Consider the following 123,005-nt stretch of genomic DNA (forward strand, 5'->3'; position numbering starts at 1 on the left):
CTCCTCCAAGTTCGGGAACACTGGCCGGCCCCCTCCAAAGCTCGTCCCCAGCCGCCCACGCAGGAGGCCTGGCTCACGGACTACAAGTCCCGGCAGGCCCCACACCGCAGCGCATGCTCGGCGAGAGTACCTTCGCGAGCCCTGCCGAACCCGGGGGCCCAGTCTTCCCCCATTGTCTGGCCCGCAGGGGCGGGGCGGGCGGCGTATGGGCACACCTATTGGTCGGGCAGCACATCGGTTGCGCTCTGCGCCCGCCTCCGTGCAGGCCCCGCCCCGCGCGCCCGCGCCCGGGCCGCCTGGCGCCCCGCCCGCGCCTCAGGACCGGCGGGGCCGCGCGGCGCATCCTGCGGGCGGCGGCGGCGGCGGCGGGCGCGGCGCCGGCAGCCGGACGCAAGATGATGAAGTTTCGGTTCCGGCGGCAGGGCGCCGACCCGCAGCGCGAGAAGCTCAAGCAGGAGCTCTTCGCCTTCAACAAGGTGCGGCGGCGGTGGCGGCGGTTCGGGCTGGGCAGGAGGGGGCGGGCCGGGGGCCCAAGCCGGGGGCCCGGGGGCCGGAGCCACGTCGGGCTCGGGGGGAGGGGGCGCCCAGCTGGGGCGGGGCGCGGGGGCCCGGACGCTCGCCCCTCTTCGGGCCCCGCTTCTCGCCTCTTTCCCTGCTCCACTCTCGGACTCTGGGTGGGTCTGGGTCTCTCGCGGACTTTCCGAGTCAGCTTGTCCGGGTCTCTGTGGGCCTCACTGGCCCTGGCTCTGCAGGTCTCTGTCTACCTGGGTCTGTGTGTCTCTGTCTCTGTACGACTCTTTGCCTGTCTCTGGGTCTCTGTCCCTGTCTCTGCCTGTGATCACCTCCCTATCCTCAGCCTATGCCTGTGTATCCGGGGAGTGGGGGGTGTCTCTACCTCTGTCCCTGTGTATCTCTGGGTACCTCTTCTCTGTCTCCCTTCATCTCTCTGTCTCTGCATCTGTGAGTCTTTGCTGGTCTTTTCTTGCGTGTGTCTCTGCCTGCATATGTCCCTGTGCGGTCTCTAGAACTCTCACTCCGACTCTCACTCTCTGTCTCTTTATTTCTCTTCCTTTGGGGGCTCTCAGAGCCCCTGCTCAGCCCTGAGGGCAGCCCAGGGCCCCAGTTTGTTTTTCTTTTGCACCCAGGCCAGTGGGGAGGGGTGAGGAGGAGAGGCAGATGTTGGGGGGTGGGGCTGGGAAATCCCTTCCATGTTCCTCTCCTTCCTTCCCCCAAGGCCCTAGGCTCTGCCTTGTGGGGCTCTGACCTGCCCTGTGCTGCTGGGGGCTCCAAGGAAGATGCCTGGCTTTGTACTCAACTACCCTTCAGTGTGCGGGGCCTCAGTTTCCTTTGCTGTGAAATGGAGCCACCTGGTTGTGGGCTCTGGCTCCCTGTATCACATGGGCCAGCTGACCTGCCTTTGAGCCAAGGTGGAGGTGAGGGGGTGGAAGGTTGCTCCTTCCTTTCTTTCCCCAGGTGGGGCAAGAGGGGCCATGGGAAAGGGGCTGCCTGCAGCCCCCACCTCCTCCCACCCTTGCACTGCAAGGACACTCTCGTCCAGGAGAACGCCCTGGGGTGACTGGACCTGCAGTGGCTGAGGTGGGAATGTCTCTCAGGGCAGGCAAGGTTTCCTGGTGATGGGGAGGCTGCCAGGACCTTCAGACTTGGCAGCTGAGCACTTGCCAGGGGCCTGAGGGGCCCAGAGGGGAGGCTGGTGCCCAGGGTCTCCCGATGGCCCCCTTCCTATGCTGGGTGGCTATGAGGGCGAAGCCCTGGGAGGCGAGAGAATGACGGTGGCGGCAGGCATGTGTTAAGGTGTCACTTCCTTAGCCATTGAGTCAGGGTGTGAAGAGGAGAGGTGGTGGAGAGGCTTGGCTCCGCTTGGCCGGCCCTGGGTTGGTAGAAGCCGAGGGCTCCCTGCTAAGGAGGGTGAGGCCCCATTCTGAGTGGGCAGCATTGGCGGGAGGGGTGTGGTTTGGGGCAAGGGGCTTGGTCACAAGAGGAGGTGGTAGGCGATCACTAGAGAATAAATGGGTCCCACATTCCCAAGCGATGGCAGGGGAGTCAGAAGCAAGCCTGGACTTTGGACTCAGTCTCACATCCAAGTCCCCGCCCTGCCCACAAGGTGCCTGTGGGATGTCCACTCTATGTCAGTTTAACAGATACTGAACTCCTACTGTGTGCAGGGCCCCCTTCTAGGTATGGGGGACACCGCAGTGACCAGAAGGGACAAGTGCCTCTTCACTCAGGATGCTCATGTACTTGTGGGGGAGACAGTGAAAAGCCAAAGCAAAAGAGTAAAACGTGCAGTAGCTTGGATAACAGCCAGTGCTGTAGATAAAGTAGGCTGAGGGTGTGGAGTGTGGGGACAGGGAGGCTGCTAGAGCAGGGTGGCTTAGGGAGGGCTGTGAGGAGTTGACTCCCGATCTGAGACCTGAATGGTGGGAAGGACCCCTCTTTGGGCAGTGCTGGGTGAAGCACGTTCCAGGCAGAGGGACAGTAGATGCAAAGGCCCTGAGGCAGGAGTCTGCCTAGTAAATTGGAGGAGAGCAGAAAGCCATTGGGCCCGGAGTCAAGTGAGCTGGGGGAGAGTGGGAAGAAGAGGACAGGGAGGGGCCAGGTGGTGAGGTGGGAGCTTGGAGAGGGTCCTGAGCAGAGGGTCGGGACTGGCTAGACACGGTCAGATGGTCAGATCTAGCAAACGTGTGGTGATGCTAGCGTGGGGGCGGGAAGGGAAGGGAAGCACTCCCCTCTACCCCCCAGCTAAACGGACTGTTCTGTCCTCAGGTTGGGCGCACTGCCCCTCGTGCCCAGATGGGAAACTGAGGCTTGGGGAGTACTGTGACTAGCCTGAGCCCATGCAGGCTGCATAAAGGGCTCAGTCCCTGTCTGGATTGGTGGAGGCCCGGGGCTACAGGCCTGGCGACCAGGGTTTCTTCTGAAATGTGTGTCTTGCTGAGGCAGTGGTCAGGAGATACCTGGACCCACATGCGGTGTCCCACATTGGTGTTGAGGACAGTGGGTGGGGGCCCCTCCAGCCGGGCCTCTGGGGATGAGCAGGAGCTCCTTGGTGGATGTGGGAAAACCGAGGAAAGCACGAGTGGGTGGAAGGAAGGATCGAGAACCTGGTGGGCAGGGGTCTGTTCGGGGGGACTGGCCCTGCCAAGAGGAGTGGCCCCGGGGGAGGGGGAGGGTCAAGAGCCTCCACCTAGCTGATCTTGGGTGTTGCCCTCCGATCTCCATGTGGGGCCTGTGGGGAGTGCCAGGGACATCATATGAGACTATGGACAGCATGGTGGCTCACCGCTAAAAGTGGGATGCAGAACCCTGCTCTGGGGGACAGGTAGGGTTGACTTTTGTGCCTGCACCCCGTTGGTCCTGTTTCTCTCTGTCGCCAGAGCCCTGCACACAGCGGGCCGGACACGGGTATTGAGAAAGACAGGGGCTTGGCAGGGGGAGGGCCTCTGTGGTGTGGACGGGACACATGAACACCTGTTTCAGAGTCGAGGACACTGAGGCACAGAGCTCAGACGGACCAGCTCCAGTCCTGCTCTGCAGCTGCCATAGTCTGGAGGCTGCCTTGGGGTGGGACTCAGGTGGGCCAGGGGCTGCCGTGCCTGTGCCTGTGCCAATGCCACTGCCCTCCCCTCCCCCACAGACCGTGGAGCATGGCTTCCCCAACCAGCCCAGCGCCCTGGCCTTTGACCCGGAGCTTCGCATCATGGCCATCGGCACCAGGTCTGGGGCCGTCAAGATGTATCCTTTGGGAACTGAGGCCTTCAGGGCCCTTCGGAAGCTCCTGATTGCAGCTCCCTGTACGTGGGCTCCTTGGGCCGGGTGGGGGGGCAGGGGGGCTGGCCTGAGAGGCCGCAGTAGGCGCCTCGATCCTGGCGGAGGTTGGTGGTGTGGCTTCTGCCCTGAGACTCTTCCTCGCGGAGATGGTTGGGGGGGGGGGGGGGGATGGGGTCTGCTTGCGGTGGTCACAGCTGTCCATCGCTGCATTTCAGCCAGCCAGTTACCTAGGCGACCCTAGCATCGTTCCAGCAATTAATTGACTGGGGACACCAGGCCAGGAGGCTAACCACGCACGGTACCCAGCAAAGGTGTTGAGTGGGCCAGGGTTACACAGTGGGCCTTGCCCTGGTGACTGGGCACACACGTATGCCAATGTGAAGACACGTGTGTTCGGCTGAGGGGCTGGGGGCAGTGCCAGGCTCAGCATGGTGAGCGCGGCGCGGCCCCCACCTGGATGCTGGCGGCTGCACAATGGGCCGTGTGAGCCGCACAAAGCGGGCATTTTCCTGCAAGCGCAGGGTGGGGGTGGGGTGGGGGCAAGCAAGCAGCTGAATGCTCCTTGCCTGCCATGGAGAACCCCACCCCCACTGCCCTCGGGGAAGCCCCTTGGGTGGGGAGACAGAGGTGTGGGGTCTGGCTGGAGGCGGCTCGGTGAGGGGTGCCCACCCTCACCCTTCCTCTTGGGACCCTCTGGCTCTCAGTACCCTCGTTGGAGACACTGGTTGGCTGGAGACACTGGTTGGCGGAAGATGAGTCAGTGCCTGGAAGGAGGCAGGGTGGGGATGGGGGTCTTCCCACCCCAGGGCTGGGTGGCCAGATAGGGGTGGGCGTCTGGGCCTTTGGTCTGTGAGTTTGCCTTCTCCAGGGAGTGTGGCTGGGCCAGGATGCCCCTCCTCTCCCGTGGGCCCCTGAGGCACTGGTGGGGCAGGGAAGGGGGTGGGGAGGGGGCAGTGCCTGGACCCCCTGCCCCCAAGTCCGCACCTGCCCTGGGGGGGCATGCACTTCCTGGCCAGCTCCCACTCCTTGTGGTGCTGTCCTGACTCACAGGTATATCGTGGTCCCGAAGCCCTTTCTTCTTCTCAGTGCCCTGCTCCACGGGACTCTGTTGGCCACTTGAGCTGTCGCTCCGTGGTCTCACGCACAGGCTCCTCCTGCTCACAAAGAACCTGATGTACTGGCGAGGAGACATCCCCGGAGGAAGCTGGGGCCCTCCTCTGTCCCCTCAGTCCTTCCCCCGGTCTACCCTAGCTCCCAGCCCTGGGTCGGGAAACTGAGGCTGGCCACAGAAGCCACCCCTCCCCCTCAAGGGTGGCCCGTCTCCTTGGCAACCCTGGTTCCCGCCCAGCGCTCCTGCCCTCTCTTTTGTCCCCTCTTCTGTGTTCTCCTGGCTCCTGCAGGGAATCCCAACTCTAGCTCCAAAGCAACCGGCTCCTGCGTTGTTGCTGGGCAACGCTGACCCCTCCCTAACCCTCCCTCCTGGGGCCCCCTCGGCCCTGCCCGACTGGTGTTGCTGTGACTCTGGCACTGACACCAGACACTTGAAGCGGGTCACCCAATCTAAGCCTCTGCGGATTGTCTGTGAAATGGGCAGGCTGAGGCCTCTCCCTGGTCACAGTGGGGGCTGCTGGCTGCGTGCCCCAGAGGGAGGTTGGTTTCCTTGCCCATAGCCGGAGGTTGGCTTGGAGCTGTGGGAAGAGGCAGCCTGGACTCTCCTCTGCTCCAGACTTCCGTGCCCAGGCTTGGCCTGGCGTCTCTGCCTGTATGATCCGAACCTGGGGGGCCCAGCTCTTATGTACACAGACACACGCACACGGCTAACACAGGGCAGAGCCCTGGCTGCCTGCCGGGCCTGGGCCAATTGTGTTGGGTATGTCTTTATTCTCACTTGCCCTGGATCAGCCCTACAAGGTGGGAGTGGCACTCACTAGCCCATTTTACGGATGAGGAAGTAACTGACTTGCAGGAGCAGAGTGGAGCCTGCACGCTGAGCCTGGGGATATCTTGGGGGGATAGGACAGTGCTTCTTCAGGGAGGGGTCCCATCTGGACCTTGGAGGGCTTCTGGGTAGGCAGGCCTGGTTGGGGCCCGTTGGAATCGTTCTCAGAAAGGAGGATCTCCCGTATCTGCTTCTGCCCTTGACCTGTGCTCTCAGCTACGGTGCACCTGGCGTGGAGTTTACCGGCCTACACCGAGACACGGCCACTGTCACCCAGATGCACTTCCTGCCTGGCCAGGTGAGCCTCCACCCTCACTGGCTCCCGTGGCCCCCACGCCCTCTCCATCCCAGGCCAGCCCAGTCTTGGTCTCTGCTCATCCACCAGGGCCGCCTCCTGACCCTGTTGGACGACAGCAGCCTGCATCTCTGGGAGATCGTCCACCACAATGGCTGCGCCCACCTGGAGGAAGCACTCAGCTTCCAGCCACCCAGTCGGCCGGGCTTTGACTGTGCCAGGTACCGGAGGACTTGGCTGGGGACCAGCTGCCGGGCGCAGGGGGTGGGAGGGGGAGCCCGGGGGAGGTTGTGGAAGCCAACCTTGCAAAGGTGCTGTGGGGGTAGGAAGCCTCCCTCAAGCTAGGATACGGGGTGGCAGGGTACCTGGGGCTGGGCCCGGGGCCCGGAGAGATGTGCCCTGTGGATTTTGCAGGTGTGAAATAGGGGGCTCTGGCCAAGTCTGAGGTGAGCAGGTAGTGTCCATGCTCTGGGGACCGCTGGGGCCTTTAACGGTTTGGAGGGGGCGATGGGTGATAATGTACATGGGTGAAAGGGCAGCTGGGGGGCAAGGAGCATCGTCCCAGGCTGTATGAGGTGCCAGCAGGATGCTCCAGAGGTCAGTGGCATGGGCCTAGACCCCCAGTGAGAGTGTAAGGGGCCTCTCGGTCTGGCCCTGCTGAAACAGAGTTGTCCTACTCCTCCTGGGGGCTGGGTGACACCCTCACCACACGGGGGTGGACTCCTGGGGTCTCCCATCCTCTGCAGGCCAGGTCCAATCTGGGGCCCTCCTGCAAAGTCAGGGAGACATCTTGAGGCTGGCGACAGGGTTCCTGGGTGAGGCTCAGGAGGGTTGTGTGTGTCCTAGAGCCCTTGGTCCTGGCCCGGGCACTGGCCTGGTTCCTACCTTCCTTCCTAGTGAGGGGGAGGGGTCGGGAGCCCGTCTCCAAGACCTGAGGAGCCTATTTTTATCCCTCTCCTTCCCAACATCCTGATGAATAATTGAGTGAGCTAATTGTGATGCCCGCAGCCACCACCTTCGCCTTCCCAGTGCGCCAGCCAGCCCACTCGATAATCCGGCCTCTGTGAGCGCAGAGGGTCCATAATGAGCTGCCAGTAGCAGCCCAGCCCCCTCCACACCACTCCTCAGCGGGCGGACGGGCTTGCGCCCTCACCCACTCCCCTCATCCCTTGCAGTAGCCTGCTCAGCCTCGCCCGTGTCACGGTGGTCTTGCTGTTGGCAGCCGGTGACCTGGCGGCCCTGGGCACCGAGGGCGGCAGCGTCTTCTTCCTGGACGTGCCCACCTTGACGCTGCTCGAGGGGCAGACTCTTGCCCCGGACGACGTTCTTCGAAGGTAAGAGGCAGGCGGACCTCCCAGCAGCCTCTCCACGCCCGGGTGGTGCTCCTGCCGGCTCACCTGCGCCCCTCTGCAGCGTGCCAGATGACTACCGGTGTGGGAAGGCGCTGGGCCCCGTGGAGTCACTCCAAGGACACCTGCGGGACCCCACCAAGATCCTCATCGGCTACAGCCGGGGCCTGCTGGTCATCTGGAACAGGGCGGCGCAGTGCGCGGACCGTGTCTTCCTGGGGAACCAGGTGTGTGAGGGAGGCCGGCACCTGCAGCCGGGGCCCTCTGCTTAGGGCCCTGCTCACACTGCCCCCCCTACCCCCCTGCAGCAGCTGGAGAGCCTGTGCTGGGAGCGCAGCGGCAACACGCTGGTCAGCTCGCACAGTGACGGCAGCTACGCCGTCTGGTCTGCGGGTGCCGGCGGCTCCCCCGTGACACAGCCCACGGTAGCCACCACGCCCTACGGTGAGTGCTGGGGAGGCTGAGGGCAGCCCTGCCACCTGAGCGTGGGGTTGACCGGGGACCCCGAGCTCAGGCACTTGGGGCTGCCCGGCCTTGGTGGGGGTACCCAGGAGGCCTTGTGTGAGATGCCATGCCGAGCCACGTCCTCGAAGGTGAGGTTGCTGGGGGGCACGGTTGGGCAGTGGGCCTTCCCCTCGGGGTCAGGAAGCAGCTGTGAGGCCAGGATGATGGAGGCAGAGCAGGAACGGGAGAAGCTTGGAGAAATGTGACCTGGGGCCCTTCTGGTCCCTGTGAGCGAATGAGCCCGACACTGTCCCACCCCTCCAGGCCCCTTCCCCTGCAAAGCCATTAACAAGATTCTGTGGCGAAACTGTGCATCTGGGTAGGTGGGGAGCTGGTTCTCAGATGTGGGTTGGGGGCTGTGTCTGCAGGGGGGAGGAGGGTGGGCTCTGGGGCACAGGGATGTCCTGCAGCGCTCTCCCTGGGTCGGGCAGTGTGCACTTGGGGTCTGGGTGGCTCACGTGGCTCCCCGCCTGCCGTGCAGGGACCACTTCATCATCTTTAGTGGAGGCATGCCCCGCGCCAGCTACGGTGACCGCCACTGTGTGAGTGTGCTCCGGGCTGAGACTCTGGTGACGCTGGACTTCACCTCCCGCATCATCGACTTCTTCACAGTTCACAGCACACGGCCCGAGGACGGTGTGTGCCCTGCCCTCCCCACCCCATGCCCTGCGCCGCCCCCCCCCCACCCCCCACCCCCGTGGCTCTGCTCACCCAGCCCTCGCCCCGCAGAGTTCGACGAGCCCCAGGCCCTGGCTGTGTTGCTCGAAGAGGAGCTGGTGGTGCTCGACCTGCAAACGCCTGGCTGGCCTGCTGTGCCTGCCCCCTACCTGGCCCCGCTGCACTCATCTGCTATCACCTGCTCGGCACATGTCGCCAACGTCCCCGCCAAGCTGTGGGCCCGCATTGTGAGCGCCGGCGAGCAGCAGAGCCCCCAGCCCGCCTCCAGCGCCTCGGTGTGTGCCCAGGGCCTCCTGCAGGGGCGGGGACATGGGGAGGGAGGGTGTTGCAGGCATAGGCCCGGAGGTGGGGATGTAGCAGGTGTACACGGGGAATTCAGGCAGCTTGGGCCCCGGGTGCCATGCTGAAGGTGAGGAGAGAAGGTGTTTGTCCTGACCTTCCGCTTCCACATCTCTGCCTCCCTCTCCCAGAGCTGGCCCATCACCGGGGGCCGGAACCTGGCCCAGGAGCCATCACAGCGGGGGCTACTGCTGACTGGGTAGGCAGACACATGTGTTCCATGGCCAAGCACAGGTGTGACGTGTGCGTGCATGTGTGTGTGTATGTGTGTGTGTACGCGTGTGTATTTGGGCAAATGGAGCGTGGTGCGGCCCATGCAGGTGCAGGAGAGCCCATCCTGGGCCGGTGGGTACTGACCTGCCTGGTGACTCAGGCCCCAGCCCTGGTGGGACCAGGCCATTCCCCTCTCCTGCAGGGTGGATTGGGATGAAGCCTCCCTAGGCCCTGGTTAAAGGCCCCGCCCTGCCCTGCCTTTTGGTCTAGAATTGAGCTCCACCCACCCGGCCTGCCCTGGGACCGGAAAATCTGGGCTGGCCCACGCTCATCTGCCCAGGGCAGGTGCTAGAGAGCCCAGTCTGGGCCTGGCGGGCGCTGACGTGCCCAGTGACTCAGGCCCCAACTTCCTGCCCTGCCCCTGCCTGTGCTGGGACCCTCAGGCCTCTGACTCCAGTGTCCCCTATCCTGCTTGAGAGCTCCTAATCATGGCTTTCAGAGCTTTTGGAGGTATCCCAACCAGCCCCAGAGACTCACACACCTTTTTTCGCCCTGGCTCTGGGCTCCCACCACCGCCCAAAGGTCCCTGACGTGGGCTCTGCAGCTGTGTCCTGAGGCTGCACCCCAGATTTGTCTGCTCCTGCCCCCCGCTTCCCCTCCCTGCTTCCTCCCAGCCTCCCCAGGCTTCCTGCTGCTCTGCCTACATGGCTGCCTCATGCCTCATGATCCTTCTGCTCTATGGCTAACGCCCGATCGCTTTTTCTGGACGCGCCCGTAGTCCTCTGTTCCCTGCATTATCTCCTCTGTCATCTCCTCGTCACACTGGTGATTATTTCCATACCTTCTCACCCTGTTTGAGGGGCCCCGGTGCATGTGGTCTGGCATACTGTAGGCACTCAAGATGTGTTTGCTCTATACAGTAGATGCCTCCTGTTTGCTGTGTGCAGTGGGAGTCTGGTCAGTGCTTGGCATACGTAGTAGGTGGTCAGCGCGTGGTCACTGGATCAGCGGGATGGGGGTGGTGCACGGGGACCCGGGGTGGGCCTGATGTTGCCTTCCCTACAGCCACGAGGACGGCACCGTGCGCTTCTGGGATGCATCTGGTGTGGCCTTGCGGCCGCTCTACAAGCTCAGCACAGCTGGCCTCTTCCAGACAGACTGCGAGCACGCTGACAGCCTGGCCCAGGCCGCTGAGGACGACTGGCCGCCCTTTCGCAAGGTAGGCCCTGCCCCGGCCCTGGGGAGCCTGGTCCCAGCTCTGCCCCATGTCATCGCTCCATCCCGCCCCGCAGGTGGGCTGCTTTGACCCCTACAGCGACGATCCTCGGCTCGGCGTGCAGAAGGTGGCGCTCTGCAAGTACACAGCCCAGATGGTGGTGGCTGGCACTGCAGGCCAGGTAAGGCGGAGGTGCCCCCGGCTCTGGGTCTCAGAGGGCTTTCTGGAGGAGGTGGGCCTGACCTAGAGGGTCTAGTGGAGTGGCGGGGGACGCACATGCGCAAAAGCCCGGAGATGGGAATGGGGCTGCAGGTGGGGCTGGCTGGGGTGAGGCCAGCCGGGGAGGTGGAACCTCTAGGAGGCCTGGAGTCCAAGCTCTGGCCGCAGGGAACCACACCAGGGGCGGGAGCACGGGTGTTAGGTGAGCACTGAGAGTGGGGACCAGCAGGTCTGGGTCGCTGCCGTGCCCCAGCACTCAACACGGTATATGGGGCTCAGTGGGTAATTACCGTTAAGTGGGAGACAGGCTAGTGGGGGGTGCTTTGCTCCAAAGGCCAGTGGGTCTCGGTGACTGCTGTTCCCCTCTGACTCGTGCAGTATGCAGAAGGTGCTCAATGTATGCTCATTGCTAAAGGGAGAGAGACTTGCAGGGGTGGGATATTGTGCTCCTGGAAGGCAAGGACCAGCTGGTCTTGGTCACCATTGTGTTCCCCAGTGCTCATTGAAGGCCCTGGTATACACTAGGCTTTCAGTGAGTGCTTGTTAAGCGGATAAACGAGAGACAGTACTGGGACTGGCCTAACGGTGGCTTTGCGGGCTCAGGTGGGGCCCGGGTAGTCCTGTCCTCCACACTGACCCCTCCCCCACCCTGCCATGGCTGTGTTTTCAGGTGCTGGTGCTGGAGCTAAGTGATGTGCCATCAGAACAGGCGGTCAGCGTGGCCAGTGTGGACCTCCTCCAGGACCGAGAGGGCTTCACGTGGAAGGGCCACGAGCGGCTGAGTCCGCGCACAGGGCCACTGCCGTGGCCCGCTGGCTTCCAGCCCCGAGTGCTGGTTCAGTGCCTGCCACCAGCTGCTGTCACCGCTGTCACGCTCCATGCCGAGTGGAGCCTCGTGGCCTTCGGTACCAGTCATGGCTTTGGCCTCTTCGACTACCAGCGCAAGAGCCCTGTGCTGGCCAGGTGTGTGTGTGGTGGGCCCGGAGCCCGGTGAGCGGGGGCTGTACTTGCACCTGGCCCCAGCCTCCTGGGAGACCTTTGGTGTCTCCCCACACCTGTCTGGGCCTCAGTTTCCCTGAGATCTGACATGGTGCAGGTAGGGCGACCTTAAAGTCGCCTTCCCCGCTGGCAGCTCTGTCCTTATGAAAAGTGCTGCTGGTAGAGTGTTAAGCGCCCCCGGCTGCTGGGCGCGAGGGGCAGAGGGGCTCCGGCTTCCTGAGCCACGGGGCCGGCAGGAGCGCGGCGGCTGCTCCGGGAGTCTGCTCCGTGGCACAACTGGCACCTGCCTGCCCCCAGATGCACCCTGCACCCCAACGACTCCCTGGCCATGGAAGGGCCGCTGTCCCGGGTGAAGTCGCTCAAGAAGTCTCTGCGCCAGTCTTTCCGGCGCATCCGCAAAAGCCGAGTCTCGGGCAAGAAGCGGGTCGCTAATGCCAACAGCAAGGTGAGGCGGGGCTGCGCTGCCCGGATGCCACCTCTCTGCCTGCTGGGGCCAGGCACAGCAGTGGAGCCTCAGCTCCGAGAGCCAAGCGTCTGTTCCCTTCAGTAGCCCCGGCCCCTGGGCCCCCCTCCCATCCCCCCCCCCCCCGCTGATCAGGATGAGCCGGGGAAGGTGCTGGGATGTCGGCGCCAGGCTGTATGGGAGCAGAGGGGGTTGGGGAGGCGGAGTTCTGGAGGCTGTGCCCCTCCAGTTGCAGGAGGCCAATGCGCAGCTGGCCGAGCAGGCCTGCCCCCACGACGTGGAGATGACCCCCGTGCAGCGCCGCATTGAGCCCCGCTCTGCCGACGACTCCCTCTCGGGTGTTGTTCGCTGCCTCTACTTCGCTGACACGTTCCTTCGAGATGGTGAGGCCAGGGGGACGGGCTGGGGGGATGGGCCTGAGCTGGCCATCTAGGAAACGGGGAAGGGTGGGACCGCGCCGTCTGGGAGGTTGGAAGGCGCACCCTATGCGCCGGACTGAGCTGGCGACAGTGCCCCGGCCACCCCAAGTGGTCCCCCCTGGAACTTCCAACTGTGAGGGGTTGGTGAGTGAGCCGGGCCTCTGAGACCTGAAGAGGGAGAAGGGAGCCCAAGATCTGGGGGCGGAGAGTGTGGGGGTCAGCCAGTGCCAGCGGCTGAGTTGGGTATGTGTTGGGGAGATGACCCGGGTGTGGTGGCTGCAGAAGAGGGGGAGGCTGGGGAGACGCTGGGTGCTGGCCACCTCACTCTGCAGTGGCGAGTGCCCTGAGTGGTGGGAGCCCCGGGACGGTCCTCTGCAGACCGATGTGGTCTGGTTTATTGACTGATTCACTGATGGATTTTTACCTCGTATCATGGAGAATTTTCACCATACACAACAACAGGAGTGCAGTCGCCCCACAAAGACAGCCAGCCATCTGCTGCTGCACCGTCCCCGCCCCACACGGTGGCTTTTAATAAATTTTTATTTATTTTTGAGAGAGAGAGAGAGAGAGGGAGAGAACGAGTGGGGGAGGGGCAGAGAAAAAGAGGGACAGAGGATCTGAAGTTGGCTCTGCACAGACAGCAGAAAGCCCAAGCAGAAAGCCCACTGTGGGGCTTGAACCCATGAACCATGAGATCATGACCTGAGCTGAAGGCAGCCGCTTAACTGACGAAGCCACTCAGCCCCCCCGCCCCCCCCACAGTGGCTTTTATCTTGCTGGAGCATGTTCAATGAATATCTGTACATCAGGACTTGAGCGTGTGTCTAACAGACATAAGCGACAGCCATGGTGCCTGCATCGCACCCCGCGGGACCGATGCTGATCCGGTCTCTTGTCACACTCGGGCTGTGGTGGCTTTCTCCTTTCATCTCCAAAGTGCCTTTTTATAGTTGATGTTGGGTCAGCATCTAGTCATTCTGCACTTGGTTGTTTCACTGATGTGACTTTCAGGCTCCGAATCCGAGCAGGGACCCCCTCCCCCTCCCCCCGCCTTCTGATGTCATGTATTTGTTGAGGATCTTTGATCCAGTGGATTTTCTCAGAGTCTGGACATGGTAGCCCCAGGCTCTTTACCTTGTTCCGCTGTCACCACGAGAAGGCTTAGGGCGTTCAGGTTCCCAGCTGGCTGGGTGTCCTAGGTCTGGGCAACATTTTGAGTTGCTTATTTTCCCTGGGGTTTGGCTCCCCCTGGTGGTTGTTGCTGAGGCCACCGATTCATCAAGGGCACACAGCAGTGGCTGCTGGCTCCTGCTGGCTCCTGCTGGCTCCTGCTGGCTTCTTCTGGCTCCTGCTGGCTCCTGGACATTGAGCTGTGATTCTCCACCAAGGACCTTCCCCAGAGGTTCAGCCCACACAGGGAAAGCTGGCTAGACAGCGTCCCGCAGGCCTCATTTCTTTCCAGCCTGGCCCCGAGGACTCCACGCCTGGCTGTTGGGCCGAAAGCACATGGCAGGGGGGTGGGCTGCGGCCAGCCGGAACGCATCTGCAGGGTGCGGGCTGGTTCCAAGTCTGTCAGTAAGACTAGTGATGGCATATGGTGAGGGGGTGTCAGAGCTGCATGGGGGGGGGGCGGGGGGACTCTGTTCCTGAAATGGGGGCTGAGGGTACAGTGGGATGGGGTTGGAGAGATCAGGGTCTAGTTTGGGTGCCTGTTGACATCCTCGAGATGTCCTGGAGGCCATTCCCACTTCTGCAGGAGGACTGTATCTGAGGCCCCAAATTTCGTCAGTAATATAGAGAAGGTGCCTCGGGCCTGAGGCCCTCTGAGGTCCCTGGGGAGGCGTGGGACACGAGAGAACTGATTCCGGGGTATCCGGAGAGGAGGGGAGGAACCTGTATCATGCGGCCGACACCCCGCCTCACCAGCCCCCGTCGTCCCGCAGCGGCCCATCATGGACCCACCATGTGGGCAGGCACCAACTCGGGGTCCGTGTTTGCCTACGCGCTGGAGGTGCCGGCGGCCGCGGCAGGTGGCGAGAAGCGACCCGAGCGGGCGGTGGAGGCCGTGCTGGGCAAGGAGGTGCAGTTGATGCACCGTGCACCCGTGGTGGCGATCGCCGTGTTGGATGGGCGCGGCCGCCCGCTGCCCGAGCCCTATGAGGCCTCTCGGGATCTGGCACAGGCGCCTGACATGCAGGGCGGCCACGCTGTGCTCATCGCGTCTGAGGAGCAGTTCAAGGTAAACCACCGTGGCGACCCTCCTGGCTCCCACCTGACACCGTTAGACCTTCCAGGAACTCTGTCCTCACTGTGCTCCCCATCTGCTGAGACCCCCTGTCTGCCTGGGACACATGCCCCTGGACTAGCAGAGATGGCCCCTGGAGAACCCAGACGCTCCCTCAGCCAGCCACATCCCCCCAGGACCCTCCTGCCTCACCGAGTCCCTGCCAGGACCCTCTGAAGACTCCTCAGGGCTCTGTCTGGCAGGAACTCGTGACCTGAGTGGATACCAGCCACCTTACCCTTACAACCCAGTGTGACTGGTTTGGCCACAGATGGGGGGGCCCTGGGAGGTCTCCTAGGTGAAGTCTGAGGAGAGGGTGCCCAGGCGGGAGGCCGCCGGGCGGCCGGGGCTGCAGGCCCAGCTGGCAGGCCGGGTTCGGGGCGGGGGCTGGTGCCCGCATCTGGGAGGGCGGGCCCTGCGGGTGCGGACAGGGCCAGCCCCTTTCACCGGCCGCCCGCCTGCCGCCAGGTGTTCACACTACCCAAGGTGAGCGCCAAGACCAAGTTCAAGCTCACGGCCCACGAGGGCTGTCGGGTGCGCAAGGTGGCCCTTGCCACGTTTGCCAGCGTGGCCTGTGAGGACTACGCTGAAACCTGCCTGGCCTGCCTCACCAACTTGGGCGACGTGCACGTCTTCTCGGTGCCTGGCCTGCGGCCCCAGGTACACTACTCCTGTATCCGGAAGGAGGACATCAGCGGCATCGCCTCCTGTGTCTTCACGCGCCACGGCCAGGGTGAGGGGAAGGCTTCTCGGGGGCAGAAGCGGCCTGAGCGGGGCTGGAAGAGTTGCTGGGGAGCGTCAGCAGAGGGGCCCCAGGGCGGGCTCGGGACTGGCCGGCACAGGCCAGGGGGGGGCCACTGAGGGATTGTGGTTGCAGTCACACCCCCTAACCGCACCCCACTCTTCACCCGCCCACCCAGGTTTTTACCTGATTTCTCCATCGGAGTTTGAACGCTTCTCTCTGAGTGCTCGGAACATCACGGAGCCGCTCTGCTCTCTGGACATTAGCTGGCCCCGAGATACCACCCGCACCAGGTGCGTGGGAGGGGCAGCCCAGGGGGCCTTCACTAAGGCTGGTCTCATCCTCATGCTCGGATCCTGCGTGGAACAAGGGTGGCCCTCCCTCGTGTCACCCCTCTCTGGTCCTGGGCCCCAGGAGAGGGAGGGTAGGGTCTGGCACTTGAGACTTGAGGCGCCTGCTTGTGGCACCCATTGGGGCCTCATCTCTACAGCCACAGGCTCCGAGAGTCGCCCAAGCTGAGCCAGGCTAATGGGACCCCAGGTGTGGTCCTGGCCCCAGGGAGCCGCGATGGAAGCCCTGGTCCTGCCCGCAGCAAGGGAGCTGGTAAGGACGCTGGATGTGAAGTGAAAGCGGCAGGATATCCACGCAGCTGACGCAGGCCGGGGGGCAAGCCTCCGTAGGTGGCAGCAACCGGACAGGCTGGAAGCCTGGGGGGGGCCAGGCCAGGCAGGAATGGGGGGAGGGGGGAGGTGGCGGTCTGCTTGCAGTCCCAAGTCTCACTGTGGGCTGGGTTTGGGGCCGAGTCAGGTCCCCAGGGGATAGAAGGTAGAGTGCAGAGGGTGCCCAGATGGCCAGGTGGGGTCCCGATCATTTTTTTCCCGCAGACACCCCAGAGCCACCCGAGGCCACGCTCTCGCCCATGTCCATTGACTCGGCCACCAGTGCTGACACCACGCTGGACACGACAGGGGACGTCACGGTGGAGGACGTGAAGGATTTCCTGGGGTGAGGCGGGTGGGCGGGTCCGCAGAGGGGCTGCCCTGGGTCCTCCCCAGCCTCCCTCTGCTACCCTCTGCCTGCCTTCTGTCAGAGCTGGGCACAGAGGCCCCAGGAAGGGCCAGGTCCCAGGACCCTCTGATCTCTGCTCCCCTCCCCGCAGCTCTTCGGAGGAATCTGAGAAGAATCTGAGGAACCTGGCCGAAGACGAGGCTCGAGCCTGTGCCATCCTGATCAAATGAGGTGCTGCGGGTTTAGGGGCCCTGGGTCTGCCTGGTCCTTACTGTTTGACAGCCCTGATTTTCACGGTTCGGTACTAGAAAGGCTAGGCCGGCCTGTCAGCTCCTGGATGGCATGGGTAGCGTTTGGAACCAGGCCAGAGCAAACCACTTAGAGGTGGTGGCAGCTCGGGGCTCAGGGGCCGGTGTGGCCAGCCCATTTTGCAGAGATGATCACTCAGGCTCTTGTGGTGGGGTCCTGCCAGGTGAGCCTGGTGAGCGGGGCCTGGATCTGGAGCCCAGATCTGGGGCCCAGAGGTCTGCCCAACCTATTCGCTGCCCGGTGCCCCTACCCACGCAGCCTGGCCCTACGCCGGGCAGAGACCCCCACCCCCAAGCTCCCTCTTCATCTGCTGCCGGGGTTACTGCTGCCTCCTCCCTGACCACGCCCTGGGCCTCAGTGGGCCCAGCGTGGTCAGTGGTCAGAGTCAGCAAGCCCACCTCTGGCTGTCCCTGCAAGACCCTTGCTCCTGAATGGGTGGGGTGGCCCTTTTGCCTGCCCTAGAGGGGGCACGGTGGCACTTCTGCAGCCAGGCCGTTTACACTTTTCGGCTCCCTGGCTTTCTCTGACCCCTCTTCTCTTCCTTTACCAGGAAGGCCAGAACTGCTTGGCTACCCACTGCCCTTCTGGGAGCTGGGATCCAGGACCCCTGGCCCCTCCGCATAGACCCACACCTGCTAACCTACAGCCTCCAGAGGGACCTGCCCACCTCTGCCCCAGTGCGGTATGGGGGGGGTGTGGGCCCGGGACTCAGCCCAGAGCCTCTGGGGTAGATTCACCTTGGCCGCTCCAGTAGGCAGTTAGCCATCTGGAAGCCAGGCGCTACAGGGCGAGGACTGCTGGGCCTGGCAAGCCCCATGCCACCTCCCACTCTGCACACCGTCCTTCCCCACTGCCTTTGCAAAGAATATTTTTCTAACGCCTGTGCCGGGCTGGACAGGCATTTCTAAAACTATTTTGGTACTTGCTCCTGGGCCAGCACCCACCACTCCCCCCCCCCCCCCCAAGTCTGTGATGTGCGCATATATACGACTGGGAGTTCTGCCGGGCACCCAGGACTGGGGGCCCAGTCAGGGTGTGTGTGTGCGTGTGCGAGCGTGCGTGTGTGTGTGTGTGTGTGTGTGTGTGTACGAGGGCGGGGAGCGGGGAGGTCGGTCAGGATGGATTTCCCTGTAGATTGTACCTTGGGGTTTTTTTCCTGTCATTTTGTTAAAATTAGCGCTGTTTTAATATTAAAAATACTGATTTTTAATATTGAAAATAAAAGCATTTAATATCTCTTAAAAGGCAGCCACACCTGCTTTATCCCTGGTGGGGAGGAGGCGTCACACAGGAGCTCAGGAGGGAGGGACTCCAGGTGCCCAGACGCCTGAGGGCACCGGTCAGGGTCTCCCCGTCGGTGCTGCTGGGACTGTGGCGCTGGGGACCGTGGCGCTGGGGGTGGTGGCTGGAGCGGGGGCTGCCTCTGCTGGCAGGCAGTGGACGGACAGAGGCCCTTCCTCGCCCTGGCGTGGGGTCGCGGCGGGGGCACTGCAGGCAGGTGATGGCCACCCTAGGCCAGGGCCTCGCGGAAGGTGCTCCAGGCGTGGAAGCAGCGAGTGAAGGCGTGCTGCTCGTTGCCCTTACGGACCAGGCGCAGGCGGCGGGTCTTCTCGTGCTCCTTGGATCGCATGTGCTGGATGTACACCTGACCGACAGGAGAAGGCGTGAGTCTTGGGCGGTGCACCGGGACCACCAGGCCCAGCCCCGGCCCTCCCCACCACCGACTCACCTGGCAGGCCTTCAGACTCAGCTTGATCTCCACCTGGCTCGTCTGGGTCCCCACCCACATGTAGACCTGTGGGGACAGCAGGACAGGTGGTCTCACGGGACCTGAGAGTACCCCCCCATTCCAGCCCCGGGTTCCCATCTACCAGCGGGTAGGCCCCTTGAATGGGCGGGGGGGCAGGGGGCTCACTTCTTGGCCATTGTCTAGCAGCATGATATCATCATCCGCCAGGTCATCTTGGCAGAAATCAGAGCACTTCTCGGTCACGGCGAAGTAGCCCTTCTCATTGGAGCACCTGGAAGTCAAGGGTCAGGGAGAGGCTGAGGGTCGCAGGAGCCTGCCAGGACTGAGGAGGGAGCGCGGGGAGAGGTATGGGCTCTGGCCTCACCGGAAGAGCCGAGTGTGCTTCATGTATTCGGCGTCACCATCATAAGGCTTCTGTGCCCCGATGCCCACCCAAAAAAAGTTCTCGGGCTCCTCACCTTCGTTGATGACCTGTGGGGAAAGCGTCTGTCTGGCCCAGGTCCCCTGTCGGCCCTCACACGACCGCCTGCCCACCTGCCACCCGCCCTGGTCACCTGCTTGCTATAGGAGGCGTCAAACATGGTGTTCAGGATATCTTCCGCAAGCTTGGCCTCGTCCGGGTCCGCAGCCCGGCCCACCCACGCGTATACGATGCCCTGGTTGTCCTCGCTCTCAAAGGGAACCTGGGGAAGCGTGCAGGGGGTTCAAGTCAGGTCCCGCCTACAACCCACCACCCTGAGCCACAGTGCTGGCCGCACCCACAACCCACCTTGAGGATAAAGCAGAACTCGGAGTTGAGGAGGCTGGAGTCTGTGTTGATCTGGATGCACCTGGGGAGTGGGAGGGGTCAGCAGGGAGGTGCGGCTGGCCACTGGCCCCCGTCTGCCCACCATGTGCTCCTAGTCCCACCCCCGGCGCCCCCCTCCCCCTGCCCGGGCCAGGCACCGGGTGCAGAGGGCGCTGCCATTGGTGCGAATCTGGTAAAGGCTGGGCTGCAGGGCACCCTGAGCCGCCTTCCTCTTGCCACGGTGGATGATGAACTTTCTCTTGAAATGGGACAGGAACTTGGGGTTCTCCTGCTGCTGTGTCATGCGGACCACCTGGGGGTGTGGAGATGTTAAGGGCAGCTCCTTGGACCCCCCCCCCCCCCGCCCCTCAGGCCAAGCCTCCCCTGGGTCTGAGTCCCTCTCAGGAGGTGCGGGGGTGGGGGGGGGGGTGGCTGGAGCTGGGGTGGGCTGACAGACCTACCTCTAGCTTGCCGGGGAAGAGGCTCTCGAACTTCTTCTGCAGGCTGAAGGTGAAGGTGAGCCAGCCCATGTTGGAGGCTTCCCGGCCCTGCCAGAAGTACACGATGCACTGGAAGTCCTCCTCCGGCTGCTTCTCCTCTGCCTCAGCCGCTGCTTCCTCGCCTTCTTTGCCCTCCGCCCCTGCTTTCTCCTCCTCCTTCTCTTCCTTCTTCTCCTCCTCCTCCTCGTACTCCACGGGGACCCAGTACCTGGGGGGTATGGGGGTGGGGAGTCAGAGAGCGGTGGGCGGGGGCTCGAGGCCCCTAGCCCCAGGGGAGGGGCCGGGTGACCGAGGCGCGCCGCGTTGGCACCTGCAGAGGAAGACGTAGCAGTCCTGCGTGTAGAAGTGGCCAAACTCCTCCTCCGGCAGCCTCGCGAACTTCTTGCCCTCGAGCACAAAACCCTCCATGCCGTCCAGGTCCTCGTTCCACTCCTCCATCAGCTGCTCGGCCTGCAGGCCACGGCCGCCAGTCACCACCGGGCAGGGCAGGTCCTGGGCCAAGTCCTCCCCCGCCCCGCCCCCGGGGCCCCGCCCCCACCTCCGCCAGTGCCATGGGCGGCTGCCTGGGCAGGAACAGCGCGGTGAGGTCAGCCTTCATCTGCTCTTTCTTCTCCGCGTCGCGCTTCACTTTCCCGGTGAGTCCCGGGCCCTGCAGCACGGCCTCTGCGTTGCGCGTGTAGTCCACTGTCAACACGTCGTCCCAGTTCTTGAACTTGGCCTTGAACACCTGCCAAAGGGATGACAACACCAGCTGGAGTGGGGGTCTGATGCGGTTAAGGCAGAGGTCGGGTGGCTTGGGGGCGGGGTCCGGAAAAGCGGGGTGTGGTCTAGAAATGAAGGCGGGGCCTGGTGGCCGGAGGGGCGGGGCCTGGCAGGATAGCCGGTAAGAGGCCGCCCGAGAGGTACACACGCACCTGCGCCTCCGTGCCCTCCAGGCTGCGGCTGACGGTGGCGTGCCGCGGCCTGTGCAACATCCCGCACAGCTCCTGGCCCAGCTTGAGGGCGGCGGCGCGCACCAGGCGCGGGGACTTGCGGCCCAGCCAGATGAACACGTCCGACCAACAGTCCAGGATGTACACGCAGCGCGTGTCCAGCAGGCTCTGCAGCTGCGGGGCAAAGGCTGGAGGTCAATGCTGATGCGCCACCACCACGGAGGGGTCCTGGCTCCCTCGCCCTCCTCCCTCTGTGTGTCTTACCAGCCGCATCCTCGGCATCAGTTCCACCTTGGGACGTGTCTTATGTTCCACAGAGAGCTTGTAGTTGATCTGTGGCAGCTCCAGATAGCCCAGGCCCAAGCCCACCTGGCAGGATGAACAGGTGGGCGTGGCAGGGAAGGGTCTGGGGGAAGGAGCCCAACCCACCAGCAGCCCCCTGCTTTGGAGTCTGGCCTCTGCCCTGTTGTGGGTGCTCAGGACCATTGCCTGCTCCTCTTTGGACCTTAGTTTCCTCCCTCCACCAGTGTTTTAAGGGCATTCTATCAGTGGAAGGGCTTTTAAATGGTGCTTTCCCTGCCAACCCTCTCCAGGTCCTTATTGTCTTTTCTAATCTTCTAACTCGTCCTTTTCTTGCTTGCAAAACCCCCACGGGCTTCCTGTCACCTGCAGAATTAAGGCCAGGTTCTCAGCCCTGGAAGCCAGGCACTTTGCAGCCTCTCTCTAGCCCCACCTTCCTGGAAACACACACCCTAACACTGTTTCTCACGGCCTCACTCAGAGCCTCTAGACCTTTGCTCTGGCTATTTCCTGTCCAGAAGGTGGCACCCTCTCCCCACCCAAGTCCACAGTCACCACAGTGGTGCGAGGCTCAGGAAGTCAGGCCAGCCCTGCACCCAGCACCACAGCTCACCTTATACAGCTTGGGCTGAGGTGGCCAGAAGTCATCAGGCACATGCTTCTTGATCTCAGAGGGCTCCCCGCCCAGCGCCTCCCAGAACTCTGGGGACTCCTGACCTTGTACCAGCAGTGTGATCTCTGCCTTCCCTTTTCGCTCGTTCTTGTTAATTTTCTCTGCAAAGAGCCTGGAGGGGGAGTGGTGTGCAAAGCCCTTGGTGAGTCCTGTACCCCTTCTTAGAGGTGGCAGTCGGTCTTTGCAGAAGACTCCCCACCATGTCCCAGCAGGGCGTAGTCCTCGTACCTGGCCTTGGTGGTGCTACTCAGTGTGGCCTGGGCCCCCCGCCACACGTAAATGTCCAGCCCTCGATCCAGCAGGAAAACAAACCTGGATGGGAGGGGCAGAACGTGGGCAGCAACTGCCCTCATGCCCTAGACCCGGCCCCAATCCCTCCTTATGGGGTTTATCCCCCTTGTGGGTACCACGAAACTCGGTAAGACAGGGGTCAAAAGGATTGCTGGAAGGCCTCTTCTTCTAAAACCCAAATCTGCCCCCCACTAGTGGGGAGGAGGTCTGGGCTCAAGCACTCCCACCTCAGGTCATGGGTGCCTACCTTGGGTCCAGGGAGGCCCCCTTGAGAGGTACAGGTTCCAACTTGATGTTCTTTTTCCCATACACACGGTACATCCTGGCAGCAGAGCGAGAGTGACCAGGGGGTGGGAGGTAGGGACACGAAGGGGCCGATTTAGCCCTAACACCCTCTCCCCCAACCCTTCCCAGCTGAGTCCAGGTTAGTGCCACCTACCCACACACCCCCTCACCTGGTGACGTAGTGTGTGTCCTCCACAGTGTAGAAGCCACTGGCTGTTCCTCCCTCGATGTAGGAGATGTCGTTGTCAAACACCTGTGTGTGTGAGGGTGTGGTCCCTTGTCACTGAGCTATCCCCCCCGGCCCCCCGGCCCTCCTTCAAATACTTCCTGTCAGGGGGGCAGAGTTGCCCGTCCCTGCATCAAGTGCCACAGATCCGTGATGAAGTTCAACAAAACAACAACAAAGAAGAACAAGATCTGTGTCTATAAACGTAAACTCGTTATTTCAACGTTACCAGCTACAAAACTATGTGTTCATGGTGCGTTCACTCTTGTTAAGGTTTAGCCGCACACAGCATGTCTAGATACGCGCGTGTCAGGATACAGGACCAAGCAGGTTCACGGAAGAGAGCGGAGTAAAGCGTCGTGTGTATGGGCATCTCCACGTAGCCAGCTGGCCGAAAGGACAGCACAGCTTGCTAACCCTGCTCTCTGACTCAGGGTCCTGCGCGTGGCCCCGCCTCCTTGGCGCTATCGGTCCCAGCTCCCCGCCTCTCTCTTGGCCTCAGGCCCAGGCTCCCCACCTCTGGCCTCACCCAGTTCCCCTGACTGCCTTCGGTCTCCACCCCTAACACCTCTGGGTCGGCAGTGTGAGCCAGAGGTCTTGGCCCGCCCTCAGCCTTTGGCCGCGCCCACTTCCCGGCCCCACCCCCCCAAGGCCCCGCCCTCTGGCTGGCTGGCACCTGCAGGAACTCCTCGCTCTCATCGCCCATCTCCTCCCGCACGGTGCGACACTCGGCACCAAGATAGTTACGCAGGTTCACGGCATGGATGGCAGAGCAGGCCTTCTTGTCCAGCGTGGACTCCCCGCCGATCCAGTAGTAGATCTCCCAGTTCAGTGAGCCACTGTCATCCAGAAAGGTCTGGTGGGGGGCGGCGGGCAGCATAGGCGGTGTCAGCCCTGGCCAAGGTGTCCTGGCTTCCCAGCTCACCCCCCAAAGGCCCCTCTAGCGGCCACAGACTCCCCACTCCCACGGTGGGCTGAGCTGTCACACCTCTGCCTAGGACATCCCCACCCCACCTGCTCTGCAAAGCCCTCCCCCTCCCAGCTTGCCTCAAGGAACAAAACTGTGGAGCTGGGGGCCCTGAGCCATCTAAGATAAGGTTACCGGGGGGGGGGGGGGGGGGGGGGTCCTAACCCCCAACAACACGCCCAACTCTCACCTTGAGTACAATGTAGCAGTCAGCCTCATAGAACTTGCCATGGAAGGCTTCCTCCACCAGCACAGGCACGAAGTTCTCGATCTGCCAGATGGTGAGGCCCGGCAGCTGGCCCACGTCCTCCGTGAAGAACTCAGAGTAGTCAAGGCGCGGCTTCTCCAGGCTCTGGTCCCAGCGCCGTGCCTTGCCCCCAGGGGCTCGCGCGTCAGTACTTTCCTGGGGTCACGGTCACAAGGCATGGCTTGCCTCGTCACGGTCACTCAGGCAGATCTCTATTTGCTACCCACCTCAGGGCCTTTGCATGGGTTGTCCTCTCTACCCGGGACCCACTCTCCCTCTTGGCCTGGGTCACACAGTCTGTCTTGAGAAGAGCCCAGGGACACCTGTCCCCTCCCAGCCCCTGACCTGGCTTACCTCCTGTTTTTTGTTCTTCTCCTGGGCCACGTCCGACATGCCCTTCAGCACCTGCTTAGCCTGGTCATCCTGGGCTGAGTCCTTGCGCCTCCGCAGCCGCATCTTGCGAGCCAGGGGGTCCTTGGGCCCACTTACTGCTTAGGGGAGGAGTAAATAGCTGGGCCCTCGGGCACCCAGCCAACCAGGGGCCAGCCCCATCTCGCAGGATCCAGAAGCTATGTGTGTCCCACCCAATTTGCAGATGGATAAGCTGAGGCCGGCAGAAGCATGCCCCCGGCTCCCAGACCAGCCCGACCTCCTCTGCTTACCAGCTGCTGCCGCAGCCACCGTGGCAGGGGAGGCACCTGCCAGCCGCAGCTGGTTCTGCAGCGAGAAGTCGATGTTGTACCACTCGGCAGCACGGTCAGCGGGCTTGGGAGGCATGACCAGGCTGGGGTTCTCCCGCACGTCCAGGACCTGCCTCGCGGGGTGAGCAGAGGTGGTGGGCCTGAGATCTACCGCCCCGTCACGCCCACCCCCGTCTGTCGCTCTCGGCAGCCGCTAGTGCTGAGAGGTCCAGGGCGGGGGCTGGGGTTCTTTCTCATCCCAGCTCTGCGGCCGCCCCTCGCGGGCTTTGGCTTTCCCATCTGTGAAACGGGACCTTGCAGGCTGGTCACGGGGCTAAAACGATGCCATCCAGCACGGGACGGACGGACACGGGGATGCGGTTCACCTTCTCCCAACTGTGGCCCTGCCGCCGCTCCAGGGGGCCTCTGCTGGGTGTCCCCACCCCAGTGACACTGCTTTGTGCGCTCTTTCCTGAGGGGGTGTCTGTCTGCACCTCCGCCCTCCCCATCAGGCCCCTCTTGGCACTGGCCCCGGCCCGCCCAGACCTCGATCTCCGTCAAGAAGTGGATGGCCTCTGGGAGGGTCACCAGGCGGTTCTTGTTCAGGACGAGTTTCCTCAGCTTTGTGCACCTGTGAGGACAGAGCCGGAGCCTCAGGGAGGTGACAGAGGAGGTTGCGGGGGAGGCAGGGAAACTTCCAGGACCCAGAGACGGGGAGCCGGGTGAGACCAGAGGCACTGAGTAGCCCAGCTAGTTACGAAACCACTGGGTTTAAACAGGCCGAGAGAGGCAGGAAAGGCTAAAGCAAGTGGGACTGGAGTCTCCTCAAGCTACGTGACGGGGAAGATCTTCTAGTGGCTTCTACGCAACAGCAGTTTTCAAAGAGGCCCTCTGCAGAGTTAAAGGCTCCTGCACGTGACCAACAGGACACTAAAAATCATTCTCGGAGACACGTGGGTGGCTCAGTCAGTGAAGCGTCTGGCTCTTGATTTCAGCTCAGGTCATGACCTCACGGTTTGTGAGACGGAGCCCCACATCAGGCTCCACACTGACAGCACGGGACCTGTTTGGGATTCTCTCTCCCTCTCTGCCCTCTCCCCTACTTGTGCTCTCTTCCTCTCTCTTGAAAAATAAACAAATATACTTAAAAAAAAAAAAAAGCCAAACCATACTCTGTCCTCAAATTAGCTTGGAAGCTGCTGAGGGGTCCTCTGTTCTCTGCCTGAAGGACTTCTCAGAGTGTTGAGGAGGCCATGCCAGTGGACACAGTGACCTCCAGAAGGAGACAGACCAAACTCATGCTGGCACAGGACGTGGGTCTTGACCCACAAAGCCAAGTTAACCCATCCGTGTTGCATGATGGGCAGAGATTGCAGGGGGGGTTCTGACTACGGATCTGGGGTTTTCTATGCCATAAGTCTCCCCGCCCCCACTCGCCCCGGCACCTGCAGAGGCTTTCGGGGATCAGCTCCAGGTTGTTGTTGGCGGCCATGAACTCCTCTAGGTTGGCCAGCTTGCCGATGCCCGAGGGCAGCCCATCGAAATCCAGCTTGTTGGAGTTCAGGTACAGCTTCTTCAGCTTGGTCAGTTTGCAGATGGCTGACTAGAGGGGAGACACGGGCGGGGGGCGGGAGTCAGGGGCGGGAGCCGGGGCGGCCTTCCCTCTCCCCACCCTAGGCCCGGACGTACGGGCAGTGAGGTCAGCTGGTTGCGGGACAGGTTCAAGGTCTCCACGTGCACCCACTGGTCAATGCACAGGGACAGCTCCGAGATCTGGTTGCTGCTGAGGTTGAGGCGGCGCAGGCTGGGGAGGGTGTACAGGCACTCGGGCACCCGCGTCAGGTCGTTGCAGGAGAGGTCCACGTCTGGAGTGTGGAGTGGGGTGCATCAGCTGGGGCCCCCGCAGCCCGCTCCAGGGGCAGCCAGCCCTAATATGAGCCCCACCTCCACTGCCTCCAGGCTCTGCGGCCTGAAGCCAGTGACTTAATCTCTCTGGGCCTCAGTTTCTCCATGTGGAAAGACTTCCTCATACTGCTGAGTCTAGCCATAAAGCCAGTGCTTGTTACTGGCACAAAAACAGACACTCAGATCAATGGAACAGAACAGAGAACCCAAAAATGGACCCACAAATGTATGGCCGACTAATATCCAATGGATAGTTGACAAAGCAGGAAAGAATATCCGATGGAATAAAGACAGTCTCTTCAGCAAGTGGCGTCGGGAAAACTGGACAGCGACATGCAGGAGAATGAACCTGGACCACTTTCTTAACACCACACACAAAAATAAACCCAAAATGGATGAGAGACTTAAATGTAAGACAGGAAGCCATCGAAATGCTCGAGGAGAAAACAGGCAACAACCTCTTTGACCTTGGCCGCAGCAACTTCTTACTCAACACATCTCCGGAGGCAAGGGAAACAAAAGCAAAACTGAACTATTGGGACCACATCAAGATACAAAGCTTCTGCACAGCAAAGGAAACAATCAGCAAAACTAAAAGGCAACTGACGGGATGGGAGAAGATATTTGCAAATGACATATCAGATAAAGAGTTAGTATCCAAAATCTATAAAGAACTTATCAAACTCAACACCCAAAAAACAAATAACCCAGCAAAGAAATGGGCAAAAGACACGAATAGACACTTCTCCAAAGACATCCAGATGGCCAACCGACACATGAAAAAATACTCAACATCACTCATCATCAGGGAAATACAAATCAAAACCACACTGAGATACCACCTCACACCTGTCAGAATGGCAAACATTAACAACTCGGGCAACAACAGATGTTGGCGAGGATGCGGAGAGAGAGGATCTCCTTTGCATTGCTGGTGGGAATGAGAACTGGTGGGGCCACTCTGGAAAACAGTATGGAGGTTGGTCAAAAAACTAAAAATAGAACTACCTGTGACCCAGCAATTGCACTACTAGGTATTTATCCAAAGGATACAAAAATGCTGATTCAAGGGACACATGCACCCCGATGTTTACAGCAGCGCTATCGACAATAGCCAAAGTATGGAAAGAGCCCAGATGTCCATTGACGGATGAATGGATAAAGAAGATGCAGTATATATATAGAATGGAATATTACTCGGCAATCAAAAAGAATGCAATCTTGCCATTTGCAACAATGTGGATGGAAACAGAGGGTATTTTGCTAAGCGAAATTAGTCGGAGAAAGACAAATATCATAGGACTTCACTCATATGAGGACTTTTAAGAAACAAAACAGATGAACATAGGGAAAGGGAAGGAAAAATAATATAAAAACAGGGAGGGGAACAAAACATAAGAGACTCTTACATACAGAGAACAAACAGAGGGTTAGTGGAGAGGTTGTGGGAGGGGGGGATGGGCTAAATGGGTAAGGGGCACTAAGGAATCTACTCCTGAAATCACTGTTGCACTATAAGCTAGCTAACTTGGATGTAAATTAAAAGAAAAAAAAAAAAAAAAAAGCCAGTGCTCATAATTTGGTGTTACCACTAGCTGTCACGGTAAGGAAAGAACTACTCATTAACATAACCGCGTCCTTTGCCCTCCGGCAGGTGGGCAGACAAGCAGGATCTATCCCTTCCTTCCTCCATAAGGGAGCAAGGAAGCAAGGGACCGGAGGGGACGAGAGCCCGAGATCACCCAGGGACTGCCAACCTGCGAGGTTGCTCAGGCCCTCCAGGCTGGTGGGGAGGTTGCTCTGGGTGCGCTGGGTGTTCCTCAGGTGCAGGGTCTGCAGGGCCGTCAGAGCTGGGAGCTGCCTGCAGGGAGACGTGGGTGGTCAGGCCGGGGGCAGGCCCAAGCGCACGGGGCTGAGAGGGTCTCAGAAGACGAGGTCAAGGGCGGCTGTAGGGTGGGGTAGACAGGACTCAGGACTGAGGTAGGACCCGATACTTAGGAAAGATGGGGCCTGAGGGGCCCAGCCCACACAGGAGGGGCAGGGATGTGGTGGGGGCCCGAAGCAGGAAGGGCCAGGGCTACGGGGGAGTTGAGGGACAAGGCCAGATTCCCCAGGGTGGGTTCGGGGGTGGGGCGTGGTCTGAGGAGGCGCCCACCGGAGCTGTGCGTGCAGCAGCGGGTTCCCGTTGAGCACCAGCGTCTGCAGGTGCACCAGGCGGCGCATCTGTGGGGGCAAGCTTTCTAGACGGTTCTCACTGAGGTCCAGGTACAGCAGGTCGGTGAGGTTGATGAAGAGCTGGTTGGGGATGGTGTCGATGCTGCGGGTGGGTGGGGGTGGGGCAGGCAGGGGCCGTCAGGGCCAGACGTACCCCTCCTGGATGGATGCAACCCCGTGTTGCAGTCCCCCCCAGACTCTGCCCCCCACCCCAGCCGACAGGCACCTGTTATGGCTGAGGTTCAGCACCAGCATGTTCTTGGCGTTCTCCAGCTCCCGTGGGCATTCCGTCAGCTGGTTGTAGCTCAAGTCCTGTGTAGAAACGGGCGAGGCCAGGTCAGGGGTGTTAGGGCCAGCCTTGGGGGTCAGATGGGGGACTGAGGAAGGAGTGGCTGAGGAGCTTTCGGGGCCAAAAGCAGACAGTCAGAACCCCGAGAGGAAGGGTGCCCAGGTTAGGGATCTGACTCCGTGAATGAGCTCAGGCAAGGCACTCTAAAGCCTCAGTTTCTCCATCTATAAAACGGTGTAACAGCGGCTGAGGAGACCACTCTAACAGAGGAGAACTGACTGGTGGGCCAACACAGGCGCCAGGTGGGTGGGTAGCCACTGACCAGAACCGAGAGATCATCCAGCTTGAAGATGTCATCGGGGACTCCGGAATTCTTCAGGCTGTTGGCTCGAGCCACGATGGCCTGGGGATACACCATGAGAGTCCATGATTCCTGGCTTCCACCCCCAGGAAGCAGCAGAGAGATCAGGGAAGGACGCCTCCCCAGGAAACCCACCAGAGGCCAGGCTCAAGTGCCGTCCCACCCTGACTTTTGCTCATAGTCCCTTCCCTGGAGAGTTCTTCCTAGCCCCCCTTGATGAGCTCCTATGCACGCCTCAAAGCCCAGCTCAAATGTGCCCTGGAGACCAGTACAGCATGTTCAGGGAACCCTTTTGACTGAACAATCCCTCTTCTTCCCAAGTCCAGAGGGCGAGATAAATGCGTAGCTCTGAGGCAGAGTGTCTAGGGCAGAGGAAGGGGGCTGGACCAAAGAGAAATCAGAGTGTGGACTGAGAGCAAGTCTGTTTTCCTCTTCTCGGGGCTGAAGCCTCATCTACAGACATGCAGAGAAAGTCTGAGGGGGAGAGAGAACAGGCCAGAGAACTGTGCCGCGACGCCACAACCCGGCTGCGACCAATTCTCCTTCAGCCTTCGTGTCTGTGCAGCACCACACTGCCCCTTCCCAGCGTCACCCACGGAACCCTCCCCAGAATACGGAAGGGGCCTCGTCCAAGGTCATGCAGCCAGGAAGTGGCAGGGCCCAGATTAGAACTCAGGCAGCCCAAGTCCAGAGGCTGTGCTCTTAACAGCTCAGGGCTCTGGCCTTGGACAGAAAAAACCCTCACCGAGGCCCGAAGGGTCTGGATGGGGACCTGATGTTCTGGGACGTCAGAGGCTCCACGGAGAGCAGAGGGGCGAGAGGACCGCTCTGACCAAACCGCACTCTACCCCAGCTCTCCCCCTGCCTGGCCGAGTGACCTCAGCCTCGGGCAAGTGACCTGGCTCTGTGGCCAAGTGTCTGCATCTGTGAACTTGGCGAAGGTCAGGACGATATGAAAAAAAACCCATTAGGGAAGAGTTGGAACAGTGCTTGGCTGGTATCAACTGTTCTCACTGTATTTGTCTAAAATGGGTGGGAGTTTGGGTTTTTTACATTTCTTCCCCCCATGCATTACTTAACGTAGCGGATTACGACGTCCTTTCCCCTTTAGGAACAGGTCCCCGAGTCTGACACAGGATAGGCAGAGGTGCCGGTCCAGCCTGGGGTCTGGCCCTGCCCTCACGCCACTGGCTGGACTCGGGCCCCAGCCCCCAAGCTCAATGGCCTCTGGCAGCACTCACCCTCAGTGACGGCAGGCTGGACAGCTCCCCGTGAAGCGTGGTCAGGTTGTTGTGACTCACAGACAAGTGCTCCTGGGCCAGGACGGGGGAGCAGAGGCTCAGCAGTGTGGGTAAGGTGTCTACAGAGTCCCCCTACTGCCACCAGAACCTTGTACCATCCAGGGGGTCCTCAGCCACACACGTTCAGCCCACCTCTTGCAGCCTCCCACCCTCCCTCCCTCCCATGGCGGCCTTTTCTTGCATACCTCCCAACACAGGGTGCTCACTCCATCTCATGGCTGTCAGCATCTTCCTCTATGTCGACTGCCTTCTGTGCAGGCTTGCCCACCTGGCCCAGCCCAATCCACAGGGACCCTCCCTGACTGCCCAAAGCCCCTTACCAGCTTCTGCAGGGCTGCCAACTCCTCTGGGAGGTAGCAGAGGCCCGTGCGGTTCAGCTTCAGCCATCGCAGACTGGTCATGGCCTTGACATTCTCAGGGAAGTAGCCGCCCTGGGGTATGTGTCATGGTGAGACTGATTGGGATGACGGGCGCCCCTGCTCCACCACCCTCTGTGTCCCCCCGTTTGCATGGGAGCCTTGGGAGAGCAACAGAGCCACCTCTCACCAGCTGTGTGACCCTGGACAAGTCACTTTGCCACTCTGTGCCTCAACTTCCTCATCAATGTAACAGGGCTAATGAGAGCTCCTCATGATAAAAGTGTTAGGACCGACTAATTATCAGGATGGCTATTGGCCTAAGATCTCTTGTTGGATTCTGAGCCCTCAAAGGGCCAGGACGGAACTGGCTTGTTCCAGGGGACATCCCAGTGCTCAGTTGTGTGGTTAGCTTGGCTCAAATGCCTTTGCCTGCCATTCCAGGCCCTACCTAGGCCGCCAGAGATGGGGGGACTCCTAAGGCTCCAACAAGGCCCTGACTGTGCCCCAACCTGCCATCGGCATACAAGCCATTGCCAAGGTCCAACCCCCTGTGCAAGGCCTTGTTCATGTCTTCGTTCCCCACATTCGAATGCCTGCCTCAGTACCCCTAGCCTTTATGGCAGGCAGTCTGAGGCATCACGTGCCTTCAGCGCCCTCGGCTGGTGTCCCCATTCCCCTAGAGCCACATTCTCAGTTGGTGACTCAGACTCTCCCAGTCTGGAGAGGACAATGGAGACCTCAGGTGAGGACACTAGGGATGGGGACTGAGGAAAGTGGTGTGGCCGCCTGGGCCCTGGGTCAAAGGTATGTGCACATGTGGGTAAATGCAGGAAGGACCCGCCAGCCTCCTCAGCCCTGGTCTAACCCAACCTTAGTCAAAGCCTGGGCCCCCCCAGTGCCGAAGATCCAGGCTGACACGACACTGACCCCAGCGTCAGTCTGCTTGCTCACTGACCCCTCCTGTGCTGGGCCAGCTCTTCCTCCCACTCCTCTGGTCACCAGCACTGCCCACCTCATTCTGGACCCTCTAGAACCGCCTCACCCAGCAACTGGCTGGAAGGCTGGGCTCCAGTTCCTCGAGGCCCTAGTCTACCAGTCCAGTAGCTGCTCAGACAGCAGCCACCCCAAGGCCTTGCACATCAGCCTGACAGTCTCCACACCAACTAATCCATGCGTCTACATTACAGTCCCTTCACCGGATGACAAAACCCAGACTCTGAGAGGGGAAGTGACTTGCCCAAGACCACACAGGATGGGGTGGCGGTGGCAGGGACAGGGCAGTGATGAGTGTGCTCCAGACCCGCCCCCGACAGCCAGCCGACAGACAGCCGGTAGCCGGCCATGAGTCAGGGCCTGGCTTGGGCGTATGACCTCAGAGGGGCGGGGAAGGAGGGCCGGGGAGGCGGGAGCGGAGGCTCGCAGCCCCCCAGGCCACTCTCCGGCCCTGGCGGGGCCCAGACGCCGGGTCTGGGACGCGGGGTGGGGGCCCCCAGACCACTCCCCGGCGTGACTCCGCCCCCAAGCGTCCGTCAGGCCCAGGCCGGCCTCGCTCTTCCCGTGCGGGCCCTGAGCTGAGGCGTCGGGGGTCCGTTCCCGGCAAGGTCCCGAGGCCCGGGGGGAGCCCCACCCCGGGCCGTCCTCAGTCCTGGGCGGCGCGGGGCCCGGAGGCGGGCGGGACAGGAAGCAGAGACCGGCGCGGGCCCGGGCGGAAGAGACGGCCTGGAGGGAGGCCCGGCCCCACGCCCGGCCGGCTCACCTTGAAGTCGTTGCCGCTGAGGTCCACGCCGCGCACGAACGGCAGCACCCCGGTGGCCTCCATGGCGCCGCTCTTGCTGCGGGGCCGTACCGGGCGCGGGGAGCAGCGGGGCGAGCCGCGGGCTGGGCCAACGCTGGCTCCGCCCTTTTAACCCGCCCCCGCCCGGGCCCGCGGGCAGGCGGAGCCCGGGCCGCGCCCCTCGCCTGCCCGCGCACGCGGCGCGCCGCGGGGAAGCGCCGGGCCCGCCCACTCTGCGTTAGACCTCTCTGGGCCTTAGTTTCCCCGTCTGTTCGCTAACCCGAGAGGCCTCGAAAAGTCCGGGCTCCCCCTGTGCTCCCGAAGGCTTCATAACCCCCAGGCTAAATTCCAGCGACCTATGGTGGGGGGAGGGGTGTCACAGGCCCTGCAGGTCCAGGCACTGTCCCTTGGGCTGCTGCATCAGCTGGTGTTGGCCATGACCTCTGGAGAGATTATAGACCGAGGCCCCAGGGACGCAGAGACCTGGGAGCTTCTATCCCCGCACTGGGCCCTGCATGGCGACCAATGGTAGCATGACGCCTGGGTCCTTGGGACCTAGGACTCAAGGAAAACCCCAGGCCTGCTCCTGGCCTCAGTTTTCTCACCTGTGAAATGCTTCCTAAGGTTGTCTTCAGGAACAAATAAACTGTAGCTTGGAGCATACAGCAGGCACTCAGTAAGTGGCACATTATTATTATTCCCACTTAGAGTCAACACCTACCCTTATCTATTTCCTTACTCCCCCACCAGCCGGCACATAGTGGGTCCCCAATAAATAAATGCCGAGGGAGCCACAGGTTATATGCATAATCATCCTTTGCAGGAGAGGAGGCGGCCTTGAATGCCCATTTTACAGGAGAGCAAACTGAGGCCAGAATGGAAAAGTGGACCGCACAAGGTCACACGGAACAGGTGGCATGGGTAGCCTCCTGAGTCACACTGTGTGCCCAGCAGACCAACAGATAAAATAACGAAGCCACCGAGGCGCCCTCAGAGGTGATTTAAAGGGTCAGGCAAGCGGGCCTTGGGACCAGGTAACACCTGTTTGCAGGCCCGGGAGAGAACGTAAGCTCAGATATCTTTCTCCACACCGCTGCCTCACATGCAAGCACACACGCCTTCACAACGGGCCTTTGGGACTGCCTCTAATGAACTCTAATGAACATTCTGAACTCTAATGACCACCACCACACCGCCGGGTCTCGAGTGGGGGCGGGGGGGGTGGGGAGGGGGGGAACTCGGCCCTGCGCCTTTAAATCCAGAGTGCGTCCAAGAGTCCCGCCCAAGAGGGAGGGCGATTGCCGGAGGGGGCGTGGCCTACGTATCATTGGCTAAACTGCGCAGTATTTTCGAACGTGGGCGGGGCCTCGAGCGCTCCGATTGGAGCCAGGGCTTGCTTGTCTGCAAGCGTTGGAGGTCAGCGGCAGTGCACTGGGCCTCGGTGTTCGGTTCCCGGGTCCTCCAAGTTCCATTCCCAGGCGGGTCCGGGCTCAGGGGCCCGAGCAGACTCGCTGTGTCCTCCGGTCGCTGTGCTGAAGCCGCGACGCACGTACAGCCGGAGTGTGACGGGTCGACCCCGGTCACCCAGTCCCGGGCGTGGAGCGTGCGTCGGACGCAGGTCGGGGGCGTGGTCTCCGCCGGGGCCCCTGGTCAAGGACCGGGAACGAGGGAAGGGCTCTGGGCCCCAGGCTGGGGTTCGAATGTCGACTCCGCCCCATGACGTCTAGCGTACCGCTCAGCATTTCTCAGGGCCTGGGTGCCATCCCGGTGAAAGGGGCCGTGGCAGGCCCACTAGGGTCTGCTGCGCGGCCCGCTCAGCCCCTGCCCTGGGTAGCAGGTGTGGCGGAGGAAGGGCAAGACGGGAGGCATCTCAGAGCGCTGTGGGGCCCGGAAGCCCAGAGTCCGGTTATTTTTAACCACCCGCGCCCCCTCCCCCTTCGGGGAGTTGGAAGGCTTCTGTCTGGGGCCTGTGCGATCCGAGTCCACTTTAGATAGGAGGTATTTAAAGCGCTTTACAGTTTGTGAGTTGATTCTTGGTTCCTCTGGAAACGGGTGACAATATTGATCACAGATAAGGAGACTAAAAATGGCTTCAGGGCCTTGGTGGGTCATCACCCTAGCCTTTGACCAACCCAGGCCCCAGAGCCCTCTTGTCCTATTTTTAGTCTGGCCAAATTGGGGGCGGTGTTGGGGCTGAGTCTCGAAGTGATTCAGGCTTTAGCTGCTCTAGGCATCTGGTCACCTGGCAACTGAGCCGTGGGCACCCACAGCTGAGCAGGGAGGGCAGAAGTCCTTGGTGCCCAAGATGGCTCTGGGCCCATGGTCATCTGCTCAGGCATCTGCACAGAAGACGGTTCTGCCTGGTCAGGTACTGCCTGGTATGTGAGCTTGTGCTTTGGTCACACACCCCCTCAGCTCTCAGGGCCTGAGGGCAGGATTTCCCCTGGAAGAACCTGAGGCTGGGGCTTGGTGGCCTGGGTCTGGGAAGGATCTCTGCCTCTGCTTCCCAAGTGCCCGGCCCTAACCAACGCTACAGTTCTGGGCTCCTCGCTTGTGAATCCTTCCTCACCACTGCCTGTGCCATTTTACAGGTGAACAAAGCTGGGGCTTCAGACCCTCCTCTCTCTCTGTTGCTTGGGCTCCCAGCCTCTGAGGACAGCGGCCACCGCCCCACCCACCCCCCGTTATTATTCTAAACCTGAGGGGCCCAGAGATGCACTAAGCCAGTTCTATTTGGGGTCTTTAGAGAAACCTTGCTTGCTTGTCCCCACGACTGGGTCTTCAACCTTGACTGGCACCTACCTGTTGACGAGTGTCTGCTGCCCTCCCTGGGCAGCCTGGGCCATCTCATTCCTCCCAACCTTTGATTTGATACCTCTATTACCCTGTTGAGATCTGGGGGGGGGGGGGTGGTAATTGAGGCCCCCTGAGCTTCACTGAGGTTCCCTCAAAGGCTTGAGGGACCCTCCAGAGCAGCCTGCCTGGGACCCCAGCTGTGTCTTTAGGCCTCGGTTTCCTCCTGCTCTGCCCAGCCCTTGTTAAGAACCAGGATGAAGCAGCCTCTAGGACCTGGCCATAGGCCCCCGGAGACCGATTGGACGCTGGGGGTGGGCAAGAGTCAGGAAGCTTTGCAGTCGTGGGTCCGAGTCCACACCGCTCCGTGTGGTCTGGCAGCCTGTTTCTCTCTAAGATGGCGGTCGTGATGATAAGACCCACCTCGCGGTCTGAGGTGATGCAGGGGGTCCTTGAGGGTGGGATGGAGAAGATGGGCCTCCTTCTCTGACCTGCTACAAGTTTCAGGCCTCTGTGACCTTCCCTGTCCAGAGGCTGGGTGAGCTGTTTGCAGGTTTGGGGGAGGAGGGTTCGGGCAGCTCCCCATCTCCTCCCAAGAAACCCTTTCTCCTGAGAAGTTCCCACGATCGCCTCTCATGGGCTCTACTCTCAGCGACCCCAGCAGGATGGGGTCTGTCCCACTGCCAGCCTGGCCGCCCCCATCTAGCTCTCCCTGCACCCCGCTCTTTTACAGGCAGACAGACCATGGCAGAGTTCTCCCAGAAACGGGGGAGGCAGCGTGACGAGGTCCTGGGCAGCACTGTGGACTTCCTCCTGGCCAATGCCCGCCTGGTGCTGGGCGTTGGTGGGGCCGCTGTGCTGGGAATTGCTACCTTGGCTGTGAAGCGGGTAAGGCCAGGCTGAGCCACTTATAGCTGGGGACCGCTGTCCTTCTCCCTGCAGTGGGGCCCCAGAGGGTGGTGGGGACAGCCCACAGCTGGGACCTGCTTCTCTACCCCGGCAACCTTGGCTTTGCCGCCGGCTTTGGCACGGCTGCCCAGGCTTCAGATGCTCTGATCCTTGTCACTCGGCCTGCAGCTCATCGACAGGGCCACCAGCCCTCGAGACGAGGATGATGCCAAAGGGGACACCACATGCCTGGAGGAGAGCTGGAAGGAACTGACCCTACTCAAGACCACGCCACGCCTGCAGCCCCGGACCCCACCTGCTGCCCTCAGCCAGCCAGCATCGCTCCCCGCCCCCTTGCCATCTGCCCCCGGTGAGCGGCACCCCTTCCCCCCAAACCTGGGTAGGTCCCCCTCTGGTGGTCACATTTGGGAGATGCAACCCAGACTCCGCCTCGACTGCCCTGTGTGACCCGTGCAAGTCCCTGCTCCTCCAGGGTGCCGTCTCCCTGCATGATTAATGGTGGCGTATTTCTCTGCCCTGCTAACCTCCTGGGTGGCGTCAAGGCTCCGGCCACCAAGACGCGACTGGGAGGGTGGTACCAGAGCATGGCAGCAGCGTTACGACGGCGGGGGGGCCCCAGGTGGGGAAACTGAGGCCAGTAACCTGTTTTCCATTTCTACATGAAGCTGTTTTAGGGTGCGGGGGATCTGGGGCAGTGAGAATTTGTCACCACGTGCTCCCTGTGCGTGAGGACTTGAGCTTAAGTGCCCTCTCAGGTGATTGTTTCACAGGCGAAGAAGACGAGACCCAGGATATCACACGGCTGGTAATTGGGTAGAGTCCTCTTGGCTCTTCGCGGGGTCTTCTGACACAGTCCCTGACCCCTTCATTCTGCAGAGGGGCCCTCAGACACCGAGCCTCAGCCGTTGCCTCAGCCGAGCTCCCCAGCACCGCTGTGCCTGACGTTTCAGGAGAAGCTGCTGGTGTTCGAGCGGGACCACGTGACCATCCCAGAGGCCCACGTGGCTCTGGCCAAGCAGCTGGCCGGTGACATCGCCCTTGAGCTGCAGGCCTACTTGCGGAACAAATTCCCAGAACTGCCCTTCGGGGCCCTTGTGCCCGGCGGGCCGCTCTATGACGGGCTCCAGGGGGGGGCCGCCAGCCGCGTGCGCCTCCTGGTTCCCCTGGTGCTGGAGGTGGGCCTGTGGGGCCTGGTGCCCGGCGTGGACACCGTGGCCAGGGACCCTCGCTGCTGGGCCGTGCGCAGGACTCAGCTTGAGTTCCGTCCCCGCGGGAGCAGCCCCTGGGACCGCTTCCTGGTGGGCGGCTACCTCTCCTCCCGGGTCCTGCTGGAGCTGCTCCGCAAGGCCCTGGCCTCCTCCGTCAACTGGCCGGCCATCGGCGGCCTCCTCGGGTGCCTGATCCGGCCCAGCGTGGCCTCGGAGGAGCTGCTGCTCGACGTGCAGCACGAGCGCCTCGAGCTCACCGTCGCCGTGCTCCTGGCGGTCACCGGTGCCGACGCCAAAGACCGCCTCCTTCTGGCCTGGCCCCTGGAGGGGCTGGCCGGGAACCTCTGGCTGCAGGACCTGTACCCTGCAGAGGCCGCCAGGCTGCGGGCCCTGGACGAGCGTGATGCCGGGACCCGCCGACGGCTGCTGCGGCTGCTGTGCGGGGTCTGCCGCGGCCACCCGGCCCTGGGGCGGCTGGACCGCTGCCATCTGACCCAGGTGGTTCTGCGCCTGGGGGAGGAGGAGGTGGACTGGGCCGAGGCGGCCCTGGGGGAGCGCTTCCTGCAGGCCCTGGAGTCGCTCATCGACAGCCTGGAGCGGGCCAGCCTGCCCTGCCACTTCAACCCCGGCGTGAACCTCTTGAGCGGCCTGCGTGAGGAGGAGATTGACGACATCGGCTTCGCGCTCTACAGCGGCCTGCAGGCCCCCGAGTGTCTGCTCTAGATGGGTGGGGACAGGGCGGCCGGCACTCGTGCTGATGCTGGTGAGCTGTGTGCGCCTCCCCTCCAGGAATTTGGAGAGCACTTTTTCTCTTGCTTTAGCCAGAATAGAGGAGGGTGCTCTAAGTCCGCGGGGTTAGCATGTCCCGGGCAGCAGTCCGGGGAGCCCCAAGCCCGGGCCTCTGGGGCAGCCGGCCTCTCCCGCCCCGTCAGCCCTCGGGCCGACCCTAGGACCTTGGGCTCGGTCCGTCGTCACCAGCAGTGAACGCACTGACAGAACGCGGCTTCTGCTGTCCTAGGCAGGGGATAAAGGCAGCTCCGTTTTTCTGTCGAGAGGGTGAGTTAGCGCTTTCCTCGGGTGCCAGCTGCAGGCATCTCGAGGCTTCTGGTGCTGGACGGTAAATACGACGTGTTTGTTTTGTCCCCCAGGGGCCGGAGTCACCTGGTACCCCCGGATTGCAGCTTTGGGGCTGATTTAAAGGCCGCGTCTCCCGATGTCACCTGCGTGTCTAGTTGGCTTGTTGAGCTCTCCCCTCTAGCCTGGAACAGGAGCTCAGTCTGGCGTGCTGCCCACCTCCTACCTCAGGGGAAGGCCCCTCTCCCTCCAACCGGGCCATTTTTCTCTTTGGGCAGAGAGGCCCCTGGGAGAGCCCCCTTCCGCTGCTGGGGGAGCCAAGGTTCCCTGTGCTGCCCACCTTGCCTAGAGGCAGGGCTGTCCGACTAGCTGCTGCTGGGTCCGGCCGGAGAGCGGAGGCCGCGCCTTCCCAGGGAAGCCGGCTGAGCGGGCCTGACCTCCACAGTGCCAACCTGAACTGCTCCCCGCTGACGCCTGTGTCCTCACTGAAGCCTGGCAGAGGTGGGGAGGGAGGGCCGCCCCACCTCCCAGGCATCCCTCCCGTCTTTGGTATCCTTCTTGCTGAAGCAAAGCTATGCCTCAAAGAATGCGAATGAGAATAAAAGGAAAAATTCAAACGTCTGTGTGATTTGTGCTGGGCCCTTATACACCGGTCTTTGGAGTCCTGGAAGCTTGGCCACAGGTCTCGGGATCAGCCTGGAGGTGTTAGGACCGAACTGGAAAGGTAGGTTACGCGGAGGGATGATACTAAGGATTCCTGGTGTGACGTTTCACTTTAGTAATGGGAACCGACTAGTTAGGGACTCTTTTTTCCCCCCAAAGCCTCAACTCCTCAAGCCCCCATGTCTTCTGTGGCAAGCCAGGGCTGCCCGCCAGCCAGCTCGTCAGTGTTCAGAGAAATGTGAGGTTCCCACCTCCCACCCCCGTGTGCTTTGGGCCATGAGTGCTCAGGGTGTGGCCACCGCCGCCACTGTTCCCGTCCTGCTTTTCTTTCCCATCTTGGTGTGTTTCCTGAGGCGAACCCACCCCTTTGAACCGGGAGTACAGGACAAGGAGCAGGATCAACGTCCCCTCTCGTCTGAGAGCCTGCACATGGAATAGACGAGATGCCTGGACCTCTGGATGTGGGACCGTGGGCTGCCTCTGAAGGTCATGAGGGCCCTGCCACGGGCCTTCAGACAGCTGGATGGCTCCACGGAGAGGCTGTGGTGAGGGTCAGAGGGCGGGAGACTGGCTTAGCCAAGGTCCACTCGGGTCACTTGGCTTGGGAACCGGTGCACAGGGAGCTTTGCGCCGCCGTAATGGCAGCCGGGTGTTGGCAAGGGAGCAGCCTGGAGGCAGACGGAGGCTGGGCCTTGGTATTCTTGTTGGTAAAGTAAATTACGTAATACCAACTTCTCAGGCAGGTGCCCGGAGTAACTGCTGGAGTGGTGTTAGCGCGGGGCTTGGCTAACATAGGAACCAGACTGTTGGCCCCTGCCGCCTCCCCACCGACACAGCAAGGGGCTCCCGGTGCCAGGCCTGTGTCTGACCAAGCCGTGCTCCTCAGGACCCCCATGGAGGGCTGGCTGGGCACAGCCGGGGGCAGCAGTCTGGAAGCCAGCTGAGTCCAGAGCCCCTCTTCGTAGATGATCAAACCCCACCACGTGGTGCCCTCCGTGGAAGCCCCGTGCTTCAGGTAGCTCTGAGAAATTCTCCCGCTATGATTTCAGCAAGAAAAACCCAGGATGAATTAAAAAAAAGAGAGAAAGGAGGTGCTCGTGGCTACATCACTTACCCAAGGTTAGTGTCTGGGACTTTCAGCTGCTGGCCAGAGAACTGGAAACAAATCAACATTTTGCTAAGAGCCTTTTCACGACCTTGTGTGCTGGGCCAGCCCAGAGCGGTTGCTGATCAGTTTCACGCACCCCTTTAACGCAAGGGCCACGCCAAGTCTGTCTGAGCCACTTGTGGGCTCAGCCCAGGGTCTAAATGTCTTAATATTTAGACTCTGGCCACGGTGGCAAGAGCAGGCAATCTGTGTCCTTGACTTAGCTTTTTACCATGTGACCCAAAGCCAGGAGCTCTGATGACTGTGGCACAGCAGAGATGCTACCTGCTCAGAGAGAATCGCCGATGCAGATAAAAAACAAAAAACAGGGGCGCCTGGGTGGCTCAGTCGGTTGAGCGGCCAACTTCGGCTCAGGTCATGATCTCACGGTCCGCGAGTTCAAGCCCCGCGTCGGGCTCTGCGCTGACAGCTCAGAGCCTGGAGCCTGTTTCGGATTCTGTGTCTCCCTCTCTCTGACCCTCCCCCATTCATGCTCTGTCTCTCTCTGTCTCAAAAATAAATAAACGTTAAAAAAAAATTTAAAAAAAACAAAAAACAAAAAACAGCCCCCCCCAAAAACAGCAAATAGAAACTTGCTGATTTAAAACATGTCACCGACACCCCTTCCACCCTGAGTCCAGAATAAATCTTACTGTACATAAAACGTATCCTTGTTGTAAATCCACTTGTCTGCACTCCTCTTCAGGAAACGCTTAGCTGCAGAACAGTCTACCAAGTGGGGCTGCCTTTCATTCCCTAGAGCCGACCTGTCCAGCTGTTCCAATCTTCGCCATGACGGTAGTTTCCCCCTTACCCATGGTTTCGCTTTCCGCGGTTTCAGTTCTGCCTGGTCGACTGCGGACCAGAAGCAGATGACCCTCCTGATGTATCGTCGTGTCAATAGCAGCCTGGCGCTAGGTCACAAGGTCCACGCCATTCACCTCCCTTCATCACGCATTTTGGCATCTCATATCCTCACAGGAAGGGTGGGTACAAGTGCCATACGGTATTTTGAGAGGGAGAGAGAGGCCACATTCACATCTCTTTTATTACGATATATTGTTATAGTTGTTCTATTATAAGTTATTGTGAATTTCCTACTGTGCCTAATTTACAAATTGGACTTTCTCCAACTTTCTCGTGTATTCTGGGAAAAGGCATAGTAAAACTCAGAGTATATAGGGTTTGGTACTATCTGCAGTTTTAGGCATCCACTGCGGGGGGGGGTCTTGGGACGTATCCCCCACCCATAAGCGGGGGGATAATTGTACTTAAAAAACAATAAACCCTGGGGTGCCTGAGTGGCTCAGTCAGTTAAGCGTCCTTCAGCTCGGGTCATGATCTCACGGTTCGTGGGTTCGAGCCCCGTGTCAGGCTCTGTGCTGACAGCTCAGAGCCTGGAGCCTGCTTCGGACTCTGTGTTTCCCTCTGTCCCTCCCCTGCTTGCTCTCTCGCTCTCTCTGTCTCTCAAAAATAAATAAAAAACATTAAACAACAACAACAACAACAAACCCTGAAGAAAGTCTCTGTGCACACAAACTGTGGCACAGGACATTCCTGGGAGTGCAAAGCATTCAGTGTTCAGACCCTGAAGGATCCGGCCAAACTGCATTCTGGAAGGACGTGGGTCAGCGGGCCGGAAAACTGGCCCAGAGCACCGAGCTGACACCGGCCGGCCGGGCAGGAAGGGCGAGTGTCTGCGTCGGGGAGGCGGAAGCCCGGGGCCCACGCCCACGCCCGCGCCTCTGCCCCATCGCGGCGGCTCCCAACCTCCTTCCAGCAGACTTCACGACTTGGGAGATGCACGCTCCCAACAGCCGTGCCGGCTGTCTGTGGCTCTCCACACCTACCTGGACCGCGCCGAGAAGCTGTCACTTCAGTGTCAGCTGAGGGGCCACCTGGTTCCTTCACGAGCCAGAATCTACCTCGAGAATTGCCTCTGAGCTAGTTTACGAGGCACGCGAGGAAGGCACTTCTTGAGCTTTGGTGGCAAAGGGCCCTTCCCCTTCAGATTTATGTGGCTGGCGGGGCCCAAAAGGGCGCTGGGGCCCAGGGGTGGGGGCTGGAGCTGCCCACCCAGCAGCCTGTAGGCCAAGGCCACTGCTCCACCTCTGGCCTGTTCACCCTAAAACGGAGGCCTTCAACCTGGCACATCGCATATGTCTTACGCATTTACATTTTTCAGAAGTCAATTTTTCTTTTGTAATCAGAAAAATAAAGTTATTTTTTTAAAAAAAAACAAGCAAACCCCAGCAACACGACCATTTGATTGCACTCGCTTTGTTGAGGACGCTAAGGCTGTAGCGGACGAAGCCCAGAGTGTACCCCAAAGACGGGCTCCCGGGACGCTGTTTTGCGTCCTTTCTGCACTCCTGCCAATTTCCTGGGACAGCACAGTCCATCGGGCCGCGCCTTCGGGCCAGTGGGAAGGCCAGACTCCCCAACTCGTTCAGTCGTGACCTTGCAACCCGGAGCCCTGCTCCCCCACCATGAACACGGCAGTCTGAGGCGGGGATGGGGCGCACACATCTGACCCCGGAAGGGACGGCCGGGGGGGGAAGAGTGGTACCACCTGGCGCGCTCGCTGAACCTGCACCACTTTGTATTCTAGTCCCGGGAACTCGAACACCACGCGCGATCCCGGGGTCTGAGCCGCTGACGTGTTCCCGGGGGGAGCGTGGGCTGTGATTCACCCCAAAGGGCTGCAGCGTCTCCTGCCGCTGTCCCAGGAGCTGGTGCCCAGTGTGCCCGGCACGCGTGGAGCGGCGGGGGGCGGGGAAGGGGACTTATCTGTAGTTTCCAGCTGCTCTAAGACCAGGAAGCATCAGAGATGGATTCTGTGAGGCCGGGGCAGGCAGACCAGCTGACGGGGAGGTGTGCGCGGTATCAGCCAGGCTTCCTCTCCGAGGGGCGGCAGGCGGCTCGCCCCGCAGCGTGGAGAACAGTGTGGACTCTCCCAGAGCTCCGAGGTGCAGGCATGGCAGCCGACGTGAACTCCTGCTTGACAGCTTCTAGGGGTAAGCAGGTCCCCATCCGGGCCGTGATCTCCACCATCAGGCGGGCAGCAGGCGCTGCCTCGCAGGGAGGCTGGGAAGCCGATTAACACGGCGCGTGATCCGCCTGGCCCAGTGCTCAGCTGCAACCAGGACTCAGCGAGCTGGGGTGGTCTTCGCCTCGGCCCTGCACCGCACAAGCTGTACGTGGGGGTCCATACGGGGGTCCAAACCTTTCCAGGCACCATTAGAGGGGGACAGATCAATTTCTTGTTGCCTGAACGCTGCCAGCCTGAGCAGGCCATCAAGGGACCTGGAAAACTCCCCCGCGGGTTCTGCTGGTGACGTTCTCACTGCAGCCAGTCAGGCCTGGTTCTGCCCTCCCGCCAAAGAGCCCCCAGGTGCGTACCATCACCCTGTTACGGACGAGGCCTCTCCGGCTCAGCAGTTAGGGCACAAGTCCGGGGAGGCACCGCAGGCTTGGGGGAGAGTCAGCACCCCAGCCAGGTCTGACCCGGGGACAGTCCAACCCGGTAGTGTTTCAACGGCCGTTCGGAAAATGCGCGTCAAAACCACAGGAACACTTCACACCCATTAGGATGGGTAATAAAATAATAATCCAAAGGAGGAGAATACGTGCTGGCGAGGATGCGGAGAACTCCCTTGTGCGCTGTTGGCGGGAACGTAAAATGGGGCAGCTGCTGTGGAAAACCGCTTGGCGGTTGCACGGAATTACCCGGAGAGCCGGCAGGTCCAGTCCCAGGTGTGCACACAAAGAATTGAGAACAGGGTGTCGCGTCTTTTTTTTTTTAGGTAGGCTTCATGCGCGGAGCGGAGCCTAAAGTGGGGCTCAAACTCGCGACCCCGAGATCAGGACCTGACCTGACATCCAGAGTTGGATGCTTAACCAACGGAGCCACCCGGGCACCCCACGATGTTCAAATCTTGTACCTGAGCGTATAGTAACGCTATTGACGAGAGCCAAAATGTGGAAACGGACCGAATGTCCGTCAACTTCTGCCCGGAGGGACACAGTGTGGTTCATCCACATGACGGAATATCACCCGGTCACGAGTACTGACACGCGCTTGTGGATGAACCTGGAAGACGACGCGCTAAGTCGAAGAAGCCACAGAAAGTCGCATGCTCTGTGATTCCGTTTATAAGAAATGTTCAGGACACGGAAAACCATCAAGATGGAAAGCTGACTGGTGTTGCCGAGGGCTGGGGGGAGGGGAATAAAACACAACAGCAGGGCCGTGACCCACCCCGCCGCCCGGAGGCTCCACGAGCAACTCTGGGCCACCCGGTGCTCTTACAAAAACGCTGCCCGCTGCCATCCAGGCAGGGAACGGAGCTGCCGGTCAAACCGAATGGTACAGGGCCAGGAGTCCAAAACCCAAGGGGAGTTCACTTCATCACCTACTAGCATTGCAACTCCGGGCAACCCACACCCCGTTTCTGCTTATCTTCTAACCAGTGAAACAAACCACACGGTTATGTATCAGAGGGTTTTGTAAAGACAGACTAGGGACACGGCCACCTCCGCGAAGCGTGGAAGCATCCGGAATCTCGTATCATGTCTCTGCTCTGCGGGGCAGGCCGTTTGTGGGGCTGGGAGCGCTTGGGTTCGCTGCCTGCCGTGTGGACAGGGAGGACGGGCAGGGGCCGGGAAGAGAGGCGCAGGGGCCCAGAGACAGGCGAGAGGTCCCCCCGAGCACTGGCTGGCGTCTGTGTCTGTCGTTTCTGCCACCGTTCACCGGACACTGCACCACACCCACCAGAAGAGAGGGACGGAATTCTTTATTAAGGCACACGAGCTGTGGGAGCCGCTTCTACGGACACAATTCTAGAACAAGAGCCACTCCCATCCCCTTCTCAGAATGTCTGTGGGCGAAGCCCCTTCCAGGCTGCCTGGAGCCACAGCACGGGACTCACCAACCCCGCTGGTAAATGCTTTGCGGCGCCAGCAGCAAGAAGCCCAGGCGGGGAGCCACTGTCCACCAGAGACGGGACTTCTCGAGAGAGCGGCCTGGATCCGGACTCCCGAGCACGACAGGCGGCGAGACTCCAAAAGCCGCCACTTTCCGCAAAGCCTCCAGGGCAGCGAAGGGCAGCCTGGTCCCGGTGAAAACAGCTTATTCCTGAGACGGAAGGGGCAGGTGTGAGGACGTGGCCCTCTCTCCCCTCCCCTGCCTCATGTGTTCTGAGGACAGAAGGGACGGGTGTGTCCAGGCTGGTGGCAAACGCTGCATTTCCGGGGCTTCTTGGCCGTGGAGCCCGTGTCTGAGGAAGTGGCCCGGGCTCTTTTGCTTCTGGCCTCCGGCCCCTGGATTCTGCCCCTGTCTCTTGGCCAGGTCTGGACTCCGAGACTCCCTGTGGGAAGAGTCAGGGGAAGGCTGACTTTGGAACAGACACACAGAAGTGGCCAGAAATACAGGTCCCAGCATTGGGCGGGGGGCGTCCCTCCGGCCTTTGTATGGTCGCGTCCGCCCACAGGCCAGGCTCCCTTCCCTCCTCGCCACACACGGTGTGTCCCCCCCTTCCGTTGCCCCGACACCACTCCCTAAAGGACCCTGTGTCCTTGAAGGCCTTGGCCCACCATCACTATCCTGATAAGGAGGGCACTATTGTCACTTCACACAGGCCTTCTTTACAGAAGCAACATCCTGCCAGCTGGCCTGAGGTCACTTGGAGAAGCAGCGAAACCCAGCAGGCCTGTGACCAACAACCTGCTCCCCACCGTCCGTGCCAGGAAACGGGAGTTCTGGATTCCTCCAGCCCTCAAATGGGCCTCTTAGTTTGGACCGCCCTGTGTCACCCGGGACAACTGGTCAGCTGGCCTGGACGTCAGACACCACTTCCTGGACCACCTCTCACACACTGCAAACCGAGTCTGTCGTGGCAGTGGCTGCCTCCAGCCCCCTCGGGCACTGGTAGCCAGCCCTGCGCCTTCCCCAGCCTTCTAGGTTCTTCCTGTACAAGCAGAGCTGGCAAAGTGTGTTAGAATCACCGTCTGAGACTTAACTAAACTCTTCTGAGACAGGAACCCTAAGGAAGGTAGGCAAGTGCCCAGCTCACCGAGGAAACTGAGGCGGTGAGGCCGGGCCCTTCGTTCAAGGTCCTATAGCTAGGCTTTGGGACCAGCTCTGCCCGACAACAGGCCTTTCGGCTATTCTCAGGTACCAACTAAGCTTCTGCCGCGCACTGGGGTGGGCGGGACCGCTTCCAAGTGGCTCCGGGCGCGTGATCTGCCTTGCTCCAACGTCTGGGTGGTGGTTCTCACCAGACCCAGTTACCGGGCCCAAACCATGTAACTCTGGGCAGGTTCCTAGACATCCCCAGGGCCAGGCTCCGCAGCTGAAGACAAGGACCTTGCGAGCCTACCGAGGCTAGAGGAGCGCGGAGCCGAGCGGATCCGGCCGACCTCGGGCTGTGCTGCGGTGCGACCCCCAGCGGAGGCGGTTCGCTGGGACTCAGCTGCCCCGTTTGTACAAGTGTGAGCACGTGCTGAGCTGACGGGGGCGGAAGACGCACAGATAGCGTGACTAGCGTAGCGCCGGGTGCGCAGTGGGCAGCTCTGTGGGCTGCAGCCGGCCTTGAATTTGGCATGAAGACCCCGCGCACCTGCCGGGCCCACCGCTGCCCCGCCCTCCCTTCAGGGGCCGCCCTTGCTCTAGGAGGTGGACGCCGTGCGAACTGCAGCAGAGCCCCGGCCCGGCTACGCGTCCCGTCTCACCTGGGGCCACGTTCTCGTCCGCCCACTGGAAGAAGCCGCACTGCTGCTCTCTTGGCTTGGCGCATGTGTGGAACTGGCGCCCCTTGTTGGGCCCGTCCTTCTGCACCGTCCGGGTGACGCTGGGCTGGCTGCACAGGCACGACGCGCCCCCTCCGCTGTCATCGCCGGGTCTGCCAAACCCACCCCGGCGGTGCCCCGGGCCAGGCGGGCGTCCTGCCGCGCCACCTGAGGGTCTTGGTGCCGAGGGGGGGGGCCCCCCTGCATCCGGGGGGCTGCTGTCGGCCCACAGGAAGAAGTTGCAGCCGCCACCGTTGCACTTATAAAACTGCCGGCCCTGGTTGGGACCCTCTTTCCGGACGGTGAGCAGCACGGCCTCCTGGCCACAGTTGCAGGTCACAGAGTCACTTTCACCAGTGGCAGCGGGTGGTGGCAGGGCCCGGGGGGCGCTGTCGATTCTGTTCAGGGACTGGCTAGCCTGCAGGTGGTTAGAGGGCTGGCTGGCTGGCTGGCTGGCTCTGGGGGCGCCCCGTGAGAGTCTCAGGTCCAGGAGCTCCATCAGGGTCTCATCACATCCCCCGACGCAGCCCACAAACTCCAGAGGCATGGTCGGGGGAAGGCTGCCACGTTTAAACTTGAACTTCAACCTAGTGAGGCCAGAAGGTGAGTGAAAGCAGGAACCACCAGCTGCAAGTCTTCTGGTCCGAAAAGGGCCGCGCCCACCCTGGGCCTCCCCTCGGGGCCCCAGGAGCCCACGCCAGCCACCTGCCAACCGCTAGCCCGTCCAGCTGTCACGAGGGCAGGGGGGGAGGCAGGGGAAATCTAAGATCCCAATTAACCGCCAAAATACAGAAGTCTCTGAAAGGTTCACTTCCCGTAACACCAGCGGCTCTCAGGCTCCTGGAGGCTCCCGGGCCCTTTCAAGGCATTTTGTTACAAGGCTGGGAAGTTACAGCGGTCATTCTTCCCTGCTGTAGGCATGCGACTCTGCCAAAGGCCACAGCCCATGCCACGGGCCCAGCACACTGCCTGGGAGCAGAGGCCCGAGTCCTATCTAAAGCCAGACATTAGACTTAGAGAAATGGAAAACAATGCATTGTTTTGTTTGGTCTGCTTTGGAAATAAGTAAAAACATGCCATTTATGTCAGTATGCAGTGTATGCATTGTAAAATTAATACATGTGTCTTTAAATGCCTCCACTTTAACTTAGATGGTTAATCTAAATTGATAAGCTTACCGATAAGCTTAACCTAAGTTAATTAGATAAGTTAATTAATTAGATAAGTTAATCTAAATTGGTAAGCTTATTGATGAGCTTAACCCACAACGAAAGCTCTTTGGGCTCCTCAACGATTTTTACCAGTGTAAGGGGTCCTATGGCCAAAAGGTCTGAGGACCGGTTCTACACGAGGGCTCTGGGCCTTTGGGAGGAGCCTGGAAGCCACGGCCGACACACGAATATTCTCTTCCCCATGCCCTACTTGGCAGCAATCTAGCTGGAAAGGGAAGGGACACAGACCGATTTAGGACTGCCAACCCAGCTGCTGCTGAGAGCACCGATTCGCCCCCGGCCACGCAGCGGTCTAGGAATGAAAGTCGCGGGAGATTCCCTCCCACCTGTGCTCTTCCTGCAGCCGACTCAGGGGCCAGCTCACCTGTAAACAGGGTGCGGCTGACAAACCGGACACACAGTCCCATCCCTGCTGGCCTCCAGCACAGAGTCAGGGAACCACATGGCCGATCGGCATTCTGGGAAACCGGTGCAGCTGAGGTAGAACCTGGAGGGCAGAGGGAGCAGGGTCAGGCAGGAGCCACCAGACTGCATGCAGGAAATAAACATTCCTAGACTGTCGCCCATCTGGCAGGGAGACTTTTCCTCAGTCGATTAAGGGAGATCTTGATTTTCCTGAAGGACACGTAAATGGATACACAGTCGCTGGTACTAAATGAGAAAAACTAGCCTGCATTTATCTCCCATCTTCCTGAAAAAAAGAAATACGTATTGCTGACTCTGCTTTCTTTAGAAGCACCAAACCAGGGTGCCTGGGGAGCTCCGTCAGTTAAGCTTCCGACTTGGTTTCAGCTCAGGTCTCGATCTCACAGTTCGGGGGGTCGAGCCCCGAGTTGAGCTCTGCACTGTCAGTACACAGCCTGCTTGGGATTCTCTCTCCCCCTCCCCCATGCTCTTGCACGCATGCCCACGCTCTCTCTCTCAAAACAAATAAATAAAACAAAACCAAAAAACAACCCACTGACCAACCCGGGCCATAGCAAGGCCACGACCTGAGGGTTCTGCTCAGGTGCTGCTCAGGTTCCGGGCTGTGTGCTCTCAGACCTTCCCCAACTTGTCCACACGACAATTCTGATGGAAACCGTTGACACGCTCAGTTTACAGTGGGGCAAACTGAGGTGGGGAACAGTCTGGAAACCTGCCCAAGGATGCACATGCGGTGAGTAAGAGAGCTGGGAATAGAACCCTATCTGTCTGATGGAAGAGCTTTTACTCTGGACACCTGCACCACATCATTCTGAGGTTTTTATCTATTTAAGTAATCTTGACACCCAGCGTCAGGTTCAAACTCGCGACCCGGATATCAAGAGTTGTGTGCTCGTCCGACTGAGCCAGCCAGGTGCCCCTTGGCCAACAATTCCTTACAGCTTCCAGCCACGAAACTTTAGGGCTGGACTAGCCAACGTGCACACAGTTTACGATGTCCTTTGAGCATGCCTGGGTACGACCAGACCAGGGGAAAACTAACCAAACCCCAAACCCCAATTATTCAAACAGCTAATCCACTGAGAAACGGCAACTGTCAGATAAGCCTTGGAGCGGTAAATTCCACAAGACAATCCCCAGACCCCCCCCCGCCTCCCCCCCCCCCCCCCCCCCCCCCCCCGGTGACTCAAGCACTCGGAGAACTTCAGAGTTCACAGCACAGCACTTACTAAGCCCTCGCATGTGGCAGTCCGCACTGGACGAAGCCTGTACCAGCACCGGCTCGTATGCGTGCACCTGCTGCCCACTGCCAAGTTGGGCCCATTAGCCTCTGGTTTCTGAGAGCCGGCCTGGCCTTCTCTTCGCCCAGGCCAGTGACGGGTCAGTAGTCGGGGATGCCACCCGCTCCCGAGGCAGCACAGAGGAGGCACACGGCTGCAGCCCAAAGGGGGCGAAGGAATGAAGGGCCGCGAAGACCTGGGATCAAATTCTGCCTTTCCCGCTCCCCAGGGCTGCCTGCTGTAGACAAGTCGCTTCAGCCCACGAAGCCTCAGCCTCCACTCCGTACGAAACTGAGGTAAAAACACCACCCTGCTGTGTGGTTACGGAGTCCAGAATGTACGTCGAGGACCGTGCATCGTGCCCCCCATAGGGATGGCACGTGATAAATGACGGCCACCATCTCCATTCCCCACTCCTGCTGTGAACACCTGCCAGCGGCCAGGGGCCGGCTTGGGGAGCCTCGCGACAAACTGCCTACCCACTGCTGCACTAAGAGTGAGAAGGGATGTGGCACGTCCAGGTCCAAATCAGTGCCAAAACCGGAAGAAGAAAAGCAGTGCCGCTGAGTATCTCTAACACGTCAGGCCCTGCGCTACTAGACTTCTGACCCATGACGCCAAACCCTCACCCTTCCCAGAGTAGACCCCACCGCCCCAGGTTTATGGAAAATTGGCGCTTAGTAGTTAAGTAACCTGCTCTGGGGCACAACACTTGTGTGTGGCAGAAGTGAGATTTGAACTCAGACCCAACGGGGTCCTCAGCTCATGCTTCTCCACCGTCCTCCACACGGTGAGTGGGCGGCGTCTGATCCACAAGGGACGCAAATCTGCCGTCATCCCCCACCTCCTCTGGACCCCAGGTCATGTCACGACTCCAAGGCCGGGTCCCTGTCAGCTAGCCTTCTACCTCCAATACCTAGTGCAGGGGCCGGCAGCAGCACGCCTGCCTTTAAATAATGACACAGAGGGGTGCCTGGGTGCCTCAGTCGGTTAAGCGGCCGACTTCCGGCTTGGGTCATGATCTCACGGCCTGTGGGTTCGACCCCGTGTCGGGCTCTGTGCTGACAGCTCAGAGCCTGGAGCCTGCTTTGGGTTCTGTGTCTCCATCTCTCTCTGCCCCTCCCTCACTAGCACTCGGTCTCTCTCTCTCTCTCAAAAATAAACATTAATAAATAAATACACAAACAAAGACAGACACAGAAGTGAAACGACAGGGCCCTGCAGGGGGCTGTATGGCCAACCCAGCAAGTGCTGGGTGAGCACCGGCGGGGACAAGTCTGGCACTGACCCGCCACTCTTCTTGGTCTTGAGGACCATGTCCTTGTTGCACTGCGGGCACTTCTTGATGGGCTCTGGCATGGCTGGGTAGATGGCTTCTTGCTGGGCCACCTCTGCCCCTTCCCCAAAGTACTGGGATAAGGCCTCGTCCAATCTGAAGAAAGAACAAAACATTTACGATATTCTTACGTGCGCACAGCATGAGTGTGACCAGGGGAACCGGCGGGCTGCTCGCCGCAGGCCTGATGCGGAGAACGGAGGCAGACGGAGCTGTGTTGGCCAAGCGGCCCTGGCTCCTCTCTGGCTCCTGGCAGCTCCCGGGAGTGATCCAGCTACAGGCAGGTACTTTTGCCTTGTCACCAGCCCCGCACCAAACAAAACTGCACAGGGTCCTAGCATGCACTCCAGAAGTGTCTGTCTGTCTGGATTTACATTTAAATTAGCTTATCCTGGGGCCCCTGGGTGGCTGAGTTGGTTGAGCGTCTGACTTCAGCTCAGGTCATCATCTCGCGGTCCTTGAGTTCGAGCCCCGCGTCGGGCTCTGTGCTGACAGCTCGGAGCCCGGAGCCTGCTTCCGATTCTGTGTCTCCCTCTCTCTCTGCCCCTCCCCCACGCATGCCCTGTCTCTCTTTCTCTGTCAAGAATAAACATTAAAAATAAATAAACTAGCTCATCCATTTCTCTTTTTTTAAGATTTTATTTGTAAGTAATCTCTACACCTAACACGGGGCTCGAACTCAACCCTGAGATCAAGAGTCACATGGTCTACCGACAGAGCCCGCCGGGTGCCCTGGCTCATCCGCTTCTTTGCCAAACTGGCATGGGGTAGAAAACAGGTTTGCGTCTAACAACATGCACACGTGCCGCTTGCTGCGTGGCCACCTCCAAGAAATACTCCACAGAGCAAACGTGTCCTACACCAGCACTAGGTTTCCTGCCCCACGGCTGTGCTGCCTGTTAACTCAGGACAATTAAAATCAAGAGAATGGCGTCTCTATCTGGCGCCAACAGCCTGGCACGACGGGACCAGGTCTTTCCGATTACCGTTTGTATGCTGGCGAAGCTCTAGGGGAAGGGGAACCCTCGGGAGGAAAGCCCGAAGGGGAAGGAGCTGCATGGGGACGGCCCTGCCAGGCACACCGCCGGCTGTGACGAACTGGCCCGAGGACATCTAACCACCCGCGGCGCACACTTCACGAGGCGCGAGGAGGCGCGCCGCCCGGTTTCTGCCGAATCACCCCCACCCGCTCCCGCTGCCCAGGGAGAGGTTACGGCCCAGGAGGCAGAGCCAAATGACCGCGTGCGCACACAAGTCGGACCCGGACTCACTTCTTTGCTTTGGCCACTGCTTCAACAAAAACCTGTTTGTATTTCTGGACTTGCTGCCTCAGAACCACCAACTTGTCCTTCTTCCCCTCACAGATCAGCTTCAGATCAGCTTCCAGCTCAGCCCGGAGGTTGGGCTTGGACATCTCATAGCCCATGGAGTCATAGCCTGCAGGGGCAAGAGCGGTGTTCTACGTGGCCCCGGGCGACACCTTCGGGGACTTTAGTTACGCGGCTCCGCCAATACCCCCGCGAGCTCCTCCTCCTTACCTTCCACAAGCCCCATGCCTAGATGCCCGGGCAGAAACCGCTTGTCCGGGGTGAGCCCGACGTACATCCGGGCTTTGATGGTCTCGATGTGCTCCGCATGAGTGGCATCAGTACCTGAAAGCCAGTCCTGGTTACTCGGGGTGATGCAGACCGTTTCCCCCCCTGCCCCCGGGTCCTGTGGGCACCTTCCTCTGCCTGGACTTCTTATTCTCGGTAAGACATCTCCCTTCGCCTCCGGCCCACGCAGAAACCACACTTCTCCCTCGCATCCACTTCCTCACTTAAGCTGTCAGTGTCAGCTTCACAACTCCTGCGTCTTTGTCCTCTGCTCCATGTGGCAGAGCCACGGCTGGAGCCCACGTCATGTCATCCGCATCAGGGCAATGTGCTCGGTCTCCTCCTTTCTGGCTGCTTCCTCCACCCACCCCTTCTTTATGCTGTGGCCAAAGGGTTCTCTGCAAATGTAGCTCTGGCATCAGAGAAATGCAAATCAAAACCACAGAGGTACCACTTCACGCCCACTTGAATGGGTATAACCAAAAAGCACCGATAACCACAAATGTTGGCGAGGGCACGGAGAAACCTCAAGCCTCAAGCGTTGCTCCCAGAGCGTAAAACGGTGCAGCCGCCACGGCAAACAGTCCAGAACTTCCTCAAGAGGTAAACACAGAGTTACCATAGGACCCAGAAATTCTACTGCTAGGTTATCCACCCTAGAGAACCGAAAACTGTCCACACACAAACCTGGACACAAATGTGCACCGGGACAAATGGGAAGGACCCAAAAGTCCATCGACTGAGGAATGGATAAACAAACTGGGGTGTACCTGCACAACGGGACAGCACCAGCCAAGAGGGAAAGAAGTGCTGATTCCCGCCACAGTGTGGGTGACCCCTGAGAACACGCTAAGTGGGAGAAGCCGGTCACAGAAGGCCACACGCCGTATCGTTCTAGTCAGAAAGAGGAGTGGTTGCCCAGGACTGGAGGGACTGGGGAGAAGGGGGGATGGGGTGTGACTGCTAATGGGCACGGGGTTTCTTTCTGAGACAATGAAAACGTTCTAAGTTTAATCGTGGGGAGGGTTGCACGCTTTTGTGAATATACCGGACGCTGATTTGTACGTCTTACATCAGTCAAGCGTGGGGTATGTGAATTATATCTCAATAAAGCTGGTAACATTTTTAGGTTTTTTTTTTTTTTTTTTTTAAAGCTGGTAACATATTAAAAAACGTAGCTCTCTTGAGCACCTGGGTGGCCGACTTTTGGTTTCGGCTCAGGTTGTGATCTCAGTTTGTGAGATCGAGCCCCGCATCAGGCTCCCTACTGACAGTGTGGAGCCTGCTTGAGATTCTCTCCCTCCCTCTCTCTCTCTGCCCCTCCTTCACTCTCTCTCAAAAGAAATAAAAATAAAAAAATAAGTCTTTGCTCTTTTCCTCAGAAATCTTAAACTGCGCTCTGCTAGCCACAGGCCAACACCCGAGCTCGTTAGGCAGGCAACGCCCGGCCCGCAGTCAGGCTCAAGTCAGCTTCCCAGCCTCACCTTCCACGCACACCCCCCGGCCACAGTGCCATGTGCTTCCCTGTGCCTCCGTCCTCCTGCAGACTCGGCCGGTGCCTGGCTTGCCTTCACTCGCCAGGAATCCTTCCTATGAGGTTTAAGGCCCCTGCCCGCTCCCTGCCAGAGCCCATCGGGCTGGACTTAAGTGTTGCTTTGATTTCTTTCTCGGCTAGATGAGCCCTTGGGGGAATGGAATGACCAGGCTTGATTCCTGTCTGTGTCTCCGGGGCCTAGACCAACGTCTAGCTGTGGAAGCCTCAGATTTTTAATGAGTGAATCCTGATGGGTGAACTAACTTTAATTTTAGCGAACCCTGCAACTTTGCGGACAGTATAGCAATGGCCAGAGGACTCCAGGAGGGCACTCCTTCCTAAGTCCCAGGACTACAAAACCCACTGTGTAGTGAGGCGGCTGTGCCCCAGGGCGGGCAGCTGTGCCCCAGGAATACGCCCAGGGAACTCCCACTTCCCCTCCATCCACTTCCCTCTCCATCGTGCCGCTGCCCCTCTGAACTAGGTTTGCCGGAGACCATCCACAGAGCCGTGACGAAAACTGACGAGGGGTGGCAGATCTGTCCCGAGGGACCACCTGTAAACCTTGGGCCACGGGGCTTACCGGGAAAGCCAGTTCTGGCCCAGTTTCCTTTTAACCTAATTTCCAGTTCCCATACTGTTACGAGGAATGCTTTAAGGAACACCAAGGGCACGGCCGCGTGTGGCTAGCCGCAGGGCAGCAAACTCAGACTCCGCAGGGGCCTGGCAGGTAACGAGCGGAGAGCGGAGCCAAGTGTGAGCGATGGGGAAGGGACAGCCACCACTCCAATTCAACTCCAATTCCATTTCTGGGCGCGAAGGGGCGGGCTGCCAGACCCGACGCCTCGCAAGATGAAGACACGGATTTTTTATGTGGAATCTCTCAGGCCTTAAATGTTGGTAACTTATTCAAAATAGAAGCGAATCCCTGTGTGGGCCAAATATCCTGAGTCCACGGACAGGACCTGGCCAGGGTGCTCCCAGCGCACCGCCCCCGAGTCCTGGGACACATCGATGTCCTCATTCGGCTGCTGTAAAGCAGTGGTTGAGAGCACCATGTGCGGACTTACTCAGACCAAGGTTCTTAACCTCTCTAAGCCTCACTTCACTACAAAGGGGGTGAAGAATACAATGGCCACGTTAGAGCCGTGGCAAAGACCAGAAGAGACACGGTGCCTGGCCCGTACGGAGGGCGCTGGAGCCGCTACTGACCAATGCCGTGCTTTTCCATGAGGGCGATGAGGTCGGCTTCGGTGAGCAGCTGGGGGGGACTGGTCTCTCCGTCCACCATCTCCACAGTGCTGGGCTGAAAGCGGGAGCCTCTCTCGTAGACGGGGAGGGTCTACGGAGAGCAGCAGAAGCGTCAGATCGTTCCGCGTGGCACTTAGGCAAAAGACAACTTCCATTTCAAAGAACGTGGCCCCGCTCCATCAGACGGCACTGGGGTCGGGAACACGGCTGTCTTCCCCTTTCCCCGAGGCCCACGGGGTGAGACGTGGCCTCTGGCCTCCGGCCGGAGCCTGTGCTTTAGTACCTTGTCACTCCAGCGGTCATATGGGTACACATCCAGGTAGTTTCGGGCCAATCATGAGGCCGTGGGCCACGAAGCGTTCCTGAGCGATGTCGATCTCCACAGTGGTCTCCTGCCCCTGAGCATCCTGGGAGCAGCAAGCCAGGAAATGACGAACGATGAACTCATACAGTCGCTGCTCAATCTCCCTAGGAAGAAAGAGAAAGGGTCTGAAACTCCCTCCAGAAAGATAGCCTCTCAAGGATCGCAGCACCACCAGTAGTCTGACGTGGCCGAGGCCACCTTCCGCGCCAAAGTTCCACATTGAAACAGGGCACGTGGCTCCCGTAGCCCCCGCAGCAGCACGGAGCGCTGGGCATACCCGCTGTGTGCTGTGGACTTAGACACAACCCTAATCAGGTGAGGATAAGCAAGGAAGGCATCCTCCCTTCCAGACTGAGAGGTGCTTCTTTTGACATAAACCCCACCAAGGGAGGAGACAAGGTAAAAACATAATAAACTAATAAGGGATCCCTTGTATAGAAGACACAGTAAAGTTACAGCCAGCAGCCCTACACCATCACGTCACAAGGTTCATGGGACTTTTCTACCAGTGAAGTAATCAAGGACTGAGCGAGGCTCAATCTGTCAAAGCCCGTAAGATGCTCATACTCATAGCCAATAATTCTAAGAATGGATCCAAAGGAAACGAAAGGTCCACACAGATATTTACACAAAGGTCAATGGTTATTATGTCTCAGAAAGTTGAAAGCAATCTTAAAAAACAGATTTTGCAGCGGTGCTTTCTGCAGGGGTGATTTTGCACCCTGCAGATGAGCAGGGTGGCTCAGTTGGCTGGCAATCCGACTTTGGCTCAGGTCATGACCTTGCGGTTCGTGGGTTCAAGCCCCATGTCGGGCTCTGCGCTAACAGCTTGAAACCTGAAACCTCCTTCAGATTCTCTTTCTCTGTGCCCCTCTCCCGCTTGTGCACGTGTGCTCTCTCTCTCTCTCTCAAAAAAAAAAAATAAATAAATAAACAACAAAAAAATAGATTTGGCAAAAGAAATTATGGTACATCTATGCAATCATTAAATATCATACTTTAAAATATTTCAGGGGCACCTGGGTGGCTTAGTTGATTGAGCGTCTGACTTCAGCTCAGGTCATGATCTCACAGTTTGAGTTCGAGCCCCCCACTGGGCTCTCTGCTGTCAGCACAGAGCCCGCTTCAGATCCTCTGTTCCCCCTCTCTCTGCCCCTCCCTCGCTCCGACACTCTCTCTTAAAAATGAACAAACATCTATTAAAAAAAAAAGTTGGCATATGAGAAAATGGTTAAATTTTTTTCTTCCTCATATTCTTTTGAATTTTCTAAACTAAAATGGACCTGTATTGCATTTAGGGCCAGAGAACAATGCGTGTTAATAAAAAAAGGAAACAAGGACCAAATGTGGTTCAGCTCTGCAACGAGCCTGCATCTGTCAAACAAGCCTAACCAGCTTGGCCCTCAGGGCCCTCCTGGAGCTCATTCTCCAGCTGAGGAAGGACAATAGGCAAGACACACGGCAGAGCCCTGCAGCCACCACCGGACCAAAGACAAGAGGCCGGTGTCACAGCGTCCAAGTGTCAGGATGGCAATGGAAACCCATCGAGTCTGAGGAGGATGGGGGCCGGATTCCTCCAGTTAACGAGGGGCCAAGAAGGCCAAGCGATTCTGTGGGAGGCTCCGTGGGGGTTGTGCAAGGGCACAGGGCAGGCGAACCTCCTGGTCCACGTGTGGGGGGCTCGGCAAAGCTGCAGGGGGTCTGACAGAGCGGGAAGTGGGCTGGACAGCGGAGCCTGCTCTGGGGGCGGGGATTCACGGACACCAAGCAGAACACTGAAGCAGCAGAATTCGGACACTGACATTTCTTTGCTAAAATGGAGAGATATTTCAAAATCACTCAGTTCCTCAAGTAAGAGCCCACAGAGTAAATTCAAGTGCCGCTCACCCTTCACCTCCCCCTGGGTTCTAGGAGGCAGTAGTTAGGGAAACCAACCTGCAAGCTGCTAGTGTATTTGGTGGGGTGGATGGGAGGGTGAGCTTGGTCAGACTTGTTCCCATTGCGTGGAGTAGGGCCGCCCCGTTCTAGAATGCTCTGGGCAAAGGCCCCCCAACGTGGATCCGGGGTCTGCTGCTCTACGAGCACCGTCAGGTTTAAGTCTTTGGGGAAGATGTTTGTCTCAGTTCGAGGATAGCTGATGTACCTAAAACAAAGGCAAACGAATAGAAAAAGAAATTGCTAGAATTGCTCTAGGAACAACTGAATTCGATTGAAAGCACCTGGTGGCATCTGCAATGTCCCATCTGAGCTAGCCAACGCAACTGAAGGCAACCTAGCTTACCTACGTTGACAAAAGTTCTCGGATGGGACCCCCTGATGGGGTGAGAGACAGCAGGCTCTCTTGCTGAGATGCCCCAAGAAGCCACAAGATAAATGATAGGGGAAGCACAGGCGGGGACAGTAGGCTCAGGCTGCCAGCCGTCGTGTGGCCGGGACACAGCCCTGGCCCGATCTATGAATGGTCTGCCAGTGACCCGCCACGGCCTTGAGAGCAGCAACAGAGTGTGCTCCTACGAATTGTTTTCAGGTATAGAAAGCGTAATGCTGCCTAACAAACCCTCATGTGGACCCTACATGTAATTTACCATTTTTTACTAGCCACTTAAACGGTATTAACGAGATCACTTACATCCTTTTGTTTCATACAAGTCTTCGAAACCCAGAGCATATTTTACACTTCCAGCACGTCCTAATTCGCACGAGCCAAATCTCAAGTGCCTGATAGTCACCTGTGGCGAGTGGCTGCCACAGCGGTCCACAGCATGGACCACACTGTCACTGGATGGTGCTGGGATGTTCACAACCCCTGAAGCGCGATGATTTATGATGGCAAACGACTACTAAAGGTGTGGTCTGCCACCTGCCAAGGCCCTGGCGGGGGGGGGACTGTTGAGAGGTCAACACTGAGATGTGAATTCACTCAACGGGCTCTTTTCCTTATCAGAAAAGTCAATGTCAAAATTCTTCTACTTCAGAGCTCAGGTGATATCTAGACAGTCTGTATTTACCCATAAGCTCTAAAATATTTTCACCCTGGCTCAGTGGGTGGAGCATGTAACTCTTGATCTCAGATTGTGAGTTTGAGCCCCATGTTGGGTATACAGATTACTTAAAAATAAAATCTTTAAAAGAAAATGAAGCAAAATAAAATACTTCACCCTGACAAAGATGCACCAAATTCTATTCCCAAATATTTACCCTTGAGTGTAGAGCTTTTCGGCAATCCTCATGGTTTCTTTAGCATTTATTCTCAACTTTCGAGAAGCCAGCTTCTCAAGCTCCTGTTAAATGTGTCAATAGGCAAGTTAGAGTGCAGTGTGGGAGTCAGAGGGCACAACACAGCCACACAACTCATGTTCACAAATGTCTGGCCACTGTCACTCCAGCTGCTGTCACGCAGAGGGAGAAAGACTGTAGCAAAGAAAGCTTTCTGGGCCTGCCAGGCAGAAGAAGATTCCAACCCAGTGGTTCTCAGGCTCTGATGGGCACAAGCAAGAATCACTTAGGAAGAGAAAAGATTCCTGGGCCCTGAGCACTAGGGATTCTGACAGAAGAGGGCTGGGACAGAGGCCAGAAATCTGCTTTTTTTTTTTTTTTTAACCAGCAAGCCAATACACAGATTCTAATACAGGCAGTCTGGGAACCACACTTTGGGAAAACCACCGGAGCCCTACTAACTTCTGGATGATGAATACCATTCTTCAAAAACTCCTGGGAGATAATCGGTTGTCCTTCCCCTTGGTCACATTCCACCAATGTCAGCGGCTCTATGTCAAAGCCTATTTAACCAGTGAGGACCAATACACTTATGCCTGTCCTGTGCAATCGGTCTGTAACTCTCCCGTTGTCATTCCTACAAATCACTCACACGCGCGTGTGCGCGCACACACACACACATACATACACACTGGGCCACGCCCAAGGTAAAGACCACACTGCCCACCAATCCCCACGCGTTTCTTAGCCTGTTTGTTCTTTATGTTCAACCTCCAGGGTGAATCCTGACGGCAACTGTACCCTGAATTGTCCTGACTGGTGGTGACTGGGAAGGGGCACTCCTAAGGTAGTTAACTCCAACTCGTGTCCAGCAGGGTGGCTCTTCGTGGGTCTAAAAAGTTGAGAAACCCTGTCCTAAGGTAGGCTCTTAATACAGATTTTAAAAAATGTTTACATAGATGAGGCACACGTTAAAGAAAAATGCTCGGGCGGAAAAAGACAAGCTATCCTAATCACGACAATGTAAAAATCACGTGTATGAGAAAAAACAGGAAGAGGAGATGCTCACATTGGATCAGAGATTACGTAAGGATGACGGGGGACGTGTCTTCCTCTTTCTGTTTGCCAAACCCCACACAAAGCAGCTACGTTGCATTTATTAACTTAAAAAAGCACGAAAAGACTAAGCAGCCTCTGTTTTGGGGTTTCTGTTCTCCCCAAGGGCTTTCCCGCTTGGCCTCGTGAAGGGTGATGCTTGTGCCACCGGCCACCGTCGAAACCTGGTCCCAGCACCAGGCAATCAGAGCGCCTGGTGCAGTCATCTGGAACATACCACAGTGTCCAATGCTTGAGGCCTCCACTTGCTCTTTGCCTTAGACTTGACCTCTACCACGGTTGCCCTGGGATCCTAGGGAGCCAGAAAAAAGCAGAGGCCACGTTAACCTCTTCGCGCACCTTCTCTAGCTGTCCTGCGGTAGCCTTTGCTCACCATTCTGGAGGACACTCACCACGAGCAGAGGCCCCTGCTCCAGCCACGACAGCACCTCGAGCGAGGTGGGCTCGAAGCCTGCGGTGTGGTGGAGACCTCACCACCTTCCCACTCAAACCGAGACTTTGAGGGGCAACTTCACAAGCCCCAAGGTGCCTTCCAGGGCCCGCGGAACACGACAGCCTGTGCATCTCCTAAGCACTGTTTCCTACCTACACGTGCACGGTGTTACATTTTAAAACGGCAGGATGATACCAAGTTAGAAATAGGAGAAATCGTACACTACAAGCTGGAAAGCCCAATGTGGAGACCATCTTCACGGCACCCCAGCGAACAGGGGTGTTTCCTTCTCTCGAACGGGTAAATGGGCAGTGTCAGAGATGTGCCAGGTAGTTCCGTGACCTCTAGGGTCAAAGGGCAGAGGCGTGGACAGAGTGACTCCTGGACGCAGGGTGGTCTCCGGAAGGAGCTGGAGAGTCAGGTACGCTAGAAGCTAGCTGTGCTGTGCCCCTTACCGGCTCTAGAGTGCGCACAAATTACTTCACTCTCTCCCACCTCACCTGTGAGGCAGGGACAGGATCGCCACCCTCACGGGCGCTATCAGGACTAAACAGGATAGTGTAACATAAAGCGTGTCTGGCACCGCAGCCGGTGCTCACCGGTCATCGGTCCCCCTTCGCCAAATCAATTAATAAACCTGCCGGGGCGCTACAGCCGGGAGCACATGTGACTCATCAAAGTAGAGATCTCAGAGTTTCTCTCAGGCACCACTGTGTGCAGCCTCCAGGTTAAAGCCAGCAGTCAGGTGCTGGCTGAAAAGCAGCAGCACCACAAGGTGGACGATCAGTATGAGGGTCGCAACTCGGCCACCGACTGGCCTGTGGTCCTCTGATGGGCCGCTCTCTCTACTTGTCTACTGACACGTGTTCTCTACCCCCCCACCCCCCGGCCCCCTTGTGGCTGGCTGTCTCCTGCTAATCACTCTGGCCTTCACTCAGATGTGGCCCTGAGAGGTCTTCCGTGACCACCGTGCCTAGAATGGTCCCCTCCCTGCCCCCCCAGGCTGGTCTCTGTTCCTTCCCGCTACTTTTCCTTCCTGGCATTTGCCCCTGGATGAAGTTAACTTGCTCGTTTGTGACTTTCATCTTTCTAGATCTCATCTAACCGGGGGAAGAGGGAGCTGGACCAGATGCTGTCCAAACCCCTTCCAGCTCTAGGAGTCTACTGTTCCAGACAGGTCTAGAGGATCCTGAGTGACCTCTGCTAACAGCATTCTACTTTAGGGAGAGATTTCAGCTATGTATTTCTTAAAATTTCTGCCTTTATCTAAAAGGTCTGCAGCTCCTGTGGTTTCACATCGTTTAGTACCATTTTCACGGAGTTCGTCCTACAGGTTCCCTAAAAGTGAGGTCCTGAGATGCAATCTGAAAGCTACAGTTCAGTGGGAAAAGGGAGCAGGATCACTTCTGCTAACACAGAAGGAGTGGCCTGGGAACTTCCAGAACAGTCTTCCTCGATCATTAAAATTCCAACTATCTCTTACCTCCATGCACAGCTGATAGAGGACAAGACAAGCTGTGTGGTTAAAGAGGCGATGCCTTTTCCAGTTGAATTCTACGACACCATCTTTGTGGTCATGAGTTACTGTATTGGGGACAAACAGGAAGGCCATGACTCAGAGAAGCCATATGATGGGACAGAGAGAAGAAAGCACATTGCACTGAAATTCCAAAGGAATAGGAAACATGGCTTTGGGATTATGGGCCATTCAGGAAACCAAGTGGATTCTGAGCATCGTAATGGGGTGGGACGAAGGGCAGCAAGACTAAACAACTCACACATTTAATTAGTGCCATTTTTGCTCCTGGTGCTTCCCAGGCCCTTAGGTTCTACACCGTAAACAACTCCCCCGGCCATACCTTTAATTTTGTGGAAGACTTCTGGCACAAAAGCCTGAATGGCTTTGAACCTCTCTACCACGAACCCCAGGGTTGGGAACTGGCAGCTGCCGTAACTGATCAGCTGCTCTGCTAACACCTCGGGAAAAATCCTCTGCAGCCTCAGGGTCTGGAACCTAGTGAAGGCAGCTCCTAGGCAGTGAGGACGGAAGGAAGGAAGGAGAAAGCAGTGGACCGTAAGATCAAAGTGAGCTGCGCGTATCTACACACAAGCCTCATTCTTGGTTCATAACCCAACCCCCAATGTGCCACGCAGACCCCCAGGGGAGTTTGCCAGTGGCTCACCGATCCTCAGGTCCAGCTCCTGCCTCACGTCCACAGCATCGCTCACTCTCGGATCGGGCTCGGTCAGGTTCTCACAGGCCGTCTGGACGGCTCGGGGGGTGATCTCAGAGAAACGGGCTCTCAGCACTGGCAGACTGGGCTTCACTGTGGAACAGAGTCACCAAGATCAAAGTCAAACCATACTGCCTTCCCATCATAAAGGGCTCGCTTTTCTTAAACCACCTTGAATGAAAGATAAGCCATTTCGAGATGTTGTGAGGCACCCAATTTTCTGATTAGGTGAAATTAACAGTATGCTAGCCACCTAAGAAGGAAACTTTGCTATAACCGCTAAGCTTAGTTTTGTCAGAAGTAACCGTGGTGTGAATTTTAGCTATTTAAGTGAATTTCAGCTATTCTCCTTATGAGCCTCTCAAGATTCTAATCTCACTCATTCTCTTAGACGTTTAGGGAAAATAAAATGTTGTCAATTAGAAGGTCCTACAAGGGAATTTCATGTCCTGGCACGGAAATAACATAGGACATACATACTGTCCCTGAAAGTTAACGTACTTAAATTCCCAGCAGTCGTTACAGCTTTCAACACAGAAACACTCAGGGAAAATAGAAACCGTCCACTCTCTGAAGCCTGAGAATGACCTGAGCATCACTTCTGCTAAGTTACCTGCAATCATTAGCCCCGTTGAAGGCATTTAAATTCACCTCAGTGAGTATTTATTAATATTCAGGCAGCATACAAAGAATACAGCAGATGAACAACATTCTAGAATTACTCTTTGTACTGTCCATACGGCATATGCGTTCTCTTGCAAATATTCAATCTATACTTAAAAAAGGTATGATAAGAAGTCCCTGCTCTCAAGCAGCTGGCAATCTACTTGGACCTGACGCGAAACAAGCCCTGGGCTGTGGGGTCTGTGCCACTCGGGAACTCTTTTAGTCCTCGTGCCACCCTAGGAACTGTGTCAGACTGGCCTGACTTTCCAGAAGGCTGAGGCTCCCGTGGGTTCAGTAACTTGCTCTGGACACACTGCTGGTGAGGCCTGACGGATCCAGCGGGGAGAGTCTATAAGGAGGAACTCAGCCTTGACCCACTCACACAGGGGAACCATCTACTTCTGTGGTCCCAGCGTGTGGAAACCCGGAAGCCACGTCACTTACCAGCCCTGCACACGTGGATAATCTCGAACCCGATATTTTCCCCTTCTCTATCGCAGTCGGTCCAGATCACCAGGGCCTGGCACTGCCGGGTCTCTCGTTCCAGAGTTTTCTGAAATTCCCAGCCAGGGAAGAGCGGTGAGAGCGCAGTCGCCATGAGGTGACACCTCTACGCTAAGGACGTGTGACCAAACCGAACATCAGTGATGTTATCGGAATGCGCCGCCTTGGTGAGAGGGAGCGATCTGAGGAAACTGCTCTTACTACCTGTAAGGATGAGGAGGCTGCTACCACAACCCTCCAGCTTAGAATCACGGACCCGAAAATGAGCTTCTAGAAGATGGAGGGTTTAATGCACCTGCCCTAGTGTGACAAGACCTAAACCTCAGCTCTGACACACACTTGTAACTCTCGTGGTTCTGATCACGTCCTGGTCAAAAACGAAACTGATCCCTAATTGAGTTTCACCCCAAGAAGGTTTCCCAGCTAGCAGACCACTGCTACAGGTGCCCTGAGCACTCATAACTTGCCTGTCACGTGACCATTTACACTTTGTTGTCTCTCCATGCTAATTCGGGATGGAAGCTAGGATTAATGTTTTTTAACTTGTTCAACGTGTCAAGTTTTTTTTTTACTTAGGTTCTAATTAGTTAACACACAGCGTCGTATTGGGTTTCGGGAACAGAATTTAGTGATTCATCACTTAGAATTAATCATTTAACAGTGTTATTCCTAGGATTTATTTAAACAACCACTACTAATAAAAAGGCTTATTTTTAGGACAGCTTGTGACTCTTGATCTTGGGGTTGTGACTTCTCCATCGGTGGAGACGTTATTTAAAACTAAAACTCTTTGAAAATAAACAAATAAAAAGTAAGTGGCCTCATTTATACGATGAGTGGGAAGAATTTTTAAATGTTTATTTATTTATTTATTTTGAGGGGGCAGGGAGGGGGAGAAACAGAGAGAGAGAGGGAGAAAGAGAATCCCAGGCAGGCTGTCCGTGCAGAACCTGACTTGGGGCTTGATCTCACCAACCATGAGATCACGACCTGAGCTGAAATCAAGAGTCAGACGCTTAACCGACTGAGCCACCCAGGTGCCCTGACTAGGAATCATTTTTAAAATCATGGCACTAAGTTTGGTGGGAAACGCGATCTCTAAATTCTGATGCATTCAAAATACAGAAGTCACTGTTCAATTATTTTGCACTCTGGAGCTGTTCAACTCCAGTGCTGTATGTCTTCCAAAAGATCCTACCTTGATGTCTACAAAATTCTCTGGGCAGTACTTTTCAATTTCTGCTTCAAAGAGGACAAGGGGATTGCAGCTGTGCCTAGAAAAGAGGATGAAAACACAAAACATCCAACCTCAGCACAGGATGGAAAGTCCTCCATTTTTACAAGAAAAAAATTGCTCAGTGAGCTCACGGATGGATCCCCAACAGAAGTCCCACGTGAAAATGCCAGAGAATTAAAAGCAAGGCTATGACCCTCTGCACAGAGCACTTTCTGCTTTCTGTGACAGCAGCAGCTGCTAAGAAGAAATTCTGGAGCCCTTTCACGCACGTCTGCAATAGGATAAATGTAACACAGTGACTACATGAAATAGGTCTGGCTATTCTAAGGAAAATAACACTTCAAAGTGGTGGTTTGTTCTCAACACACGGTAAAAATTCACAATGGTTCAGTTAACCTTAGGTCACTGCCGTGGTCTCCATGGTGTTCGTCCCCTCAAAATTCACATGCTGGAATCTTAATACCAATGTGATGGTGTTAGAAGGTGGGGACTCTGCGAGGCGATTAGGTCACGGGAGTGGTACCTCATGAATGGGATTAATGCTCTGATAAAAGAAGACGCACAGAGCTCCCTCGCTCCTTCCATCAGCTGAGGACGTGGTGAGAGGTCAGCAGTCTACGTGTACCCTGGTCTCCTGCTTCCAGCCTCCAGAACCAGGCAAAATCAATTTCTATTGTTTATGAGCCCCCCCCCCACGGTTGACGACATTTTGTTATACCAGCCCGAATGGACAAAGACAGTCATCTGGGTATTAGAAGTTATATAGTAAGATCAACATGCCTCAAAATCCCGGCAGCATGTCACAACTTACTGTAATAATCAGAAAGTTCTTCCCCCAGGCATTGTACTGACCATTTGCGGAACTGCATCTGGAAATCATGAGCCAGCAAATGTCCAGAAACCGAAGTCATTATCATGGTAACATTCTGAAGGATAACAAAATTCGAGTTAGTCTTTCGGCAATTATATTTTGCCACATCATTCAAATAAAAGGGAGGAACTTCTGTTAAAGAGAAAAAAGGGGTTGCCGAGGGTTGGGGGAGGTGAAGAGGAAGGAAGAGATGGAGGGCAGAGGACTTTAAGGGCAGTGGGAATAGTCTGCATGATACTGTAACGACGGATGCATGTCCTACTTTTGTCCAAACCCATGGTACGCACAACACCAAGAGAGAACCCTAATGTAAACTAGGGACTTTGGGTGATTATGATGTGTCAGTGTAGGTACAATTGTGATGGTAAAGAATGCATTGCTCTGGTGATCTGATGTTGATCATGGTGTGTGTGTGTGGGGGGTGTATGTGTGGGGGCAGGGGTCTATTGGAAATCTCTGTACCACCCTCTCAATTTTGCTCCAAAAACCTAAAATGGCTCTAAAAAAAAGTAAGTCTATAAACAAAACAAAACAAAACCTAGTTGGGAAGAAATGAACATAAATGCATCTCTTTGAAGCCAAATACCAAACTAACGACCGTTCTAATTCTAGCACCATGATGCCTTTTATAGGATTTAAAGTTGCCTCAAACTACTGTATTTTAGTTTCTTTCTTGTTATAAAGAGAAGGGGCCATATTTCATTAAAAAGAGACTTCCTGGGGCACCCGGGTGGCGCAGTCGGTTAAGCGTCCGACTTCAGCCAGGTCACGATCTCGCGGTCTGTGAGTTCGAGCCCCGCGTCGGGCTCTGGGCTGATGGCTCGGAGCCTGGAGCCTGTTTCCGATTCTGTGTCTCCCTCTCTCTCTGCCCCTCCCCCGTTCATGCTCTGTCTCTCTCTGTCCCAAAAATAAATAAAAAACGTTGAAAAAAAAAAATTAAAAAAAAAAAAAAGAGACTTCCTTATAAATTACAAAATACTCATTTGTAACCAGAGATCTTTAGGTCTTAACAATTATTCTTGAAAGATAGTGACTTCTATGATGGCCAGGCTTGTTCTTCTTGATCAAATAACTTTTTTTTTAATGTTTATTTTCGACACACACACACACACACACACACACACACACAGTGTGGGTGGGGGAGGGGCAGAGAGGGAGACACAGAATCAAAGCAGGCTCCAGGCTCTGAGGTGTCAGCACAGAGGCCGACATGGGGCACGAACCCACCAACCACAAGATCATGACCTGAGCTGAAGTTGGACCTTTAATCGACTGAGCTACCCGGGCGCCCCTTGAAATAACTCTTAAGGTACAAGCAGTTCAGCGGCAACCTGTAGTTAACAGCTTCTATTTTTACAGCCAAAACTAAAATCTCGAGGAACATATACCAAAATGGCCCATGGATCTAACAGCAGCACACTTCAGCTGCAGGACAGAAATATGATAGCACCTACCTGGCCGTACAGATGATAATCAAATTCATAGATCTTGTTGAATTTAGACAATCCTTCCCTCTGTAACACAAAAGAATAAATAAATTGCGTTGAAAACAAATGACTCCTCGGCCTAAAGATCAAGCAGAACCTTGATAAGTGGTCATACTGAAAAATAACAGTATTTCCTAAAGATAAAAACTAGGCTAAATTACTAAGGCCAGTTATCAAGAGGATCCTCAAAACAGTTACGAGCACATGCTTGGGACAGTCCATGGAGTTTTTATGCCAGAAGGTAACCCTGAGGTCAGCTAATATAACGACGAATAGATGAGCCTGGACGAGTCCAAGGTCAAGTCACAAATTAGAGGCAGAGAAAGGATTAGGACGGAATTCTCTTGCCCACTTTCTCCCTCCTCCCCATATCCTTCTACTACTTTTTGGCTGTACAACTGCGCCTGTAAAACCACAGGCAAATCACTCGCCTTTCTGAACGTCAATTTATTTTTGAATAAAGTTACCTCTAAGTGCTCCCCTGGCTCTAAAATCCAGTAACCCTACAAGCCCCAGTCAGCACTGGAAGCCAGTCTATAAAGCAATTCTTTAGCTGCGAGCGTGGACGAATCAGACCCTCTCTGAATAGATCCCACCGTCCTCCACAGCAGCATTAAAAGTACTTTTACAGGGGGGCGCCTGGGTGGCTCCGTTGGTCGGAGCGGCCGACTTCGGCCCAGGTCATGATCTCACGGTCCGTGGGTTCGAGCCCCGTGTCGGGCTCTGTGCTGACGGCTCAGAGCCTGGAGCCTGTTTCAGATTCTGTGTCTCCCTCTCTCTGACCCTCCCCCGTTCATGCTCTGTCTCTTTCTGTCTCAAAAATAAATAAACGTAAAAAAAAAAAAAAAAAAGTACTTTTACAGGTACGTTTCCCCAGTCCAGTCCCAAGTGACTCCTGAGGGGCACATCCATTGTCCCTTGTGTCTCTTGGGAACAGTCTAAAACCACCGTTCTGATCCTCTCCAGGTAAATAACTTGTCCGATAACATGTGTGTGATCCCACAACCAGAGCTCCATGAGGCAGTCTCCTCTACCAGTGGTAGCCTCGAGGATGTGAAATGTCTTTCCTGACATTTCAAACTTGCCCCCCCCGTAATTCCCATTTTGGGGTGGCACACAATTATGTGTGATCCCATGTGTGGGTGAGGTGCTCAGGGAAACTGGATACGCCAAACTTAGAGCAGTTTCGGAGTCTGGGGAAAGAAAAAACACCCGGTTGATAGATCAAGAATGTAGCTTTTGTGATCTCTCCTTCTCTTTTTATTTTAGAGAGAGAGCATGTGAGCAGGGGAGAGGGGCAGAGAGAGAGAGGAAGAGAGAAAGAATCCCAAGCGAGCTCCAGGCTCAGCGCAGGAGTCTGACGCGGGGCTCGATCCCACGACCCTGGGATCATGACCTGAGCCAAAGAAATCAAGAGTCGGATGCTCGATCAACTGAGTCACCCAGGAGCCCCTGCTTTTGTGATCTTTTTTGCAGTGCTGTCCACTCTAAAAAAAAAAAAAAAAAAAATACAAGTCCCTTCTCTAAGTAATCTGTAGGAACTCCCATACTGCTGCCACTAAATCTACAGAATTCTTTAAGATGCATCTTTCTGAATATAAAAATAAAACCATGAAAAAAACTACCCAGATAAAGAAGGTCGCAGTTTTCAGTGTGCTTTTGAATGCTATTGTAAATGGAATTGTGTTTTTTTTTAATTTTCTTTCCAGATTGTTCATTGCTACTGATTTGTGTACGTTGATCTTGTATCCCATAACTTGGCTGAACATATTTATTAGCACCGATGGTTCTTTGTGGCTCCTTTAGAATTTCTATTCTGTAAGATCACGAAGGGGATTACATTTTTATCAAATGTTTGTTCTGCATCAATTGAGATAAGCAATGTGGGTTTTAAGTGGGAGATTACTGGAGTCACACTTGTGTTTTATAAAGTCATTTTGGCTGCCCAGAATTTGAATAGTGAAAGGTTAGGGAGAAAGCTATCAGAGTTCTCCCTGTGAGGGGCCAGAGGTCGGAACTCTACAGACACAACCTCAGCTCTTGCTCCCACTCTCCACGAGCTAGAAATGGAGGTCTAAGGACTTTGAGATCTTGAAAGAAGAAAAGAGCAGGGAACTTCTGCTTTCTGCCTCCAGAAAACCATTTCGCAATCCACTTTTATTTGACAGATTTTCCTGATCAGTTCTTATCATCTCCATGCCACCTTTTACAAATTCTTTGACCTTTCCCTTCCTTTGCACCTCCAGTGTGTCCAGAACAAATTTTCATCCCTTACTTGCCTGTCTCTCGGGAGTGACTTTGTACTCGTAGGAATAGGGCAGCGGTTCCCTCTAATTCCATAGCCTAGGTAGTACTGCCCTCTTAATAGGCGTTTACAGACTGTAAAGCCAGTGGGGCGGCAGAACCCAGGGGATGCGCCGTTGATGGGGAGAGCCAGGTTAGCTGGGAATGCTGGGACAGGGCTTGACCGCCAAATTAAAGTGCTGTGAACAGGGGTTCCCAATAACTTAAAATTTCAAATCACAGGGAATACTGTTAAGACACAGCCTTCCCTGGTCGCACCCCAAACCCACAGAATAGCCAGTGTCCCAGCTAGTACCGATTATCAGACTAGTTTGGGAACCGCTGCTGTGCGCAAGGAGGAGCCAAGGTTTTCAAGCACATGGGTGAAGCATCTTCACTTCTAAATGCCTACCAGTCCGAAAAGAAGACAGGAAGCCACTGCAATGACCCAGAAGTGGAAGAAGCGGCCTCCGTCTGTATTCCCAGCGCTCGCCGCGCTGTCCCGCTGGGTGATCGGGACAGCTCCCTCACCCGCACAGCTGATCGGAAATACGCCTCCTTACCCGCCTCACGCGACCGTTGGACAGCAGGTCGGCGATCCCCTTGGCCGCGTCGTTTTTCTCGGCCACACAGAGAATTTTCCGCACGCCTCGCAAGGCCACCTCCATGGCAGCGCGGGACAAGGTCCTGGCTCCCGGCCGTTGCAGCCAGCGGAGAGCGCAGCGGGCGACAGGGAAGATCATCCCTAGGCCCCGCGCCCGCTGCCGCCCGCCGGGTGCCCAAGCATGCTGGAAAAGCCAGAGGTGACGCCCACCTGACGTCCACCCTAAGGGAACTGGGGCCCCCGAAAGCAGCCAGCGCCACCTGCCGCGTCCCGGCCACCACCCCTAAGCCCGCGGGGCTTCGGACCCACGGCCTCGACAGGGAATCCCGCCCCTAGGCCTCCGGCTTCCGCCCGCCTTCTCGGGCTACATCCGCCCGGTGCGAGCGCCACGGGACCGCGAACTACAACTCCCAGACGACCCCGCGCTGGGGCCCCTTGTACGTTTCCGCTCCTCCGCCCCACTTCCTTTCTTTCCCGACAGTGGTTGGTAAATCGATTCTCCTTGGGAGAGGCTGCTGGAAAGTTCCGCCCAAACCTGTCGTTCGCTCACAATCCTTTTCTCTCCCGCTCGGAAGTCTACGCGGACGCTTCCGGGTCACGCGGCGCAAGGCACCGCGAGTCATGTGATGCCAAGATGGCGGCGCCGCGGTAGCCTGCTCCAGGTTGTGGCGTCCAAGGAGCCGCGACGGTTTCTGCCCTCGGGCCGTGGGGGCGGCAGCGCTTGACTGGCCCCTGCGGCGGCCCGTAGTCCCGCGTTAGGCACCGGTTCAGGGCTGGGCTGTTGCTGTCGCGGCGGGTTCGGGTGTGCGAGTGACCTCGCTGCAGGTGTCCTGCGCCGGACGCCCTCGCCAGAGGAGGAGGAGAAGGAGGGTAACCCGCCTACTCGGTCTTCCGGACCTGCGGAGTTCATGAGGCCCCTCGGGGCTCTGGAAGAGTTAGCTGTATCTCTGACGGGATTGTGGGAGTTCGAGCCTTCGAGTGTGCGAGAGACAGCCTAGTACCCCTGAGGGCGCAAAGAAGACCGCAAGGACTTTGCTTCCTCTTCCAGAGGCGTGGCTTCCCTGCATTGATTACCCCGCATTCTTTCTCACTTCTTCTCAATGTTCTCTCCATACATCTGGAAATATGATCAGCGCCCCTGACGTGGTGGCCTTCACCAAAGAGGAGGAGTACGAGGAGGAGCCTTACAATGAGCCCGCCTTGCCCGAGGAGTACTCGGTGCCACTCTTCCCCTTCGCCAGCCAAGGAGCCAACCCATGGTCCAAACTGTCCGGGGCCAAGTTCTCTCGGGACTTCATCCTTATTTCCGAGTTCTCCGAGCAGGTGGGCCCCCAACCCTTGCTGACCATCCCCAATGACACCAAAGTTTTTGGTACTTTTGATCTCAATTACTTCTCCTTGCGGATCATGTCTGTGGATTACCAGGCCTCCTTTGTGGGCCATCCCCCGGGTTCTGCCTACCCCAAGCTGAACTTTGTGGAGGACTCCAAGGTGGTGCTGGGAGACTCCAAGGAGGGAGCCTTTGCGTACGTGCACCACCTTACCCTGTACGACCTGGAGGCCCGGGGCTTTGTGAGGCCCTTTTGCATGGCTTATATCTCAGCGGACCAGCACAAAATCATGCAGCAGTTTCAGGAGCTCTCAGCCGAGTTTTCCAAAGCTTCTGAGTGCTTGAAGACGGGCAACAGGAAGGCATTTGCGGGAGAACTTGAAAAAAAGCTGAAAGACTTGGATTACACCAGGACAGTGCTGCACACCGAAACGGAGATCCAGAAGAAGGCCAACGACAAGGGCTTTTATTCATCTCAGGCAATTGAGAAAGCCAACGAGCTGGCCAGTGTAGAGAAGTCCATAATTGAACACCAAGATCTGCTGAAGCAGATCCGTTCATACCCTCATCGGAAGTCGAAGGGGTCTGCCTTGTGTTCCGCGGAGACAGAGCCCACGCGGGATCAGGCCGATCAGGTAGCCACTACCTCTAACCCGGATGAGTCGGCTGACGCGGACCTTTACGCCTGCAGACCTGCCTACACCCCCAAACTCATCAAAGCAAAGTCCGCCAAGTGTTTTGACAAGAAGCTGAAGACCTTGGAAGAGCTCTGTGACACGGAGTACTTCACCCAGACCCTGGCTCAGCTCAGCCACATAGAGCACATGTTCAGAGGAGACCTGTGCTACCTCCTGACCAGCCAGATTGACAGAGCGCTTCTAAAGCAACAGCACATAACAAACTTCCTCTTTGAAGATTTTGTGGAGGGGGACGACAGAATGGTAGAGAAACAAGAGAGCGCGCCCCCTAAGCCCAGTCCAGGCAGGCCGCCTTCCAGGTCTCCGGAAGAGTGTCCGATTCCTCAAGTGTTCATCAGCGTCGGTTCTTACAAGTCCAGTGTGGAGTCTGTGCCGATCAAGATGGAGCAGGAACTTGGGGATGAGGAGTACAAGGAAGTGGAGGTGACAGAATTGAGCAGTTTTGACCCCCAGGAAAACTTGGACTGCCTGGATATGGATATGAAAGGGAGCGTCAGCAGTGGCGAAAGCATCGAGGTTCTGGGCACGGAGAAGTCCACCTCTGTGCTGTCTAAGTCTGACAGCCAGGCCAGCCTCACGGTGCCATTGAGCCCCCAGGTGGTCCGGAGCAAAGCAGTCAGCCACAGGACCATCAGCGAGGACAGCATCGAAGTCCTCAGCACCTGCCCCTCTGAGGCCCTCATCCCCGATGACTTTAAGGCCAGCTACCCAAGTGCCATTAACGAAGAAGAATCGTACGCAGATGACAGCGAGGGAGCCATCCACTTCCAGGCGAGCATCAGCCCGCCAGAGCTGGCCGAGGCAGAGGAGGGCAGCCTAGAAAACACCCTGTCCCAGACGGACTCCTCCTGCTGCATTGGGAAGGAGAGTGACAGCCTGCGGGTGCCCCTCTCCACCCCAGCCCACACACTCTCTGACCCGGACGGAGTAGTGAGCAGCCCCCCGCAGCGCTACAGGCAGAAAGACCAGGGGTTCCATGTGGACTTTGCGGGGGAAAACGCCAGCCCTTCCCGAGACAACAGTTCTGAAGGCTTCCCTGCCTTTGAGCTGGACCCGAGCCGCCTGCTGGCTAGCCGGGATGTCAGTAAGACCAGCCTGGACAACTACTCGGACACTACCAGTAATATGAGCAGTATAGCCTCCACCAGCTCAGACAGGACTCCCTCCTCTGCTCATCCCACCGGGCCCTCTTCTGAGAGGCATAAAAAGAGGGCTGGCCAGAACGCCTTAAAATTCATCCGTCAGTACCCCTTTGCCCATCCAGCCATCTACTCCCTGCTCAGCGGGAGGACCCTTGTGGTCCTGGGGGAGGATGAGGCCATAGTGAGGAAGCTCGTGACGGCGCTGTCCATCTTTGTCCCCAACCACAGCCGTCACGCCAAACCAGTGAAGCACTGGGTCTCCTCTCCTTTGCACATCACAGATTTTCAGAAGTGGAAGCTGATCGGCCTGCAGAGGTAACTGTTTACCGGGGGTGGGGAAGGGCCCTGTCCAGTTAGAGACGAGGTTTTGAACATCCATCCCTCTGGGTGAGGGTAACGCGTCCGCGTGGTGGGGCCAGAATCGGGAGACCTGGCTTCCAGACCGGACCCCCAGCACTCACTCTGTAACTTTGGGCACGTCCTTCCGTTTCTCTGGTCTTCTCTTTCCTTGTCCCTCCCGTGAGGGGTTGCGGTTCCTAAGTGGTTGCCAACTGAGGTCTGCAACCTGTCGGGTCAGAATTATTTAGGGGAATTTGTTTAGATCGTGAATTTCTGGGCCCTATCCCCCAAGAGATTCTGACTCAGTAGGACATGGAGTTTATCTGGTATACCAGCAAGCGTTGGGGAATGGCTGACTTCCAGATCTCAGGTTCTTGGTGATCCTCAAATTCACACTATGGTATAAATGATTGGCAGACCTGCTTCTGAGAAAGGTCTGTGGTATTCCTAGAAGATGGCAGCCATCACTGGTGACAGGGACATCAGAGGGGTCCAGTGGCTTTTACTCCACTGTCCTGTTCACCCTAGAAGGCTGTTCCCCCCCGCTCCCCAACTTAGAAGTCTGTCTTAATAAGGAAATGCAAGGGGCGCTTGGGTGGCTCAGTTGGTTAAGTGTCTGACTTTGCCTCAGGTCATGATCTCGTGGTGGCTCGAAAGTTCCTGCCCTGCTTCGGGCTCTGTGCTGACAGCTCAGAGCCTGGAGCCTTCTTCGGACGGAGTCTGTGTTTCCCTCTCTCTCTGCCCCTCCCCTGCTTGTGCATGCTCTCTGTCTCTCTCTGTCTCTCAAAAATGAATAAACATTAAAAAAAAATTTTTTTTAAATAATAAGGAAATGCAAGGCCCAATTCCTACTTTCTCTGTTTGAATGCTCTTTCATTTCTCCAAGTTACTGGAGGTTTAGTAGACTCTCTTTTGTTTTTTTCCAAATACTGCTTGACAAGTTGTCTGGTGTAAGGGTCTCTTTCCCTCAGGGTGTGCCCTCATCCTCTTGCCAGCGGCCCACTTTGCACATCTGTAAAACAGAGGCGCTGACGCAGGCAGCCTGCACCTCCCACGTCACATGGAAAAGAGCAAAAGGAATTTCTGCCCCGCTGCAGTCAGCAACCGTTTGTTCCGATTTTCCGTCTTGCCTTCTGCTGAGGTCCTCGGTATCAGTGAGGTCGCCGTGTCCCGAGTTGCCCTGTTTGCTCCTCTTGCAGAAGTCACCCGGCCCTCACTCTAACCCTTGCTGCGTTAGGCTTTCCCCGGGGTCGTGGTGCCGAGATTCAAGCAAGTGTTGTCTCCCCGTCTTGACTTGGCTCGTTGGCCACGCTGGCGGGTGCTGGGGTACCATCTGGGGGTACCTGAGCAAGGACGCTGCCCTGGAAGACTTCATAGTTCAGGAGCAGAGACGGGTGGCCAGAGCCTTGCTGAACAGGGAGGAGAGTTCCAACAGCAAGTGCATCGTGTGTTCTAAGAAAACCAACGGGGCAGGTTAGTGAAGTGTGGGAAATGAGGGACAGTGGTGCTTGGGGAAGGCTTGAGGTGTTCGGCTTGAGTGACCAGGAGGGTGGGCTTGCCAGCGTGTCATGGGGACTTGGTATGACATGGCCAAGACACCTGGAACAGTCCCCTCCTTGGGCCACACAGGAAACCACCGAGTTGAGTCCTTGCTTGTGGATGCAGAATCAGGAGTTAGAGGGCTGCACTGGGTGCCCTTGTGGGCTTTGTCCTTCCTCTCGGGATCCCGTCCCTCGGCTGATGCCAGCCCTATGCTCGGGTTTAACCCATCTGTTGCAGGAAGGGAAGGACTTTTCATGGATTGTCTTTGCTACTTGTCTTGGTAGAATAACGTGTCGGTGTCCCTTAAACACACCTCTTCTCCAACTGACCCCTTCACCCCAACCTTTGACCTTTCCACTTATTCACCTCTAAAGATGGTGAATCTAAAACGCACATCAATTTATTGACGGCCCGCTTATCCAGGACCAGGCTCAGGACAGTGTCGCCCTTTCTGCTTTCCCTGAAATTCCCTCCTTAGAATGTGCCAGAACGGCAAAAGAAGTTCATCTCTTACACCAGCTCTGCTCTCTTGGGTACCTGGCTGGAGTGCTGTGTTGAGGATTCTGAGGCCTAGGCTGGTCTGCCTTGGAACACCTGCTGTGATCCAGTAATGAAGTCTGTGAGTGCGAGAGAGTAGCTGGCGGACGGGCTCCCCGAGGTGCAAAGGGTTCGAATTGGTCTGAGTCCCGGGCCGGCTCTACCAGTATTTAGCCACAGGTCACTCCTCCACGCGAGGCTCTGTTCCCTCCTGAGCAGATGAGAGGGTTGGATCACTGAATGACCATTTGCCAAAAGTTTATAGGCGGCTATTAAATGCCGGCCACCCGGCCTGCTGCCAGAATTGTAAGGTGAGTCAGCCATGGTGCATCCCCGTGATAGGACAGGCGCTGTCTTCATGGGGCCCCCCACGCCAGCCCCAGCTCTGTCACCGCTCTGTCAGCCTGACCTCTGAGCCTGTTTGTATCTGCACACGGAGCTGACGAGACCTGGGTCGTGACAGCAGGTGTGGAAGGGCCCATCGCGTCAGGTCTGTACCTGATCACTGTGAGCCTTTCTCGGATAACCTCGCAGGGACGCGTACCGACTCACAGCAGGCGGGCCAAGGCAGCGGCCGCTGAGCGTGGCCCTCCCCGGCCAGGCTCTAGAGCCTTTCAGCATCCCTCTGTGAAGGCGAGGGACCCATCAGAAGTGACAGGCGAGAGCTTTGCAGACATTCCCTAGGGGGGGACGTGCCTCCCGTTGCTCTGCTTCTCAGACCTTCTGGACGTGCGCATATGCTGGGAATTGGCAGCGTCTGCCTCCAGAGGGTCCCGCTCTGGTACGAGATACTGTGGGCAGGGGTCGGAGGCCTTGTTCCCTAGGGGGCACGTCACGGGAGTGGGGACTGGTTTGGCCACCGCTCACCCAAAGAAATCCTGGGAGGTGAGCAGTCGACCCAGTATGAATTCCGAGAATGAAATTCTCATTCTCATTCTGAGATGAAAACCCGAGGAGTCGTGGTTCCTTGTGGTTAGGGAGGGACACAGTGGGCGCTGTGAGCTCAGGTCCTGACGCTGCCACTGTCCGCCGTGTGAATTTGGGCCAGTCTTCTCTTCTCGTCCGTTCGCAAAGCTTGTTGGACACGTCTGTGAGTGGGGCTTAAGATGCTTACCGTGTGCAGCTGTGGGGAAGGTGCGCATCCAGAATGTCGCAGAGCCCCCGTGTGGAGCCTGTCCTTGGACACGCTCAGAGTTGCGGAGAGGTGGTGAGTCAGCCCGGCAGGCAGAAGCAGTCTTCAAACCGCGAGGCAGATTGAGGCCCGTCTGAGGGCCAGCATTCAAGAGGAGTAGAAGAGTGGCCGTGAAGTTCCTGCCCAGGGATGGGTTGCTCAGCAATGGCAGGGGTCGATCCCCCCGTGCTGGGTTAATCTGGAATCCGAGAACTCTGACCCAGGAGGGTCTGTCCCCTCTCAGGTGCTTTGACTCCAGCCAAAATCAGCTCAGATGATAATCTGTTTTTAAAGACTCTCACCCCAAAACTGCCGGTTTCACCGCCCTTGGATTTTTTTTCCACTGAAGTAGGCTTTCTGCCTGGAAATGCTCGTCTGTCAGATCTATCACACGTGGGTATACGAGATGGGTAAATACTCACGTTGGTTTCCCATTTGAAATCAAAATGAGGGGTAATTGTATTGCTTCCAGGTAGCAGGAACAAGCGCTGGACTGTTTGAAAAACAGAGCTCAGTACTCACGGGAGAGAGTGCTAGCTGTGGGGGGGTGGAGGGGCGGGTAGAGGCCCTGGTTGCGTCCTGGCTCAGCCACTTTCTAGCTGGGGGACCTTGCGTGAGCCACGGCCCCTCTCTGGGCTTCAGTGTCCACATGTGTCCAGAGGCTGCCTCCGGTGTTGGGATGGGCGGTAATGAACCTAAGACAGGTGTGGGAGGAGCAGAGGCCCAAAGCCCTGGGGCTTTTCCTCTTTCCGTGCTGGCTCGCCTCCTGACGAGCTTCGTGGGAAACAGGTGGAGGGAGAGTTAGAAGGAGCAGCATCTTCTTAAAAAGTGGTGCCTCTGTAGGTAGGGGTAGGTGTGGGGGTGTCAGAGCTCCTGGGAGTGGCAGGGCCGAGGCAGGGTGTTCCAGCAGGACAGGTGGCTGGAATGAGGGACAGGAAGACGGGGGCGAGGCCTGGCTTTTTCTGCTGTGGCAGAACCTCGGGGGGCTGGATGTGCCAAGGTTGAAGAGGCATTTGGCCTGCGGCCTGGGCCCCATTCCGAGGGAGGTAAGGGTGCCTCAGGAGTGGACTGAGAAGGCGGTGTCCCCAAGAAGCCAGTGAGCCACCTGCAAGCCCTGCTTCTTCATCGCCTATGTGATGGGGTCCCCACCCCACTGCTCTCCTCGTGGTTTTCACGACACATGGCCCATGTGGCTGTTTTCCCGTCTCTGTGGTCCTGTTCTTGTATGATCTGGATGCCCCCTGAGGTTCTCGGAGCCCACCTTTCTTGTAAGGCCCAGCTCCGAGGCCGTTCTTCCAGGATTTTCCTGGCCCCGGGCCTCCCCGTGGAGACCCAGACCACATCTCTACTCAGTGTACCTACCGTGTGCCTGTCCTTTCTTCCCAGCTGACCAGGCTCATTCTTCGTTGCCTGTTCAGCCCCTAGGTCACTGCCTGGTATGTAGTAGATGCTGTTAACTACACGAGATGACAGCACCCAGGAAGGAAAAAATAGGAGGTTACCTTGGTCCCGAGTGATTGTCAGCCCTTTGTCCACAGTATCTCAGGTCTGGCACAAGCCCTGAATTCCAGAACTGTGTCCGCCTATGAAATTTCTGGTCAGGCAGACATTTGCCAGACTGCAGGGTGACTCTCTGGGAAAATTCAACTAGAGGATTTTTTTTTTTTTTTTTTTACATTTATTTATATTTTGAGAGACACAGAGAGACAGAACACAAGTTGGGGAGGGGCAGAGAGAGAAGGAGACACAGAATCCAAAGCAGGCTCCAGGCTCCGAGCTGTCAGCACAGAGCCCGACGCAGGGCTCGAACTCACAAACCGTGAGATCATGAGCCAAAACCAAGAGTCGGATGCTTAATTGACTGAGCCCCCCAGGCGCCCCTGATCTAGAGGATTGTACAGAGCTACTAGGGCTGATCACTCTGACCCCTTCCCTCACTGAACAAGCCTTGCCTGCCTCTGATGTATGGGCACAGTAGTGGGCAGTGGGGCAGGAGGCCAAATCAGATGGTCCTGGGTCTGCAGAAGCCTTGTCCAGTGGGAGAGACAAGAGCTAAATGGCAGTCCCCACGCTGATCATTGCTGGGCTGGTAATACTGAGGGCCACGCACTCTCCTAAGCACAGCCCATTTTGTCTCTGCGGTGACCGCTTGAGGCAGGACCAGTGATCTCTGTTTTACAGAGGGGGCTCTGAAGGGCTAAGGAACTTGGCCAGGGTCACGAAGCAAAGAAAGCAGGGAAGCAGAGGAGGGGATCAGGGATGGCTGGGTAAGGCTCGAATTGCCATAAACCAAGTACCAATGGAAGGGAAGGGCATTCTGGGCAGAGCACGAAGGCCGGTGATTTTGAGGCCCTTCTGAAAGCTTGGCGTGGCCACAAGGAAGTCGTGGATGTAACAGATGGGGCCTCAGAGGCCAACAGGAAGCAGGGCCCGTGGGCCATGCCAGGGCACTTGAACTCGGTCACGGGGGTGGCGAGGAGCCCTTTGAAGAGCATCATGATCAGATCTGCCTTCCAGAAAGAGCTAGTGAGTATTGGCCGGCGGAGGCCGGCCTGGAAGCGGGAAGACTCCCCCGCCCCGCCCCGAGTCTTTCCTCCTGACGTTGGCCTGTGTGTTTCAGAGTGACGTCCCCAGCCGGCGCCGGCACCCTCCACACCCTGAGCCGCTACAGCCGCTACACGAGCATCCTGGACCTGGACAGCAAAACCCTGCGCTGCCCCCTCTACAGAGGCGCCCTGGTGCCCCGGCTGGCCGACCACCGCACCCACATCAAGCGGGGCAGCACCTACTACCTGCACGTCCAGAGCGTGCTCACCCAGCTCTGCTCCAAGGCCTTCCTCTACACCTTTTGCCACCACCTGCACCTGCCTGCCCACGACAGGGAGACCGAGGAACTGCTGGCCAGCCGCCGGGCGAGCTTCCTGAAGCTGAACCTGGGTCTGGTGAACGAAGACACGAAGGTGGTCCAGTACCTGGCTGAGCTGCTGAAGCTGCACTACGTGCAGGAGCCTCCCGGGACCGGCCACCCCACGCTCAGGTTCGACTACGTCCCCAGCTTTTTGTACAAAATCTGAGGTCAGTCCCAGCCACTGTGACCAAGACCTGTGACTCAGGGTACGGGGAGGGGAGGGGTTGGCACGAGCAGGCGGCCCTCTGAGCCGTCTAGGCTGCTGGTGACCTGAGTGGGAAGGAAACCAAGGTGGCGGCGCTGGTTCCCACGTGGCCTCGGGCGGTGTGGGAGTCGGGACCCTGGCAGAGGCGGGCGCCTGGCTCTCCGAAGGCGTCGGTAAGGACGGCACTAGGCCTCTCGGCCCCCCTGGCGAGGAGGGGGGGCCGCTCGGCTCCCCGAGGACTGGCAGCCAGGCCAGAAGAGAGCCAGCGCCCTTTTGACGGTGCGGGGGGTGGGGGTGGGGGGCGTGAGGGGTGGAAAGGTGAAGCCCACGCGGGAGGAGCAGGCTACGCATTCAGCTCCCAGACACATGGGCCGCAAAATGAAGGGAAGCGCCCCGTTAACTGAAATGGTTTGGTGGGAAACCGGACAACGGAACATCCATTGCCCCATTCAGATCCCGGCTAGGGTCTTTTACTCGGCCCCCTAGAGCCCATCATCCCAGAGAAAGCCCCTGAATGAGTGACATGGAGGGGACGCAGCCGTGCCTCAGGTGGGTGGCGGCAGACGCGTGACCTGCGCCCCGAGGCTGCAGGCAGAGCGGGCAGCACCCTGTCTGGTCCTCGCTTCCCCACTAGGCACAGAAGTGCCTGGGGGAGGGGGGGGGCTCTCACCTTGCTCCCCCGGGTCAGCAGGAGGGACTAGCGTTAGTCGCTAGTCCCTGCTTGTGAGTGAGAACTGCTCTCGCAGCTGGAGAGCCCGGGGCCACGGTGCCGTTGCCCCCGTGCAAGTGACGAAGAGCCGGCGGGCCTCTGGGGCCCAGCCCACCAGCCTTTCTGGGAGCGAGTCCACGCTGTCCTCTTGGGGAAGGTCTGCAGACATGCTGGCACTCGGCCGAGGTCACACCCCAGTCCCCCACCCACAGCAAACCTTTGCAACCACTTCACTACCTCTTGCGGGTCTTGTGGGCACGGTGACGGCGCAGTTCCAGCCGGCTGCTTGGTCCGGGCGGGCAGGGTCTCCCCCGGGAAGGAGGAGAGCCTCCTTGTGTGGCTGGCTGTCTTCGTGGATCTGTCCCCCGCGGGCCTGGAATACCCACACCTCACCGCTGCTCACTCCTGCCCCCACGCGGGCCCTCCAGATACACGCACCTCACCACTGTTCACTCCGTCCCGCGCGGGTCCCCCAGGTGTGCTTACCTCACCACAGCTCGCTCCCGTCCCCATGTGGGTCCCCCAAGTACATGCTCCTCACTGCGGCTCACTCCCGCCCCCATGCGGGCCCCCGTAAGTACATTCACCTCTCGGCAGCTCACTCCTGTCCCGTGTGAGTCCTCCCTTCAGGGAAGGAGACAATCCCCGACTCACCCACCATGACCCCCCTGAGGCTCCTTACTCAGTTGCTGTTGGTTTCTTGATAGAGTTTCTTGCAACCTTGAAGTTTTTACACTTTTTTTTTTTGTATGGCTGCTTTTTTTTTTTTTTCCTCCAACTAGGGAGAACTCTTAGTATTTCTGCTTTTTAATTTGTTCCAAGAAAATTGTGATAAAACAGACCCGAACCAGCCACGGGCGGTTGCTCCTGAGCACGCTTGTGTGCACCTGCCGGTGCCGTGTTCCGGGTAGTTGGGGTCTTGCTGTTGAGACTGGTCTGTCAGCTTTGTGGCCTACCGTCGAGGTCGGGTAGCGGAGGCGGGAACCCAAGGGGGGTTTGCGTCACATCCCTCCCGTGGCCCCTTCCTCGCCCGGGTCCTCCACACAAGGATGTGGCCCGTTGGCTCCTGGTCACCGGCTTCCGGTCAGGGTCCACATTCCTGGCAGAGGGTGTGTGATTTCGTTCCCGAGGCTGGGACTGAGGACCTTTTAAGGTAGACGGTCTGTCTACATCTCACGGGTGTTCTTTGTACCCGTGCCCGTTACTTTGTTCACGCACAGAAGAGTCGCCAGGAATGTTTTGGCAGCTTTTAAATGTCAAGCGTGTGTTTGCATGTGGGGAAGGCTGCGTAGGATGCCTGTTTCTCTCCATGGGCTCCCCTCTTCGTTCCCGCCTCCCGTGTCCCTCGTGTTCAAGATGCTGCTCTGTTTCCTAACCGGGTGGCTCACTGCTGTCTACTCAGGCCTCCAGGGACATGACCTTACGAAACTTTATCTCCAAGGGAAAGGAGGGTCTGTGGGGTCCGTTTGACAAAGTTGAAAGCGATCGTTGGCACCACCATTGCTTTTCATCCTGTTCCACAGCATCACGGACTCTACAGTTAACACTGCTGTCACCTGGGAAACTGATCAAGGCAGAAGGTCAGTCACATCTGGCCTTCTAGAAGCTAAGGCCATGCAACACGGTAGTCTGAAGTAGAAGTCACTTTGGAGGGTGCTTGCTTGGAAGCTCTGCCTCGAGGATGGTTCCAGAGGCCCCAGGATTCTGAGGCAAGAGACCAGTCGGGTGTGAACAGAACGGCTGTGCCCTGTCCTGGGGCCAGCCTCAGAAAGAGTGGGTGAGGAGCGTCTCCCTTGAGTCGTTCCTCCGTGAAAGAAAGCTCTCTTCCCTGACAAGTAGTTAGACTCCAGTTTCAAATTTTGGTGAAAACCTAGCTTTTCAGTGTGGCAGTTTCTGAGGATTGCTTGATGCCAAGAATGTTTCTTTCCAGAGGGATTTTAAGGTGGCAGAGGGACTGAGCCAGTGTGGGCAGGCACTTGAGACTGTGGGACTGCCCTTCTCAGACCCCCTCCACTTTGGAGAAGCGGAACCCACTAGAAGTCCCGCGTCTGCAAATCTTAAGGCTGGGAGCCCTATGCGACAGGGCTGTCTCTTTAAAAATATTCGTTTCAGGTTTGCCTCAGATAAAACATCCTGAAAACACTTTGCAGAAAACAGAGGACATCCATGCCCCTTGACTTTGTCAGTCCTGACTCATTTTGAAGGCCCAGGCACCAAAGCTGAGTTTATTTCAACTTCACTTCCAATCCGTTACCGCTCTCCTGCCCCCAGCCACCCTTTCTCAAGCAATCCAGGTTGAGAGCAGCCTGATAAGGTTAGCAGTTACGCAGTCGTGGTTTCTAGAAGCCCACGTGTGGCCCTTGGGACGCTCCGGCCTGAGCTGTTGCCTCACACCTCACCATTTCCCTAGGGACCTTGCTCCATTCGGTGGAATCTTGGGGTGTTAGAAATTGTGACTTTTCCACGATTGACTTGCAAGGGCTGAAGTTACACAGATCGCGCTGGAATTTGGAAAGGAACCGCGACAGCCCACCTGTCATTTCCCATCTAGCTTTTTGCTTCTCCGTTGCTATAGTCAAGGTATTGTAGGTTTCAACCTCAAATGACATATCCCAGCTCAAATCCTGGGAAGTCCAACAGTTTCTACCCCAAGTGCCAGGGCTGCTACAGTTCAACGACATGTTTCTGGAGGCTGGGAGCGGCGCGCACGGTGACCGCCCACTTCCGCCAGTGCGAGACGCATGTCCCGACCTCCCCGGACCTGCTGTTGCGAGGCAGGTCAGCTTCTCCTCTGCGGTAACACTCAGCCGGCAGGGAACCCGTCGGGGAGTGTGGATGATCTTCCGAGGAGCTGATCTCCCAAGCCAGCAATCCGGTTTTACTTCCCATCTCCCTAGAAAGCTCGGAAGAAAGTGCCTTGGTTTGTGCTTTGGAAGCAAACCAACTAGCTTTCTGGCTTTTCCCCAGTACTGTGACAGAAAGTGACAAAACTGGAATCTTTAAAAGAGGTACAGTATTAGCAGACCGCAAAAAGGAGAAAGCATCAAATTGCTACTTCTGGCCGGAAATAAAACCAGTCTCAGCTGATAAGGTCCGAGCACACCCAAGTTTTCCTGAGCCCCCAAAGGAGAACGCTGTGAGCACTGACCTAATCTAGCCTCCTCTGTTCAGGTTTGGTATGACCATAGTGGGGAGAAGGAGGCGTGGGGGGGGGGGCGGCGGGTGGGGGGGGTGGAACGAGCACTTTGCAGTGAATTAAGCCACTGGTGTGGAGCCCACGCCTCCTGGGAGTCCTTATCTAGCTCCAGAGTGGAGGCTACACAGGAGGGTCTTGGAGATGCCCTGGCCGGGGGAGGAGCCAGGCCCCCGAACGGAAGACTGTCCCGGCATGATGGCTCCCAAACTGAGGCAGAGATACGGGGACTGCTGTCACCCATACCCTGTGGAGTCTGCAGCCGTTGTCCCCGCCCGTGCTGGGATAGATGCCAGTAACGTGCTGGACCCTCGACCCCAGGGGCGCCTTCCAGGCGGGACCCACCGACTGCCCCACGCTGGCTGGCTACACGGGTCGGGTTAATATAAGCACCACCTTTGAAGACTGCGGTGAAAAGCATAGTCTGTGATGAATTCGTGTTTGTTATTTTGGGAAAGCTATTTTATTACCGCATGTCCCTCTGTCCACGCGTGTGAACGTGAGTCCTCTACCGCCACGTGAGCTGTGGTCGTCACCACGCGAGTACTGCGAACACGCGTGTGATGCCGGCTCCTGGGTCTGGCCGCACCAGAGTTTAACCGGAGTAAATGCCAAACAAATAGTATGAGAAGTGTACTTTTTAAGAAATTAATTTATTTGAGTTCAGATATTTTTGAAATATAAAAATTGGTTGTATTTTTTAAAGCTCTTATGATTCTTGTAGACACTCTGTGGTTACACATTCGATTGTGCTTATTAAAAATGGTCATCTATGTTTTGCACTTTGGCTCTGTGAAAAATAAAGTTTCTCTGGGAAGGTGACGCTTGGTCTCCTGATTACAGGGGGGAGTTGCTTATCCGGCACAGGGAAGGAAAGCCATCTCTCCTCAGCCGGTGCTTACACCTGATGGGCCCTGGTACCCTCCGGGGGTGGGGGGCGAACGAGACCGTTTCCACGACACCCTGAGTGCCACGGGGAAACTCCCACCATACTGGTTGTCCGGACCTGGCTTCAGGATTCGCCTTCTCATTTGTAACGGTCATCAATCGGTGCTGCAGAAGCCCGCCACGTAACAAGACATTAAGAAGAGGAAGCTTTTAGGAGCTCCGAACTGGGGTGTTTCTGTACTGCAGAGTCTGGAGGAAGCCCGGGAACTCAGAGAAGGGCGAGTGCAACTACTGGGGTCTTTCCGCTCGTCTGCCCCGGACCCAGGCTAAATAATTGCCATTTTCCAGAAGAACTGAGAGAAAGGATCAAATTTTAAACTCCTTAATAACCTGTCCCAGAATTACTAACAGTGGGTCTTAAACGAATTTTGATTTCTGGAGATAATGTGAGGAAAGTCCAAAAGAAACCCCCTCAGAGGGCATGAAGTTGACCCAGCCTGGTCCCGTGTGGCGCAGCTCTCCTGTCTCCCCACGAGGGCACCAGGTCCTCGAGCAAGCGGTCCCTGTGCAGTCCCGACACTCGGGTGCCGGGCAGGTGCCCACGGGCAGGTGGGGGCTGGCAGCTCCTCTAAAAGGCAGGCAGGCCAGGCAGAGGGAAGAGAGACGTGAAGCTCTCCACTTCCTCCCTGAGAGCCCTGATGGCCCTTTGGTGCTTCTCGTCCCCGGCCAGTTTCTCCTTGAACTCCTTCAGGGTGGCTCTGGCACCAACGTCGTCCTGAATCTGCAGAGTCAGTTCTATCCCTGCGCCCGCAAGAGACAGAACGGGTCCCCAGTGGGCTCCCAGTGCCAGTGTGGCAGCCCCACTGGGCCCGGGAGACACTCCCGAGGCCCGGGGGCGTGACAGCCTTAGGTGTTCACGTCACCCTCGGAAAGGATTCTCGTGTGCCCCCTTCCTTGGGCAGGACAAGTTACAAGCCTCTCAGACTAGATGGGCTGCTAAAGTGATCTTTGCTGTCTCGTCCCCAGCGCTCAGCCCTGCTCAGCCACAATCAGAAACTAAACACACACACACACACACACACACACAGAGTCTAAAGTGGCAAACCTCTGACCCTTTCTCCTTACCTCTGTGAATAAACTGGGCCACTTTTTGGAACTCTTTTTCCAAAAATCCGCGGGATGTCAGTGCCGGAGTCCCCAGACGCAGTCCGCTGGGGCGCAGTGCGCTTTTGTCACCTTCAAGACAAACGGGCTCTGTCCTTTGGCTGCACCCAACTCCCCACTGACCCCTGTGCATTTAAGAAGACAGCTGGCCAAAAAACTGGCCTGTGGGTGCCCACTGTATCTCGGAAGCAGGGCACTGCTGATTTAAATGCCAGAGGCGGGCACAAAGGCACAGGAGACGGCCGCACGTTGTGGCCACTGTGATGAAACAGCAAGGAGGTTGCCTTCAGTGGCATGACCTCCCAAAAGGGAGGCTAGCATCCTTGTGAGTGAGGGATGCATCACCCACATTCTTTTTACAACCCCCTGAGAAACCCAGCCTGTTCCAGAGGCCCCTGCTTCCCTTCTCCAAATGCCTGTAGCCCCTCCGAGCAGTCCACCTCAGTCCCTCCCTCTCTGTGCCTGGTAGGGTTAGAGCTGCATCAGAAGGAGCAGGCCAGAAGAGAGCCAGGATTTTGCCCCATGCCATACGGTGTATGTGCCCCTTGAAAATCCCTTGATGTCTGTCCCCAGAGTCAAACTATCATCGGCTACAACTCTGGCCAAAAGAAATCTAAGACGGGAGCGGTACAGAAGAGAAGACCAGCAAAGATTCTTACCTGGACAGGTGTTCTTGTTGCAGGCTATAGAGCAGGCTTCTAGTACCTTCTCAGCCCTGCCACCATCCGTGCCTTTGGAACGGAGATCCACGAGGATCAAATGGTTGTCAGAACCACCTGGAAACCAAGTTGGACATGTAGGAATGTGGAAAGCTGACTCCCAGGTGAAGGAATCTCTCTTCCTAAGAAATGAGGGTAGGGATCAAGGAGGCTAAAGCAGATGTGATGAGGAAGGTGAGCACCCCCACCACGTGTCCTGAGAGACTTTAGTCCCATGCTAAACAAAAGATGCCCCAGGACCTAAGAGGTGATAGTTTACAAAGGGTACCTGGTGACTGGGAGCAGGTCCTTGAGCCCGAGGGGAACCAACGGTAGCTTTCCCAGCTTAGGCTGCCCAGCGCCCTGACCCAACACATGAGGATATCGAGGCCACTAGAACTTTCTGGAACTGGACCAAGGCCACCAGGGGTCTTCCGAGCACCTGGATCTTTCCACTTTGAAATCTCATTAATCCCGGGCCCTTCACTTGGACAACAGCAATGACTTCAAGGTGCGGGACCCCACAGTCCAGAGATTAAGCCACGCCCCCACGCTTGCTGTGGCTTTAGGCAGCTCCACATCTGGAAACCTCAGACGCCCATTTGCAAAATAAGAGCGATAATTCACGAGGCTGTTGCGAAGTTTAGATAAGGTGCCACGTATAGCACTTTGCCCATACCAGGCACAAAGCAGGTTATCACGAACGCTGGCTCCTGGGCTTACGGTGGCCACTATCTGCTTCGGCCATCTGCACTGTGTCCTCAGAGGAGAGTGAACTGGGGGTGGGGGCAGGCCTGGGAGCTCAGGAAAGTGGAGACCTCTCCCGAGATTGACGTAAGACTTTGGGCCTCGCTGGGCTGAGGGGCTGCCGTCTGCTGTCTGCAGCCACAGGGACATTGGTCTAACTCCTTGTAGTGCCAAGTGTGGGTCCCACGCCAGCTGGATGGAAATGCAGGATACAAACACCCCCAACCAACCTAGACCTGCCGAGTTACAACCTGTATCTTTTAAAAATTTTTTAACGTTTATTCATTTTTGAGAGACAGAGAGGGAGCAGGGGAGGAGCAGAGAGAGAGAGAGACACACACACACACACACACACACACACAGCATCCGAAGCAGGCTCCAGGCTCTGAGAGGTCAGCACAGAGCCCGACACGGGGCTCGAACCCACGAACCGGGAGATCATGACCTGAGCCGAAGTCGGACGCTTAACCGACTGAGCCGCCCAGGCGCCCCTTCACAACCTGCATGTTAACAGGGTGCCTGCGGTATTGGTGTGCACATCCATGTCTGACAGAGTGACCTAAGGGACCCTGAAGGTCGCAGCCCACACTGAGATTTCTAGGGCTTTCTAACTGAAAGAGGCAGAGGATGAAGGACAAAGAAAGGGAAGAGGAAGTGAAGCGAAACAGAAAACGGGTGCTCCCGAGACCTGCTGAGGAGAGCTCTGCTTTGTCCCAGCTCTGCTGCTCATGAATAGTCTGGTGGGGAGCCCACTCCTCAGGCCGGGGCCTAAAATCCCTGTAAAGGGCCGCGGGCAGGGAGTAGGCACCCGAGTCAGTGGCCTACCAGGACTCGCTTCCCTAGAGCACCCCACTGGCAGCATCCACAGCGGCCTTGTGAGCAGAAGTCTGCCAGAAAAATGCCGTCCTAGCCGTGAAACCCGCAGGGACAGAAGCGACCGCACCCCCCCGAGCGGGCCCTCACCCGGAAGGTCCATCTCACGGGGGTTTACTCAGCACCACCAGCTTTTGTATTCAAGCAGACATGGATAGAATGCTGCCATGAACTCCTACTGGGAAGGCCTGTTGTACCCGGGCCCTCGGGGGTGAGTGGAGACACCCCCGTGGGACGGCGTGGGGCATCGCCAGGGAGACTGCTCTGGGAGCCTGCTGTGTTCCAAGCTGTGACTGTGCCTTCCACCAGCCGTGTGACCACTGGTACCGAACCTTTCTCGGTCGAGCCTCAGGTAGGCCTTTCACAAAGCTCTCCTGAGGACCCGTCGCGTCACATGCCAGCGACAGATGATGCACAGCCGTGGCTGCAGCGCCCAGGCCTAGGTGCGAGGTTTAAAGTGCCACCCCTAGGAGCAGGGACACCCCCGTCCCGGGGTCGGTGGGGGGGCCGTCCAGCACTTTCTGTTGGTACCTGTTACCACTTTGTAGCCCAGCTCCATCAAGGTCTCAGCCAGAGCCCTGCAGTTGGCCACCACCTGGCGCTGGTACACCCGGAATTCCGGAGTCATGGCTTGTTTCAGGGCCACGGCGACCCCTGGCGGGAAGAGAGAAGGGGTCAGGAAGGCAGGAGAGGACCAAGAGACCGACCAGGAGTCCCAAGGACACCGCTTGCTTCCACTCAGGCCTCCTTGCTTTTCAATATCACCAAAGAGGGGGTTCATAGTCCCCCTCCACCAGATGATACGTAGTTTTTTAATGCTACAATTAACCGGCTGAACCCACAGGCCTCTCCTCTTTGAGGAGGTGCTTTTGAGGTAGCCTTTCTCCAGGCCTGGGAGTCTTGTGCTAGTAAGATCACCACAGGAAAGCAGTTCTTAAGCAAGATGGGTTTTACGGTCCTTTGCGAACACGAAAACTCAGCTGCCCCAAAAAGCTTTTGCTCTGATGCCAGATCACGCAGATCCAAAAAGATCAGAGGCCCGGTGAGAGGTGCAGGCCTGTTTGCCTGCACGTCCAGACTCCTCCGGCACCTTGGTCAATCCCAAGGGCTGTTCAAGGGGGCACAGAAGGTGAAGGAGAAGGCAAAAGACATGTGCCTGAGCGCTGGCACAGAAGCCTCTAATCGGTGTTGGTGGAAACGACAGGAAGGGGCCCGGAGCGCCTGCAGGGTGGGTCACCCCATCACCCAAGAGTTGAAGAGACCACGGACGTGGAGTTTGTAGGTGTAAAGGGAGAAGGGAAGACACCAGTGGAGACCCACCCCCTCCCTGCCAGGGGCCTAAAATTCACCACTCCTTGCTTCCCCCACTCCCCTCCTTCGAAACACCAGTGATGTTCGGGATGGAGACCGTACGCCTTCGTCCTGGGCTCCTCTGCCAAACTGCTTGGTTCCAAAGACGACACTGGAATAACTCTGATCGTCACACATTTCCTAAGCTGTCTGTACAGGAACGGAATGGCTCGATGACAGCCTGCTGGGTGACCGTGCCATCGGACCCAGGCGTTTCCCACGCGGCCTCAAGGCCAGCAGTGCAAGGGTCAGGATGTCAGCGGACAGGCAACGTGCCCTTGCCGGGTTTGGGTGCTAATCGCCCACTCCTTTTGCTGTGCCTTCTTCTCGTTGCTAAATCCCCTCCCTGTTGTTGTTGTTGTTGTTGTGTTTTTTTTTTTTAATTTTTTTTAACGTTTATTTATTTTTGAGACAGAGACAGAGCATGAACAGGGGAGGGTCAGAGAGAGAGAGAGGGAGAGGGAGACACAGAATCTGAAACAGGCTCCAGGCTCTGAGCTGTCTGCACAGAGCCTGACGCAGGGCTCGAACTCACGGACTGCGAGATCATAACCTGAGCTGCAGTCGGACGCCCAACCGACTGAGCCACCCAGGGGCCCCTCCCCGTTATTTCTTAAAGCGGGCTGCACCCACTGTACAAAATCTCACCCAACACGGTTCTGCCTACGGGTGGCCGTACGTGTGGAGTGGTCATCGCTCGCTCCCCTTGTCCCTGACTGACACCTGTCGCCAGTTTCCCTTTTCTCGCTCGTTAGCATCTCCTGGACAGAGATGTTCTAGTTTCTCCCCGATGTGCAAGTCCTGGTACACACTTTTGGTGGACAGGTGAGGTGGGAACCAGGGGCCACGGATGAGCAAAGTTAGGAGGACCCCTAGCTTGCGCGGGGCTGCCATGGATGAGGGCACAGCCCCAGGTGCCATCCAAGGGCTCCGGGTGGGGTTTGGTGGCATTTTACCAGCAATGGCGTGGTTGTGGGGACCTCCCTGCAGGCCCGGGAACACGGCAGAGTTGATGAGCGACTCCAGGTTGTACAGCGTCTCTTTGCCGGTCTTGGGATCCACGCTGCGCACTCCTGGATGAAGAAAAACAACAGAATGGGAACGTGAGACGGGCTGTCCCCTCTGTCTTCTCCCTACCCGGACTCAAACCCCGAGTGCGCTAAGCACAAGCCTGGCCTCTAGTGCCGGATGGTACAGAGCAGAGGGGCCCCTTGCTTCCGGAGCGGGGGCAGACCACCCTCTGTACATGAAATCAAAGGACAGAAATTTCCCTCCACAAAGGGGCGCCAGGCTGGCTCAGCCAGTACAGCATACGGCTCTTGATATAAGGGTCCTGAGTGCAAGCCCCATGTTGGGCGTGGAGCTTACTTAATTAAAAAAAAAAAAAAAAAAGAACTGTTAAGGATCGAACTCCCATCATTCCTCTGGCATCTGGGTGACTCAGTCAGTTAAGTGTCTGACTTAGCTCAGGTCATGATCTCACAGCTCATGAGTTCTAGCCCCGCGACTGTCTCTGTGCTGACAGCTCAGAGCCTGGAGCCTGCTTCTGAGTCTGTGTCTCCCTCTTTCTCTGCCCCTCCCCGGCTCGGGCTCTGTGTCTCAGTCTCTCAAAAATAAACATTAAAAAAAATACAATTAAAAAAAAAAAAAGGAAATTTCCCCACACTGAGATCGTAATGAAGAATGTGGCTTGGGCGTATTTCCTCAAGTGTCCAAGAGAGCAGTCTTCCGAGACGACTATGTTGAAGGACAGAAGACTCGTTTATATAATGATGTATATTATATGATAATGGCTCTAATAAGGAATAGGATTCCTTTCTGAAACAAAGTTAATCATCAGTTGTAGGAACTACTGTCTCTACAGAGCTGCTTGTTAGCCACGAACCGTGCGAGGCACTTTACATTAAGGTTAATTCATGTGCTCCTCCCAAAGGTAGTCTGAAGGGATGGGTGCTATTATTACGATCCCCTCTCTGGAGGTGAGGAAACGAGGCACAGAGAGGCTGCACAAGCAGCCCGGGATCACAGAGGGCGTCCGTGGAAGATTCAGGAGTTGCTCAAGGTGCAGCAAATCACATCAGTGCTCAGTGGGAAGAAAGGAAGTTTCTAGGCAGGTGGGACTGGCCACCTGCCTTGAACCGTGGGTACAACCGAAGAAGGTCCTGAGACAGCAGGACCTGAGAACGCTAGCGGGCATATGGGTGTGTCCAGTCCTGGCCAGGGGGCTAGGCAAGGAGGCCGCAGGGGAGAGAGACCCAGTCACCCAGGGGCTGGTTTCTCTGCAGGTGCGTGGGGATCCGGTCTCATCATGGGCCAGATGATCTGATCACAGGTCTGGTTTTCCCAAGCACGGGGAATCCCCAAATAAAAGGGGTGCTTACATGTGGGTTGGAGGCAGTCAACAGAAATTCCTCACTAAAAGGACTAAAGTGGTAACTATGGTTTATACATCAGCGTCTTGCGCTTTGATTACTGTGAGTCCTTCTCTGGGATAGGCGTCCTGGACCACAGCGAGGTCACCAGAATGACGCTGCACCACGAGGCCTTCTGGTAGCCCCTGGCCAGCCTCGCATGTCTTGTTTTTGCTACAGCGCCTGCCCCTTGTGGGCAAGACTAGTCGACCCACGGCACAATACCTTTCCTCCTTTTCCAGGACCCAGATGCCCAAGGAATGAAGTAAGAGCTGTGCTCAGGGCTTCTTTCCAGATCTCTTCTGCAGACTGATCGCCCCCTCCTTAAGTAGTTTTTTTTTGTTTGTTTGTTTAAGTTGATTTATTTTGAGAGAGAGAGAGAGGTGGGGAGGGACAGGAAGAGAAAGGGGGAGAGAGAGAATCCCAAGCAGGCTCTATGCAGTTAGCGCAGAGCCCAACGTGGGGCTCGATCTCACGAACTGTGGGATCGTGACCCAAGCTGGAACCAAGAGTCAGACGCTTGACCGACTAAGCCACCCAGGTGCCCCCTAACTAGCTCTTTAAGGGACCCTTCAAGGGACCCTGGGTTTTCCTAGCTTCCCGAACCGAGCATGCACCCCAGAGGAGAAAGGCCAACGCCAGCAGCCCGCCAGTACCCCACGCCCCGGAGCATACCTCTCCTGTAGAAGATCATGCCGGCGCGGCAGCCTCGCAGGGTTTTGTGGGTGGTGGTGGACACCACGTGGCAGTGCTCAAAGGGGGAAGGCACCACACCGGCAGCCACCAGCCCGCTGATGTGCGCCATGTCGGCCATGAGATAGGCCCCGTTGTCGTCTGCGATCCTCCTCAGTCGAGCGTAATCCAGGTTTCGGGAGTAGCAGCTGGTCCCTGAGACGGCAAAGGTGACAAAGTCGAGTCAGAGATACCCATGGCCAGCTGAGAGTCTCCCGGAGCGCAAGCCTGCACGCGGGCCTCGCGATGGGCATATTCGAAAGCTTAGAGATTTCTCCCTCCAAAACCCCCGAGAACGGAAATGAAAAACACCCTCAAAAAACATCCTTGTGGGGGTGCCTGGGTGGCCAAGTCGGTTAAGAATCCGACTCCGGCCCAGGTCATGATCTCACAGTCCGTGGGTTCGAGCCCCATGTCGGGCTCTGTGCTGACAGTTCAGAGCCTGGAGCCTGTTTCGGATTCTGTGTCTCCCTCTCTGTCTGCCCCTCCCCTGCTCACGCTCTGTCTCTGTCTCAAAAATAAATAAACATTAACAAAAAAATTAAAAACAAAAAAACATCCTTATGTGCCGAAGGCAACCACTCTGACCTGCCTCTTCAGGCCACGTGCCTCTTCACGGTGGTTGGGATGGCCCCTAACTATTGTTATTTCCTCCATCAGTTAGTCAAGCATTCACATTTCTAAAGTTTTTATTTATTTAAGTAATCTCTACAACCCAACACGGGGCTCGAACTCACGACCCTGAGATCTTGAGCCACGTACTCTGAGCTAGCCAAGTGCTCCAGGAGTTAACATTTCTGGATGCTTCTCTGATAACAGCCTCAGATCTTTTGCCACCTAGTACTAAAGGTGGCAAAACAGATATTTGTCCCGAAAGAAGAGAATATACTTAGACCCAAGAAGCCCGGCTATTCGAGGCAGAGGCAGCGAGCTGGGGAACATCACATCTTCATTTTGTAATAGGCAAGGGGGCTGCTACAAATACGGTGCCTTTACCCCCCAGCTCATCACCTGCAATAATCAGCTTCGGGTGGAAGAGGCGGGCATTTTCCTCCAGTTGGTCATAGTTGATGTAGCCAGTGTCTGGGTTCACCTGTGGAATGTCACGGAGACAGCAGGCTCGGGCTGCGTCCACCACACCGTGCCTGCCCTCCCACCGGGACTCGTGCCAACTCTCAAGGGTAAGATGACTTCCTCCACCTGCCCAAAGCTGTTCGCTCCACTCCACCATGGACACAGGAAAGACGTCCCAGAGCGTGACTTGAGGGCAAGGTGGGGGTACCGGTGTATGTGGCCTGTGCACGTGGCGTGGACAACCAGGTATCGCCTATGGAGGCAGGATGCCCTGAGGGGTCCCGAGAGGAAAAGTGAGCCCCCGCCTCGGGGTTCTTCCGGGAAGGAGAAGGAACCAAAACGCCACTGCAGAGTGAAACAGGAGCCACAAACATGCACCGCACAGGGCAGGTGCTAAGACACTGTTACCTTCGGGAATGAGACGAGATGCTAACACCTCTTCTAGTCCCAGGTACACAGAGGCAAGAGGAAGAAATAAGGACACAAGGATTAGGAGACGCACAAAGCTGACATTACTCACAGACGCAATGACCGCCTACCTGGGAGATCCAAGCCTCTAGGGACAAGCTATTAGAATTAGTAATTGAATTTAGCAAGGTCACTGGATGTGGGGTCAAAAGCCAAAAACCAGTTCTATTCGTCCATATAAGCAGCAAAACATCGGAAAGGAAATTTTAATAAGAATAATATTATATTAAAGGCGCCTGGGTGGCTCAGTCGGTTAAGCCTCTGGACTCTTGATTTCAGCTCAGGTCATGACCTCAGAGTTCCTGAGATGGAGTCCCGAATCAGGCTCTGCACTGACAGCGTGGATTCTACTTGGGATCCTCTCACTCCCTCTCTCTTTGTCCATCCTGCCCCCCCCCAAAGCAAACATTTAAAAAATAATATTATTGGGGCGCCTGGGTGGCTCAGTCAGTTAAGCGTCCGACTTCAGCTCAGGTCATGACCTCGCAGTCTGTGAGTTCGAATCCCGCATCGGGCTCTGTGCTGACCGCTCAGAGCCTGGAGCCTGCTTTGGATTCTATGTCTCCTTCTCTCTGCCCCTCCCCCGTTCGTGCTCTGTCTCTCAAAATTAAATAAATGTAAAAAAAAAATTTTTTTTTAAATAATATCACATTAGTTTCAAAACCCATAAAATATCTAGCAAAAGGTATACCAGACCTCCATGGAAAACGTTACTGAAAGAAATTTTAAAACACAAAAAATTAGTGATTAAGGCAGCACGAGCTTGTGGAAGGACAGTTTGACAGAACAGAAGAAGGCCAGAAACAGAAGCCCTGTGACAGGGGGTCAATCCGATCCATGACAACAGCAACATTGCAGGGAAAGAATGGTCTTCCGGTAAGTGGCACTAGGTCAGCCGGAAAAAAGAGTGTTATCTGACCCCCACCCTACGGTCCCCCACAGAAATCGATTTGAGATAAACCATGGACCCATCTGGATGTGAAACATAAAACTTTTTTTTCATATTTATTTTTGAGAGCAAGTCGGGGAGGGGCGGAGAGAGGGGGACAGAGGATCCAAAACAGGCTCTGTGCCGACAGCAGGGAGCCCGATGTGGAGCTCGAACTCACGGATGGGATGGCGAGATCGAGACCCGAATCGAAGTCGGTTGCTCGACCGACTGAGCCACCCAGGCGCCCTGCTTGGCGACACAGTTCTTAGTAAATTCAGTGTCTTAAAGTTGTGTTACATCATTTGTGCCAAGGGGAAAGTACAAGTCAAAGGGAAAGATTTTAGGGGAGGGGGCATGGGAGCTCTCTGGGGAGGAGGTGGTAAGAGAAGCCTTGGGTTCTGCACCCCTACCCCGTGGGGGGAGAGACTCGGGGATGGCCGCCGCCCTTTCCAAAGGAAAAAAGCCCTTCCAATTAAACAGGATTACAGCAAGTTGTGTGCAGCTGAGACATCCTCTGGACAGGTGGGCTGAAGGTTTTGTTTCAAATGGAATAAACTGGTTCTGTCACCTGAACTTGGCAAAGAAACTGTTACCTTGATGAAAATCAACAGCCAACCCACAGTAAAAAAAAAAAAAAAAAAAAAGGACATAATTCTAAAAAAAATTTTAAAAGAGAATTACCCCCCCCCCAAAGTGTGTTGCTATTCTCCCACATTTTCCTCTTTGAACTTGCAGGATTTTTTAACAAGGTTTTTCTCTTTTTTTAAGTGTTTATTTTTGAGACAGAGAGAGAGAGAGAGAGAGAGAGAAAGAGAGAGAGAGAGAGAGAGAGCTCACTTGAATACACATGCTAGCAGGAGGGAGGGGCAGAGAGAGAGAATCCCAAACTATCAAAACACAGCTTGATGTGGGACCAGATGCTTAACTGACTGAGCCACCCAGGCACCCTAGAACATTTTTCTCTTTTTAATTTTTTTAATGTTTATTCTTTTTTGAGAGAGACACAGAGCGTAAGTGGGGGGAGGGGGAGAGAGGGAGAGGAGACACAGAGAGGGTCTCAAACTCACGAACCGCGAGACCATGACCTGAGCCAAAGTTGGACATTTAACGACTGAGCCACCCAGGTGCTCCAGGTTTTCCTCTTTTTTAAAAACCCTAATCATTCCAACTCTTCAGCTCGGGTCATGATCTCACAGTTCGTGGCTTCGCGCCGTGCATCGGACTCTGTGCTGACAATGAGGAGCCTGCTTGGGATTCTCTCCCTTTCTCTCTCTCTCTCTCTCTCTCCCTTTCTCTCTGCCCCTCCCACATCTGCACCCTCTTCCTTTCAAAATAAATAAATAAACTTAAAAAAAAAACCAAAACCCTAAACATTCGACAATAAAACAGCTCCAGGGAGAATTCACAGGCATTTGTAAGAAACTTCTGAGGGGCCAGAGAGGTGCAAAGGGACAGGAAGGAAGCTTAGGACGTTTGGAGAGGGGAATGGTCACAGAGGAGAGAGGGGGTGACAGAAGGTTCAAGGTGCTGTTTCCCCCTGGAGAGATGAAATGCCTGGCCCCGTGTGAGGCGGCTGCCAAAGGGTGGGAGAGAGCCCCAGGGTGAGGGAGAGAGCCCCATGGCGAGGGCAGAGCTGGGAAAGGCTGGGCAGGGAGGCAGCCTGGTGGGCAGAGGAGGGGCGTGGCAGCTGCTGCTGGAGCCCAGTCAGCTCTGTGTCCTCCTCCCTGCACAGGGCCGGTGCCCACAGCTGGCCAGGCTCCTAGGCCCCTCCTCTCTACACCTCTGCAGGCCCACCACCAGGGGAGCCTCTACCCTCCACCCACAGAGGGGGCTACAGCCTGCACGGTGTGTGTCAAAGACGCGGAGACGGGGGTGCTGAGCCCGCTAACACCCAGAAGAGCCTCTTGGGTAATGGAGGACATTACGCTAAAGAGTCAGGCTGCCTAAGGCCGCGTATGAGACCAGAACACCAGCCCGGGGTTCCGCTCCGCCACCGCTCTTTCCGTAGGGAGAGAAACTGTAGAAACTGGCTTTTGAGTTCCATGCGCAAAGGCGGAGCACTGTCTTCCTCCTGTCACGTTTCAAAATCCATCTTCGAGGGGTTGTCCACTGTTGGCCAATGAGGACACCCCTGGTGCGAAACACCTCAGCTTTCCATGAAAACAAGCGGACCGTCACCTGCACCCCAAAAGCACCCGTGCGACGACTAGGACTGAGCCAAAGGCTAACACACGGTGAACAGTCAAGGGCAAGCAACAGAGACCGCGAAACGCCAAGATGAAACACTGGCTTGACTTCCATGCATCTGACACTCAGCCGAGCATAACGAGGCACCGCGACCTTCGCTCGCCGTGGGACACGTGAACCCGCCTGGAGCGGCCCGCTGGGCAGCGGACGCCACGAGGAATTGGCTCCGGGACAGGAGGAAGAGTCACCACGTGCACAGACCACCCCACAGGCACGCGTGCTGGTTAGTGCTTTCCTCCCCATCACCGACCGTGAGCCCACGAGCGTGCCATGCACCGTTCGACCAAACCATTTATAATGACAAGGGCCCCCCTCGAATACGCGCCAGTCCCACGCGGGGCACGTGGCTCGTGCAGGCTGTGGCTAGCTGACAGGTGTGTGAGGGGCGGCAGGGTGCACAGGCCCCCTGTTCCAGGATAGCCACTGTCCTGGGCTGGGGCGCGGGGGGGTGCTGCCCCGGGGGTTCCGAGCAGGGCTGTCCCCGGGGGCCCTGGCTGCAGCTGGGCCTTCTCTTCAGCCGCCTCCCTGACCCGTGTCCCTGTGCTTCAGCTGCCCCCTGGATGCCTGAGGAGTCGCTGGGGCTGTGGGGGCGGGGAGGGGGGTGACAGCAAAAGGTGGGGACTTCCTTTAGCGCCTGACGAACAGACTGCCTGTTCCTACAGGTGCAGCCAAACACTGGAGGCTTTCTGAGCCAAAGGACAGCAGAGCTAATGGAGAGAGACCTCCCTCTTACCTTATAGGGCATAGACTCAAAAAAGATGGACGTAGCAGAGATTTTCTTCTTGTCTGTCATGAACCCGTGGGTCAGGTGGCCCCCGTCGGGCAGGTCCAGGCCCATGATGCGCCCGTGGGGTTCCACCAGCGCGGTATACACGGCGAAGTTTGCCGGGGAGCCTGGAACACGAGACCAGACGCGGTATGGTGACTTCTGCCCACGAGGCCCCAAGCAGGACCCCAGAGCTTGGCCACTAGGCAGGCCATCAACCAGGAGTGGACAGAACAGCCCTGACCACCACTGTGCACCCCCCACAGCGCCACGGAGGGTCCCCTGCAGCAAACCCCCCCCCAAGAATAAGGGACAGGTGTTCAGGAAGGGTGAGTCAGGTGGACGCCAAGGTTGAGGGAGAGAGAGAGATGCGCCGACCCGGGAGGGGCTTATCCTGTTTTTTACTTCGTCTGTGGGCAGAGTCCTTGTTAAGACTCCTTTGGGTGAAAGGCGGCCCTGGGAGACTGGCAGGCAGGGGTCTGCCCAGGCAATTACCTGAGTAGGGCTGGACATTGACCCCCCAGCATTGGGGGTCCAGATCATAGACCTGTAGCGCCCGCTTCTGACAGAGGATCTCCAGCTCATCGATGAACTCGGTCCCGCCATAATACCTGCGGGAGAAAGCAGACTTAGGCCCCCCTCCGGCCCCCAACCTCTGTGCACAGTACAGAGGCCAAAGAAGCTTCAGGCTGGGACAGAAGAATAAAAGCAGAGAGAAGCAGTAAGAGCACGTACCCCGAGCCCCTACACCACTCATCTCCTCTCCGTGCCAAGCTGGCTGTGTGACTGAGCAAGCATCACCTCATCTAGAAGGAAATTCCTTGGGTTTTTTTGATGTTTCTTTATTTTTGAGAGTGGGGGAGGGGCAGAGAGAGGGAGACAGAGGACCCAGAGTGGAGTCTGCACTGACAGCAGAGAGCCCAACGCGGGGCTCGAACTCACAAACTGCGAGACCATGACCTGAGCCGAAGTCGGATGCTCAGTCCAGGTGCCCCTAGAAGGAAATTCTGACGCAGGCTACATGGATGAATCTTGAGGACGTTACCCTTATGCTAAGTGAAATAAGCCAGTTACAACTGTATGCTTTCCCTTATAGAAGGTTCCAAGAGGAGTCCGAGTCCTAGCGACAGAAATGTGGAAAGGGGGTTTCTAAGGGCTGGGGGTGGGGGTGGGGGGGTGGAATATTTTTTGTTTTTGCAGTTCTAATAAAATTATACTTGTTTCATAATTACATATGAAAATTTACCACATATTTTTTTTAGCTGTATATTCATCGTAATAACTCAGTAGACCATTTGTAACACCTCTACCTGACAGTCACAGCAACCTTAAAAATTTTTAATATGTATACTAATTTCATCACAGGAAAGGACATGTAACAGAATTTAAATCTGAACCATTTTTAAGCACACAGTTTACTGGTGTTAGGCACTTCACACGGCTAGGTATATTGCCGTTCTGTGTAACAGATCTCTAGAACTTTCTCATCTTGCAAAACTGAAACTCTATACCCGGACGAGCAGCAACCCCCCTCCCCGCAGCTGCTAGTAACCATCATTCCCTTTTCTCTGTGATCTTGACAACTCTGGATACCTCACAGTGGCAGCATGTAGTATCTACAGTTTTATTTTTTAGACAGAGAGGGAGAGCACGCAAGCAAGTGGGGGCGGGGGGAGGGCAGAGGGGCAGAGAGAGAGAGAATCTCAAGCAGGCTTCACACTCAGTGCAGAGCCCGACGCAGGGCTGGATCCCACGACCCTGAGATCACGACCTGAGCTCAAATCAAGAGTTGGATACTCCACTGACTGAGCCACCCAGGTGGCCCATGTATCTGTATTTTTTTTTTTTTAACGTTTATTTATTTTTGAGACAGAGAGAGAGAGAGAGAGAGAGAGACCACGATCACGGGAGGGTCAGAGAAAGAGGGAGACACAGAATCTGAAACAGGCTCCAGGCTCTGAGCTGTCAGCACAGAGCCCGACGCGGGGCTCGAACCCACAGACCGCGAGATCATGACCTGAGCCGAAGTCGGACGCTTAATCGACTAAGCCACCCAGGTGCCCCGCATGTATCTGTATTTTTAAGACTTTCATTTAGCACAATGTCCTCCTGGTTCATCTTCTTCTTTACAGGATTTTCTGTATGTGACAGGATTTTCTTCTTCTTTAAGGCTGAAGAGGACATTTTATTATGGATATGCCACATTTTGCTTATCCATTCCTCCATTCGCCGACACTTGGGATGCTCCCCCCTCTTGGCTATTGTGAATGATGCTGTGATGAACAAGTCTTGAAACAGAAAGGGGCTTTGCTGAATAATCTGGAAGGTCCCTTCCAGCCCCACATTCTCTGCTTTGTCACCAAAGAAGGGTGCGGTCTCCCCAAGCTTGAGGGACAGCAGGCCATGCTTGGGGAAGCATTGAGGACCTTCAGGAATGTCAGGGCTGCAAAGGGACTTGGCAATTAACCATCTTCCAGGGGAGCAGCCATGAGGATGGCGTTCAAGGTCATGGTGAGGCTCTGGCGCCCCTCCTGCCTTGCCTCAGACAGACGAGCCACACGCAGACCCAGATCTGGAGCGTGCAAACCTCATTGTGCCCTTTACCACGGGCCTTGGTGCAGCCTCCTTCACCTACCCAAGTCCATCTCCTGATCTGGAGGGGGGGTGAGAGTGCGACTTTGCAGTCAGGCTGCAGGACACACAAACACGAACGTGGCCATGCTCAGCCCAATGCCTAGAACACGGCACTGCATTTCACCCTCAGTTACGAGGCAACTGCTATCTTACTAACCGCCGAGAATTTTCAATTAAACGATGGCTTGCCATCAGTCAGTTTCATCCTAGTTTCAGAGATGTGAAAATGTGAAAAAGTGAGTGCTCAGGGTCGATGAAACCCAGCAAGTACTCTGGTTAACGTCAGGGCTGTTCCCAGATGCTGTCCCCAGCTCCGCATGGAAATTCAGCTCTCGGGGCAGGGGATTCAGAAGCCTGATCTGGGCCTGGGATCTAAGCTGTGTTCTTCATGTTGTTTTGTCTAATCTCCCGTTTGGTCTTTCCGCATCTAGCGGCCCCACCCTGAGTCACCTCGATGGCATAAACTCAAGTGTGGTCAAAAAGCGGTTATTGAGGGGCACCTGGGTGGCTCAGTCAGTTCAGCACCTGACTCTTGGTTTCGGCTCAGGTCATGATCTCACGGTTTGTGGTTTCGAGCCCCATGTCGGGCTCTGTGCTAACAACACAGAGCCTGCTTGGAACTCTCTGTCTCCCTCTCTCTCTCCGTCTCTCCCTTGCTCATGTGGTGAGCTCTCTCTCTCTCTCACACAAAGTAAATAAACTTTCAAAAAACCAAACATGAATATAACTTCCTGTGGTTCTCAGATCACGGCACAGGTAAACCCAACATTCCATGCAGCGACGACAGGTTGAGTTGTCACTTCCAGGTCACTCCCGGTACAGATTTAATCACTCACAGAGCAGCAACCTTCCACAGTGCCACTCAGGGCACTGACCTTTTTTTCTAGAGGCTCGACAGTGGCCCAGCAGCTCCAGACTCCTTATGGACTGGCCTGTTATTCTAGAGAGCCCCCACAGGGACTGGTAAAGGACCCTGAGTATAGCTAGCTGTTCTAAGAATATCAGCACTAGAAATGCTGGGAATCACAAACGAGTTACGACGGGACCAGCGCGGAATAGAAATCCCCACAGTTGAGTGCTTTGCTGTTTTCTGACACGTCCACATTGTTTGGACTCTGTTCGGACCCAGGAGCCCACGTCACTGTGTCAGAAGCAGGCCTTCGGCGACAGTCACATACCTCTGCCCTGGGTACCCTTCAGAGTACTTGTTATTTAAGCAAGAGCCCAGAGCCTCCAGAACTGCTCGGCTGGCGAAATTCTCTGAGGCGATCAGCTCCAGCCCAACCCTCTGCCGGTTACTCTCCTTCTTGATGATGTCGTAAACCTGAGGAGATCAGGAGAGACAGTGAAAGTCTGGACGTTTCAGGTTAGCATTTTGCTCTGATCAAAGCAATAGCCTCTTAAAGCGAAGACGCACCATTAAAGATTCGCATTTTACCCCCGAAAGCGGACCATAAACCCTAACAACTCGACTGAGGAGACTCCCAAAGAACTTAAAGAATAGAGAGATCTTCCTCAGATTGTAGCGTTCAGGAAGGAATTACTAGAAGACAATGGATCAAGGGAAACAAAATTGAGAGAAAATGATCTTTATTTTTTTTTTTTAATTTTTTTTTTTTTAACGTTTTATTTATTTTTGAGACAGAGAGAGACAGAGCATGAACAGGGGAGGGTCAGCGAGAGGGAGACACAGAATCTGAAACAGGCTCCAGGCTCTGAGCTGTCAGCACAGAGCCCGACGCGGGGCTCAAACTCACGGACCGCGAGATCATGACCTGAGCCAGAGTCGGCCGCTTAACCGACTGAGCCACCCAGGCACCCCGAGAAAATGATCTTTAAAATAAGTATCCCGGGGCACCTGGGGGGCTCAGTTGGTTAAGTGGCTGACTCTGGCTCAGGTCTTGATCTCGTGGTTCATGAGTTCAAGCCCCGCCTCGGGCTCTGCACCAAGAGTGTGGAGCCCACTTGAGATTCTCTCTCTCTCTCCTTCTATCTCTCTGCCCCTCCCCCAGCTGTGCACGTGTGGTCTCTCTCTCTTTCTCAAAATACATAAATAAAACTTAAAAAAAATAAGTCTCCCACCTTAAAAATCAATAAATAAAAAAAGTACCCCACCGATTTTTAATTTTACACTATCTCATTATTTTTATCCCTATGTTTCACCAAGTTTCTCCCTCCCTGAACTATATTCCTTGCTCTCCTTCCTTAAAATAAAAGTTGCAAAAAAATAAAAAAATAAATAAAATAAAATAAAATAAAAGTTGCTTTGGTAAACCCACATGGACAGAAAGGAGACCACTGGTGGCCCAGGGTTGGGGAGTTTGGGGGGAGGGGGGCACAGGGGTGACTGCTCATGGGGTCGAGGTTTCTCTTTGGGGGGATAAAAGTGGTCTAAAATTGGCTGTGAACGTACTAAAAATCACTGACGTGTGTGCTTTCACTGGGTGACTTGTACGGGAAGTGAATGATCTTGAGTATAAAGCTGTTAAAAAAACACATACACAAAAGATGCTTCTCAGTGTCTACATATACTCCCCTGGCCTGGAAGGAAAGGGCCAAATCTCAATGACCTCTCCCAGGCCCCTTTCCTCCAGGGCAGCCAGCACAGTGCTCTGCACTCTGCAGAAACTCAGAAATCTCCACATTTACCCACAGGGGAGGACTCTTAGCCACTTTCTCAGCCACTGCCTCTAAATCTGGCATTCTTCTACTAACGGCAAAGCTGTCCCCGAATAAGGTTTCTTTAGGGGTAGAGCTGGAGAATTAAACAAGAGCCTCTGCTTATTTGTTTAAACAAGTTTAAAGGTTTATTTATTTAAGTAATCTCTACCCTCAACATGGGGCTCGAACTCATGACCCCGAGATCAAGAGTCGCATGCTCTTCCTGCTGAGCCAGCCCGGTGCCCACCTCCGCTTTCAGAGCATCAGTGAAGACATCTCACCTCGGTGTCGCAGTCTTTGAGGGGCTGTGCCAACATCTTCTCATGCGAGGACCACAGGTCAGCATCCTTGTGAGCCCCGTTGACTTGAGTTGTCATTGCACCGGTTCAAGGTTGCCTAAAAATGGAAACGCTGCCGGCATTAAACTCAGTCAAAGCTCACGGCAACCTGTGGGTTCTCCCAAGTTGCCAACGTCCTGACATCTCTGTGGCCTTTCCCTCAGAACTGCTTGGCAAACACAAAGACGAAGACATCCTATTGCAAAACCACTGTGTGGTTCCTTTCTGAACTGTGGACATCAGCTTCTTAGCCCGTGAGCAGAGAGAACTCCCCGCCCTCCCGATAAGGCCTGATCTAGCCTAGAGAGAGCCCAGGACCCTCTTCAAAACTAAACTTTTCCTGGTTACAGGGTATCTCCCCACCTAAACTAGGTGCCTTGAAGGCAAGAACTGTTAACCTTTTTTTTTTTTTTTTTTAATTCCCCACTCAGAACTCAGCACAGCCATACATGAAGGAAGATTTGCCAAATGCCTGAACAAACAAATGAATTGCTGACTTTGGTGTTTTTCTTCCCATTTTTCAAGTAATGAAAATGAGGCTTAGAAAAGTATTTCAGCCCAGGGCTACACAGCAGGTTGGCCATGAAGGACGGACTCAAAACCCCCAAACATACATTCTAAGTACCCCACAGAGTTCCTACAGGAGCTATGAGTTGAGGCACATGCTTGCTTAAATATAAACCCTCCTGTAAAAACTACAGGTCATATTTGCACGTCTGAAAAATCAGGAGAAAAATGGCATCCCATTAAAATATAGATGACCAGGGGGCACCTGGGTGGCTCAGTCAGTTAAGCGTCTGACTTTTGCTTTCAGCTAAGGTCATGATCTCACGGTTTGTGAGTTCGAGTCCCGCAATGGGTTCTGTGCTAACAGTGCGGAGCCTGCTTGGGATTCTCTCTCCTTCTCTCCCTACCCTTCCCTCACTTATACTCTCTCTCTCTGAAAGATAAATAAATAGGGGCGCCTGGGTGGCTCAGTCGGTTAAGTGTCTGACCTCAACTCATGTCATGATCTCGCAGTTCCTAGGTTCAAGCCCGGCGTCGGCTCGGTGCTGACAGCTCAGAGCCTGGGACCTGCTTTGGATTCTGTGTCTCCCTCTCTCTCTCTCTCTCCCTCCCCCACTCACACTCAGTCTCTCTCAAAAATAAATAAACATTAAAAAAAAGTTAAAAAAAAATAAACTTAAAAAAATATATATATATGAATGACTGGAAAATGCAAGTTTCTTAACCTATGTTTCTGCAAAGAACGAGAATTTGTGAGCAGTAGGATATCCTCCGGTATTAAAGTGTAAATATTCACAGGAACTAAGCTCCCTTAATCAATAGTTGGCGGCTTTTCAGCACTTTGCCATTCATTTGGTAAGTTTGGATTTCAGTTCATTCATTTGCCAAGTATTTCTCGAGGACCTTCCCTGCGGCAACAACAGCGTTGGTACTGGGCCTGCCTCCGTGGGGCTCCCCTTGTGGGGAAGCCCAGCAGCGGACAAGACGGGTGCAGCTGGATAAAACAAGGAAAATGGCACGGAGGACAAGGCTGACCGCTGGGTCAGGGACCTATTGGTGGAGATAAATCTAGAGGACGTCTAGATGGGGAAAGCCAGTCAGGAGGAGGGAGCCCGTTTCCTGAGAGTACTGTGAAATAATAAGAAATAGATAATTAATCTCTGCTCCTAAAACCCTTGTGATGGGGGGGGGGGGGGCGGGGGCGGGGCGGTGGATGAGTGCCTTTGTCCTACTTAGGTGACTCTGGGTGGGCTCCTGACTGGTCACCAGAAAGACCAAGCCATGAGCAGAAGCTTGGAATTTTCCATCCCACTCCCCATTCTCCAGAGAGGGGAGAGTTGCTAGAAAGTGAGCTAGTAATTGATCAGGCAGAGGTGAGGAAGCCTCTGTGAAAATTCCAAAAGTATGGGGCCCAAGGAGCTTCCACGCTGGTGAACATATCCACGTACCCGGAGGATGGTGCACCCCCAGCTCTAGGGGGACAGAAGTTCTTGCACTTGGGACCTTCCTAGACCTTACCCTAAGTATCTCTTCATCTGGCTGTTTATCTGTTTCCTGCCCTTATGGTATTTTTTATTATAGAATGAACTGGTAAAGGTAAGCAAATGTTTCCGAGTTCTGTGAGCTTAGGAAATGACTAAATCCAAGGAGGGTGGTTCACAGGAACCTCCAATGTGTAGCCAGGTCATACAGAAGTTGTGGGTAACCTGGAGACCTTCTACATCTGTGATGGGGGGGCAGTCTTCTGGGACTGAGCCCTTATCCTGTGGGGTCTGCACTAACTCCAATTAGCATCAGAACTGAATTGAACTGTAGGACCCCCCCCCCCCCCCCCCCACCACCACCAGTGTCACAGAATTGCTGATGTGTGGAAAACCCATGCATCTGGTGTCAGGAGGGTGGTAGCAGTGGGAGAGGGACAGGGGCATGTAGCAGAAGAGTGTAGTTTTCCTATGCAAGCTCACACACGCTCTCATTTGCTAGACAAACATTCCTGCTAAATAAAACAGGAGTCCCAAATCACAGGGATCGTCCCTAACCTCCAGGAGAGCCAGCAAGAAGAAACTACCAGTAATTGTTAACCAGGAAATTCCTAACTGGGCTTTCAAATCAGTCATTATTTTAACCCAAGCACCAGGGGATTAGAAATAAGCCACGTGAAGGGATGGTTTGGGCACCAGTGTCCAGGGAGGGCTTCTCCGTGCTGATCCCCGCACTCAAGCATGGCCAGCAACCCAAGACCCTCTGCATCGGGTCAACACACATGCCCTTGGCAGGTGGTAAACCCACCAAAAACAGCACAAGAGTCCAAATAGGCCCTCTGGTCCTAGAATCTGGAAGAGAAAAGCTTCTTTTACATATTGACTACTCAAGGTTAAAAAGGACTCGAAGGTGGCAGGCAAGCAACACAGAGAAACTATTACTCAACCGCCAAATAACTAAAGTCCATTTGGGGCCCCCCTCCGAGGCAGGTCAGATCTACACTCATTCTGGGAAAGGAGTTCAGGTCCATTGTGCTCAGGACAAAGAACAAAAAGTCCCCACCCGCATCGCTGCTCTCACTGGCTTCCCTTCAGCAGACCACCTGGCAGCCCCGTGCCCTCACTTCAAATCTTTTCCTTACCGGAAGATGCTAATTCCAAGTCAGTTACCTCTGTAGCTGTGGGGGGCGGTGGGGCTGCACGTGTGGCCCTGCCCTCCAGCTGTCACTGCCCACCCACCTGTATCCTATACCACTCAGGATCAAGCCATCCCCCACATGGGGTACTTAATCCACACCCTTCTTAAACCCACACTCTTGAGTCCAAACTAAGCCTTTTCTTTTAACCGTGAAGAAGTTTGAATGCTTTATTCAAACAGAGAGAGATCAAGATTCTTTGTTTTGTTTCAATTAAATCAATTACACCTACTATAGATCTCATCTGTGGTATCTTTGAAGTCAATTAGACCTACTATATCCTGAGGCAATCTGAATTACAGTAAGGAAGACAAAGATCTTGAATGTAAATAGCTAATTTATGTGTCAACTTGACCGGGGAGGACCAGATAGTTGATAAAACAAGAAAGAGATCCCTCTTCTAAGATGCAGAGGGAAGGTCATCCTTTTTAAGCTAATATTATATTTAGAAAAGACACGTATTTTAGAAAAGAGCATATTTTCTTGAGGTTTGGAGGTTGGCTGAAAAATAATATACCTTGAACTTTTTCCTCATTTTTTTAACTGATAAAATATACATAAGATTTACCATTTTAACCATTTTGTAATTAAAATAATTTTTATTTAAAATTTTTTTAACGTTTATTTATTTTTGAGACAGAGACAGAGCATGAACGGGGGAGGGTCAGAGAGAGGGAGGCACAGAATCCGAAACAGGCTCCAGGCTCTGAGCGGTCAGCACAGAGCCCGACGCGGGGCTCGAACTCACGGACCGCGAGATCATGACCTGAGCCGAAGTCGGCCGCTTAACCGACTGAGCCACCCAGGCGCCCCTGGTATTTGTCTTTCTATGCCATTTTAACCATTTTTTAAAATGTTTATTGGGGTGCCTGGGTGACTCAGTCGGTTAAGCGGCCGACTTGGGCTCAGGTCATGATCTCACTGCTCGTGAATTCGAGCCCCCCGTTGGGCTCCGTGCTGACAGCTCAGAGCCCGGAGCAGGATTCTGTGTCTCCCTCTCTCTCTGCCCCACCTTCTCCCCACCCCGCCCCCATGCTTTCTCTCTAAAAATATATTTTTTAATGTTTATTTATTTTTGAGAGAGACAAACTGCGAGTCGGGGAGGGTCAGAGAGAGAGGGAGACACAGAATCTGAAGCAGGCTCCAGGCTCTGAGCTGTCAGCACAGGGTGCAACATGGGGCTTGAACCTGTGGGCTGCGAGATCATGACCTGAGTGGAACTCAGATGCTTGACCTCCTGGGCCACCCAAGGGCCCCTCTAAAAAAATTTATTTTAATGTTTTTTTTTTTAGAGAGAGACAGCTTGCAAGAGAGAGCAAGCAAGCAGGGGAGAGGCAGACAGAGAGAGGGAGAGAGAATCCCAAGCAGGCTCCACCTTTAGCACGGAGCCCAACTCGGGGTGAGATCATGACTGACGCCAAAATCAACAGTCACACTCAACCGACTGAGCCACCAAAACGCCCCCGTTTTAACCACTTTTAAGTGCAATTCAGCGGCATTAAATACACGGACTTTGTTGTGCAACCACGTCCACATCCATCTCCAGAACTTTTTCATCATCCCAAACTGCAATTCTGGGTACCCACTGAACACCTCTCCAAGATGGTGGTCACAATTATTCCATTTCTATGAATTTGACTATTTCGATTACCTCGGTAAACGAAACCACACACTTGCCCTTTTCTGTCTGGCTTATTTCACGTAGTGCAAGGTCTTCAAAGTTCACCCGTGTTGCGGCACGTGTGGGAATTTCCTTCCCTTTTAAGTCTGGATAATATTCCACTGTATATAGATGCCACACAGTATATAGTTTATCCATTCATCCATCACTGACACTTGGGTTGCTTCCACCTTTTGGCTACCGTAAGTGATGCTGTCGTGTGCCATGAACATGAACAAATACCAAGTCCCCACTTTCAATCCTTTCACGTCTAGACCCAAAGTGGAATGCTGGATCATCTGGTTAATCCTATGTTTAGTTCAAAACAAGCTTTTGATGTTGAAGAGATCTACCCTACTCCTGTTATTAGCCTGCAATTAGTTCATTCATTCCTGCAACAAATATTTATGGAGCAACTCCTGTGTCCCAGGCACTGAGCTAGGAACTAAGAATACTCAATGAGTCAATTAGTCTGCTCTTATGAGGAGCAGACTAATAAACGTGGAAACAAGAAATACACAAGATAATCTCAGCTGGTGATGACTGCTATGAGGACTTAGAAGGACTATAAGGACTTAGACTATGGAAGGCGCCTGAGCTGAGATCTCAAGTGCGAAGGAGCCAAGCTTAGGAGATCTGGGATTAGAACAAACACCTTACCCTCTGAAAGTGTTCCTCCCCTTACCGCCTTTAGTGCAAAAGCCCTAAAATGGTAAGAAATTTGACTTGTGAAGGGCCAGAAATCAGGCCCTTGTGGCTGAAGCTGGGGGAACAAAGCAGGGGCCCAAGAGATGAGACTCGAGGACCAAGGGTGAGAGCAGGGACGGGAGAACAGATTCTTCACCTTGACAGTACAAGTTTCAAACTGGGTCCTAGAAATCGGGTCTTAAGCCATTTCCTCAATCCATCTGTGAAATCTGAAAGTAACAACTACAGAAACCCATCTGGGGGAGATCAAGGGTATGTAAGAGCAGGTGGCAGTCATCTCACAAGCCAGACCCCTCCAGTTCTCCCACTCCCCACCCACACCCGAGGAAACTGTGCTGAAGGCAGCCTGCCGGGTTCAAATCCTGCTCTCCTCTTCCTAACGTGCAACCCCAGTAACTGACACCTGTGTTTCTCAGTCCCCTCGTATAAAACACAGGAGTGAAGACAGTTCTGAACTGGGAGGGAGAGTTAAATGAGCTACAAGACCTACATAGAGCACATAGAACAGGCCAGGCACAGAGTAAGTACTGAAACCTACCAGCTACTATGGTTATTCAAGAAACCTGGGGTCCTTAGGGCCCTCTTTGTCACCACTCAGGAACCTGGGCTGAGCACCCCTGGAGAACACAGCCCACTGCAGCCGTTACTATCAAGTGCTGGATATTTCTGTTGGGGAAATACCACTCTGCACGCGTAGCACGAGCCTCACCTCAACCCCAGGGAAACAGACCTGGTAAGTGAATTTACTTACCAAGGTCCTCAGCCTCCCCACGCCTACAAATCTTCCCTGGACCTTTGCAAGTGGAACCAGCCAGAAGTCTCCTGAGGGAACTACCCTGTTGAATGCCATCTGGATGTCCCACACACAGATTCTGTGTTTCCTACTTTATAGAGAAGGAAACCGAGGCTAAGAGAGCTAAGTGGTGTAAAGTCCTACAGAGATAAGAGCCTGAATCTGAACTCGGGTTTACCTTTAGTTCCGAAGCATGTTCCCAGAACACTGCACTCTAAATGAAAGCACAAGCTGCCCACCTCCAGTGTGTGTTCCCTCAAGTAAGAAATTTAAAATGTGATTCCGTAAGAACCTGAACCGGTGTTTCCAGTCTAGCAACTGCCTAAAGACACATGTTTGTGCTGGTCTCAGCGGACCAAGGGTCACTTAACTTCCAGGACCTTGAAGCACAGGGCACCAGGCCAAGAATCCTACAGTGCAACGTTTGTCTCCTAGAACAGGGGGTGACAGACTGCAGACAACAGGCGCAGCCTCTCCCCCGCGGGGATCTGTTCACACTCCAAAAGCAGAGCAGGCCATATATGCAACGGTTGGTTGAACGCACAGCCTTTGAGAGCTTCCGTTTGATTCCAGGCTCTGCCATTTTGCTATCTGCAAGGTCGCGCCTAAGTCGGCTCTTCTCTTCGAGCCTCACCTTCCTCATCTGTAAAATGGGCCACGTGATAGCACTCGCTTGCAGCGCTGTTGAGAGCATACTGTAGCGAGGTGAAGGGCTGCGCTTAAATTTAAAATGCTCTACGAGAAAACTGCTCAGCAGGGAGCGACTCCTCTAACAGCAATAAGCCGTCGCATCTGTGTCAAAGGCCGAGCCCACCAGTGACCAGAGACCGGGCATCCGGGCTCGCCGCCGTCCCACCCCTCATGCCAGGCACTAGTAAAGCGCTCCTCACCTTTTCCGGCTTCTCAGAGCCGCCGGGGGTTAGCGGGGCGGAAAGGCGCACACAACAAAGCGCCCCGAGAGCGTTGGGCACACCAAGGTCCTGGCACCCAAAGCCGCCCACCTACCGGAGCGGTGTCCCGCACACCGGCCGGGCGACCCCAAGGCCCCACGCTGCTGCCGCCGCTGCCACTCGGAGACCCGCCGACCCGCGCCTGGCAGTGTGCCCGCCACGTGACACCTGCGTGTGAGTCCGGAACCCAGAACTTGGCGCGCCGCGACTCGCACACCAGTCGGTGCCCTCAGCTCCCGGCCCGGCCCCGCCCCCAGAAGTGCCCAATCAGAGCTGCGGCCCCGCCCCAAAGGCGCAGGCGCTATTGGCTGCAACGGAGCGGTGGGCGGGGCTTCCCGTCCGCGCCCGGCAGGGAAAGGCTGCGGGGCGCGACTGTTCCACTTGTCTCTGGCTGCAGGCTAGGGGAAGGGGGGATTCCTGGGCGACAGCGGAGGGCCTTTCCCTGTTAATTAGGGTAGGCCGTAGGATTAGGGGTGAATTTTGTGGCTTATATTTGACATTTACATTGTCCTATTTACAGTTTAGCAGTGTTCATTTAATCATTTAACTAGTACAAATGTGGGTTTGAATTTTTTTTTTTTTTATGTTTAATTTTGAGAGAGAGAGACAGAGCGTGAGTGGGGAAGGGGCAGAGAGAGAGGGAGACACAATCCCAAGCAGGCTCCAGGCTCTGAACTGTCAGCACAGAACCCAAGGCGGGTCTCAAACTCAGAATGGGGAGGTCCTGACCTGAGCCAAAGTCCCAGGCTTAACCCACTGAGCCACCCAGACGCGCCAGGGTTCGAACTCTCCATGTTTGGAGTCCTAGACCAGTCAGTTCACGGGAGTTCCATCTTCGGCAACTTTGAAGTGGAGATAATCATATCTGCCTGACAAGAGGATTAATAAGCATATCTAAAACACTTAAAGCTGTACATGACACATTATAAGGGCTCAACAAATAATAAAAACCAAGGGGCTGCACGGTATAGGGAAAAGAACTGACAAATATGTTCTCGCTGACCAAACTCCAGTCACACTCCCTGACCTTCTTTTCAGCTACTCTTTTTGGACTTCTGTATTTGTCCAATTTTAGGAAGAATTCAGCTAGGGCAATTTAAACAGAACCTCCCCCCACCCCCCATATCTGGTTGCATTCCTTATCCACCGTCCTTGATGATGTCCGATCACCCTGGCCTGGTCAATTTAACCAGAATCCCCCTTTTGGTTTCTGGTAAGGGCCCTCTTCCTGGCTTGTATATGGTTCCCTTCTTACTGTGTCCTGGTATCTCTTCTCATAAGGACACTAATCCTATTGGATCGAAGCCCCACCTTTGTGCCCTCACTTACCCTTAATTACCTCCTAAGGACCCTATCTCCAAATACAGTCAAATTGTGGGTTAGGCACCCAAGCTATGAATTTGGGGTGGGGGAAGGAGGAATGACACAGTTCGTTCCATAGCAATCTGAATGGCCAAAAATAAGAAAACCAGTGCTGGGGCACCTGGGTGTTTCAGTTGGTTAAGCGTCAGACTCTTGATTTCAGCTCAGGTCTTGATCTCAGGGTGGTGAGTTCAAGCCCTGTGTTGGGCTCCGTTCCCAGCATGGAGCCTACTTAAAAACAAATAAAGAAATAAAAATAAGGCTAATGCCAAATGCTGGAGAAGAAGCTAAGGGACTGGATCTCATACGTTACTGGTAGAGATATAAAATGGTACCCTCTGGAAAATAGTTTGTCAGTGTCTTAACAAAGTAAACATACACATTCCATATCACCTAGCAATCATACTCCTGGGCACTTACCCAGAGAAATGAAAACTTTAGTCCCCATAACCTCTATGTATGCGTTCATAGCAGCTTTATTTGTTATACACCCAAACCGGAAACAACTCAAATGACCTTCATCAGGTGAATGGTTAAACCAGCTGTCACGTGAGCTTTTCGTTTTTCCAATCCCCTATTTACACAAGTCAAGATTCTAAAACCAAGAGGCCGATCCAAAATGGTAAAATAACCTCGTCCTTCAGAGAGTGATATGATAACCTAAAAAGCAGCTTAAAAAGGACGAAGAGGGTCAGAAGGAAAAAGATAACCAAGAAAAGAGCTGGACAGCCCAGAGGGAAACACAAAAGTTGAATCAAAAGGCAGAATTTCAGCTAACACAGGGGTCACGTGGAGTCTCTGATTCTGAACAAGGAGATGATCAAGGAGGTGAAAAGAAGAGAAAAGGTAGAAGAAAATTTCAGACTCCTCATAGAAGGAGTGTTTTGAAAGGCCAACATGAGAAAGAAGGAGCAAATAGAAATCACAAGCAATTGGGCCCCCCACCCCCCCCCCACCCCCCCACCCCCCCCCCCCCCGGGTGGCTCATTCGGTTGAGCTTCGGACTTCGGCTCAGGTCATGATCTCACAATCCCTAAGTTCGAGCCCCTCACCGGGCTCTGTGCTGACAGCTCAGAGCCTGGAACCTGCTTCAGATTCTGTGTCTTCCTCTCTCTCTGCCCCTCCCCCACTCACTCTGTCTCTCAAAAATGAATAAATGTTAAATAAAATTTTGAAAAAAGGAAAGAAAACGCAAGCAAGACAACAGGAGCCGAACACTAAATAACATGTAATCTACTGTGATGAAAAGAAATATCCTTTTGGTCTCAAGGCACTGATTCAGTTGCCAAAAAGAGAATACAGATAGAGGCAAACAAGGGATGAAGATTTTGAGGGAAAGTCCTTGGACTGAATATTCCAGATTCTGAATTGATGACTTCATTGTTAATAGCTTTATTCCTGTGTTATAATCATTTAAAAATGTGTCCCCTAAGATACACACTACATATTGAGGCAGGCTATCATCCTGTTAAAAGTTTTTTACCAAGCTTAAGATGAAGCTTTTTGTTTGGAAGTTATAAGGTCAGATGAAGATAGCGATGGGACATTATGTCACTTAGAAAAAATAAACAATGTATTTCGTTTTGTTCAGGGGTTAAGCTGAAATAGCTGATGTATTCCCAGAGAATGGGGCAATTGTGCCCTCTTGACATTCCTTTGTTGTGTAATTCTTTAGAATCCTAATAATAGGTTTTTCTTTTTTTTTTTTTTAATCCTGAGAGATTAAACAGTAGACTTGTAAGAAAAAGAACTGTAACAAAACGGAACATTTTAAAAAATGTAAATAGGGGCGCCTGGGTGGCGCAGTCGGTTAAGCGTCCGACTTCAGCCAGGTCACGATCTCGCGGTCCGTGAGTTCGAGCCCCGGGTCAGGCTCTGGGCTGATGGCTCAGAGCCTGGAGCCTGTTTCCGATTCTGTGTCTCCCTCTCTCTCTGCCCCTTCCCCGTTCATGCTCTGTCTCTCTCTCTGTCCCAAAAATAAAATTTAAAAAAATTAAAATTAAAATTAAAAAATAAAAAATGTAAATAAAAATATAGTTACGGCTTGCTTAAATGGTTAAACAAACATCCATACCATGGAATACTAGCCAGCGACGTATACGGTACTGAGCTGTTGGACGGATCTCAAGGGCACGATGCTACGTGAAAAAAGATAGTCTCAAAGGTTACATACTGTATGATTCCATTTATATGACATTCTTGAAATGACATAAGTAGAGAAATGGAGAACAAATTGCTCATTGCCAGAGTGGGGTTGGGGCATGAACTATGAAGGGGCACAATGAGACAGAACTTTATGGAATGGTTTTGTTTTGATTGTGATGATAATTACATGAATCTATACACGTGATAAAATGGCATTGAACTATACACACATATTTTATCAATGTAAATGTCCTGATTTGGTATTGTACTGTAGTTATGGAAGACGAAGCCATGGGAGAAACCTGGTGAAGGGTACATAGGCCCTCTTTGTACTACCTTTGAAATTTCCTGTGAATTGCAATTATTTTTAAATTAAAAAAAAAAACTTTTAAAAAGTTTATTTACTTATTTTGAGAGAGAGAACGTGAGGGGAGGTAGGGGTGGAGAGAGAGGAGAAAGAAAATCCCAAGCAGGCTCCATGCTGTCAGTGCAGAGCCCAATGTGGGACTTGATCCCACAAACCATTAAATCATGACCTGAGGTGCAAGCAAGAGTCAGATGCTTAACCGACTGAGCCACTCAGGCACCCCTAAAAAAAACTTTCAGGGGAAGTCTCAAGGAGATCAAACAGATCCAGAAGGAACTTAACTGTCTTCCAGAACAAAGTCCAACGCCTTTAAATTGTTTTTTAATTTTTTTAAATGTTTATTTATTTTTGAGAGAGAGAGAGACAGAGCACAAACAGGGCAGGGCAGAGAGAGAGAGAGAGAGAGAGAGAGAGAGAGAGAGAGAGAGAAACACAGAAACCGAAGCAGGCTCCAGGCTCTGAGCTGTCAACACAGAGCCTGATGTGGAGCTCGAACTCACAAACCATGAGATCATGACCTGAGCTGAAGTTGGACGCTCAACCAACTGAGCTACCCAGGCGCCCCTGGAACAAAGTCCACACCTTTAAAAGAAGACAACAAAGTCTAGCTACTCAACAAATAACATCTACAGCATCCTGTATCCAATCAAAAGTTAGCGGACAAGCCAAGAAGCAGAAAAATGTGACCCATAACGAGGAAAACCCATAAATGAATAGAAACAGATGCAGAAATGACAGAGGTGTTGAATCTAGCAGATAAGAATATTAAAACAGCTTTCATAATTGTGCTCAACCATTTAAAGAAATACATGAATATAGTGAGAAGGGAAATCAATGAAATCAAAAGCTTGAGAAAAATCAATAAACTTGATGAGACTCTAGCTGGAATAATCAAGGAAATAAGAGAGAAGATATAAATTACTACTATCAGAATGGAAAAAGTAGAGACAGCCCTACATATCATAAAAGCACTGAAAGAATAATAAGAGAATTAAATAAAATGGACAAAGTCTTTGAAAGGCACACATTATCAAAACTGACTTCGAAGAAATAGAAATTATGAATAACCTTATATCAAGTAAAGAATGTGAATTCATATTTTTACGAAGTTCCTACAAATAAAACTCCAGGCCCAAATAGTTTTCCTACCTATGAAAAATTTAAGAGAGAAATAATGCCAATTCTATACAAAGTCTTTCAGAAAAATAGAGAAGTAGTAAACACCTTTCAACACATTTTATGAGCCCAGCATTATTTATTACAAAAACCTGACAAAAATCATTAGAAGAAAAGAAAACTACAGACCAATACCCCTCGTGGACAGAGATGCAAAAATCCTTAATGAAATCTTAACAAACTAAATCCAGAAAAATATAAACATGCTCATATATTTCATCAAGTGGGGTTTATCCCAGAAATGCAAAGTATATTGCAATATCTGAATATCAATCAATGCGATTCACCATATTGATAGAATAAAGGTGAAAAAAATATGATCATCACAACAAGTGCAGAAAACACATAGGTCAGAATTAGCACCCAATCTTTTTTTTTTAATTTTTTTTTTTAACGTTTATTTATTTTTGAGACAGAGGGAGACAGAGCATGAACGGGGGAGGGTCAGAGAGAGAGGGAGACACGGAATCTGAAACAGGCTCTGGGCTCCGAGCTGTCAGCACAGAGCCCGACGCGGGGCTCGAACTCACGGACCGCGAGATCGTGACCTGAGCCGAAGTCGGCCGCTTAACCGACTGAGCCACCCAGGCGCCCCTAGCACCCAATCTTTTACTGTTACAAACAAAACTGCTATAAACATCCATTTGCAGGTTTTGGGTGACCATATTTTCATTTCACTCATATAAATGTCTGGGAACAGGATGGCTGGCTATTATGGTAAGTGTATGTGTAACTTTATAGTTAACTGCCAACATGGTTTCCAAAGTGGCTGTATAAATTTGCACTCCCATCAAAAACATCTGAGAGTTATAATTATTCCACATTCTCATCTCTAAGTCTCCTCCTTGTCCCCAGGGAATCTGTTCCAAGACCCAGTGGATGCCTAAAGCCACAGACAGTACCACCCCCTATGTTTCTTCCTAAACATACATACCTATGATAAAGTTTAATTTATAAACTAGGCACGGTAAGAGATTAACAACAATTACTACTCGGGGTGCCTGGGTGGCTCAGTCAGTTAAGCGTTCGACTTAGGCTCAGGTCACGATCTCACGGTTTGTGAGTTTGAGCCCCGCGTCGGGCTCTGTGCTGACAGCTCGGAGCCTGGAGCCTGCTTCGGATTCTGTGTCTCCCTCTCTCTCTGCCCCTCCCCTGCTCATGCTCTGTCTCTCTCTGTCTCAAAAATAAATAAAACACTAAAAAAATTTTTTTTAACAATTACTACTGATAAAATAGAATAATAATGTACTATAATAAAACTATGTGAATGTGGTCTCTCTCTCTCTCAAAATATGTCACTGTATTGTATTCACCCTGCTTATGATAACATGTCTATGTGATGAGATGATGTAAGGTGGATGACACAGGGCATTGTGATGTATTGTTAGCTACCATATGTCAGGAGGAGGATAGGATACAGAGGAAGGAGAGTCATCTATCTGCTTCTGGACAGAGGTTGACCCAGTCCCTGGGTAACTGAAACCACGGAAAGTAAAATCATGGATAAGGGGGGGTAATCTACTGGATTTGGTTTTGACAGTGTTTTTTTTTTAAGCCATTCTACAAGAGTAAAGAAATGTTACTGTCATTCTTGTTTTTGTCTTCCTACTGACTCATGAGGTTGAACATCTTTTCATATGTTTACTTGCCTTCTATGTATCTTTGTTGGGGAAGTGCCCGTTGAGATCTTCTTCCATTAAAAAAAAAACAAAACCCTGAACTGGGGCATAAATGACATATAATAAACTGTGCATATTCACAGTGTACAATTTGATAAATTTTGATATATGTCATCCATAAATCAATCAGCACAATTAAAATAATGAAGGTAAATATCATCCCCAAAAGTTTCTTCATCCAGAAACCCCATCCATATACCACACAATGAAAAGCAAGAGAGAGAACTTCTGGTCCCCCAACAATCTCTCAGAACTCTTGGATTCATTTTGATCGAGTCAGCTTATCTCATGTGTTGTCTATAAGTGGACCAATCGGAGCTCATCCTGAGAGCTGCGGACAGCGTCTGCTCCAGGCAACTTCCTGCTACACAGTGGGGGCCAGGAGGCGATGAATGTGGGACTTCCATGTCAGAGCAAGAAGGCAATGATCGGACCTTCAGCAGAGATGGAACTCGGCTGCCTGGCATTTTGAAAATAAATCACTCGGCTGTGGAGGACAGATGGGAGAAGGGGCAAGTGACAATTGACCAATTAGGAGATCATTGCTATTAAGAGAAATTATCCAGGGGCCCCTCAGTCAGTTGAGCTTCCCACTTTGGCTCAGGTCATGATCTCATGGTCTGTGGGTTTGAGCCCCGCACCAGGCTCTGGGCTGACAGCTCGGAGCCTGGAGCCTGCTTCGGATTCTGCGTCTCCCTCTCTCTGCCCCTGCCCTGCTTGTGCTCTCTCTCTCCAAAATGAATAAATATTAAAAAAAAATTTTTTTTTAAGTTTTTCCTTTGTTTTTAAAGGACACATTTATACTGTTGACTCTGTGTCTGAAGCTATTTAAAGACTGTACATGCATCAACTGATTTAAACTTATAACAACCCTATGAGGTAGGCCTATTTTTTATTCAGTATTTACAGATGAGAAAACCGAAATGGAGAGATAGTAACTTAGGCAAGGTCAACAGCTAATAAATATTACAGCTGCATCCTGGGACGGGAAAAATGTAGCAAGAAAAAGATCAAACAGACTAGGAGCCACCTGGGTACCATAATTCCACTGGGATACTTAGGTATGTAATGTGTTGTTAATATCCGCTAAGGTATGGCATTCCTCAAGGCAGGAGCTGGGACTGTTCAACGGAATTCTTAGCGCCTGACACAGGGCCTACACACTCAGTAGTTACTGTTGGAGTGACAGAATGAATCCGTGATGAAAACTGTATCAGTGTACGGATAATTGAAAAATATTTTATCTGTAGGGGCACCTGGCTGGCTCAATTGGCAGCGCATGTGACTGTTGATCTTGGGGTGGTGAGTTTGAGCCCCATGTTGGGGGTAGAGTTTACTTAAAAGTAAATAAATGAATAAGTACATAATAAAAATAAAAATATTTTATTTGTAAATAATTTCTAATTTACAGAAAATTTCCAAGAGTCAGAATAATAGGACATTTGTGTGTCCTTTCCTTTACCCATAATTTCAAATTGCTAACATTTTGCCCCATTAGCTTTAATACATAATAATACAACTATAATATATACTATTATATATATTGATGTAGTATAACATCTAATAATTATTATAATATAATTATATATTATAGCTTTAATAATAACATATTATAACATAAAATAATTATAATGTATATAATTATATATTATAGCTTTAATGTATATAATATAGCTATAACATGCATGTACTAATTTAATATAATCTAGTATATAATATATATGATTGTATATTATGTATTATAGCCAAATATAGTTTTATAATGTAACCACATAATTATATACAATACAATTATAATAATATAGAACTATAATATATGATAATTTTATATATATACACATATATTTGACCCTTGACAATATATGGGTTTGAGCAGCGTGGGCTCATGCTTTTTTAATTAATTAAAAATGATTAAAAATATTTTTTCAATAAATACAGTACAGAACTATAAATATATTTTCTCTTCCTTATGATTTTTTTTTAAATTTTTTAATGTTTATTTATTTTTGAGAGAGAGAGAGAGACAGAGTGTAGGCAGGGGAGGGGCAGAGAGAAGAGGAAGACACAGAATCCAAAGCAGGCTCCAGGCCCCCAGCCGTCAGCACAGAGCCCAACACGGGGCTGGAACCGATGAGTGGTGAGATCATGACCTGAGCCGAAGTTGGACGCTCAACCGACCGAGCCACCCAGGTGCCCCGCTTCTTCCTTTTTTTCAATAGAATTGTCCTTGTTTTGTGTCTGTTTGTTTTTTCATTATTAGGTTCTGGTTAAGCATTCTCTGCCAGAATGCCCTGTGTAAGTGATGTTGAGTGCTTCTTGGGGCATTGCATCAGGAGGGGAATGATGCCCGTCTGTCTCTCATCAGTGACATTGATTTTGATGACTCAGTGCAGATGACGTCTGATTGCCTCACTGCACAGCCGCTCTTTTCTTCCTTTTCATTCATACACGATCACACTCAGATTTTCTAAATACTTTTTTTCTTGTGGTAAAATGTGCAGAACACAAAATTAACATTTTAACCCTTTTTAAGTGTATATTTAGTGCCATCAAATACATTCATATTGTTGTGCACCTGTCCCCACTATAGATTTCCAGGCCTTTTGTGACGTCCCAGACTGAAACTGTGCAGCTCTTAACTCCCCCTGAAATGTTTTCATTCCCTCCACTTCTGACACCAAACGTGTGGGTTTTCTCCACACCAAACAATTCTCCAGCCCTCTAGCCACCAACTGGGTACCCTACAATTTATTGCGATTCTGACACGGCCCGGAGTTTGTGCAGACCCCACAGGTTGAGGGCTCCGTCCTAGAAGACCGCCCCCAACTGGAGACACCAGTCACAAGTTCCAGGACGTCACTTGTCCTTCTGACCAACCGGCTGTAAACCAGGAGTTCCCACAGCCCTTACCTCAATTCCAGTAATTTGATGGAATGATTCACAGGACTTAGGGAGCCTCTTTACTTACTGGTACCCGTTTATGATGAAGGATGTAATTCGGGAACAGCCAAGTAGAAGAGATGTGCAGGTCGAGGAGCGGGAGGCGTCGTGGAGTTCCCGTGCCCACCCTGGCCATGTCACCCTTCCAGCACATCTATGTGGTCACCAACTCAGCAACTCTCCGAAGAGGGTTGTTTACGGGTTTCTATGGAGGTTTCATTACGCTGATGAAATCACCGGCCTTGGTGAGTCCTTCGGTCTCCAGCCCTTCTCGCCTCTGTGGAGATTGGGGGTTGAGGCCGAAAGCCTTCCTCTAATCATGCCTCGGTTTTTCAGGGAACCGGCCTCCATTCCGATGCTGTCAGGGGGCCCACCAAGTGTGGCCTCAATAGGACCGAAGATGCTCCTACCACCATGAAATCCCAAGGGAGGTAGGAACCCTGCATCAGAAACTGGAGACAAGGACCAAATATACATTTTTTAAATTATAAAATACACTCTCTTTGGGGCGCCTGGGTGGCTCAGTTGGTCGGGCGGCGACCTTGGCTCAGGTCATGACCTCTTGGTTCTTGAGTTCAAGCCCCACATCGGGCTCCCTGATGCTGTTAGCGAAGAGCCTGCTTCCGATCCTCTGTCCCCCTCTCTCTACTCCTCCCCTGCTTGAACTCTCTCAAAAATAAATAAAACATTGAAAAAAATTGTAAATAAATAAATAAAATACACTCTCTGGGTCGCCTGGGTGGCTCATCAGGTCATGATCTCATGGCCCTGAGATAGAGCCCTGTGTCAGGCTCCTCACTGGGAGTGGAACCTGCTTAAGGGTTTCTCTCTCCCTCTCCTTCTGTCCCCTCCTCTGCTCACCTACTCACTTATGCGTGCACATGCACTGTCTCTCTCAAGAAAAAAAAAAAGAAAAAAAATACTCTCTCCATTCTGCTCTCTGCCCAATTCTGGTAATCACTCTTCCACCTTTTTTTTTTTTTTTTTTTTTGTAATCTACACCCAATGCGGGGCTCAAACTCACAACTCAGAGGTCAAGAGTCACATACTCTATTGACTGAGCGAGTCAGGCACCCCTCAGTCCTTTTTTCCCCTAAGTTTATTTATTTATTTTTATTTATTTATTTATTTTTTAATTTTATTTTTTTTTAATGTTTATTTATTTTCAAGACAGAGAGAGACAGAGCATGAACAGGGGAGGGGCAGAGAGAGAGGGAGACACAGAATCTGAAGCAGGCTCCAGGCTCTGAGCTGTCGGCACAGAGCCCGACGCGGGGCTCGAACTCACGGACCGTGAGATCATGACCTGAGCCGAAGTTGGACGCTTAACCGACTGAGCCACCCAGGCACCCCAAGTTTATTTATTTTTAAGAGAGAGAGAAAGAGAGAGAGAGCGGGACCGGGAGAGGGGCAAAGAGAGAGGG

The 123,005-nt window shown here is 55.0% G+C and overlaps 6 protein-coding genes across 10 annotated transcripts; 3 read left to right on the top strand and 3 right to left on the bottom strand.

The window, feature by feature from the left end:
- The first annotated feature begins 300 nt into the window (after positions 1–300).
- LLGL1 (LLGL scribble cell polarity complex component 1) lies at positions 301–18,012 on the top strand. 2 transcript variants are annotated; one of them, XM_053893501.1, is made up of 23 exons: positions 301–476; positions 3,656–3,753; positions 5,945–6,026; positions 6,114–6,244; positions 7,199–7,357; positions 7,437–7,599; positions 7,681–7,816; positions 8,141–8,195; positions 8,358–8,512; positions 8,606–8,829; positions 9,025–9,092; positions 10,172–10,325; positions 10,399–10,503; positions 11,212–11,504; positions 11,838–11,985; positions 12,233–12,386; positions 14,369–14,664; positions 15,178–15,442; positions 15,630–15,744; positions 15,942–16,054; positions 16,336–16,456; positions 16,611–16,690; positions 17,319–18,012. In XM_053893501.1, the coding sequence occupies exons 1-22, from the start codon at positions 396–398 to the stop codon at positions 16,687–16,689; spliced, it is 3,195 nt and encodes a 1,064-aa protein (XP_053749476.1). In that variant the 5' UTR covers positions 301–395; the 3' UTR covers position 16,690; positions 17,319–18,012. The 2 variants fall into 2 exon arrangements, with proteins under 2 accessions (XP_053749476.1, XP_053749477.1); XM_053893502.1 differs by lacking the exon at positions 301–476 and adding an exon at positions 3,212–3,340.
- On the bottom strand, positions 17,981–32,726 carry FLII (FLII actin remodeling protein). Of its 2 annotated transcripts, none has more exons than XM_053893500.1 (30): positions 32,592–32,726; positions 30,797–30,907; positions 30,417–30,488; positions 29,137–29,217; positions 28,752–28,837; positions 28,467–28,628; positions 28,069–28,172; positions 26,096–26,271; positions 25,852–26,009; positions 24,953–25,037; positions 24,389–24,536; positions 24,081–24,214; positions 23,670–23,882; positions 23,189–23,368; positions 22,457–22,539; positions 22,249–22,323; positions 21,939–22,022; positions 21,651–21,822; positions 21,002–21,106; positions 20,720–20,911; positions 20,344–20,532; positions 20,116–20,255; positions 19,767–20,013; positions 19,464–19,618; positions 19,288–19,348; positions 19,073–19,201; positions 18,883–18,989; positions 18,684–18,789; positions 18,498–18,563; positions 17,981–18,413 (listed from the first exon to the last, which is right to left on the bottom strand). In XM_053893500.1, the coding sequence occupies exons 1-30, from the start codon at positions 32,652–32,654 to the stop codon at positions 18,279–18,281; spliced, it is 3,819 nt and encodes a 1,272-aa protein (XP_053749475.1). In that variant the 5' UTR covers positions 32,655–32,726; the 3' UTR covers positions 17,981–18,278. The 2 variants fall into 2 exon arrangements, with proteins under 2 accessions (XP_053749475.1, XP_053749474.1); XM_053893499.1 differs by having other exon boundaries at positions 24,081–24,217.
- Positions 32,727–33,982: 1,256 nt separating this feature from the next.
- On the top strand, positions 33,983–39,214 carry MIEF2 (mitochondrial elongation factor 2). Of its 3 annotated transcripts, XM_019413293.2 has the most exons (6): positions 33,983–34,227; positions 35,025–35,200; positions 36,136–36,290; positions 36,480–36,660; positions 37,188–38,282; positions 38,668–39,214. In XM_019413293.2, exons 3-5 carry the CDS (start codon positions 36,147–36,149, stop codon positions 38,240–38,242), a joined length of 1,380 nt encoding a protein of 459 aa, XP_019268838.1. In that variant the 5' UTR covers positions 33,983–34,227; positions 35,025–35,200; positions 36,136–36,146; the 3' UTR covers positions 38,243–38,282; positions 38,668–39,214. The 3 variants fall into 3 exon arrangements, 2 of the variants coding, with proteins under 2 accessions (XP_019268838.1, XP_019268837.1); XM_019413292.2 differs by lacking the exon at positions 35,025–35,200; XR_002071074.2 differs by lacking the exons at positions 33,983–34,227; positions 35,025–35,200 and having other exon boundaries at positions 37,188–38,575.
- A 5,968-nt stretch (positions 39,215–45,182) lies between these two features.
- On the bottom strand, positions 45,183–71,357 carry TOP3A (DNA topoisomerase III alpha). The gene is given in 21 exon segments (XM_053893241.1): positions 45,183–45,772; positions 47,136–47,779; positions 48,789–48,911; positions 51,419–51,562; positions 52,738–52,903; positions 53,005–53,118; positions 55,808–55,937; positions 56,130–56,181; positions 56,183–56,310; positions 56,343–56,345; positions 58,146–58,353; positions 59,409–59,491; positions 60,760–60,834; positions 62,459–62,559; positions 62,835–63,005; positions 63,159–63,302; positions 64,320–64,428; positions 65,578–65,653; positions 66,469–66,542; positions 67,942–68,001; positions 70,821–71,357. Coding segments are annotated over 21 exon segments (2,964 nt in total). The 5' UTR covers positions 71,001–71,357; the 3' UTR covers positions 45,183–45,593.
- A 141-nt stretch (positions 71,358–71,498) lies between these two features.
- On the top strand, positions 71,499–80,706 carry SMCR8 (SMCR8-C9orf72 complex subunit). Its single transcript, XM_019413299.2, has 2 exons — positions 71,499–74,346; positions 80,241–80,706. The coding sequence occupies exons 1-2, from the start codon at positions 71,987–71,989 to the stop codon at positions 80,692–80,694; spliced, it is 2,814 nt and encodes a 937-aa protein (XP_019268844.2). The 5' UTR covers positions 71,499–71,986; the 3' UTR covers positions 80,695–80,706.
- Positions 80,707–85,269: 4,563 nt separating this feature from the next.
- SHMT1 (serine hydroxymethyltransferase 1) lies at positions 85,270–112,141 on the bottom strand. Its single transcript, XM_053893240.1, has 12 exons — positions 111,853–112,141; positions 104,561–104,675; positions 102,797–102,942; positions 99,480–99,595; positions 98,952–99,112; positions 94,510–94,591; positions 93,442–93,654; positions 91,312–91,428; positions 89,537–89,659; positions 87,347–87,463; positions 86,649–86,759; positions 85,270–86,324 (listed from the first exon to the last, which is right to left on the bottom strand). The coding sequence occupies exons 2-12, from the start codon at positions 104,654–104,656 to the stop codon at positions 86,152–86,154; spliced, it is 1,455 nt and encodes a 484-aa protein (XP_053749215.1). The 5' UTR covers positions 104,657–104,675; positions 111,853–112,141; the 3' UTR covers positions 85,270–86,151.
- Positions 112,142–123,005: the final 10,864 nt, after the last annotated feature.

Source organism: Panthera pardus, unplaced genomic scaffold (assembly GCF_024362965.1).
Source record: "Panthera pardus isolate Hobbes unplaced genomic scaffold, ASM2436296v1 HiC_scaffold_3, whole genome shotgun sequence".
Lineage (NCBI taxonomy): Eukaryota > Metazoa > Chordata > Mammalia > Carnivora > Felidae > Panthera > Panthera pardus.

Bases quoted from the DNA above. Each gene is read 5' to 3' on its own strand.
- FLII (XM_053893499.1), bottom strand. From the start codon at position 32,654: ATGGAGGCCACCGGGGTGCTGCCGTTCGTGCGCGGCGTGGACCTCAGC. The intron at 28,838-29,136 runs GTCAGTGGCTAC...GTTTCTACACAG, and splicing joins TGGATGATCTCTCGGTTCTG to GACTTGAGCTACAACCAGCT. The intron at 23,883-24,080 runs GTAAGCCAGGTC...CCGTGACCCCAG, and splicing joins AGAAGAACAAAAAACAGGAG to GAAAGTACTGACGCGCGAGC.
- MIEF2 (XM_019413293.2), top strand. From the start codon at position 36,147: ATGGCAGAGTTCTCCCAGAAACGGGGGAGGCAGCGTGACGAGGTCCTG. The intron at 36,291-36,479 runs GTAAGGCCAGGC...CTCGGCCTGCAG, and splicing joins CTACCTTGGCTGTGAAGCGG to CTCATCGACAGGGCCACCAG. The intron at 36,661-37,187 runs GTGAGCGGCACC...TTCATTCTGCAG, and splicing joins CCCCTTGCCATCTGCCCCCG to AGGGGCCCTCAGACACCGAG.
- LLGL1 (XM_053893501.1), top strand. From the start codon at position 396: ATGATGAAGTTTCGGTTCCGGCGGCAGGGCGCCGACCCGCAGCGCGAG. The intron at 8,830-9,024 runs GTGTGTGCCCAG...TCCCTCTCCCAG, and splicing joins AGCCCGCCTCCAGCGCCTCG to AGCTGGCCCATCACCGGGGG. The intron at 12,387-14,368 runs GTGAGGCCAGGG...GTCGTCCCGCAG, and splicing joins TGACACGTTCCTTCGAGATG to CGGCCCATCATGGACCCACC.
- SHMT1 (XM_053893240.1), bottom strand. From the start codon at position 104,656: ATGACAACTCAAGTCAACGGGGCTCACAAGGATGCTGACCTGTGGTCC. The intron at 99,113-99,479 runs GTAATTGCCTGG...CTCGTGTTCCAG, and splicing joins CAATGTCCAGCCCTACTCAG to GCTCCCCGGCAAACTTCGCC. The intron at 93,655-94,509 runs GTGATGAGCTGG...TTGCCGTCTCAG, and splicing joins CCCGAAGCTGATTATTGCAG to GGACCAGCTGCTACTCCCGA.
- SMCR8 (XM_019413299.2), top strand. From the start codon at position 71,987: ATGATCAGCGCCCCTGACGTGGTGGCCTTCACCAAAGAGGAGGAGTAC. The intron at 74,347-80,240 runs GTAACTGTTTAC...TGTGTGTTTCAG, and splicing joins AAGCTGATCGGCCTGCAGAG to AGTGACGTCCCCAGCCGGCG.